This window comes from Rhipicephalus microplus, unplaced genomic scaffold (genome assembly GCF_043290135.1).
Source record: "Rhipicephalus microplus isolate Deutch F79 unplaced genomic scaffold, USDA_Rmic scaffold_34, whole genome shotgun sequence".
Taxonomy (NCBI): domain Eukaryota; kingdom Metazoa; phylum Arthropoda; class Arachnida; order Ixodida; family Ixodidae; genus Rhipicephalus; species Rhipicephalus microplus.
Genome location: NW_027464607.1, coordinates 1,421,107 through 1,543,002, shown reverse-complemented (window position 1 = coordinate 1,543,002; position 121,896 = coordinate 1,421,107). Strand labels below are relative to the sequence as shown.

The 121,896-nt window shown below is 44.8% G+C and overlaps 1 protein-coding gene, 1 long non-coding RNA gene and 1 pseudogene across 3 annotated transcripts; 1 reads left to right on the top strand and 2 right to left on the bottom strand.

Moving 5' to 3' along the window:
• Positions 1-10,267: 10,267 nt before the first annotated feature.
• On the bottom strand, positions 10,268-58,634 carry LOC119165508 (uncharacterized). Of its 2 annotated transcripts, XM_037417675.2 has the most exons (8): positions 58,575-58,634; positions 57,897-58,237; positions 34,883-35,235; positions 33,618-33,718; positions 33,136-33,193; positions 24,365-24,418; positions 23,687-24,027; positions 10,268-10,467 (listed from the first exon to the last, which is right to left on the bottom strand). In XM_037417675.2, the coding sequence occupies exons 4-8, from the start codon at positions 33,651-33,653 to the stop codon at positions 10,291-10,293; spliced, it is 666 nt and encodes a 221-aa protein (XP_037273572.1). In that variant the 5' UTR covers positions 33,654-33,718; positions 34,883-35,235; positions 57,897-58,237; positions 58,575-58,634; the 3' UTR covers positions 10,268-10,290. The 2 variants fall into 2 exon arrangements, with proteins under 2 accessions (XP_037273572.1, XP_075740676.1); XM_075884561.1 differs by lacking the exons at positions 34,883-35,235; positions 57,897-58,237; positions 58,575-58,634 and having other exon boundaries at positions 24,365-31,089; positions 33,618-33,699.
• Positions 12,868-18,302, bottom strand: LOC142786866 (uncharacterized). The gene is made up of 2 exons (XR_012889195.1): positions 13,116-18,302; positions 12,868-12,989 (listed from the first exon to the last, which is right to left on the bottom strand). It is a non-coding gene; the product is annotated as an uncharacterized LOC142786866 (long non-coding RNA).
• A 46,970-nt stretch (positions 58,635-105,604) lies between the features above and the next one.
• LOC119165917 (uncharacterized) lies at positions 105,605-106,373 on the top strand (annotated as a pseudogene).
• The last annotated feature ends 15,523 nt before the right edge of the window (positions 106,374-121,896 follow it).

Genomic DNA, 121,896 nt, shown 5'->3' with positions numbered 1-121,896 from the left:
TCCCTCAAACAAGTCCTTTTTTATTGTTTCAGTAAGGTCAGCAGTCGTTTCATTAGCTTCTTCCCCTAGGCCAAAAACAATCAAGTTATTTCGTCGACTTCTGTTCTCTAACTCGTCAATTTTTTTGACCGCGAATTCAAAGTCTTTCTCAAGCTGTGTTGCTCTTTGCTTTAAGTCGTTTACATCTGTTTTCAGTTCAATCAAAGGTTTTGTCTGTATTTCGACGAAACTCATCCTTTCAGTCAAGCTAGCAACTTCTTTTTCGATTTTTTCTTGTTTTGATAAGACACTGTTCATCATATCAGTGATGTGTTTTTGTCCTGAAAGAAGCTGCTGCAGTATTTCTTTATCTGAAGGGCCTGGGTTTGCTTCAATATCCCCGCAAACTAACAAAGCTGTGTGCACAAGACACACACTTGAATTCCAGGAGCACCGATTTTCTACGTCGTTATGTAACATTTAGAAAGGACGACAATGACGCAGTAGCATCATCTGGTGGTGTGACCTATATAGTTGATCAAGGCGTTACATGTACACATTTACCACTACAAACATCCTTTGACGCAGTGGCTGTTCGAGCAGCTCTTTTTACCAAACCTGACACCATCTGCTCTCTTTACATACCTTCACAAAAGCGAGTTCCCGTCACTGATAAATGAAATACTGGAAACTTATGTGGTCCTTGGGGACAAAAATGCAAATAATGTTCTATGGGGCAACTCTCGCTGGGATGCACGAGGTCGCCTAATCGACCAGTTCCTCTATTCTTCGGGTGCGTGTCTTTCGAATGGGAAAGACTTTAGCCTCGCCAATAAAACCTACTCATGCATAGACCTCACCATTGTCTCCCCGTCGCTTGTACCCCTGCTTCAATGGAAAGTGATCAACAATGCTTTTGGAAGTGACCGCTCTCCGATCATTTTAAGTACGCCAATAGAGGTCTTCCACGTGTTCCCAGATGGAAGACAGACAAAGCGGACTGGGCAAAGTTCAGAAAAACTATTCGCTTAAGTAGGTCGGACGTACGTCGATTAAGTAAATGCAGCTGTATACTTTTGGCACCACTTCTTATTGATGCTTCAACAAAGTGTATCCCACAAACTGGACGGTCCACCAGGTGACACGTCCCTTGGTCAAACAGTGAGTATCGAAATCCATGTAGAAAGCAAAATAAAGAATGGAAGCGGCTCCTAGATTCTCCGACTGCGGAGAATGTTACAAATTTTAGAAACTATAATTCTCAAGGCAGGAGGACGCGCCCACAGGCTATAAGGAAAAGTTCACGCCTTTATATCAGGCATCAATTCATATACAAAGGAGGGTAAATTCTGGGACATGGTTAGGAGAATTGCAGGAAGACAAGCACATTCACTCCTTCGCGTAAGCAACCAAGGTGACAGCTCGGAAAATCAAGCAAACTTCCTCGGCGCACAATTCGAACAAATGTCCAGCTCGTCACACTGTAGTGAAACCTTCCAAACACACAAAACAAGAATTGAAAAGAAGAAACTAGAACACAAATGTACAATACACGAAGCATTCAACCAAGCTATCAGCTTAGCTGCGCTCGAAACATAACTAAACTCTTGCAGTCATTCCGCCCCGGGTTCTGATCGTGTGGTGTATCAAATGTTGAAAAACCTACCATTTGAAACACAAAAAAACCCTACTTTGCTTGTACAATGCTCTCTGGTTGTCTGGCGCGATCCCTACTTCCTGGAAAGAGGCCATAATTATTCCCATTTTGAAAGAGTGCAAGGAACCTTCCTCAGTTTCAAGTTACAGGCCGTTTGCATTTACAAGCTGCTTGTGAAAACTTTTCGAAAAAAAAAAGATAAACTGCCGACTTGTGTATTTTCTTGAAACAAACAACTTGCTCGACCTATTTCAGTGCGGATTTCGAGAGGGTAGATTCATCACCGACCACCTTGTTCTGTCGAGGCTCAGATCAGAGACGCTTTCATTTACAAACAATATTTTCTCTTTGTGCCCCACGCTATGGAAAAAGCTTACGATACAACATGGTGCTTTGGAATATTAAGAGACCTGTACACCTTGGCGTGCGTGGCAGAATGTTTACCATAATCGAAACTTACTCGTCAAACCGGACATTCCGTGTGCGAGTGGGCAGTGTTCTCTCCAAAGCATTTGTCCAAGAAAGAGGAGTGCCGCAAAGTGGTGTACTTAGCTGCACACTTTTTATTATCAAAACAAATTCTTTGCGCTCGTCCATCGCTCAAGTTACGTTTTATTGTACATATGTCGATGACGCGCTGCTTGGTTTCGTCTTGAAATCTAGCCATGTGTGAGTGGCAGGTTCAACTAAGTTTGAAAAAAGTGTCCAATTAGGCAGAAGAAATTGGGTTCCGACTGAATGCTCAAAAAAGCAAGTGTGTTTTGTTCTCCAGGAAGAGAGACATTCATTCCAAATGCGATATTCAACTACATTGGGAACGACGTGTTGCCCTTATTACCAAACAGAAATTCTTAGGCCTAATCTTGGAAACCAAGCTAACCTTCATACCACACTTCAAGTATCTAAAAAACAAGTGCATAAAAGCAAAAGCCATGAATGTTTTGTTCTAAACGTGTTGTCCCGCTCTACGTGGGAAAGTGACAACAAGTGCCTGATCAATTTTTAAACAAGCCTCATTGTATTCGCCTAGATGATGGAGCAATAGCATTTCAGTCTGCGATATCTACTACCCTCAAAATACTTGACCCTGCTCATCATCTAGGCACCCGCCTCTCTACGGGTGCTTTTGGCATTAGCCCCGTGGAAAGCCTGTACGTGGAATCGAACGAATGGTCGCTCCATCTACAGAGTTGTTACATGTCTTTTAAATATTATCTTATTGTAAATGCAAACAAGAATCGCTCATCACATTCCACAATTGATGACATGTCAAGCCTTACTGTGTTTGAGAAACCTATTTCTATCAGAGAGCTACTCACTCCGTGTGAGTGGCCAAGCGAAGGAAACTGGTGTGCCACTTGAACACCTTTTGATGGCTCCCGCAGTATGCCTGCCACCACGGCAGTGGCAGGCGATATATTGCGACGTGTCTTTCTAGGAGGTTACTAAGCATGCACCGATTGTACATATTCAGACATACTTCCTAGAGATAAAACAGAAATACACATGCCCTGAGGAGTTTACGGATGTTTCAGAGACCAACACTTCTGTCTCTTTCGTAGCCGTTAGCCCATTCTTTTTGGAAGCCGGCCGTCTGCATCTTGATAAAAGCATTTTCGCTGGCAAAATTTATGCGGTACTTTCGGCTGTTAAACACAATAAACAAATACAAATACACTAGACAATATTATAGACAAATTCTCCAAGCGTAGTAAAAGCTCTGAAAACTCTTAAAAAGCACAAAAACTCGGTCCTTGTCTCTATTTATTCGCTCTTATGCACTGTCTACTCTTCAAAGCAGCCTGTTGTAGTCAGTTGGGTGCCAGGACACCACGAAATACAAGGTAACTTTTTGGTGGACCAGCTAGCTGTATCCGCGAACAAAGCCGCTACATATACATTGATACTGATTCCGGTACTCGACATGAAACTTTTTCTAAAATGAAAGCTTAGGGGTTATTGGCAGAGCACAGGGGACACACACACATGACAAAGTTGCATGTCATCAAGCCGCAACTTTGTCATTGGCCGCCAGTATCAAAATCACGCCTCACATAAGTAATATTTACAATGTTAAGAACAGAACATACATACACTACACATTCATTTCTTTTGTCTGATGGCGATCCACATTTGTGTGATAGATTTGGACAAGTGCTCACCGTACTTCACTTTCTTATCCAGTGTAAAGAATTAGACAAGCTTAGAAAACAACACTTTCCATTACCCTACCGACAACAGATACGACTTCATCCTGCAATGTTCGTCGGTAGGGAACCACTTTCCACACATAAATCATTTTTAGCTTTTTTAGAAAACTTCGTACATTTCATATCATACACCATGGATGGATGGATGGATGGATGTGGCTGAACCCTTTAGATCGGGCGGCAGCTAACGCCACCTAGCTGTAATACTTAGTGAACTAACCATTACATTTATCTTTTTTTTCCTTTAGATAATGAAGTTGAGGATTCGTACTTCGCAGTGAAGGGTTTAATTTTCACTCATGCCTCGACTTTAGCCACCAATCAGATAACCTCCTTTTAGTTAAGTCTACCCGCTTAAAGTCTATTTTGCCCTCGCTGTCCCTAAATCCCATTGCTTTGAAAAACTCTGCGCCATCATCCTGAACTATAGGGTGAAGCCCTTTACAGAACATTATGAAGTGTTCGGCAGCTTCTTCTTCCTCTCCACACGCACTGCATACTGTGTCTACCCTTTCGGATTTGGCCCGATATGTCTTGGTTCGCAGTACTCCCGTCCTGGCCTGAAACAGTAGAGAACTACCCCGAGTATTATCATAGATCCTTTCCTTGGCAATTTCCTGCTTAAAAGTTTGATAGATCTCTAGTGCCGACTTCTTAATCATGCCCATTCTCCACATGTCAGTCTCCGTTTCCTTCGCTTTCTTCTTAACCGATAGTGCTTTTTGGTTTAGACACCTGCTGTTTTCCAAGTATTTACCAGTCAACTTCCTGGTTCGCTTCCTCCATTTTGTATCGACATTCTTCATGTACAAGTAGCTGAAAACCTTCCTAGCCCAACGCTCCTCCCCCATTTCTCTCAATCGCTTCTCAAATTTTATCTTGCTGCTAGCTTCCCTGCCCTCAAATGATGTCCCATATCACCTTGTACTCCCTGATTTGCTGTATTCCCGTGAGCTCCTAAAGCAAGCCTACCTATTCCACGTTGCTTAATTTCTAATCTTGCTTGAACTTCTGATCTCATGCACAAGACCGCATTGCCGAACGTCAGCCCAGGAACCATGACCCCTTTCCATATTCCTCTCACAACATCATACCTATTGTAATTCCACAGTGCCCTATTTTTCATCACTGCTGCATTCCTGTTACCTTTAGTCGTCACGTATATTTTGTGTTCCCTCAGATACTTGGTCCCATTGCTTATCCATAGGCCCAGATATTTGTATTTGTCTGTTATCTCTAGCGTGACCTCCTGTATTCTAAGCTCACTACCATCGTTGTGATTGAAAATCATGACTGCTGAGTTTTCCTTAGCGAATCTAAAATCTAACCTATGACCGTCATTACAGCAGATGTCCATCAATCTCTGCAAATCTTCCTTGTTGTTGGCCATTAGCACTATATCATCTGCGTACATTAATGCTGGTAGTGCCTGATCAATAAGTTTTCTTTGTTTGACTAAAGAGAGGTTGAAGCCAAGTCTACTTCCCTCTAATTTGGCCTCTAATCCTTGTAGGTACATCATGAATAATAAGGGTGAAAGGGGCCACCCCTGCCTAAGCCCCCGTTTTAACTCTGCAGGCTTGGATACCTGTTTTTTCCACTTTATAACTACCTTGTTACCTTTATAGATACCCTTTAAAAGATTAGTGACTACATGTTCCACGCCTAGTGTGTCCAGTATTCCCCACAATTCCTCTTGAACGACGCTATCGTACGCTCCCTTGATATCCAAAAATGTTAGCCACAGGGGCCTGTGTTCCTTTTCTGCTATTTCGATGCACTGCGTCAGAGAGAACAGATTGTCTTCCAACCTCTTGTGTTTTCGAAACCCATTCTGCAGTTCCCCAAGCACCCGCTCATCCTCTATCCATGCCTGCAGTCTTTCCTTTATAATCTGCATCGCCAGCATGTAGACCACTGATGTCACTGTTATAGGACGGTAGTTGTTTATGTCAGCTTTGTCCCCCTTTCCTTTATAGATCATGCTCATCCTGCTAAGTTTCCATCCATCGGGAGCTTCACCATCGATTATTATTGTGGTCACTGCCTCTCTCAAAGCCTGCTTAAACTTCGGACCTAATGTCTTTATCAGCATAATTGGAATGCCATTTGGGCTGTTGATGTACTACTAGGAACCCTTTTCTCAGCCCTTTCTCACTCTCGTTGTGAAAATGGAGCCATTGCGCCACTTGATTATTCCAGTTCAGTTCAGTTCAGTTTATTAACCTTAAGGGCTTCCCGAAAGAAGCATTACAAAAGGGGCGGGTTACAACTTCTCACATAGACATTTCATATTGATTTGTTATATGCTGCTGAAACAATGATGGGCAGGTGATGGCGGCAATGTCCTTGGCTATTGTGGTGCATAAAGCACTTCTTTGTTGAAATTTTTCTGTCACCCTTGTTCTTATATATTCAATAGCTTCGTCCCCTTCTAGCTTAGCACCTTGAGCTGTAGCTATAAACCTCTGCACTAAGCTTGTCTCATTTATTAGGGAGTTTAGATGGTTCCGAAATTTCGCAGCTGCCTTTCTTTTTTATGTACTTCTGCTAGCCACTAAGCTCCCTTTCTTCTAATTTTTTCATTGATCAGAAGGAATGCATCCCTTCTACAGCTCAGAAAGATTTCCCATTTTCTTTCAACATCGTCTGTCGGTTCACCCCGCTGCTTAGCATGTCGGTGTTCCCTAGAGGCTTCCTGACGCGTTGCTATGGCTCTCTTAACTTCCTCATCACACCAACTTTTGTGTTTGTGTCTTTTTTTCTGGGGTGACTTGTCACGTGCCTTAGCAAGCTCTAGCTCAAACAGTCTAATTAAATTCGTGTATGTCCACACTGTTTTATTATCCTCAGATATTACTGTCTGAATTTGTTTAGTGGCTATTTGAATTTGCCTTTCTGAATAAAAATTTTCTTGTAGTTGCTTATCTTGTCTCCTTCCCACTTTCACTGCTCTTCCAAAACTTAGCTTGATACATTTGTGATCACTACCCAGACTTCTGGAGCCACCTTCATCTATGTGCATTCCCCTGAGCTTACCATAAATCCTATGTGACTTCAGTGCATAATCTATCGTCGACTGCAGCCTTCCTACCTCCCATTTTATTTGCCCTTCACACTTCTCGGTAGTGTTGCAAATGATCAAATCAAGCCTTTCACACATATCCATGACCATTTTGCCTGTCGGGTCGGTATACCCGTCTATATCTTCTATGTGCGCATTCATGTCTCCTAGTATAATTATCTCGCACTCTCTTCCTAACTCCTGAATGTCCTTTGATATACACTCTACCATTGCCTGGTTTTCCTCTCTGGCCTTTGCTCCCATCCACAAGTACACGAAACCAAGGAGTGTCATTTGACCTGCCACTTTCCCTTTTAGCCATAAATGTTCCTTGCACTCCTGCTTGACCCTTTGCCAGTCTGTACTTTTATGAATGAATGCCCCAATACCACCCCCCTTTCTGCTGCCTTCTGTTCTATTACAATATTCCCACGCGTAGTCCGGATTGTTCGGAGGTTGTTCCATGTCCCTGAGATGTGTTTCTACAAAATCGTATACCATCGGCCTCTCTTCTCTTAGCTGTTCTTCTATGTCTTCCCACTTCAGCCTGTTCCTACCACCCTGCATGTTAATATACCCTATGTCTGAATTGGCTCGGCGCTCGTGGCTACGTCTATTTATGCCCCGGACTCGACCTATCTTAAATATTGGTGCCACTTTGGAATCGTATCTGTCCATACCACCTGTCGAAGAGTCTCCCTGGTTGTTTTCCTCGTTACTAGCTATCCTGCACCCCGAAGGGCTCGCTTGCCCCCCCAAAAAGCTACTGCGCGTCCTGCAAGTCGCCAACAAACCTCATGACCTAGCCGCCCATCGAAGTGAATTCTGTCTCGTTCCGTAGCACGACCTCTTTAGAGAAGTCTCCGCTTCGGTGGCTACACTCAACAAAGCACTTGCCTCAAAGCCCTTAGACGCAAGGGTGTGAACTATCAAGGCACTTGTGCTAATGCCATACATGTCCACCATGGTTTCTATTATCAGAATATTTCGTCACGTAGCAACACCACACACTTTTCATGGTATGGTCATGATTTTATTGCTGCAATATTTCTACCCGCCTAAGCACGAGGAATTTTAAGGCCCTTATACAGCCGCTAATCACAATTATTGTCCACATCTCTTGTACCATTAACTGGCGCTCTTTGGCCATCAAATCGCCCTTGGCCAAAAAACACCAACTTTCATCATCTTGGCAGCCAATTATGAATTTAAATATTTTAATCTTTGGCTGACGGCTCCGGTAGCCTTATCTGTGCACTCGTGCGGTGCAGTACATTCGTTTGGTCAGCACTCACGCGGTTCCACATGTTTGGCTGGGCCGGCCACGACGTGAGTTCAAGCACCCATGGCAGTTGACAGTGGAGCGTGAAGAAATCGTAATAGCCTGCGGGCGCTGGCAGAAGAGGCAGTGACTTGAATCATTTCAGGTGTAATATACAGCTGGTGCTGCCACAGAACACGGCCGGACTTGACGGTAAACGTGCGCCAGCTTACATCGTCCAACCGAACTCGCACAAATCTACTTTTACTGCCAGGATTTCACTAGAAACTCAAAGTGATGCGAAAATTATCGTAACCCTCGTTCATTTGGCACAAACTGATGCAGCAGAAAAGCCTTGAGAACATGCCCCGCACCAAGGGGACCCTTAGCATCTTGCAAGTTTATGTCATCGTATGCTTTTTCATCGTTTGCTTCTTTCTTTTCAGTACAAACAGGACGCTGAAAATTTTTGTGTGCTGAATGGCATCTTTGGCAGACGGCGCGGCTGTTGTGATTTCGAGTCTTGTGGTTCACACATTCATCTGGCCCGTAACGGACGTGAAACTGGGGCTGTATTTGACGTAGCTTTCCTTCCACCATCATGGTGCCAGGGCCTCCTGAGCCGAAGATGCCATAAGGCTCCTTATAATATTTAAGAAACTTCTATGGTTTCAACATAATAGCTGGTGGCACGACGGCTTAATGAGCAACTCAGAAAGCACCTGGTAAAGCATCTACAGCTGTAACATTTTGCAAAGCCGTGTTGGCGTGGTGCAAATCTATACCACTATGAGGTCAAAGGAAAGTTCGTTCTGGCCTAGCCATATATTTTTCAGTTTCTTTGTAATGCTGAGCCGCACGGAGCGTCTAAAATCACAGTGGTATAGTGCGTCCAGTGAGCGGTATTGTCATGTTCGTCGGCAGGATTTTGTCTCAGGAAGCGGGAGGGGGGGCAAACAAGTGTTGTGCCGTGGCTCCGAAAGGGGAGAGTGCGGGCCTAGCCTAGATAGGGGCAAATGTTGGTGTGTAATGAGGTGGGAGAGGGCCACTTTTACACCTGCCTGCTGACGCCCATGCATGATATGACCGATATTCTGAGTCGCCATCAAATCATCAGCCTGATTTACCAAGAGGTCACTTTTCATTGCGCCTAGGAATAAAAAGTTGAATTTCGATATTTGATTTGCAACGCCAGAGACGTTAGATAGCAAAAACTTGAAGATCTCGCGTAACATTGGAGTAAGCATGGTATACCCTAAATGTCCTAGTCAAAGAAGGTAACGAGTCCAATTGCATGTTCCACTTGGGAGCAATGGGAACCAAAAGGCGCCTTGTGGCGTTCAACTGGGATGTATATGGTGCCCCATCGGAAGTACTTGCTGCAATGGGACGGTACAGTTGGACTGTCCATGTGGTGGCTCCAAACATTCTAAACACCTGTGTCTATTTGATTTTATCTGTTGCCATTGCCATGATGAGAGGTTCCAGTTTGAAATAATGGGGGCCAATGGAGTACAATGAACCCAATGCTGCAATGAAGTATGTCCACTTGGACTCCTTAATTACAGGAGATACATGAAGTTTCATCAGCAATTCTAAATGCGAGTGGTATTGCTAGTCATTGTGGAAATCCACAGTGATGCCACCTTTTAAACCTTCTATTGAATTTTTTATGCGTGTTAACCAAACAAAACTCAAAGTAGTGTTTAAGCTCGCAATACCAAAACTTAGAACACGGTCACTTTATTATCTTTCGTTCAAGACTGCATTATATTAGGCTTGTTAACATTACTAATCAAGAATTTTTACAAGCTGAAGCTATGATTAAAATATGGATGCGCCAACCACATATTTATTGTGAAAATGCAGCAATTGAAGTACAAGTACACACTTGAACCGCAATTTCAGCTGTATGCAGCCTTACAATGTACCCACGATGCCTTGCTCTCAAAGGAAGGCATATGGTTCAGTGCCAGTGCACCCTTGATGTCACGTATTTCAATTATTATCTGCCATTACCTCGAATAAATACTGTATTCAATCGAGAACGATTTATTTAAAATGTTTACGAAACAAAAATTACGAAAAAGCTAAAATTATATAGAAGGAAAAAAGAACTTTAATACAAGACAAACTGGATGAAGGCAAAATCTTCATCCCTTTCCGAACGTTCAGATCCAGGGTTGTCAATATCACTTTGCGAGCTGTTTACTGACGAAGTTTGACTTGGTCGATCTGCCCTTTTTATGTCGCTGTCAGCATCGTCACATGGAAGAGGCACGCTTGTGCTGGTGTCCTAGAAGAAAATGAGGTTTATATTTAAACTGCTGCGCTAACTTGGCGAAAAATGCAATGATAATAAACGTCAACTTTGCAGAACGGACTGCATTAGATCGCAGCCAGGGTTTGAAGGGTGGTAAAAAGGTGGTTGTAAAATACTATGCAACGATCTCAGTTGTTGAGCATTATGCCGCTTGATATGATTAACTAATTCAATAATACAATACCAATACGACTAATACGATCAAGAGGGCCCTAGTCAAGCAAAAGCCGCGATCTAAAGTACCCATCCATGTTGAAAAATAATCAGACTTACGCTGTGCGAGCAAGCGCGTGAAGTGGTCTTTAGTAGCATAAACTGCGATTTAGGATTTAAGTAAGTCTTGTAGTGTCCTTTCTTCCTCTTCTTCGGACGGTGCTCCATCGCAATGCCTCGAAGCAACAAGCTGACGCGGCTTATTTGACTACACGATGCAAAGGACAGAAAACCAGTATGTTACCTCTATGCAGAAAACAACCCGCTTCCCGACGGCCGGTGGAGTAGTCTCGTCGCTGCTGAAGTTAAAGCGCGACATTTCGCATGCGTGCGTGCTGATTCATCATCACCATGCTGTGGAAAAACTCTGTCTACGCACAATAAATGGGACGTTCTTTCAGCGGTCGTGTCAGCACTTGGGATGCAGCTGAACCTTTTGGACCCCGTCACTTCCAAGAAGTGGGCAACAGACGGCCGTTTTAGTGGGAATTCCTGGGTTTTTGCCGCATGATCAGGTATTTTTGACAGCCCCAGTAAAATGGCAGGCTCAGCATTCGAAGTGCACGTAGATTTCTTCAGTGCGTGCAACGTTTCAATTGCATTTTGCATATGTGGCTTAGATCGCTTTTCCGGAAGATGCTTTGCGAGCATATGGTCAGTAGGATGCAAGGCTCCGTCAGCTTTCGGAATTTCCCATCGCCACATATGCAAGCGTTCTATTTCACGCAGCGCCTTGAACAGCGACACATGCTCCTACAGATGCGATACTCCGACTTGCAACTTAGAAGTGTGGAGGTTGGGCTAGTTGGTATGGCATGATGATAGTTATAGCGCGAGAACAAAACGACGACACAGAGACACAGAGCGACACAGAGCGCTCGTGTCTTTCGTGTCCTTTTTGTCTCTGTGTCGTCGTTTTGTTCTCGCGCTATAACTATCGTCATGCCCGACTTGCAATTTGGGACAAAACACCTTTTGCGCGCTTCGCCGCAAAGCCAGCAACAAGGCCACTCATTTTGTGATTTAGAAACGCGTTGCCCTTTACCTATGACCCCTGCTAGTGGATTTGTTGAGCGCACGTTTTGTGGTTCATTGCACATACGCAGTGTCGGGGCATACTTGCATTGAGGCACAAAACGCGAATCAGCAGAACAAATGCACTAGGAGACCTCACATACACAGGTCAATGCATTCCCCAATCAAAAAGTCTATGCGCACAAAATTTTGGGCAGATGTTCTTTCGAGCGTGAATGAATACCTGGCGCCTCATACAGTTGCGTCAACTCAACTCGAGCGACGGCCCGACTCTGACGTGCTCACTGGATTTCGTGCGGACCACTTGTGCCCACGCGATCTCCGATGACATCGAAACTCTGGCCGACTGGGCTCGCCCGACAACATCCCCTGACGCCGACAAGAGCTCTCGCTGAGATGTGCCCAGTGGTCGGACTCCTGTCACCATGTCCATCTTTCCTATCTCCTCTTTACTTCCGTCGCTCGCTGTCCCTGCGCCTCGCTCTCTCCTTTCTCTCTCTTTGTATACCTTTAATTCCTATCATTTTAATCCCTCCTAGCCCCCATTACTTTTGAGCTACTGTTGAGGTGTCGCACTCTGATGCAGACAGCTACGGGGCTCACTTTTCTCTTGTTTTCCCTTTAAGAATCACACAAAAAAGCGCACCGGCAACTACTCGTACCTCAAAGTCTGCCCACACTTTCTCCTAGCGATGAGTGAGCTGGTGGTGGTCAAATATTTATTACCCATTAAATGAATGTCACCACCTTATTTATCCTTAAACTATGCTAAAGTCTTACCCTGTGAAGGGAACGGGAAGGGATGCGACGTATTTCACAGTCGCCACCCGCAAAAACGTACGCAACGGCCGGGTTTGTCGACTCTCCGACCCTACGGAGCGTTGCATCTCTGGGCAGGTCGTCATCAAGAACATAAACTTTATTTGTCGAATCCAAATGATTCAAGTCCGGCATTTTTTAGTGGGCCTGGGCACCCAACGTGGATGCGGTTCCGAGACCTTGTCTCGAAGCGGCTTCCTCAGCATGCTGTACGACCCACAGTTGTGTGTGCTGTCAGGTTCGAGCTGAGCAGTGCGGCCTTCCAACGCGAGCGGAGACTGGCGGTGAAAGAATGAGACGAATCGACACGGTTCGCATTGTTTATTAGGCCCTGACACTCCCACAGCATGTGACTAAGGGTGGCAACCTCGCCACATGACGTGCATCTGTTTGTAGTGTATATGTCTGGATACATGGCGTGCATGAGTCTGGGGTTTCTGTATGAATCTGTTTGTAATTGTCTGAAGTGTACGGCTTGCGTTCTGTTTAGCCTTTCGTGAGGGTATGGGTATATGCGTCTTTGTAACTGGTAATGTGTGGTGATGTCGTGAAACCTGGTCATACGATCCTCCCATGCCCAGATGTCTGAGGTTCCCCGCGGGGGCTCCTCGTCCTCCGGCGATGCTCGTTGAGTGAGGCCTCGAGCAACGCGGTGAGCCGCTTCTTGTGGGATGCTCAGTACGGTGTGTGCCGGGATCTATAACAGGTGTCTCTGGTTATCGAAGTCGACCTCTCCTGGATGTATGGGATGTCGTTGGAGTATGTGAAATGCCTCTTGCGGGATGCTTCCGTTGGCAAAATTGCGAATTGCTGTTTGCGAATCACTAATCACGTATGTGGCATTGGTCTGTGTGAGGTCCAGTGCTATAGCCGCTTCCTCTGCCGCTTCAGCGTGTGCCGTGTTCACAGTGAGGCTTGTGATGTATTTGCCGCCATGGCAGGTAACTACCGCCACGAAACTATTTTTATTGGTATAACGCGCGGCATCAGTGAAAACTGCTTCAGTGTCGTTGGAGTAGCTTTTAGTAATGCCTTGTGCCCTGGCTTTACGCCGTCCAGTATGGTGTTGGGGGTGCATGTTGCGAGGCAATGGGGGTACGTATACTTGCTCGCGTACCGATCTTGGAATTTCGACATTGATGCCGTGCTGCGTATGGTACGTGATGCCGAGTTTTTCGAGTAGGTGTCGGCCTGGGCGGGTCTTGGATAGGCGCTGGAGCAGGGAAACTTGTTGCGCCTCCACGAGTTCCTCGAGGGTGTTAGGCAACCCTAGCTCGAGGAGTTTGCTGGTGTTAACTCTGGGCGCCAGTCCCAACGCGAACTTATACGTCTTGCGTATCAGGGCGTTAGGCTTGTCTTTTTCCGCAACTGTCCATTTGTGAAACGGTGCCGTGTACGTTAGTCGTGAAATAACAAAGGCTTGTATGAGTCGTATGACGCTGTCTTTGCGCATGTCCGCATGTTTGTTCGTGATGCGTCGGATGAGTTGCATCGTGCTAGTGGCCTTTGCCATTATCTTGCGCAGTGCTTCACCATTGCCGCCGTTCTGCTCAATCATCGTCCTCAGTACCCGGATCTTCTTTACCATTGGGATTGGTGAGCCGTTTGATGATGTAAGTTTGATTTCTTGTTTTTCTGAAGGTACGTAGTCCTTGGGCGGGCGTCCCTTTTTCATCAGTCTATATAGCAGTCATTCGAATTTTTCGGCCAAGCAGGTGAGTCCCGTGCCTACGAGGTAATGTTCCACGCATTCTATGGCCGCCTGTAAGCGATCCTTGATATCTCCGTCACTGCCAGTTGTCGTCAGATCGTAATATCATCCGCGTATAGCGTGTGGTGCAGTACATCAATTTGATGTAATCGCTCGGGTAATCCCAGCAGGACGAGGTTGAAGAGCATCGGCGAGATCGCTGATCCCTGCGGTGTACCCGAGCTTCCAATGTTGATTTGACTTGATTCTAGTTGTCCCACTCGCATGCGTGCGGTTCTTCCCGTGAGGAAGTCTCGGACGTAGTTGTACACTCGCATTCCCAGGTTCAATCTGTCTGTTTGTCGCAATATGGCGTCGTGACGAACGTTATCGAAGGCCTTCTTCAGGTCCAGGCCAAGGATGGCTCTCGTAGAGCACCCAGAATTTTCTATGATTTGATGTATTAGTTGCAGAAGAGCGTCCTGTGTGGAGATATGTCTTCTGAACCCAATCATTGTGTGTGGTAATAGGTTGTTGTCCTCGAGGTAATCTGTTAGTCTATTGAGGAACGCATGCTCCATCAGTTTACGTACTCATGATGTTAGGGAGATAGGGCGCGGGTTTTGCAGCTGCAATTTCTCGCCGAGTTTCGGTATAAGTAGGATCTGTGCTTCTTTCCATGGCTGGGGTAACTTTCTACGCACCCAACACTCGTTACTATAGTCTGTGAGTTTCTCTAGCGATCTGTAATCGAGGTTGCACAGTGCCCTGTTCGATATGCGATCTAGGCCTGGAGCTGATTTGGTATTGAGTTTGACGAGGGCCACCTCGATTTTGGAAATTGAGAGTTCTGCGTCTAGGATGGCATTGCCTTCTCCCCTGTAGTCCGGATGTACTTGTGGGGGCGTCTGGGATATGTAATGGAGTTCCGCTTCACGTAGGAAAATTTTGCTCCGTTCTCCCGTAAGCGTGTATAATTTTGCATATGCCTTGCCTCTGTGAGGTGTTGGAGTCCGTGGGATCTATGAGGTACCGCAGTATCTGCCATGTGCGACTTGTAGTGAGCTGACCATCCATCTGCGCGCATTTCTGTCCCCATGGCTGTTGTTGCAGGTTAAGTGTGTGCTTTTCTATTTCTTTGTTGAGCTGTGCTATTCGTTTTCGCAGTCTCCTAGTATGCCGTTGTCATTTCCAGCGGCGATGCAGTTGGGTCTTGGCTTGCCACACGTGCAGTAACCGGGTGTCTATTCTATCAAGCCGAGCTGTTGACGGAATCATTTGCGTAACCCTCTCGATGTCCCGCCGAAGTTGGTCGGTCTTTGATGTCTTCAATCTGTTGCTTGTCTCAATTTTTTCGTAGGAGTTCCCAATTGATGATCTTCATTTAGTGACCGGCATTGTGTTCCTGTGGGCCGCCTTCTGCTTCTATAGAGAGAATGTAATGGTCACTGCCCAAGTCTTGCATGGTGTTTCTCCAAGTCACCTTTCATGTATTCCACGTAAAGGTAAGGTCTGGCGTGGTGTCAGTGCTGACGCCGTACCCCTGCCTAGTTGGTGCCGCTGGGTCAGTGACCAGCTTGGGGCCGGCGAGTTGCGCCGTTTCACACGAATGCCTGCCTTTCGGCTGATCGTGTTTGTAACCCCACGCCGTATGCACCGCGTTGAAGTCACCACCAATGAAGAGTTGTTGTCCCTGGGCGATATCGAGTGCTCGTTTGAAGAGGACGTGAAAGCGGTGTTTGCGGCATCTCGGACTGCTATAGACGTTGAGTACGAAGATGCTGTCGGGCGTCTTACGTAGTGGAATTAGCTCCACGAGGACGCTTTCAATATTTTTGACTTGGGTGTCGTGTTCGATAACCGTGAGCTCTCGCTTGACCAGTGTGGTGACGTTTGGATTTTCCTCCTTGCCTGGTATAGACTGGTACCCTGAAAGTTTGGCGGGGCCGTTTGTTTCCTGCAGTATGATGACGTCTGGGCGTTCGGGGATCGTTTTCAGGTATTGTTGTAGGTGCGCTCGTTTGTTTTTGTAACTTCTGCAGTTCCACTGCCATATTGTATGTTTTTGTTTCGAAGAGTGTTTTGCCATGGCTATGTGGTGCAGGTCGTCATCAAACAAGGGTTTATTTAACCCCTGAGTCTAAACGTCCGTAAATGTTGCTGCGTATCATTCACCAACCGCATTAGTAAACTAGACACAACATACGAAATAAATAATTAAATAATTAGCAATGAATCCTATTATAACTACCTGGGCGTCTATTTTTCCGACAATTTCAAGTGGAATAAACACATTGACATAACTGTGACCAAGGCAGGCCGGATGCTATACTTCATACGCAGAAATTTTAAGCAAGCTTCACAGACCGTGAAACAAACCCTTTATCTCATGTATGTAAGACCTATTTTAGAGTATGCTTGCGTAATCCGGGATCTCCATCAGCAATACTTGATTGACGCATTGGAAAACGTTCAAAACCAAGCAGCCAGATTTGTTAGCAACAACTATAATTCCTTTGCAAGCATCACAGAAATGAAACGAGCATTGAAATGGGAGACACTGATGGTAAGGAGGCAGAAACTCAGGCTTAAATTTCTTCATTGTATATATTATAATGGAAATGCGCTTAACCCACTTGATTATCTGTTCACACCAACGTACGTCTCTAATCGCCAGGACCATTTACGAAAAATATTAGAATACCGTAACAAAACCCACTCTTTCGGTAGTTCTTTTTTCGTAAAAACAATACAGGAATGAAACCGTCTACCGGATGATCTCGTCAATGAAACTCATAATGAATCCTTTTTTTCTTCATTGTAACAACTCCTACAATATCACTGCCACTAAGAATGGCTTGCTGTCTTGAAGCGTCTGCGTGTTTTCAAATGCATGACTGTGACGTTGTTTTCACTCACCAATATTCGAGTGTTTTCTCTTAAAATATTTTGAGTGCTGTTTTATTTGTTGAATTTATTGTTTTGATTGAAAACTATGTAGTTAAATTATTATGTGTACCTACCCTACGTAATGCCTCACGGCGATGCAGGTGAAATGTAAATAAATAAATAAATAAATAAATAATAAAATCCAAGATACAGCACAGTGTGACGATCACAGGTAGGTGGTCTGGCGGGATTATGATGGTGATGGTAGATTTTAGAAGCACAAGGGCAACTGGGCAACTAGGAATAGCGCAAGGGCAACTGGGCAACTGGAAAAAGGAATGGCGATTTTGGTGACGCAAGGGCGGTGTCCACCGAAAAATACTTTTTTTCGGTTCAGCCACAAGATTCTGGCGGTGATTCTTGCTAGTATGCGGGAAAAAACACGCGCGCGCTGGAATCCCACGCGCCCTGCTGCCTGCTGCGATGTCCGGTGCAAAATACTTTCCTTCCGTTTAGCCACAAGATCATGGTGGTGATTCTTGCTCGTGCACGGAAAAGAGGCATACGCAAGCTGAAATCCCATGTGCTCTGCTCTCTACCGCAGTCTCGAAAGGAAAATACTTTCCTTCAGATCAGCCAGAAGATTCTTGCGGTGAATCTTGCCCTGCGCGAAAAAAAAAAGCATGTCAACACTGGCAACCCATGCACTCTGCACTCTGCCCCACTGTCTGCCGAAGAGTACTTTTCTTCAATTCAGCCAGAATTATCTGGCAGGTATTCCTGCTAGTACGCAGGAAAAAAATATGCGCACGTTGGAATCCCATGCGCCCTGCTGTGTTCTGCGGTGTCGACCACAAAATACTTTCCTTGCGTTCAGCGAGAAGATCCTGGCGGTGATTCTTCCTCATACGCGAAAAAAATAAGCGCGCGCTGGAATTCCATGCACTCCTCTGTCTGCCATGGTGTCCGCGAAAAAACAATTTTCTTCAGTTCCGCCAGAAAACTTTGGCTGTGATTCTTGCTCGTACGCGAAAAAAAAAAACATGCGCCTGCTGGAATCCCATGCACTCTGGTGTCTGCCGTGGTGTCTGACGAAAAATAAATAAATTCAGACAAGCCAGCAAATTCTTGCGGTGATTCTTGCTCGTGCGCGGTAAAATACATGCGCATGCTGGAAAACCATGCGCCTTGGTGTTTGGCATATTGTGCACTGCAAAATGCATTCCTTCAGTTCAGCCGGAAAATTCTGGCGGTTATTCTTGCTCATACGCGAAAAAAAAAAATATGCACACGCCGGAATCTCATGCGCCCTACTGTCTGCCGTGGCATCCGCAAAAAATACTTTCCTTCAGATCAGCCAGAACATTCTGGTCGTGATTCTTGCTCGTACGCAGAAAAAACATGCACCCGCTGGAATTCTATGCGCCCTTCAGTCTGCTGTGGTGTGCGCCTTAAAATACTTGCCTTCAGATCAGTCAGAAGGTTTTGGCGGGGATTCTTGCTCGTACACAAGAAAAAACATGCGCACGCTGGAATCCCCTACGTCCTGCTGCTGCTGCGGTGTCCACCACAAAATTATTTCCTTCTGTTCTGCCAGGAGATCCTAGCGGTGATTCTTGCTCGTACGCGGTAAAAAACATGCGCACGTGGAAACACTTGCACCCTGCTGGGTGCCATGGTGTCTGCCGAAAAATAGTTTCCTTCAATTCAGACAGAACATTCTGGCCGTGATTCTTACTCGTACGCAGAAAAAACATGCACCCGATGGCATTCTATGCGCCCTTCAGTCTGCTGTGTTGTGCGCCTTAAAATACTTGCCTTCAGATCAGTCAGAAGGTTTTGGCGGTGATTCTTGCTCGTACGCAGGAAAAAAACATGCGCACGCCGGAATCCCATGCGCTCTGCTGTCTGCCCCTGTGTACAAAGAAAAATACTTTCCTTCAGTTCAGCCAGAAAAATCTGGCGGTGATTCTTGCTTGTACGAGAAAAAAGAGAAAAAACTGGCGCACACTGAAATTCCATGCGCTCTGCTTTAGACCTTGGTGTCCACCAAAAATAAATTTCTTCAGTTCAGCCAGGAGACTGTGGTGGTGATTCTTGCTCGTACGCGGAAAGAAAAAAAAACATGCGCATGCTGGAATCCAATGTGCAGTGCTGTCGGTCACGGTGTCCGCCGAAAAAGATGTTCCTTCAGTTCAGCCAGAAGATTCTGGTGGTAATACTTGCTCGTACGCGCGAAAAGCATGCACGCGCTGCAACTCCATGCGCCATTCTGTCTGCTATGGTGTGCGCCATAAAATAATTTCCTTCAGGTCAGCCAGGAAATTCTGGTGGTAATTTTTCCCCGCACGCAGAACGAAAAAAAAACATAGAAAGCCGGAATGCCATGCACTCTACTGTCTGCCATGGTGTACTCTAAAAACTATTTTCCTTCAGTTAAGCCAGGCGATTGTGGTGGTGATTCTTTCTTGTACACGGAAAAAACATGCACCCACTCAAATTCCAAGCGCCCTTTGGTCCGCTATGGTATGCGCCTCAAAATACGTGCCTTCAGATCAGCCAGAAGATTTTGGCGGGGATTCTTTCTAGTACACAGGAAAAAAAAACATGTGCACGCTGGAATTCCCTGCGCCCTGCTGTCTGCTGTGGTGTCCACTGCAAAATTATTTCCTTCAGTTCTGCCAGGAGATCCTAGCGGTAATTATTGCTCGTACGCGAATTCCTTGCGCCCTGCTGTCTGCCGTGGTGTCTGCCGAAAAATAGTTTGCTTCAGTTCAGCCAGAAAATTTTGGCGGTGATTCTTGTTTGTACAAAAAAAAGAGAAAAAAAATTGCGCACGCTTCAATCCCATGCTCTCTGCGTTTTTCCTTGGTGTCCACCGAAAAATAAGTTCCTTCAGTTAAGCCAGAAGATTGTGGCAGGGAGTTTTGCTCGTACGCGGAAAGAAAAAAAAAACATGCGCATGCGGGAATCCAATGCGCAGTGCTGTCGGTCATCGTGTCCGCCGAAAAACATGTTCCTTCAGTTCAGCCAGATGATTCTGGAGGCACTACTTGCTCGTACGCGAAAAAAAAAGCATGTGAATGCTGGAACCCCATGCGCTCTGCTGTCTGCCGTGGTGTCCGAAGAAAAGTACTTTCGTTCAGACAAGCGAAAAGATTCTGGCTTTGATGCTTGTTCGTACGCGGTAAAAACATGCGCACACTAGAAAACCATGCGCCCCACTCTCTGCCATGGTGTTGGCCGAAAAATACTTTCCTTCAGTTCAGCCAGAAAATCCTGGCGGTTATTCTTACTCGTGCACGGGAAAAAAACACGCTCCCACTTGAAGTCCATGCGCCCTTCTGTCTGCTGCGGTGAGCACCTTAAAATACTTTCATTCAGTTCAGCCAGAAGCTCCTGGTGGTGATTTTCGCACGTACATGAAAAAAAAAGCATGCGTACGCTGAGATACCATGCGCTTTGCTGTCTGCCGCAGTGTCCGAAGAAAAATACTTACCTTCAGATCAGCCAGAAGATTCTGGCGATGAACTATGCTCGTACGTGAACAGAAAAAAACATGCGTATGCCGGAATCCAACGCGCTAGTGCTGTCGGCCGCCGTGTCCCCCTTAAAAACGGGTTCCTTCAGTTCAGCTAGAAGATTCTGGCGGTAATTCATGCTCGTGCACGAAAAAAAGCATGCGAACTCTGGAATTCCATGCACTCTGCTGTCATCCGTGGTGTCCTCTATGAAATAATTTCCCTCTGTTCAGCCAGGCAATTCTGGCGATGATTCTTGCTCATACCCCGTAAAAAATTGGCTCGAATCTACATGTTAAACTGAAAATGTCTTTGAAAGACGATAGTCTTGCGTTTGGAGAGAGGGAACAAAACATTGATTTGATGTTCTGCGCAAGAAAATCGGCGAATGGTATTCTGCAGGCGCTGCGTTAGAGTGCCTCGAGCGTGTGGTGGAAGTGAATGAGCGAATCTAGGCATGTTAAACACAAGTGTCATCTGGCAGTTATTTTCGAAAACGAAGGCGTGCACCCAACGTAAAAAGATGCGCGCCAGTTTTGGAGGTTATAGGGTGTAGAACGCAAAGCGACGGGCAGGTGCCACCACCGTGACGTGGTAGCAAAGCGTTGGAAACACCTTTTTTAGCATCGCGTTGCACTGTCAGCGCAGCGCGATTAAACGCTACATTCCTCAGAGTTACTTGTGTGTGCCTCTTCTAGTATAAAGGCAGACATAGAAAACATCGAAGCATTGTTGTGGCGCCTCAGATATGCGCAATAATCGCACAACTATGAACGCGTTAACCTTGAGCAATATTGGTGGGCGCTGCGAATGGGGTTGGCCGTTTAATACCGTTTGGTGTATCGTTAGGGCGGGCAAGCAGACAAATGTACAAACAGACAGACAGACAGACAGACAGACAGACAGACAGACAGACAGACAGACAGACAGACAGACAGACAGACAGACAGACAGACAGACAGACAGACAGAGAGACCAAAATTTTTTCGTCGAAGGTCCCCAAGAAAGACTATCATCTTTAAAAACATGCACACGCTGAAAACTCATGCGCCCTGCTGTCTGCTGTGGCGTCTGCCGAAAAATAACTTTCTTCTGCTGAGACAGACCATTCTGGCGGAGATTCTGGCTCGTACGCGAAAAAAATATGCGCCCGTTTGAATTCTATTCGCCCTTCTGTCTGCTCAGGTGTGCACCTTAAAACACTTTCCTTCATTTCAGCCAGAAGATCCTGGCGGTGATTCTTGATCGTATGCGGAATAACAAGCATGCGCATGCTCAAATCACCTGCGCCTTGCTGGCTGCCGTGGTGTCCGCCGAAAAATACTTTCCTTCAGTTCAGCCAGATGATTCTGGTGGTGATTCTTACTCGTATGCGGAAAAAAATCCTGTGCATGCTAGATTCCCATGCGGCCTGCTGCCTTCCACGGTGTCTGCAGAAAAATATTTTCCTTCAGATCAGCCAGAAGATGCTGGCAGTGAATCTTGCTTGTACGCGATAAAAAAGCATGCGCTCGGTGGATTCCCATGCGTTGTGGTGTCTGCCATGGCGTCCGCAATAAAACTCTTCTTCAAATCAGCAGAAGATTCTGCCTGTGATTCTTGCTCGGATGCGATAAAAAATATGCGCACGCTGGCATTCCATGCGTCCTGCTGTCGATCTGCTGTGGTGTCCACCGAAAAATACTTCTCTTCAGCTCAGCCAGAAGATTCTGGCAGTGATTCTTGCTCGTACGCGGGAAAAAAACATTCCCACGCATCCTGCTATCTGCTGCAGTGTCTGTCGCAAGCATCTGTACGCAAGCATCTGCACGCAAGCGGTAACTTGTGCCAGTAATGCACAACCGCCAAATCAGCAGCCAACAAGCAAAAGCCACATTGATTAAGGCTGTGTTCCAATTCTTCGACAGCACGTAGATAGTCTACGCAGACTGCTTAGAAGACCGCACCGAGCCCATGCTGTCCGAGAATCGGAACACGTTTAGAGAGCTTTTACGCGATATTGCGCCACCTTGCGTTGAGAAAAAAAAACTAGAAAAAACAAACGTAACAGCTGTAATTACTACCTTGTTTCGTGTTGAAATCAAAACCAAATGCTTTTTACGCACATTGAGCGTCTGGGAAAGCGTCTGCTTGTGTGCAGACGGCCATTCTGGCGAGATATGATCTATCTGAGCTAGAGTGTACTAGAAGTGTTGAGTGGCATGACCGCACCTCGACGCCTGATCCCTTCCGCGTTGCCCGCAGTGGCAGCGCTACAGTCGAATGCAGGAACTGCTATGCGCTTCGGCTCCTCCGAAGCGCATGGCAGTTCTTTCACTATAAAAGTCTTTCAATATAAAGTTCACAAACTTCGCGATAACCGGACGACATTTGTTTGGTGAAAGACTGCCTATACGATGTGCCCGTTCGATTAACCAGAGGGAAGTGATGGTTATCACTTGGTTTAGAATTGTAGTCAATTTAGTTTGAGTTTGTTGCCAGGTTTCTTTTGAGTCAGGCAACCCATAAAACAACAAGTTGACACGGCGTGAACGGTTTTCGAGTTCATCAATGCGCGACTGCAAAAGAGCATTTTGTGTGGCTAAAGAACCAGCAGTGGACTGCAATTCCGAAATTTGCGCACCAAGGTCATCCACAGCACTAGATGTTTCCTCCAGGGCGTTCAGTCTTTGTTGTATGTTCGAGACATTCGTTTCAATAGTCTTTTGCCCGGTTTTAATACTTTTGATGTCTGCCACAATCTCAGCCTGAAATTTAGAACTTTGGAGCGAGCGGGCATGAACATCCCTCAGTAACCAGAAAAGAACGTCCATCTATTCGGGTTGTCAGGCAAGCTTTCAATGTCAAGAAGTGCTTCTGAGCGAGTAGTGGGACCGCGGTTGGATTCAATGTCACCGCAGCACAGTAATATTACCGCCATAGAAAAACACTCCGACAAAGTTTCACGCAACACCCGTGGGCACGGGAACAGCAGGGTACAACGGTCATCGGTTTTTCTCGCATACAGCGAAAAGTGGTTACACACCTGCATGATGAAAAGTTGCCGATTAGGAGCCGCTCTGAAGGTGCTGCTCCCTTGCCCACTGAAGAGTGCGTTGGCGTGCCAGCTGCTTAAATCCTCAAGAGCTGATGATGCAGTCGTCCATTGGCCTGCCCGGAGGAAGGCGAGTTCGGTAGGTGAGTGTCGTTCATGGGCGATCACGCAACAGGTTCGCGCAATTGACACAGCACCCAGCTTGTCATTCGATGGGGTCGCTATCGGCAGCGCGCAACTGATGCCGGGAGATGCGCTGAACACAGGCGACAGCCACGAAACGAGCATAGCAGGCAGGATCTTCAGAGATGCCGACTCAACCAGTGACAATCCTGTAAAGGTACCGCCAAAAGTGATCCCTTCACACGTGCCAGCTGTGCTGGTAGTAGATTAAAACAGAATGAGAGACTTTATCAAATACTTTTGAGAAATCTAGAAATATGCAGTCTGCAAAAGATGAGCGATCAAGATAGGCATGCATATGGTGTGTAAATGATGTTAATTGCGTTTTGCATTAATACGATTTGTGAATTCCGTGCTGAGACTGCGTGACAAAGAAGTTCAATTCGAGATAGTTGGCAAGATTAGAAAATAATACATGCTCGAGAAGATTACATGGAATGCTGGTGAGTGAAATGGGTCGGTAATTAAACGGAGAATGCTTGTTACCTGATTTAGGAAGTTGAATCACCTTCCCTATCTTCCATTCAGCCGGGATGGAACCTGTGTCAAGTGATTGTCGAAAGATTTTGGTAATTATGATGAAATTGTAAACACTCGTGCTGTTCAGAAACTTCGGGCTGATTGTGTCGCAACCAGGGGGAGAAGAAATTTTTAATTTATTGATCAGGCATTCTACGGCACTCCGATCAATTATTATCGGATGCATTGGGGACGGATTACGACACTGCGTGATCGATGGTAAAACAATGGTCAATGATGAAAAATTCTAACAAAAACATCTTTAAGGACAGAAGCACACTTTTCAGGGGCTATAACGTTTCGGGCGACACAAGGAAGGTCTTGCACCCATACATACTTTCCTGGCTACAATGGTCGCATTTCCCAAACCGCATGATGTCTGTTGAAGTTGCGTGCTTGCTTTCCCCTCGCTTCCTTATCCTTCTTTCGCGCTTAGGAAATAGGAGGCCACTTTGGAATGAGAGCTTCGTCAATTTCGGGATGCGTCGTCTTTAGACGTCTGCCCATCATAAGTTGAGCCGGGCTGTAGCCTGTTACTCCAGGAGTGTTTCGATATGCCATCAGAGCCAGATAGATGTCTTTTGATTTCAGAAAAATATCTTTGAGCATACGTACCATCCGCTCAACTTCTCCAATTGCTTGTGGGTAGCGCGGACTTGAGGTAATGTGGCGAGAAACCGTACGCTTTGCTGAAGTCCCTGAAAGCTTCCGATGCAAATTGCGGTTCATTGTCGGAGACGACCACTGAGGGGACTCCGAAACGAGCAAAGCAGCTCTTTTTTTATTAAATTATGTAAGGAGAGGTTGGTGCCAATGCGTGGCGCCGGCTACTTCTCATTTCTTGCACAAAAGTCAACATCGCACATTCAGTAGCAAACACAAGGCTATACATAGCACAACACTTACACAATGAGTTCACGTTTTTCCGCACTGAGTGTCCTCACCACACAGAAATGAGTCCAAACTGCGGAGAGCTGTGTCCGCACCACACTGAGTTTGTAAAAAAAACAACAAAAGAAATGCACGCAAGTAATCACGCCAATTTAAGTGTTCACACAAAAACGTGAAAGTTCAATAAAACGTCTAAGGTGATTTTGTCACTTAAATACTGACATGTTTTCAGAAAGATTTTCCCAAAAATATTGTGGTGAAGCAGGAAAATACTGTTTTGAAACATACCGCGGTTAACATTTGTTTTTGTTTAGTACTTTTGAGCTATTTCTGATTCCTCTAGAAAGTGAACTACTGCACGTGCTGCAGTGGCTTGTAGCTTTCCTTTTGGCCATGGACCCAAGATTTTTGCAATTGATGGAGGTCATTTATCTAAAGAATTGAGTTTTTGAAAAAGGTTCTTTCGAGGTACGTCATGATTTTTACAATGCAGAAGATTAGGCTCCACGTCTTCTTGAGCTTCTCCACATGAGCAGGTGGGAGTGCCAGCTCTCCTTCTTCTATACAGGAAAGCCTTCGTGTACGCTGTACCAAGTCGAAGCCTATGGATGACTGTTTCTATCGATCGGCTAACCTTTAACGGAATATTCAATCCTATACCAGGATCAATGTTATACAACGGAGAGTTTTGCGCACCATTTTCGAACCAGGTTTCCTTAGACAGTTGACAGCTCATCTTATGTACAAGGCAGCGTGCATCGCTCATCGATATATTATTTTCTTCATGTGCTGCACGTGCAATGTGATCAGCTATGTCGTTTCCTGTGATTCCACAGTGGCTTGGCACGCACTCGAACATTATAGTGTGGTTTAAATCTTTTGCTATAGCGTACGTCCTCTGTATTTCATATGCGAGCTCACTAGCTTTGTTTCCCAAGCTGATTCCTTTTAAAGAAACTAATGAGGACTGTGAGTCACTGATAACTACCCATCGAAGTGGACCTGGCTGTAAACATATGAAGCGTAAAGCACAGAGTATCGCATAGAGTTCTGTCGTTGTGGATGTTCTGAAATGGCTGAGTTTAAAAGCTTTTTTTCGCTTGGTATGCAGGTACAAAGAATGCCGACGTAGAGCTTTGATTCAGACATGATCCGTCGGTGTACACGTGAATATAGTCTTCATAGTTAGTATAAATGTGTGTTAAAGTTAATTGCTTTATTGCGATTATGGGCAGATCGTTCTTACAATTTATTCCCGGAATCGAAGTTGTAATATCTGGGATAGAGAGTCGCCATGGTGGGTGGGATGCACATGGAGGCCAGTATTCGTGCGTAGGCAGTAAACTCTTGAATTCTACTATATTTTTACGCATTCTTGCAACTGATCTCTCCTGAATAGCTCAGTGTAGGGCATGATTAGTGTGTTGAGTTGCCAACCAAAGATAATGCCGGCAAGTTTCCGTAAATCTCATAGCATGGAAAGTCGGTTGACGAGACTCCGCAATTACTAAAGCACTGGCAGACGCTCGCGGTACACCAAGACATATACAGAGGCTCCTGGCCAACAATCTTTGAATCCTCTCCTCTAAGTTACATGATATCTCATGTAAAACCGGGGCAGAGTAAGCTATTATTTGTCGAATTATTGCTGAATGTACACGCAATAAAGAAGAACATGAACTACCCCATCTCACTCCGGTCAGTCGCCGTAATATATTGATTAGGGAGTTGAATTTGTCCTCTAATGATTTTATCTGTGGTGCCCAAGACAGACGTCTGTCTAAAATAACCCCTAAAAATTTGTGCTGCCGCACAAGTTGTAAGCGCTGAGAGTCTATCTGAAGTTTGAATTTCTTAAGGCATTTCCTTGTGAACGGAAGTACAGACGTTTTCTCATGGGAAAGGATCATGCCTCTGCTCTTAAAAAAGCCATTGATTATTGGCAGCCCATCCTGAAGTTTTTTCTGAACTGCTTGAATGCTCGTGTCTGATGCCCAAATGCACAGATCGTCTGCATATATGGAAAATTTCGAACTAGTAGGTAAGATATGGGATATTTCAGCCATAACGCAATTAAATAAAAATTGGCTTAGTACGCTACCCTGTGGGACTCCTTGACTAACTTCATGCTCTTTACTTTTACCGTCAGCCGTGTCAATGAAGATTTTCCTGTCTCTTAGAAATTCTGCAATCCATCTTAGTGTCTGCCTACTATTCCCAACTGAATTAAACCGTGTAGTACATGAGCGTGGCTGGTTGTGTCAAATGCTCGCTTTATATCTAAAAATACTGCAACGACGATTCTTCCACAGCTCCTCTCATGTTCTACATAAATTACAATGTCTAGAAAGGCATCCATGGTGCAGCGGCGTTTACGAAAGCCTGCCATATTTTCTGGAAGCACGTTCGTACATTCCACCCACAACTGAAGTCTAGCGTCTATCATCTTTTCCATAAGTTTACAAAGACAGCTAGTCAGGCTGACAGGACGGAAGGAATCTATGGATAAAGGCGTTTTTACGGGTTTGAGAATTGGGACCACTCTTGCAACTTTCCAGAAGGGTGGAAGGTACTCGTTGTCCATGCATTATTTATTATCTTAAACAAAGTATATGTGGCCACAGGACCCAGGTTTTTTAATGCTGCATTTGTTATCCCATCAGGACCAGCTGCTGTCCTCTGTCGGCACACTACAAGAGCATTATTTAATTCTTGCAGTGAAAACGAATGATCTAGGTCATCATGATGTGTTTTGAGAGAAAAAGTAATCAATGCTTTAATATCCCCAACAGACTTAATGTATTCAGGCGTGTGCCCGGCTGCACTAGGTCGTGTAATATGCTGACAAAATTCGTCCGCAACGGTTGTTTTCGGTACATTCTTCACTAAAGCTAAGGCTCTAAATGGTTGTTGATGTGTTACTGTCCCACTTAAAGAGCGTAGAACATTCCATAATTTTGACTCGGGTGTAAATGGCGTTAGCGAAGTGCAGAAATCCCGCCAGCACTTTTTGCCAAGTCTATCCAGTTGTCGTCTCATGCGGTCATGCGTTCTTTGACAGTCGCGGTAATCTTCAAGTAGACCCGTGCGTCTGTATTTTCTTTCAGCTTTGCGGCGAATGGCCCCAAGTTTTTCGTATTCAGCGTCTACTCCAACGTAACCTTCAGGAATTTTAATGAACTTGGAACACTGATTTAATTTGTTTTTTCTGAGTAAGACTAAGCTGTCAGTGTCAGAAACGGTATCAGCTTGATGTGATATGTGATAACGAAATGCTTGCCAGTTAGTTATCTTTGCTTATGGCTTATATTTAGTAAAGCGTAGTTTTGGATGCTGTATTAGGATAGGTAAATGATAACTACCCACAGTTTCAATGTCTTTTCGCCATGACGCCCCAGATGCAATAAAATGTGAGCAGAGAATGAGGTCTAGGCAACTCGAGTAATTGAAACCCCGTAGGAACGTCACTGAACCGTCATTTAAAAGCGTAATGAACTATCCTGAATTGCTTTTTGTAGGTCCTTTCCGCGACGATCGCAGTACGCACTTGCCCACATGACATTGTGAGCATTGAAATCTCCGCAATATATCACAGCTTTCGTGTACGTCCGGAAAAGTGCTGTCAATGCAGAAAGCGAGATATTTGTGGAAGGCTGGAGATAAACGCTGACTACTGTTATATTTACTTGACCAAATCTAACCTCACATGCTACATATTCTGGATAATCTGATGATGTAGCATTCAACAGTACTGATGGCAGATCTTTTCTCACAGATATCATCGCTCTGCTTGGTCTTGTAGATCTAGAGGACATATACACAATGTAGTTCGATAACCGAAAAGTGATGTCTACCCCGGCCTCTGTAATACATAACACTGGAAAGGAGCTCTGAGCCACAAATTTTCGGAAGTCTGCACACTTAGGGCGAATTCGCATTCCATTGGAAGATCGCGACATTTTGATAACAATTATTCATGTTTTGCCTGCGCAGTGACTGTTGTGGCTAATTCTAACACTACCTGTTCCATCGACAAGATGACTTTGACCTCAGGAAGGTTGTTAGCCTGTGGGATCACGGCTAGTATGGCTTTTAAAGCCGAGAATAACATTGGTATGACAATATGAGCTATCGACACAGAGGAGTTTTCTGGTTGCGTTACACTTACTGGACGCGATGTGCTAGTGCTTTCTCGGATGTTAACCACGTGTTTACTTTTCTCTTGAGGTACCTCCTGAGACTCTTGTCGAGCTTGCTGCTGGCTTGTTGATGTCCCCGCACTTTTCCCTTGCTTTCGTTGTCCTCTTGTAGCTTGCGCGTACGTCACTACATGGTCCTGGCGTTTAGGTGCTTGCGGTCGAGGAGGCCGTGCTGGGTTCATGGTGTTCATGTTGGGCTCAGGCGCGTCATGCTGTTGCGTGCGACCGTAGGTGATGTCATGTTGATATTGAAGAGAAGCCGCCTTGTTCTGTGGGCATCCAGAGAACGACGAAGCGTGGGGCCCCTTGCAATTGTCACACTTAGGTTGTGTTATCGATTTGCAGTCTTTGTTATGGTGGTCTTCGGCACATATTTTGCAGCGCCTTGTTTCTCGGCAATTCTTTGCCAAATGTCCGAACCCCTGACAATTATAGCAGCGTCTTGCTGGGCCCAGATATTCCTCAACTGGATGGCTTGTAAATCCAAGGAATACTTTCTCTGGAAGACGTCTGTCATATCTGAATTGTAAAATCACACTTCTCAGTGGGTGCGATGCTACAGTGCCATTTTTCTTGTCGTATGTAACGAGTCTGGCGTCTAGCCGACATCACTCCTGCCTCTCTTAAATATTCTGTGGGTTGTTCTTCTGTGTACTCTAGAGGCACATGTCTGATTTTGCCTACATTTCGCATGTAAGACTCCGGAATGAATGGCTTCACCAGCAAGCCAGCCACCTGCGCACAAAACAACAAGCTTTTGGCTGAAGCAAGAGCGCTCACGGTGACTGAGAAACTTCCATCTTTGTTCACTCGGAAAGAACGCACTTTCTCTTTAGCAAGTGCAACTATTTCCGAGGCTACAACGTTTGGGTTTACTTTCCAGAAGGTTCTCGTTTCCTCTATTGATCGGAACACTACAGGAATTCCTTCAAATCTACTCTTTTTCTATGTCACTTGAGTGAAAGGATCTGCTTCCTCATCAGATTCAGTATCTTCATCAATAAAGGAGTAGGTCGATGTCCCCTCCGGCATGTTGTCCGTATGCTCTTCCACTCTCACCTTTTTCGCAGAGCTTACTTCGTTCGACATGTCCTCAGATTTCGTCATCGCCTTCAAAACGAGTGTTGGTGCCCTGATGTAAGAAACCATGGTAGAACCAGGTTCACTCACAAGCTCGTTGGTTCCAAAACCACGCCGTGGTAAAGGTGGCCCTTGCCACGCTTGCACATCCTGGCTGGTTCCGTCCACCACGGTGACGGTGAAACGTCGGCGTTCAGTACCGCCACGCCACTTTCTGCTGTCAGGCGTCACAGCTGATGTTGTGCTCAACACTGTAAATAGCTTTTCACGGCTGGAAAAACCTAATTTGCAGGAGCACAGAAAGCAAACAACGTTCTTCTATCACTTCGTCGTCGTCTTAATGACGGCTATCACCGCTTGAGATTATGTTTGAGCCAGGCTGACCACCTCCGGGTAACGAGTGAAGTAACCCATAAGGATAACATATTCTTTAGCTGTGTGCGCAAGAGACACACTTAAATTCCAGGAACACCAATTTTCTACGTCGTTACGTAATATTCAGAAGGGCCGCAATGACGCACACTGTAAAAAAAAAAAAACATTGTCAAAATGACGGTGAATATACCGGCAGCTCTATTTCCAAGCTTATAGCCATCAAAATGAGGACAGGCCGTAATTTTCAAATGACTGCATAATTTTATCACGATGTGTTTCGCATCATTTTAAAATACAAGCAAACCGTCAATTTTATAACATTTGCGTCAAAATAACTAAAGGTTGTCATTTGCAAATGACGGTATTCTCCCATTATATTGACGTTTTATTTAGTGAACTTCATACACAACTAAACTGTCAATTGACAGCCTTTGACCGTCAGAAGTTGTCAATTTTAGACTAATGTAATTACTAATTAGTGTCATTTAACGTCTCTTTGTCAATTAAAACTATTATTAGACCATCAATGTAGCATTTTCTTTTTGAGGTGACAGCAGGCACTGAATGCATTGTCGATAATGGCTCATTAGAAGTTTATTCTGTGTCATTATGAAGTGTAGTGTAGTCTACATCACCATGCCACTGTCATTCGACATGGGTAGCACTGCATAAAATATGCAACGAAAGCTTTTGTGAATACTTGCACAATTATTATTCAAAGTATTTTAAAAAAGCTGAGCACCCTTCGAGCTGCCCCGTTGACTCTCCCTTTACCACAGCGTGTAGTTGGGATGATCTGCCCCTTGTACCCGGGAATGAAAATAGAATGATAAAACAAATCTAGGCTCCATAAACTGTGCAAAAATACATACTTGGCCTTCAGAATTGAAACGCCGGAAATGTGTCAACTGCACTAACTTGTGTGATACAGACACTGCATTATGAAATAAAGAACACCAGACAAAAATTTTGTGCAGCAAATGTAATGGTTTTTGTCATTAGCTGAAAATAGGGGAACATATATAACAGAAAACATTATTACATTACAGTATTGCGAAAAAGTTGTGCTTGTTAAAAAAGGCTAAATATTCAGCATATTGCAACTTTTTGCCAAGGCAAAAAAATAGAGATAAAGTGAGTAACCTATCAGAGTCTTGAAGTAGTAGCGCCTTGACATTAACAAAAACACTGTATCATTATAATTGATCAAACAAGCAATATCATATAAATTATTTAGTGTGACACAGTATCACTTGAGTGCCTAAAGCTTGAAGTGCCATCTACTAGGCAACACAAAGTTCTTTTGCAAAATGTAACGGCTCGATAACTACTACTCGCAATCACATATACCTTCACAATTCTTTTTTAGCATGATCGGAGATGGTCGAAAATTGACCGGGTACGCATGATAAGAAATGACCTAATACATTTGACGTGGCCACCAAAATGGTTGTGACACTTGGCTTATAATGACCCAGGTGTTACCCTTAGATAAACACATAACACATGTCAGTGGAAATAGCTTTACAGATATTGCACAAGAAATAAAATGAAACAACGTTGAGCAGCAACAAATTATCATATGCCTCTTGAAAAAGACATCCTTATTAGGAAAGAAAATAGGAATACAGAATGTAGTTCAAGTTTGCTGCCATAGGCACAATGTTATGAGACAAGCCATTCATGCGTTGAATGGCACAATTTAAAGGTGAACGTATTCGACAGAAATCTGTCTGGCTGGGTCTTCAAAGCTAAAATGGCTGGTGAACCTAATTATTCTTATAAATGGAAAAACACTGAATTTTTGCATTTAGAGGTAGCCTCATTCTCAAATTTTAAGTGCATCCTGCCTGTAATACCTTAGTGGAGCAGGTTGGAACGGCCTGAAGTCCCTCTTACCTTCTGCAAATAACACAGTGTACAGATCAAGTCAGGCCATAGAAAATCAATATTTTGGTTGGAAACTTCATGATCATGCATTGTCGCTTGAGACGGCCTTTCCACAAGCGTGCTTGTATTCTTGAAGGCTGCAGCCTTGAAGAAGACAAGTTTACTTGTCGAAACGTTTTCTCCAGTGACACTCCACGTTCTCAAATTTTCCATCTTTATCTTTCCAAGAACTTTCGCCTTAAATAACAAGCTAAGCTACACAAGTCAGGTTTTGAGCAAAAAATTTGTATATGACCTACTCACCAATGACAGCTAGATGAGGTGTTGCTGGCATCCTCTCCAGGCTCTCTTCACCTGCATGCTGGGAATTCAAAAGCAAAAATTCAGTTAAACTCGGGAGAAAAATTGTAATAACCAGACACATATCTTAAGCAGACATCATAACCAAACTTCTAAGGGCCGCCTTGCATTGTTTAACATAAGCAGCTGATAACGCAGTTCATATTACAAGCCTACACACTGTTCAAAAGAAGAAATAACACGACAAAATAAAAGATATAAAAAAGACGGCATTTCGACTTCCATAAAAGCCTTCTTCACAATGAGGCCAAGAAACTGGCTTGGGTGCATGGGGAGAGTTGGCCTGGACATCAAATTTGAGGTAGTAGTTTAGAAGACATAATTCAGGATCTGGTCTGTCTTTACAAATGGAATACACGTGTAACCAGAAATGGTAAAACAAGTAGTATAAATAAAAAAAAAGTTGTGAGATATTGAGTACATACCTCGCTTGGCAGAGTGAAAGTTGCAGTGACATCCATGACCAAATGTGCTTGAAGTTGACCCGTCTACGCCACAAGGTGACAGTTGACCCTTCAGACTAGGCCTGTGAACCAAAGACGATTGATGCTATTAGCAGTCAGTCAATGATGTCTATTAGACAGTTGCATGGAGTAACTTGCATACAAACTTGCAAGCACGTGACACATCTCCTAGAGTCGTCCTAAACCTACTGCGTTTTAAGTGCAGTGCTTGCACATGTCGATAACACTGCACTTAACTCCAGTTTGTCAATTTTTACAAAGTGATATCTGCTGCTTTCATAAGCAGTAACTTTTCTTTTAAATAATTCAGTCAGCCCACCCGCATGATTGCTCTTGGTACAATGTTCCTCAAAATACACTCTGTTTTTTCCTATCTTGGTCTTTTTCCGCGACGTATATAGGCTGCTGTATGCATTTACAAGCTATGGTAACTTTCGATTTCGAATCGCGAATCAGGGTAGAATTGCCCGATCGCAATCAGATAACAACGTCTGCCTCTTATGCCGGCTAGCGGTCGAGAACCAGAGTAAGAAATTGCGGAAGAGCTGCAGTTTTCAGCCGCAGTACTAGACAAAAAAAAAAAACTATTTCTGGTTGACGTATAATTTTACAAATTCGCGGCTGTATCGTCCACATTATTTAGTTCCTCAGAAAAGTGATGATCATCATGGGCTTATAGCGCAGGTATTATAACAAACAGATGAAAAGGAAGAACAAAAAGTGCTTACGAAACATCTTCATAAGGTACTCTCAATGTATTCAGCGGTACATAAGATGATAACGCGCTCGGCCAATCGATTCCGGTCCTTGCACCATTAACCACTTTCAATCGCGATCGAAAGTGCGCGATAAGTGCAATAAACACGCGCTAATGCTCCTTGTACGCTCACGTTTTCTTTTCTGTTTTTTTTTTCACAGAAAAAGGACCTTTCTTTTTTTTATTATTAGACACAAGCTGATGCCTGAATATCGCTGCACGTGGTTCAGCCGCCTCGGCGTGAAAGCACCCCCCATGGCGGCGGTGTCGGGCTAACTCCAACGATGCATGCACGTCGCTCGAATGCATACTGCAAATAGAGAATTCGTACAGACGCACGAAAGAAGTCATCTCCACAACCCGCGAAAACTAGCGCTTGCTTCTTCGCTACTGGCAAACTAGGTGACGTATTAAAACCATGGACAGCCGAAGGATGTAGGCAGACGAAAGAAGTCGAAAGCACACTCACCTTGATCCTAAGTTTAGGCTGGAGCGTCGAGAAGAGCGCACGTTGCACGGGCCCTTGGTCTTTCTAGTGCACCACGCAAGAAATAAGACAAAATGGCGCGCCAAGCCGCAGGCTGCTTACCGACACGAAAAAACAACCGCACAAAGGCCGAATAAACGCAAAGGAACAGGTTGGTGGTGGTGGTAGAGGTTCGGTGAAGAAAGGAAAAAGACACCCATTTCTGCAGCCCTTAAGTTAGCACGACGCAGCGTCTAAACAGGTTGGCAACGCATGCACCAGCTCGTTCGGCTGTCCCTCTCTCTCTCTGGCCCAGCAGCGGCGGCTTCCTTTCCACTGTCTCGTGGAGGGGTGACCTAAAAGGAGTGAGAGAGTGAATGAAGTGTCACATGACGTGTGGTAGCCAACCGAAGTGCACTAGAGGCCTTTCTCCCTTTCTGTCTCTCATCCCTGCTTCTCTCCGCTCGCTAATTTTTCTTATGGTTCCGAAAAACAATCTGAAATGCTTTTATTTTCCAACGGAATTTTTGGGGCTACTTCAGGCGAAAAGCTGCAAAGTACAGCTTGAATGTGCCTGAAGGCCCTCACATGGCAGCAGTAACACTAAAACCAGCATACATACAGATGTCTTGCATATATCCAAATATAATACACCATTTTAATTGAAACTAGAAATTTGCAACATGCTGAATAACACTAGTGATTTCCTACGAACACATGGTACATAAAAATAACATAAAAATTTAATACATATGTGAGAAGAAATGTGACAATACATGGTGATACATCAGAAACAATAGTATTTACAACTCTAAGAAAAGCACTGCTCTAAATATGATTAGAGGCACAATATGATGATACTTGTATATTGAAACACTGAGCGCGAAGTACATACAACAGAAAATGTGAAAATGTAATAACGATGTTTTTTATATGTTAATTCCGATTTAAAAATTATTCTCTAATTTGTTTGCGAGTCAAAGTATTTGGATTAAATCTTTTCCCTTCCACTTCATTTAACAACGAAGGTAGGCTATGCCGTAGTGACTGCATAAGATAATTTGTGCGTCTGAATTGTACTAACCACCTCTCTTGGCTACGAGTGCGTGAGTCACTTTTTTGTATTCGAGTCGTGACGTATGTTTTAAGAAGAATTTGATATTGTTGGAGCCGAAACACAAGGAATATAAAAGTCGGTATTCGTAAAGATTCGTTGTACGTATCAAATGACGGCGGAGCCCCCTTCCTCTGCGTTTGACGCCAACGACTCGTCAAAATTGATGAAGAGATGGTTGTCTAAATGACGGCCCCGTTTCGCAGTGCAGTAGCATCATCTGTTGGTGTGGCCATTATAGTTGATCAGGGCGTAGCATGTACACATTTACCACTACAAACATCCTTTGAGGCAGTGGCTGTTCGGGCAGTTCTTTTGAACAAACCTGACACCATCTGCTCTTTTACATACCTCCACAACAGCGAATTCCAGTCACTGATAGATGCACTACCGGAACCTTATGTGGTCATTGGGGACTTGAATGCACATAATGGTCTATGGGGCGACTCTCGCTCCGATTCACGATGTCGCCTAATCGAACAGTTTCTCAGTTCTTCGAGTACGTGTCTCTTGAATAGAAAAAAAAACCTACTTTAGCCATGCCAGTAAAACCTACTTATGCATAAATCTCAGCATTGACTCCCCATCGCTTGTACCCCTGCTTCAATGGAAAGTGATCAACAATGATTTTGAAAGTGCCCATTTTCCGATCATTTTAAGTATGCCAATAGAGGTCTTCCACATGTTCCCAGATGGCAGACAGACAAGGCGGACTGGGAAAAGTTCAGAGAAACTATTCGCTTAAGCAGGTCAGACATATGTCAATTGAGTATAAATGCAGCTGTAGAATTTTCGACAGCACTTCTTATTGATGCTTCAACAAAGTGTATCCCACAAACCGGATGGTCAACCATGTGATACGTCCCTTGTTGGAACAGCGAGTGTCGAAATGCATGTAGAAATCAAAATAAAGCTTGGAAGCTGCTTCGAGACTGTCCGACAGCGTAGAATCTTTCAAATTTTAGAAACATAAAGTCTCAAGACGGGAGGACGCGCCGACAGGCCAGAAGTAAAAGTTGACACACCTTTATATCATACATCAATTCATACACCCAGGAGGCTAAATTCTGGAACATGGTTAGGAGAATCGCAGGAAGACAAGTATATTCACTTCCTTTCGTAAACACACAAGGTGACAACTTGCAAAATCAAGCAAACTTCCTCGACGCACACTTCGAACAAATGTTCAGTTCATGACACTATAGTGAAGCCTTCTAAAGATACAAAACAAGAATTGAGAAGCAGAAACTAGAACACAAATGTACAATACACGAAGCATAACACCAAGCTGTCAGCTTAGCTTAGCTGCAAACATCACTAAACTCCTGCATTCATTCCGCCCCAGGTACTGATCGTGTGGTGTATCAAATGTTGAAAAACCTAGCATTCGAAGCACAAGAAACCGTACTTTGCTTGCACAATTCTATCTGGTTTTTAGGCGCTATCCCCACTACCTGGAAAGAGGCCATAATTATTCCCATTTTGAAAGAATGCAAGGAACCTTCCTCAGTTTCAAGTTACAGGCCGTTTGCATTTACAAGCTGCTTGTGAAAACTTTTCGAAAAAAATGATAAACTGCCGATTTGTGTATTTTCTTGAAACAAACAACTTGCTCGACCTATTTCAGTGCGGATTTCGAGAGGGTAGATTCATCACCGACCACCTTGTTCTGTCGAGGCTCAGATCAGAGACGCTTTCATCTACAAACAATATTTTCTCTTTGTGCCCCACGCTATGGAAAAAGCTTACGATACAACACGGCGCTGTGGACTACTAAGAGACCTGTCCCACCTTGGCGCACGTGGCCGAATGTTTACCATAATTGAAAGTTACTTGTCAAATCGGACATTCCGTGCCCGAGTGGGCAGTGTTCTCTCCAAAGCATTTGTCGAAGAAAGAGGAGTGCCGAAAAGTGGTGTACTTAGCTGCACAATTTTTATTATGAAAGCGAATTCTTTGCGCTTGTCCATCGCTCAAGTTAAAACCAAGCTGCACGTCATCGACATATGTGCACTAAAATGTAACTTGTAATCTGGCCATGTGGAAGCGGCAGGTTCAGCTCAGTTTGAACAAAGTCCGACTGTATGCACAGAAGAGCATGTGTGTCTTGTTATTCACGAAGAAAGGCATCCATTCCGAACGCGATATTCCACTCTTTGGGCAACGTCTTTCCCTTAATACCGAACACACATTCTTAGGCCTGATCTTGGACACCAAGCTAACCTTCATACCACACATCAAGTATCTAAAAAACAAGTGCATAAAAGCCCTGATTGTTCTAAAAGTGTTGTCACGCACTACGTGGGGAAGCGACAATAAGTGTTGATGATATTTTACAAGCCTCATAGTATTCGCTTAGATTATAGGACAATAGCATTTCAGTTTGCGACATCTATTGCTCTTAAAATGTTTGACCCTGCTGATCATCTAGGCATCCGCCTCTCTACGGGTTCTTTTCGCTCAAGCTCCATGAAAATCGGACTAATGGTCGCTCCACCAACAGAGATGTTACATGTCTTTTAAATATTATCTTAATGTAAATGCAGACAAGGAGCATCCCTCCCATTCTACAATTATAGATATGTCAAGCCTTGCTGTGTTTGAGAAACGACCTTCTATGAGACAGCCGTACTCACTCCGTGTGAAGAGCCTAGCGAAGCAAAATGGTGTGCCACTAGAACACCTTTTGATGGCTCCTGCAGTATGCCTGCCACCGCGACAGTGGCATGCGACAGATTGCGACGTGTCTTTCTTGGAGGTTACGTAGCATGCACCAATTGTACATATTCAGACACACATCCTAGAACCAGAACAGAAATACACATGTCCTGAGTTCTTTACGGATGCTTCACAAACCAACACTTCTTTCTAGTACGTAGCCGTTGGCGCATCCTTTTTGGAAGCCGGCGTTCTGCATCTTGATACAAGCATTTTCACTGGCGAAGCTTATGCGATACTTGCGGCTGTTAAACACATTAAACAAATAAAAGTACACAAAGCAATAACATACACAGATTCCCCAAGTGTAGTAAAAGCTCTGAAAACTCTTAAAAAGCAGAAAACCTCTGTTCTTGTATCACTTTATCCGCTCCTATGCACAGCCTATTCATCCAAGCAGCATGTTGTAGCCTGTTAGGTACCAAGACACCACGAAATACAAGGCAACCTTCTGGTGGACCAGCTAGCTGTATCCGCGAACAAAGCCGCTACCAAATACATTGATACCAATTTCTGCACTCGACGTGAAACTCTTTCTAAAATGAAAGGTCAGGGGTTATGGGCAGAGCACATGGGACACACAAACACAGGTAATAAGTTGCATGTCATCAAGCCGCAACTTTGCCATTGGCCGCCAGTATTAAAATCACGCCACAGAGAAGTAATATTACAAGGTTAGGAAGAGGACAGACATACACTACCTATGATTTCTTTTTCTGGTGGCGCTCCTCTTTGTGTGATAGATGTGGAGAAGTGCTCACCGTACTTCACTTTCTCATCCAGTGTAAAGAATAAGACACGCTAAAAACAACACTTTCCATTACCCTACCGACAACAGATAGCACTTTATTCTGCAATGTTCCTCGGTAGGGAACCACGTTTTACACATAAATCGTTTTTAGCTTTTTTTAGAGAACTTCGCACAGTTCATATCATATAAAAGGGCATTCCATAGCATGACCTCTCCAGAGAGGATTCCGCTGTGGTGGCTACTCTCAACAAAGCACTTACCTCACAGCGCTTGGACGCAAGGCTGTGAACTATCGAGGCACCTGTGCTAATGCCATACATGCCCACCATGGCTTTTATTATCACGAACTTTCGTCACCTATCAACACCACACACTTTTCACGGCATGGTCACGATTTTATTGCTGCTATATTTTTACCCGCCTTAGCGCGAGGAATTTTAAGGCCATTATACAGTCGCTAATAACAATTATTGCCCACATCTCTTGTCCCATTAACTGGCGCTCTTTGGCCATCAAATGGCCAAAATACACTGGATATCATCCTCACCACCAATATTCGATCATCGTAGTCAATGATGAATTCAAGGTAAAGGAATGTTCGTATGGCGACCCCGCTAGCGTTATCTGTGCACTCGTGCGGCGTGATACGTTCGTCTGGTCCCCACTCGCGCTGTCCCGCATTGCTCGGCTGGGCTGCCCCCGACCGGAGTCCACGCACCCGCGGCGGTCGACAGTGGAGCGTGAAGAAATCCTATCAGCCTGCGGGTGCTGGGAGACGACGCAGTGATTTACATTATTTAAGGTGTAATTTACAGCTGGCGGTGCCGCAGAACACGGCCAGACGATACGGTAAACGTGCGTGAGCTTACATCGTCCAACCGTACTCGAGCAAGGCTACTTTTGCTGCCAGGATTTCACTATACACTGAAAGTGATTCGAAAATTTTCGTCACCCTCGTCGATTTGGCACAAACTGTTGCAGCAGAACCGCCTATAGAACAGACGCGCACCCTGGAGACCCGTACTGTTTTGCAAGTTTATGTCATTGTATGGTTTTCCGTTGTTCGGTTCTTTCTTCCGAGTACAAAAAGTACGCTGGAAATTCTCGTCTGCTGAACGGCATCTTTCGCAGACGGCGCTGCTGCCGTGAAGTCGAGTCTTGTGGTTCACACGCTCGTCTGTCCCGTAACGGGGCGTGAAACTGGGGCTGTATTTGACGTAACTTTCATTCCTCCATCATGGTGCCAGTGCCTCCTGAGCCGAAGATGCCATAAGGCTCGTTTTAATATGTAAGAAACTTATATGGTTTCAACACTAGCTGGTGGCCCGGCAGCTTATTGAGCAACTCAGCAAGCACCTGGTTGAGCGTCTACAGCTGTAACATTTTGCAAAGCCGTGTTGGCGTGGTGCAAGTCTATACCACTATGATGTCAAAGGAAAGTACGTTCTGGCCTAGCCATATATTTTTCATTTTCTTTGCAATTCTGAGCCGCATGGAGCGCCTAAAATCACAGTGGTATAATGAGTCCAGTGTGCGGTATTATCATGTTCGTTGGCAGGATTTTGTCTCAGGGGGCGGGAGGGGGGCAAACAAGTGTTGTGCCGTGGCGCCGAAAGGGGAGAGTGCGGGCATACCTTAAGTAGGGCAAATGTTGGTGTGTAATGAGCGGGTCAAGTGCTCGTTTTACACTTGCCTGCTGACGCCCGTGCATGATGTGATCGATATTCTGAGAAGTCTTCAAATCTTTAGCCTGCTTTACCGAGAGGTCACTTTTTATTGCGCCTAGAAAAAAAAAGTAGAATTTCGGTATTTGATTTGCAACGCGCGAGGCTTTAGGCAGCAAAAATTCCAAAATCTCGCGTAACATTTGAGTAAACATAGTATAACTTAAATGTCCCAGTCACTAAATTTAATGGGTCCAATGGATGTTCCACTTGGGAGCAATGGGAGCCAAAGGGCGCCTAGTGGAGTTCAACTGGGATGTATATGGTGGCCAAGTGGAAGTACATGCGGCAATAGGACGGTGCAGTTGGACTGTCCATGCATTGGCTCCAAACATTCTAACCACCTCTGTCTATGCGATTTTACCTGTTGCCATAATGAGAGGTTCTAGTTTGTAATAATAGAGGCCCAATGAAGTTCAATGGACCCTATACCGCAATGGGGTATGTCCAATTGAACTCCCTAATTACAGGAGATACATGAAATTTTATCAGCAATTCTAAATGCGAGTGGTATTGCTAGTCATTGTGTGTATTCACAGTGATGCCACTTTTTAAACGCTATATCGAAATATTTCATGCGTGTGAGCCAAACAAGATTCAATGTAGTGTTTCAGCTCGCAATCCCAAAGCTTAGAACGCGGTCACTTAATCATCCTTGGCTTAAGACTGCATTATATTAGGTTTGCTTACAATACTAATCAAGAATATTTTTAAGCTGAAGCTATTATTAAAATCTGGACACGCCAATCACGTATCCGTTGTGAAAATGCAGCAATTGAAGTACAAGTACACACTTGAACCGCGATTTCAGCTGTATACAGTGTTAGAATGTACCCACAACGTCTTGCTCTCATACAAAGGAATGTGGTTCACTGCCAGTGCACACTTGATGTCACGTGTTTCATTTATAATCTGTCACTACCTCTAATTAATACTGTTTTGAATCGAGAATGATTTCTTTAAATGTTTACGAAACAAGAATTATGCAAGAGACAAAAATTATATTGAAGGAAAAAAGAACTTTAATACAAGACACACTAGATGAAGGCGAAATCTTCATCTTTTTCCGAACGTTCGGATCAGGGGTTGTCAATATCACTTTGCGAGCTCTTTACTGACGAATTTAGACTTGGTCTATCTGCCCTTTTTGTGTCACTGTCAGCGTCGTCACATGAAAGACGCAGGCTTGTGCTGGTGTCCTAGAAGAAAATAAGGTTTATATTTAAACTTCTGCGCTAACTTGGCGAAAAAAGTACAATGATAATAAACGGCAACTTGGCATGGCGGACTATAATCGATTGCAGCCAGGGCTTGAATTGTGGTAAAAAAAGTGATTGTAAAACACTGCGCAACGATTTCAGTCATTGAGCACCATGCCGCTTGATTTGAATAACCACCGATGTGATCAACAGGGCCCTAATCAAGGAAAGCACCCGATCGAAACTACCCGTCCATGTTTAAAAATAATCAGACATACGGTATGCGAGCAAGCCCGTGAAGCGGTCTTTGGTAGCAGGAACTGCGATTTAGGATTTAAGTAAGTCTTGTAGTGTCCTCTCTTCCTCTTCTTCGGACGGTGCTCTATCGCAACGCCTCGTAGCAACTACTGCCACGGCTTACTTGACTACACGACGCAAAGGACAGAAAACCAGTATGTTGTAGTAAGGCGGTAAGTTAGGCCAGTTGGTTAGGATCCATCGTGAACTTTCTTACAGCGCAACACCAGAAAAAAATACAGGACAGGGAAGGAGTAGAACAGAAAGAAAAGACGGCGCTGACTCACAACTGTTGTTTATTGGAAAAAAAAATGGGGTCAAAAGTATATATAGGTCCCGGCAGCCTACATCACAACATGCGCAGAATTCGAGGTGCACCGAGGTATCGTTATCACACTCATGGCAATAAACAAGCTTGGCCTAAAAAACTTAATTCTTTTTCATGCAGTGTGACGGATGGTTCACTAACGCACTTGGTACCCCTAATCTTTATATGATATGCCTCAGCGATTTCTCTAGTTAGCTGGTTAGGATGCTTGAAGATGATGGTGGTTCTCTCGAAAATGGGACGACAACCGCATGACCTGCAATGTTCCGGCAGATGAAGTCGCGCGATCCCTTTAAGAGATAAATCATGCTCCCTTAAACGAACATTCACACATCGTTTCGTTTGTCCCACGTACTCCCTGCCACACGATAATGGAGTTAAATACACAGCTTTCTTTACGCATGCGATGTACTTGTTTTTATGATTCACAGCGCATCTCCCTTTGGCCTGTTTGTTCCTCAGCGCATTATCAACCATCGGGCAAATGCGACCTACCTTATGTTTGGCGGAAAAAAGAACGTCGACACCATACCTTGAGCCTACGTTTTTCAACCCATGCGCCAATTTGTGTACATAAGGGAAAACTGCTCTTTTTCTTTTTCCATCAGAATTTTCTTGAGCTCCTCTGTGTCTCACGAGCTTAACGCTCCGAACCATAGACTCACACACAGACGAAATCACCTTGTCGGGATACCCAGCATTTACTAAGCGTTTTACCTGGTTATTAAAAGCAGTATTCGACACGTGCACACAGGATTTCCTGAGCGACGCATTTAGAATTGTCTTTGCAATCGCTCTCTTCACAATCTTAGAATGGCCAGACTTGTAGTTTAAGATAGGCTTAACTGATCTCGGCTCATATTTCCAACACAAATGATCTTTACCAAAAGTTAGCTTTAGGTCAAGGAACTGTAGCTCGTAATCCTTACTGACTTCGTGGGTGAAGGTGAGGCCTATACCATGCTGACTGAACAATTTAAGAATGTGGTCAATGTCCTTATGGTGAATGTCATTGTGGGAAAAAATTACAAAATCGCCGACGTAACGAAAAACAGCACTGCAGCACTTACTAAGGTGACCTTCCAGCTGCCTGTCAATGTAGCCTAAAATAATGTCACTAATAATAGGGGCCACGCTGGACCCTATGCAGACACCAGACTTTTGTACATAAAGATCCCCCCGCCACGACACAAAGGTACTTTCAAGGTAAAAAGACAAAAGTTCAAGAAATGATTCTAAAGAAATACCGCAACCAACGACGAAAGATTGTTCATCGTTGTCAAACACAATGCAGGCTTTTACGCATTTCATAACCTGGCAATGCAGAAGGGAATAATATAAATTTTCCACGTCAACACTGAAGGCACTACGTAGGCTCATCGAGTTATTTTTGAGGTACTCGCACACAGAATCCGAATTCGGTATGCGGAAAGTGTCAACAATATTCAGGCCTGCTAGGTTCTTTTGCAGAAAACGTGAAATATCTAACTGCCAGCTACCTTTTTCCGAGGCTATGGCCCGGAAAGGCATGTCTTCCTTGTGTGATTTCACCGTAAAGAAAACTTCTAACTCCAGGTTTTTCGCCCTCTTTACGCTGGCTGCCAAACGTTGCAGATTCATTCCTTCTAACAAGGAAAGCGCTCGGTGTTTTACTTCTGTGGCCTTAACACTGACACGCCTGAAATTTTTCTTAACTGCGGCCTCGCTCTTCTGTGAATACGCTTCAGAATTCCTAATGGCAAAGTATCCCTCTTTGTCGGCTACTAGTACATGCAGTTTGTTTTCACAAAGAAAATCAACTAGCGGCCTTAGTGAGTCCGTGCCCCCCCGCGCCTTTCCCGTTCTCGCAATGGTATCAACACTTTTCTTTTTTCCGCCAAACATAAGGTAGGTCGCATTTGCCCGATGGTTGATAATGCGCTGAGGAACAAACAGGCCAAAGGGAGATGCGCTGTGAATCATAAAAACAAGTACATCGCATGCGTAAAGAAAGCTGTGTATTTAACTCCATTATCGTGTGGCAGGGAGTACGTGGGACAAACGAAACGATGTGTGAATGTTCGTTTAAGGGAGCATGATTTATCTCTTAAAGGGATCGCGCGACTTCATCTGCCGGAACATTGCAGGTCATGCGGTTGTCGTCCCATTTTCGAGAGAACCACCATCATCTTCAAGCATCCTAACCAGCTAACTAGAGAAATCGCTGAGGCATATCATATAAAGATTAGGGGTACCAAGTGCGTTAGTGAACCATCCGTCACACTGCATGAAAAAGAATTAAGTTTTTTAGGCCAAGCTTGTTTATTGCCATGAGTGTGATAACGATACCTCGGTGCACCTCGAATTCTGCGCATGTTGTGATGTAGGCTGCCGGGACCTATATATACTTTTGACCCCATTTTTTTTCCAATAAACAACAGTTGTGAGTCAGTGCCGTCTTTTCTTTCTGTTCTACTCCTTCCCTGTCCTGTATTTTTTTCTGGTGTTGCGCTGTAAGAAAGTTCACGATGGAACCAGTATGTTACCTATATGCAGAAATAACCCGCTTCCCGACGGCCGGTGGAGAACTCTCGTCGCTGTTGAAGTCAAAGCGCTACCTTTTGCATGCGTGCGTGCTGTTTCATCATCACCATGCTGTAGAAAAACTGTGTCTACGCACAATAAATTTGACGTTATTTCAGCTGTCGTGTCAGCACTTCGGATGCAGCTGAACCTTGTGGACCCCGTCACATCCAAGAAGTGGGCAGTAGAGTCAGCCGTTTTCGTGGGGATTCCTGGGTTTTTGCCGCATGATCAGCCCCGGTAAAATTGCACGCTCAGCATTCGAAATGCACGTATATTTCTTTAGTACGTGCAACGTTTCAATTGTATTGTGCGTATGTGGCTGAGATCGCTTTTCCGGAAAATCTTTTGCGCGCATATGGTGAGTAGGCTGCAAGGCTCCGTCAGCTTTCGAAATTTCTCATCGCCACATATCCAAGCGTTCTGGTTCACGCAGCGCCTTCAGAAACGACACATGCTCCGTACAGATGCGATACCCCGACTTGCAATTGGGGACAAAACACCTTTTGCGCGTTTCGCCGCACAGCCAGCAACAAGGCCGCTCGTTTTGTGATTTAGAAACGCGTAGCCCTTAGCCTGTGAGCCCTGCTAGTGGATTTTTTGAGCTCAGATTTTGGGGTTCCTTGCACATACGCAGTGTCGGGGCATACCTGCACTGAGAAACAAATTGCGAAGCAGCAGAACAAATGCACTAGGAGTGCTCACCGGCACAGGTCAATGCGTTCCCAAATAAAAAGAAATCCCATGCGCACAAAGTTTTGGGCTGATGTTATTTCGAGCGCAAATGAATACCTGGCACCTCATACAGTTGCGCCAACTAAACTCGCGCGACGGCCCGGCTCTGACACGCTCGCTGGATTTCGTGCGGACCGCTTGTGGCCCCGCGATCTCCGACGACAGCGCAGCTTTGGCCGACTGGGCTCCCCCTACAACATCTCCTGACGTAGACAAGAGCTCTCGCCGAGTGGTGCCCCTTCGTCGCACTCCTGCAACCGTGTCCATCTTTCCTATCTCCTCTTTACTTCCGTCGCTCGCTGTCCCTGCGCCTTGCTTTCTTCTTTCTCTCTCTACGTATACCTTTAATTCCTATTTTTTTAATCCCTCCTTACCCCCATCACTTGTGAGCTACTGTTGAGGTGTCGCACTCTGATGCAGACTCCCTTTTCTTTTCCCTTCAAGTATCACATAAGAAAAAGCGCGACGGCAACTACTCGAACCTCAAGGTCATCGGGGAACACATCTGCCCGCGCTTTCTCCTTGCGCTGAGTGAGGTGGTAGTGGTCAAACATTTATTACGAATAAATGGAGTGTCACCACCTAACTAATACCCCTGTCACACGGGCACCCGCAAACACCGTTTAGCTCCTTCGTCCTTACGAGAAAAAAAATGCGGGCCGTGTCACATGGCAACCCTTACGCAAACGAAGGTAAACGGAGCATCTCGCAAATGACGTTCGACGTTCTCCGTTTGCAGCGGAACGAGGTACTTTCGTTCCCAGTATCAGCAGGTCAGAAAAAAAATTCGAGCTCTAACTTGCTGCAGTGACAACAATAAATACATTTTGGCAATAATAAACGCTCTTTTGTTGCAGTACTCATTCATGACGTGTGTCTCTTTGTCGCGGTGTCGAGGGCATCGTCCATGCGTGTGGTTTTGGTCGTCGCCGTGTTTGCGTGTGCCCGGGAGAGGAATGACTGACAGCGCTGCATCATTTTCCCCTGCTTCAACGGCTGCAGGAATCGGTAATAGGACCAGACCTACATCTAGGGTAACTGGTGCACTCACGAGGGAAGGAAACACAAAAACTTTGGTGCACGGGCTACAAACCCAACTAGTCGCCGAGCACAGCGCAATTGTAAACAAACATAGCGTTAGGCACAAGACACTTAGCAAATGTGTTTTCATTTGAAATAATTTTACTGCTTTGTTTGCTTCAGACGTACTTCATATTGTGTTTTTTGTAAAAACTGCATAAGGAATATTTACAAAAAAAAGCACCTAGAGATGAAATTGGGATCTTTCTGTGAAACTCAAACAGCGCCGGCTGAGCCCCTTCGCAGCAACTATTGCAACCTTGGCATTGCTGCGTGGCACTGTCACAACTCAATCTCCGTTGAACTACCTAGCGGAGCTTTACGTTGACGGAGTATCCTTACACTCCTTACACTCCTTATCTCACTGTGCTAACGGCTTACTCTATGAAGCGACCGGGAAGAGATGTGACGTACTTCACTGGCGCGACCCGCAAAGACGTCCGGTGCAGCGATATATCTTGGGGCAGGTCGTCAAAAAACAAGGGTTTTACCCAAGAAACAGCACAGTGCGACGATCATGGGCTGGTTGTCCGGTGGGATCATGATGATGATGGTAGATTTTAGAGACACAAGGGCAGCTGAGACTGGGAGTGGCGCAAGAGCAACTGAACAGTTTGGAAAAGGGATGGATATTTTAGTGGCACAAGGGCGATGTCCGTCGAATAATACTTCTCTTCAGTTCAGCCTGAACATTCTGGGAGTGATTTTTGCTCATACGCGGGAAAAAGCATGCACACACTGGAATCCAACGCACCCTGCTGCCTGCTGCCATGACTGCCGCGATATACTTTCCTTCAGTTTAGCTAGAAGATCTTGGGGGTCATTCTTGCTCATGCGTGGAAAACAAGCATGCGCACGCGGAAATCATATGCGCTCTGCTATCTGCTACAGTGTCAAAAAAAAAAAATTGCTCGCAGCTTCCCTCGGGGGAACACTGAGGAGGATGCGGAGCATATAATTGGTTAACAGGGTGTTAAAGTGCGACTTACTTGGGTCGATGGCTAAATTGGTTAACGTGGTTGTGAAATGGGGTGTTAAATTGCGACTTACTTGGGTCGATGGCTAAATTGGTTAACGTGGTTGTAGGAGGGGGTGTTAAATGAGTGAACACGTACACACGTATGCGAAAGGGCGGCGCTGGTCGAAGGGACGTCGATCATTGTGTTTGTGGATTCGTTGGAATTCATTTCACCGCGACCTTGGACGTCGACGCGCCGTACAAACCAACCGACGAGCGGCAACTGAGCGAGCGAGCGCCGACCTTGAGTATATATACAGCGCGACGGCGCATGCACTGTCAGCTGTCGAATGTTCGAGAAGGGGGAGAAGCGCAACGGCGCATGCGCGCGCGTCAGCTGCCGATGTTCTCGAAGCGTCACGGCGCATGCGCGATACATTATACAGCTAGCGAATGTTCGTGAAGAGGAGAAGCGCACGCGGTGTGTAGAGGAGGAAGGGTGCACAATTGGTGGAGGAGTGAAGCGCGCGCGGTGTGTAGAGGAGGAAGGGATGCACAGATGGTGGAAGAAGGAGGAGGAAGCTTGCGGACGGCGCCGCACTACAAGCCTCGAGTATTAGATGCTCCGCATCTAAAAAAACTTTCCTGCAGATCAGCCAGATTATTCTTGCGGTCATTCTTGCTCGTACGCGGGAAGAAAATATCCGCACGCTGGAATTCCATGCGCTCTGCAATCTGCCGTGGTGTCCGTCGAATAATACTTCTCTTCAGTTCAGCCTGAAGATTCTGGCGGTGATTTTTGCTCATACGTGGGAAAAAGCATGCGCACGCTGGAATCCAACGCGCCCGGCTGTCTGCTGCCGTGTCCGCCACAAAATACATTCCTTCAGTTTAGCTAGAAGATCTTGGCGGTCATTCTTGCTCATGCGCGGAAAACAAGCATGTGCACGCTGAAATCACATGGGCTCTGCTGTCTGCCACACTGTCAAAAAAACAATTTCCTGCAGATCAGCCAGATAATTCTTGTGGTGATTCTTGCTCGTACGCACTAAGAAAATATCCGCACGCTGGAATCCCATGCGCTCTGCACTCTGCCGCAGTGTCTGCCGAAGAATACTTTTCTTCAGTTCAGCCATAAAATCCTAGCAGGTATTCTTGCTTGTATGCAGGAAAAAATATGCGCACTCTGGAATCCCATGCGCCCTGCTGTGTTCTGCGGTTTTCACCGCAAAATACTTTCCTTCAGTTCAGCCAGGAGATCCTGGCGCTGATTCTTCCTCATACGCGAAAAAAATAAGCGCCGTGCGCTCTGCTATCTGCCGTGGTGTCCGCCATAAAATACTTTTATTCAGTTCAGCCAGGAAGTTCTGGCTGTTATTCTTGCTCGTACGCGGGAAAAACATGCGCTCACTGGAATACCGTGCACTCTACAGGCTGCCGCGGTTTCCACCGAAGAATACTTTTCTTCAATTCAGCCAGAAGGCTCTGGCGGTGATTTTGCTCGTACGCAGGAAAAGAAAACATGCGCACACTGGAATTCCACGCGCCGTGAAGTTTGCTACGGTATCTCCCGCAAAATACTTTCCTTCAGTTCATCCAGAAGATCATGGCAGCGATTCTTGCTTGTACGCGGAAAAAAAGCATGCACACGTTGGAATCCCATCTGCTCTGCTGTCTCCGGCGGCGTCCGCAAAAAAATGCTTTACTTCAGATCAACCAGAAGATTCTGGCGGTGACTCTTGCCCGTGCGCGTAAAAAAAATATGCGCATGCTGAAATCCCATGCACCCTGTTGTGTGCCGTGGTTTCCGAGAAAAAATACTTTCCTCCAGATCAGTCAAAAGATTCTGGTTGTGATTCTTCCTTGTACAAGAAAAGAGAAAAAACCTGCGCACGCTGGAACTCCATGCGCTCTGTTGTTTGTCTCGGTGTCCACTGAAAAACACGTTCCTTCAGTCAAGCGAGAAAACTCTGGTGGTGATTTTTGCTCGTATACGAAAAAAAATAATCATGAGCACGCTAGAATCCAATGCGCCGTGCTTTCGGCCACAGTGTCTGCCAAAAAAACCACTTTCTTCAGTTCAGCCAGAAGATTCTGGCGGTAAGTCTCACTCGTACGCAGAAAGAAAACAAGCATTCGCACGCTGGAATCCCATGCGCTCTGCTGTCTGCCATGGTGTACCCTGAAAAATGCTTTCCATCAGTTAAGCCAGGTAATTCTGGCGGTGATTCTTGCTTGTACGAAGGAAAAAAAAACATGCGCACTCTGTAATACCACCTGCCGTGCAGTCTGCCGCAGTTTCCACAAAAAAATACTTTCCTTCAGATCAGAAAGAAGATTCTGGCGGTGATTCTTGCTCGTACGCGTAAAAAACTATTCGCATGATAAAATCCCATGCCTCCTGAGGTCTGCCGTGGTGTCCGAGAAAAAATACTTTTTTTTCAGTTCAGCCAGAAGATTCTGGCAGCAATTATTACTCGTACACGGAAAAGTTATGCACACGCAGGAATCCTATGCGCCCTGCTGTCTGCCATGGTGTCCGCTAAAAATGCATTTTTCAGATCAGCCAGAATATTGTGGCGGAGATTTTTGCTCGTGAGTGGAAAAAAAGCATGCACACGCTGGAATCCCATGCGCTCTGCTGTCTGCCGTGGCGTTCGGAAAAAATAATTTCGTTAAGATCGCATCAGAAGACTCTGGCAGTTATTCTTGCTCGTACGTGAAAAAAAAATATGCGCACGCTGAAATTCTATGCGCCCTGGTCTCTGCTGTGATGTCCGCTGAAAAATACTTTTCTGTTCCTTCAGTTCAGCAAGAAAATTCTGGCGGTGATTCTTGATCATACGCAACAAAATGGTTTCCTGTATGCCGTGGCATACGCAACAAAATATTTTTCTTCAGAGCAGCCAGATGATTCCGGCCGTGATCCATACTCGTACGCAAAAATATTAAGCGCACACAAGAATTCTTTGCGCGCTGCTGTCTGCTGCTGTGTCCGCCAAAAAAAAAAAAACTTATTTTGCAGCTCAAACAGAAACTTATGGCTGTGATTCTTGCTTATACGCAGGAAAAAACCATGCTCCCGCTTGGATTCCATGCGCCCTTATTCTGCTGTGGTGTGCACCTTAAAATACTTTCCTTCAGTTCAGCCGGAAGATCCTGCGGCGATTTTTGTTCGTACGTGGAAAACAATTCTGTGCATAGAATCTCATGCGCCTTGCTGTCCGCCACGATGTCCGCAGAAAAATACTTTTTTTTTTCAGATGAGCCTGAAGATTCTGGCGATGAATCTTGCTCGTAAGCGAAAAAAAAGCATGCGCACGCTTCAATTTCTTGCGCGCTGCTGTCTGCCGCTGTGTCCGCCGAAAAATACTTTTCTTCAGTTCAGCCAGAAGATTGTGGCAGTGAATCTTGTTTGTACGCGTTAAAAAAGCGTGCGCTCGCTGGAATCTCATGCACTCTGGTGTCTGCCATGGCGTCCGCGATATCCTTCAGATCAGCCAGAAGATTGTGCCGGTGATTTTTGCTCGAATGCGATAAAAAATACGCGCACGCTGGAATTCCCTGCACCCTGCTGACTGCTGTGGTGTCCGCCAAAGAATAATTTTCTTCATTTCAGCCAGAAGATTCTGGCGGTATTCTTCCTCGTACGCTTGAAAAAACATGCCCAAGCACCCTGCTGTCTGCTGCAGTGTCGGTCGCATGCATCCGTACTGCAGCACGCAAGCGGTATCTTGTGACAGTAATGCGCAACCACACACGTCAGCAGACAACAACCAAAAGCCACGTTGCTTAGCACTCGCCCCACACAGAAATATATAGTATGTTTCGCTATGCTCATCCCAAACCCTGGTGCCTAAATTCGCTTTTGTTGACGCCTACCGAAGACCCACTAATTCACACCTGAACAGTCTCTTAGTAGGCGTCACTGCTTTCCCCTTTCTCAACAAGCCTGAAATACAAGTTCAGTCTTTCAGACTTTCTGATGGCTCGACCACACCAAGTACGGTAAGTTCCCTTGTTTCTGCGGACCTCACGCAAAGTGATGACCGATGGTTCTTGCGCCAAGCCTTCAGAAAGTGACTGGGTATTGTCGCTTGACTCATACTGAAATGTCCGGTCTACTGGTTCTGGTAGTAAATCTGCAGAGGAGTTCGGGGTGGTGTCACTTGAAGTCTGACCAAAAGCCACCAGGTTCACACCTCCTGTTCTGTTGGATAACCCTAGTTGATGTTTTCACGATATATGATCCAGGCCAAGGCTCCGGCCTTAGTACTTTTTATTCATTTAGAATACCCTCAGGGCCAATGGCAATACATAGGGGTGGGGAAAAAATACAGAAAATTGGAGGTAGAGTTAATAAAAGGGTCACAAGACAAAAGAACAAAAAATGCAGAAAAGAACTCACAACAATTCCTAAGTACATTTCTAAAAGATTGCAAGTAGTTACAGAAATTATAGGGGCACAAAAAAACGAAACAAAATACAAGATACGTTAAGTGTAAACGAGAGTCAAAATTCGGTGTATTAATGAAGATAGACGCATGATATAACTATAAATGGCGGTGCCTAGTTTAAAGGAAAAAGAAAACTTGGAGAAATATATCACGTACCGCTACTTTAAGTTGGTTAGTATCCTTGATGGTGACAATATCTGGAGGAAGGTGATTCCACTCATCACTAGCGTGTGACACAAATGAGTGAAGGAAAGAGGAATACCTACAAGATGGAATGCCTACTTTGTGCTGGTGATCAATGCGAGATGATATGTAATGCGGTGCTGAAAGGAGTTGGCGTCGTAGAAAGGGGTGGTGATATATTCTATGAAAGAAAGAGAGGCGCGCGATTTTACGTCGTAAATCTAGAGGTGGTAATTCCAGATTATCTTACATTAAACTGATGCTAGCGGTCCTGTTATAGTTAGATCAAATGAATCATGTGGAACTTTTTTTGAACTTTTTCTAATAGATGAATGCTGACTGGGGTCCCTTACAGAGGCTGCATATTCTAGTTTAGGCCGGATAAGTCTTTTGTAGAGAATTACTTCGAGGGATTGTGGTGCACGTGAAAAATTTGGTTGGGGATAGCCGAGTGATTTGTGAGCTTTGCTTGTTAGGTATGCAATGTGCGTGTTCCGGGTAAGGTCAGATGAAATGTGGACACCAAGATATTTGTAGGAAGAAACAAAATCTAGAGGGGTGTTAGCAATATAGCTGGCGAAGGGTTAGTACACTTGGTAACACGCATTGCCTTGCATTTGGTTATGTTTAGTTCCATCTGCCAAGTGTTACACCATGCACTGATAGCGTTAAGGTCAGATTGAAGAATGGTTGTATCATTGTTAGAAGTTATTTCTTTAAACATTACGCAGTCGTCAGCGGAAAGATGAATATTACATGAAACACAGGAAGGTAAGTCATTATTATAAATTAGGAATTACGGCGGCCCCAGAACAGAGCCTTGTAGAACTCCCGAGTAAACGGCTCTTGAGGGTGAATCAGAGTTGTTAGCTGAAACGTACTGAGAACGATGGGGCAGGAAGGGTTCAAGCCAAATGAGAAGTTGGGGATCTATGTTAAGATGGCGTAGTTTGTGCATGAGTAGATTATTTTATTTTATTTCTTTATTTATGATACCCTCAGGGCCAAAGGCATTACAGAGGAGAGTGGTGTGAGAGCAAGGAACAAAAAAAGCACAAAGACGTTAAGATACAACATACAATAACATCATTAACACAATGTAATTAAAAGCAATAGAAGAACTCCTGATTATACAACGTTAGCTAGAACATTTCGAAACTGTTCGACGTCATTAATGGATGCAGTGTCAAAAGGAAGGCGATTCCAGTCGTGACTTGTCCGGGGCAAGAAGGAATGAAAGCAATGCATTGTTCTGCACATATCCATTGCAACTCTGCGCGCATGGTCAACACGACTTGATTGATAGTGTGGCCTAGGTATAAGCTCGCCACGCAGCCCGGGGTGGCGATACAGCTTATGAAAAATTGTTAGTCGCGAAATTTGACGCCTAATGGAGAGAGATGGGAGGGCTAAATCAGATTTCATTCTAGTAATGCTCGTGGTTCGATGGTAATTGCCTAGCACAAATCTAACATAATTATTTTGAACAAGTTCTAGTGCAGTTATAAGTTTTCCGTGACATGGGTCCCATACTGAGCATGCATATTCCAGTTTGGAATGAACTAATGTTTTGTAGAGCAATAATTTGAGTGATTATGGAGCTGTAAAAAAGTTGCTGTGCAAGTAACCCAACTTGCGGTTAGCTTGGTTAACAATATGCTCAATATGAAAGTTCCAGGATAAGTTCGTGGTAATGTGAATGTCAAGGTATTTGTAGGAACCAACTGACTCTAATTGGATATTGTTAAGCGAACATGGTGATGGGTTGGTTTTGGTAAGAGAAACACGCATTGTCTTGCATTTGTTAGTGTTGAGTTCCATTAGCCAAGTTTTCGACCATATAACGACGGATTTCAAATCAGACTGCAAAATGGTAGCGTCGTTATCAGAGGTTATTTCACAGAAAATAACACAGTCATCAGCAAAGAAAATGACATTATATTTCAACAAAGAAGGCAAGTCATTAATATAAATAAGAAACAAGAGGGGCCCAAGGACGGATCCCTGCGGCGCACCAGAATAAACAGGGCTAAATGAAGAGCAAGATTTATTAGCGACAACAAACTGCGAACGGACAGTTAAAAAATATTGAATCCAAGTCAACAAACTTCTGTCAATGTTTCATTGATTTAGTTTGTGAAGTAGTAGCCCGTGTGAAACCTTATAGAATGTCTTTGAAAAATCTAAAAATATGCAGTCTGCATGTGAAGACCTATCTAAAATTTGATGTATTTGTGAGTAAAGTAAATTAGTAGAGTTTCACAGGAGTACGACTTGCGAAAACTGTGTTGGGCTGCTGCGAAAAACGAGTTGGATTCTAGATAGATAACCAAATTACTGTAGATGACATGGTCTAGTATTCTGCAGCAGTTACTTGTTAGAGGAATGGGGCGATAATTACATGGAATATTTTTATTTCCGGACCTATAGACTGGAATCACCTTTCCTATTTTCATTTCTTAGGAAGCGTACCCGTGGCCAATGATTGCTGAAATATTTTTGTTAATATGATATAACAATCAACACCAGTGTTTTTCAAAAATTTTGTGCTTAGGTCATCAAAGCCAGGAGATGAGGAATTATTTAGGTAAGTGATAAGTTTAAATATATTGGAAACATCAATTTGTACTGAAGGCATAGCTGCGCAACTGAGTGCTTGAGTTGGAGGCTTCGCAACGGTCGACGCCGCGGAAAAGTTTTTTACGAATGCATCGTTGAGAAGCATAGCACAAAGATTGCTGAGAACTGGTTCACCAGATGTGTCGTTTAAGGTGATGGTGTCATCGGAAGGAGGGTTTATGGTACGCCAAAATTTTTTAAAGTCTGAAGAAAGCATAGACGGAAGCACATTAGATAAAAAATTCTGTTTAGCGTTTTTTATAGCCGAAATATAATCTTCGGCAACAATCTTGTACGCATCCCAATGCGAGTTAGAAGGCGAGCGTCTGGCGATGCGATACAAATGTTTTTTCTTATTCGCCAGACGCTTGATATAAACGTTGTACCATGGTGCTTGAGCATGCGTGGTGATGACTCGCTTTGGTATGTATTTATGAGTTCGTGAGCTTGAGCTTCAAACCTGTTCCAGTTAACTTCTACATAGTTGTCAAATGTACTCAAGAATACATTTGTAAACTCGTGAAGTTCGTTATTGAGTGCATCGAAATTGGCTCTGTTGAAGTCAAGAATGGTTTTAAATTTTTTAGAGGGCGCGGAAGCAGTAGTTTTAATGTGAAAATTGAGCAGCAAGTGATCACTAATTCTAGGACAGCAAGTAACAGCAGAGATAAGATAAGGTGTATTAGTTAGAATTAGGTCAAGCGTATTAGATGCGGTCGAGGACAGCCTAGTGGGTTCGGTAACACGTTGAGTGAGGAAAAGACAGAACACAAATCCAAGAATTCATGTACTTCAGTTGAATATGGGGTTACAGCGGGAGGGGTGGTACACATATTAGGGAAGTTAAAATCTAGAAGGATGACGGAGGAAGAAGGAAACTGTGTGCAGATAATATTGAGGACGTCATGCAGTTCATTTGTAAAACAAGGCAACGAAAAGGGGGGTCTATAGCAAACACCCAGGATGAACTTTCGATGGTCAATGGTTACCGAGGCCCAGATTATTTCAAGATTGCTGCTTATAGAAATGCTTGATAAAAGAAATTCGTTCGAAATGGCCAGAAGTACGCCACCGCCTCGAGACTCCGTGTGGTCGAATCGGTAGATATTGAATCTGGAGGCATCATAGAAAATTTCAGAGTTTTTAATATTAATACACAGCCAAGTTTCAGTGATTGCGACAACAGGCGCAGAGCAAGAATCTAATGCATAAGACAGTAAATCTTTTTTTATTAACGACGCTGCGCGCATTGGTGAATAATACAAAGATATGTGTTAACGTTCGTCCACTACCCCTATCGCTTCCCTATGCCGCAGTATCAAGAACAGGCGCAGACGCAGTGACGGGTTGTCGTAAAACAGGGTTTTCATTGTTCTGAAAATCTTCAAAGTGGTCACTGTTTGCGTTGTAATTGTAACGTTTTTTGTTTATGGTGAGCTTATTGTGACTCAGCAAAAAGGGAGGGGAACCGGTTGATCTTTAGCAACTTCAGTAAGCTTTTTCCGGGCAATGCGGGTGCCTAGACAAAAATCTTCGGATAGCGCAATATTTTTCTGTTTGAAAAGCTTACGTGCCGAAGGTATTTGTTCGTTCACTATAAAGCTCACAAACTTCGCGATAACCGGACGACATTTGTTTGGTGTAAGACTGCCTATGCGATGTGCCCGTTCAATTAACCAGAGGGAAGTGATGGTTATCACTTCGTTTAAAATTGTAGTCAATTTAGTTTCAGTTTGTTGCCAGGTTTTTTTTTTTTTGAGTCAGGCAATTCATGAAACAACAAGTTGATACGGCGTGAACGGTTTTCGAGTTCATCAATGCGCGACTGCAAAAGAGCATTTTGTGTGGCTAAAGAACCAGCAGTGGACTGCAATTCCGAAATTTGCGCACCAAGGTCATCCACAGCACGAGCTATTTCCTCCAGGGCGTTCAGTCTTTGTTGTATGTTAGAGACATTCGTTTCAATAGTCTTTTGCCCGGTTTTAATACTTTTGATGTCTGCCACAATCTCAGCCTGAAATTTAGAACTTTGGAGCGAGCGGGCATGAACATCCCTCAGTAACCAGAAAAGAACGTCCATCTATTCGGGTTGTCAGGCAAGCTTTCAATGTCAAGAAGTGCTTCTGAGCGAGTAGTGGGACCGCGGTTGGATTAAATGTCACCGCACCACAGTAATATTACCGCCATAGAAAAACACTCCGACAAAGTTTCACGCAACACCCGTGGGAACGGGAACAGCAGGGTACAACGGTCATCGGTTTTTCTCGCATACAGCGAAAAGTGGTTACACACCTGCATGATGAAAAGTTGCCGATTAGGAGCCGCTCTGAAGGTGCTGCTCCCTTGCCCACTAAAGAGTGCGTTGGCGTGCCAGCTGCTTAAATCCTCAAGAGCTGTTGATGCAGTCGTTCATTGGCCTGCCCGGAGGAAGGCGAGTTCGGTAGGTGAGTGTCGTTCATGGGCGATCACGCAACAGGTCCGCGCAGTTGACACAGCATCCAGCTTGTCATTCGATGGGGTCGCTATCGGCAGCGTGCAACTGATGCCGGGAGACGCGCTGAACACAATCGACAGCCACGAAACGAGCATAGCAGGCAGGATCTTCAGAGATGCCGACTCAACCAGTGACAATCCTGCAAAGGTACCGCCAAAAGTGATCCCTTCACACGTGCCAGCTGTGCTGGTAGTAGATTAAAACAGAATGAGAGACTTTATCAAATGCTTTTGAGAAATCTAGAAATATGCAGTCTGCAAAAGATGAGCGATCAAGAATGGCATGCAGATGGTGTGTAAATGATGTTAATTGCGTTTTGCATTAATACGATTAGTGAAATCCGTGCAGAGACTGCGTGACAAAAGAGTTCAATTCGAGATAGTTGGCAAGATTAGAAAATAATACATGCTCGAGAATATTACATGGAATGCTGGTGAGTGAAATGGGTTGGTAATTAAACGGAGAATGCTTGTTACCTTATTTAGGAAGTTGAATCACCTTCCCTATCTTCCATTCAGCTGGGATGGAACCTGTGTCAAGTGATTGTTGAAAAATTTTGGTAAGTATGATGAAATTGTAAACACTCGTGCTGTTCAGAAACTTCGGGCTGATTGTGTCGCAACCAGGGGGAGAAGAAATTTTTAATTTATTGATCAGGCATTCTACGGCACTCCGATCAATTATTATCGGATGCATTGGGGACGGATTACGACACTGCGTGATCGATGGTAAAACAATGGTCAATGATGAAAAATTCTAACAAAAACATCTTTAAGGACAGAAGCACACTTTTCAGGGGCTATAACGTTTCGGGCGACACAAGGAAGGTCTTGCACCCATACATACTTTCCTGGCTACAATGGTCGCATTTCCCAAACCGCATGATGTCTGTTGAAGTTGCGCGCTTGCTTTCCCCTGGCTTCCTTATCCTTCTTTCGCGCTTTGGAAATAGCAGGCCACTTTGGAGTGAGAGCTTCGTCAATTTCGGGATGCGTCGTCTTTAGACGTCTGCCCATCATAAGTTGAGCCGGGCTGTAGCCTGTTACTCCAGGAGTGTTTGGATATGTCATGAGACCCAGATAGATGTCTTTTGATTTCAGAAACATATATTTCAGCATACGTACCATCCGCTCAACTTCTCCATTTGCTTGTGGGTAGTGCGGACTTGAGGTAACGTGTGAGAAACCGTAGGCTTTGCTGAAGTCCCTGAAAGCTTCTGATGCAAACTGTGGTCCATTGTCGGAAACGACCACTGACGGGACTCCGAAACTAGCAAAGCAGCTCCTAATGACTGCTATCACCGTTTGAGATGATGTTTGAGCCAGGCTGATTACCTCCGGGTAACAAGAGATGTTACGCATAAGGATAACATATTGTTTAGCTGTGTGCACAAGTGACATATTGAATTCCAGGAGCACCAAATTTTTACGTCGTTATGTAGTATTCAGAAAGGACCGCAATGACGCAGTTGCATCATCTGGTGGTGTGGCCATTATAGTTGATCAGGGCGTTACATGTACACATTTACCACAAAAAAAAAACATCCTTTGAGGCAGTGGCTTTTCGAGCAGTTCTTTTGAACAAACCTGACACCATCTGCTCTGTTTACATACTCCACAAAAGCGAATTCCAGTCACTGATAGAAACGTCTGGAACCTTATGTGGTCCTTGGGGACTTGAATGCACATAATGAATTATGGGGCGACTTTCGCTGGGATGCATGAGGTCCCCTAATGGAACAGTTCCTCATTTCTTCGGGTGCGTGTTTCTTGAATAGGAAAGCACCAACATACTTTAGCCTCGCCAATAAAACCTATTCAAGCATAGACCTCAGCATTGTCTCCCCATCGCTTGTACCCCTGTTTCAATGGAAAGTGATCAACAATGCTTTTGGAAGTGACCAATCCTGATCATTTTAAGTACGCCAATAGAGGTCTTTCACTTGTTCCCAGATGGCATTGATTTGTGGGGTTTAACGTCTCAAAACCACCATATGATTATGAGAGACGCCATAGTGGAGAGCTCCGGAAATTTCGACCACCTGGGGTTCTTTAACGTGCACCCAAATCTGAGTACACGGGCCTACAACATTTCCGCCTGTTCCCAGATGGCAGACAGACAAAGCGGACTGGGAAAAGTTCAGAGAAACTATCCGCTTAAGTAGGTCGGACATATGTCAATTAAGTATAGATGCAGCTGTAGACTTTTTGACAGCACTTCTTATTGATGTTTCAACAAAGTGTATCCCATAACTTGACGGTCCACCAGGCGACACGTCCCTTGGTGAAACAGTGACTGTCGAAATGCATGTAGAAAGCAAAATAAAGCATGAAAACTGCTTCCAGACTTTCCAACAGCGAAGAACCTTACAAATTTTAGAAAGATAAAGTCTCAAGGCGGGAGGACGCGTCGACAGGCCAGAAGAAAAAGTTGTGTTGGCACAGCTTTATATCAGACATCAATTCATATAAACAAGATGGTAAATTCTAGGACATGGTTAAAAGAGTCACACGAAGACACGAAGTACATTCACTCTCTCTCGTAAACACCCAAGCTGACAGCTTGGAAGATCAAGCAAACTTCCTCGGCGCACACTTTGAACCAGCTCGTCACACTATAGTGAAGCCTTCCAGACACACAAAACAAGAATTGAAAAGCAGAAACTAGAACACAAATCTACAATACACGAAACATAACACAAAGCTATCAGCTTAGCTTAGCTGCAAACATCACTAAACTCCTGCATTCATTCCGCCCCAGGTACTGATCGTGTGGTGTATCAAATGTTGAAAAACCTAGCATTCGAAACACAAAAAACCCTACTTTGCTTGAACAATGATATCTGGTTTTCTGGCGCTATCCCTACTTCCTGGAAAGAGGCCTCAAATATTCCCCATTTTGAAAGAGGGCAAGGAACCTTCCTCAGTTTCAAGTTACAGGCCTTTTGCACTTGCAAGCTGCTTGTGAAAAAGTTTTGAAAAAAAAATGATAAACTGCCGACTTGTGTATTTCCTTGAAACAAACAATTTGCTCGACCTATTTCAGTGCGGGTATCGAGAGGGTATATTCACCACCAACCACTTTGTTGGTATCGAGGCACAGATCAGAGATGCTTTCGTCCACAAACAATATTTTCTCTCTCTGATCCTCGATATCGAAAAAGCTTACGATAAAACATGGCGCTTCGGAATAATAAGAGACCTGTCCCACCTTGGAGCGCGTGGCCGCATGTTTACCATATTTAAAGTTACTTGTCAAATTGACCATTCCGTGTCTGAGTGGGCAGTGTTCTTTCCAAAGCATTTGTCCAAGAAAGAGGAGTACCGCAAGATGGTGTACTTAGCTGCATGCTTTTTATTATCAAAATGAATTCTTTACGCTTGTTCATCGCTCAAGTTATGTTTTACTGCACACATGTCGATGACGTGCAGCTTGGTTTCAAGTCTTAAAATCTCTCCATGCGTGAGTGGCAGGTTCAGCTCAGTTTGAAAAAAGTCTCCACTTAGGCAGAAGAAAGCGGGTTCCGACTGAACGAACAGAAAAGCAAGTGTGTTTTGTTCTCCAGGAAGACAGGCATCCATTCCGAACGCCATACTCAACTACATGGGCAACGTGTTTCCCTTATTACCGAACACAAATTTTTAGGCCTAATCTTGCACACCAAGCTAACCTTCATACCACACTTCAAGTATCTAAAAAACAAGTGCATAAAAGCAAGAGCCATGAATGTTCTAAATGCGTTGTCCCGCACTACGTGGGGAAGTGACAAGTATCTGATAAAATTTTGTGCAAGCCTCATAGTACTCACCTAAATTATGGGGCAATAGCCTTTCAGTCTGTGACATCTACTGCCCTTAAAATGCTTGACCTTGCTCATCATCTAGGCATCCGCCTTTCTACAGGTGCTGTCCGCACTAGCCTCGTGAAAAGCCTGTACGTGGAATCGAACAAACGGTCGCTACACCTACAGAGATGTTACATGTCTTTTAAACATTATCTTAATGTAAATGCAGACAAGAACATCCTTCAAATTCTCAAATTATAGATATGCCAAGCCTTGCTGTGTTTTAGAAACGACCTTCCATGAGACAGCCGTACTCACTCCGTGTGAAGGGCCTAGCAAAGAAAAATGGTATGCCACTTGAACACCTTTTGATGGCTCCCACAGTATGCCTGCCACCGTGGCAGTGGCAGATGGTAGATTGCGACGTGTCTTTCTTGGAGGCTACGTAGCATGCACCCATTGTACATAGTGAGACATACTTTTTACAACTACAACAGAAATATACATCTCCTGAGTTCTTTATGGATGCCTCAGAGACCAACACTTCTGTCTCGTACGTAGCCGTTGGCCCATCCTTCTTGTAAGTCGGCGTTCTGCATCTTGATACTTGCATTTTCACCGGCAAAGCTTATGCGATACTTGCAACTGTCAAACACATCAAACAAATAAAACTACACAAGCCAATAATATACATATATACTCCAAGCGTAGCAAAAGCACTGAAAGCTCCTAAAAAGCACAAAAATTCTGTTCTTGCCTCGCTTTATTTGCTCTTATGCACAGTCTGCTCATCCAAGCAGCATGCTGTATTCTGTTAGGTACCAGGACACCGCCAAATACAAGGCAACCTTCTGGTGGACCAGCTAGTTGTATCCGCGAACAAAGCCGCTACAATACATTTATACCAATTCCTGCACTCTACTTCAAACTTTTTGTAAAATGAAAGGTCAGAGGTTATTGGCAGAGCACGTGGGACACACACACAGATAATAAGTTGAATGTCATCAAGCCGTAACTTTGTCATTGTCCGCAAGTATTAAAATGACGCCACACAGAAGTAATATTTACAAGGTTAAGAACAGGACATACATACACTACACGTTCATTTCTTTTGTCTGGTGGCGATCGACCTTTCTGTGATAGATTTGGAGAAGTGATCACCATACTTCACTTTTTCATCCAGTGTAAAGAATTAGACACGCTAAGAGAACAACACTTTCCGTTACCTACCGACAACAGATACCACTTCAACCTGCAATCATCATCGGTAGGCAACCAAGTTTCACGCATAAATCGTTTTTAGCTTTTTTTAGAGAACCTCGCAGAGTTCATATCGTATACCATGGCACTTCGTAGCACGACCTCTCTAGAGAAGTCTCCGCTGTGGTGGCTACACTCAACAAAGCACTTGCCTCACAGTGCTTGGACGCAAGAGTGTAAACTATCTAGGCACTTGTGCTAAGGCCATACATGTCCACCACGGTTTCCATTATCACAAGCTCTCGTCACCCAGCAACACCACACACTTTTCACATTTTGTTGCTGCTGTTTTTACCCGCCATAGTGCGGCGAGGAAGGTTAAGGCCCTTATACAGCCGCTAATCACAAGTATTGTCCACACCGCTTGTCCCATGAACTGGTGCTTTTTGTCCATCAAATTGCCCTTGGCCAAAAAACACCAAATATCATCATCAATACTCATACTCAATTTTGGCTTTCAATGATGAATTCAAAATAATGGAATCTTCGGCTGGCGGCCCCAGTAGTGTTATCTGTGCACTCGTGCGGTGCGGTACGTTCGTCTGGTTTCCACTCACGCAGTTCTGCATGTTCGGCTGGGCCAGCCACGACCTGAGTCCACGCACCCGCGGTGGTCGACAGTGGAGCGTGAAAAAATTCTATCAGCCTGTGGGTGCTGGCAGACGACACAGTAATTTCCATTATTTCAGGCGTAATTTACAGCTGGCGGTGCCGCACAACATGGCCGGATGGGACGGTAAACGTGCGTGAGCTTACATCGTCCAACCGAACTCGCACAAAACTACTTTTACTGCCAGGATTTCACTAGAAACTCAAAGTGATGCGAAAATTATCGTAACCCTCGCCCATTTGGCACAAACTGATGCAGCAGAACAGCCTGGAGTACAGACGAGCACCAAGGGGACCCGTAGCATCTTGCAAGTTTATGTCATCGTATGCTTTTTCATCGTTTTCTTCTTTCTTTTCAGTACAAACAGCACGCTGAAAATTCTTGTGTGCTGAATGGCATCTTTCGCTGACGGCGCGGCTGTTGTGATTTCGAGTCTTGTGGTTCACACATTCGTCTGGCCCATAACGGGGCGTGAAACTGGGGCTGTGTTTGACGTAACTTTCCTTCCACTATCACGGTGCCAGTGCAACCTGGGCCGAAGATGCCATAAGGCTCCTTTTAATGTGTAAGAAACTGAATGGTTTCAACACTAGCTGGTGCCGCGGCGGCTCGATGAGCAACTCAGCAAGCACCTGGTTGAGTGTCTACAGCTGTAACATTTTGCAAAGCCGTGTTGGCGTGGTGCAAATCTATACCGCTATGAGGTTAAAGGAAAGTACGTTCTGGCGCAGTCATATATTTGTAATTTTCTTTGTAGTGCTGAGCTGTATATATATATATATATATATATATATATATATATATATATATATATATATATATATATATATATATATATATATATGCAGAAGAATAACTTCCGTTGCCGCAAGGTTATAAATATGAAAGTAGATGCGCTTTCACATAACAACTGTTTATTGTGCCGACGTTTCGACAGGAACCCTGTCTTTTTCAAGGCATAATACTATTTACACATGTTCCGTGCCTTTTTATATCCTGTCGAGACAGGAGGGGAGGGGTCAAATGAGAAAGAGAGAGAGAAAAAAAAAGAAGGAAGAAACAGCGAAACGGGAGGACAAACAATAAATAAAATATAGAAAATCTAGGAGAAGAAGCAAGACCGACATGGCGTAATTAGAAAGGGGCGGCATTTCAACAGAGTAGGGCAGAGGTAGATGAGGAGTGTCATCATTGTCAACAATACCTTTCCCGCACCCACACTTCCCCAAGTGGGCAGGGAGCCGCCGTTTTTGTATTTCACCTTTCCGTGTAGTCCGCTGGCGGCTCGTTCCTCTTTGAAGTGTATGACAAGTTAATGGGGAGGGCTTAAGCGCTTTAAGTGCATGCTGGTGGCATCGGGAGTAGCGAAAAAGCCGGTGAATGAGGCACTGCCATCGATATTCGTTATATGCATTGGTTCCTTGTCAGTGAAGGAACAGAATGTGCGTAAAAGGATTAACGAAGGAAAAAAAAAGAAGAAGAACAGGGGGGGGGGGGGGGGGGGAGAGACTGTACCACTCCGGGACAGTCACCACACAGTTAAGGCGCACTAGGAAGATATGCGCGCATGTAGGAAAAAGTTAACGAAACCACCTAGCTGTCAGCTTCTTGTCAGTGAAGGCAAAGAATGTGCGTTGAAGCTTGACGAAAAAAAAAAAGGGGAGGGGGGGGGGGACCGTACGACCTCCGGAACCACTTATCTGTGCGTTCCGGCTGTGCTTGATGAGGCAAATCGTTTCTTTGTTGTCAGATGCATAGGCCAAAAGCTTCGTTAGCGGGTAATATTATTGTCGTAATGAAACCGGACTGATTAGAGAGAAGCGTTTGCGTCTTTTAGTTGTCGTAACGCAGACAGAGTGCCTGGGTGTTCATTTATTCCGTATTTTATCGTGTTAAATTTGTAGATAAAATAAGATTCCCGTTGTTCCCGTTCTCTGATTGTTCGAAATTTGTTTTCTAGTAGTGTAACCCTGATGTCATCAAAGCTGTGGTCTTTTAATGTGCAGTGTTTTGAAAGTGGAAGGCCTGGCAGAGATCGTACATGTGCCCGATGGTTGTTGAATCTAATTCTAAACGGAGTGTCTGTCTGGCCCACGTATTGCTTGTTACATACCCCACATTCCAGGAGGTATATGACGTTGTCGGAGTCACAGTCTAGTGCACCTCTTATCATGTGCTTAAAATCCGAGTGGGTGCTTTTCGCCACTGTCGTTGTCTGCATGTGTTTGCATACCCTGCATATGCTTTTTCCGCAAGGTTGACACCCAATTTGAGATTTCACACCTATCTTTGAATTTATTAAATGATCCTTTATATTTTTCGGCCTTCTGTATACAACACAAGGAGGAGAAGTGAAAATTTTGGATAGTCGCACGCTCTGTTCCAATATGTTGAAGTGTTTTCTTAGGACCTTGTTTATGTTCGGTGGGTTGCTCGTGAAAGTTAATAGCAAGTTTTTGTTGCGGTGTTGGTCGGCGTTTCTCTGGTGGTTGAGAAGAATCTGGCGGTCCAGATTTTCAGCTTTTTTGATGGCGTCATCGATGATAGCTGGCGGGTATTCTTGATTAAGGAGTACTTCGCGCATATGTGTGCTGTTTTTGTGGAAGTCCTCGGTGCGGGAGCAAATTCGTCGAAATCTGTGTGCTTGGGAATAGGGAATGCTGGTCTTGCAATGTCGCGGGTGGCAGCTTTTGAAGTGCAGGTATTGTTGCCTGTCTGTAGGTTTTCTGTATACGTTAGTTACCAACGCACCATCGTCAACTCGAATGAGTACATCAAGAAAGTTTATTTCAGTGTTAGAGTAGGTGTGTGTAAAATAAATGCTGGGGTGTACCTGGTTGAAAGCCTGTATGAATTTGAGGAGCTCGTTTTCCGAATGTGTCCAAATTATGAATATATCATCTAGGTACCGTTTATAGAGTAATGGTTTGATATTACAAGATGAAAGAAAATTGGACTCTATGTGGTGCATGAATATGTTAGCGTAGTTTGGGGCCATTCTTGTACCCATTGCCGTACCGCTGATTTGAAGATAGTACTGGTTGTTAAATTCAAAGCTGTTCAAATCGAGTACAAGTCTTGTGAAGATTTCAATTACTTTTTTGCTTGGATAAGCGACAGGGTTGTGTGTGCCATACGATTCAACAAGTGCCCTTACACCATCGTCATGTGGGATATTTGTGTAGAGTGAGCTAACATCCAATGTTACGAGAAATGCACCGTCTGGAATTTTCACGTCTGCTATTTCCCGAAGAAAGTGGTTTGTGTCACGCAAGAAGGACTCATGTGTGGGTGGTATGTCTTTGATTAAAGAATCAATATAACTGGAAATGGGTTCCGTTAACGTTCCCGTGCCTGATATAATGGGTCTGCCAGGGTTATTTTCTTTATGAATCTTCGGCAGCATGTAAAAACGACCAGGCGCCGAATGTACCGTGATAAGTGCCTTTTTAAGCTTTGAATTAATGGCGCCTTCACGTGTGAGATTCTCTAGGGTTGTTACAATGATTTTTTTGTGTTCCGTGGTAGGGTTTTTGTGTTCCCTACCACGGAACACAAAAAAATCATTGTAACAACCCTAGAGAATCTCACACGTGAAGGCGCCATTAATTCAAAGCTTAAAAAGGCACTTATCACGGTACATTCGGCGCCTGGTCGTTTTTACATGCTGCCGAAGATTCATAAAGAAAATAACCCTGGCAGACCCATTATATCAGGCACGGGAACGTTAACGGAACCCATTTCCAGTTATATTGATTCTTTAATCAAAGACATACCACCCACACATGAGTCCTTCTTGCGTGACACAAACCACTTTCTTCGGGAAATAGCAGACGTGAAAATTCCAGACGGTGCATTTCTCGTAACATTGGATGTTAGCTCACTCTACACAAATATCCCACATGACGATGGTGTAAGGGCACTTGTTGAATCGTATGGCACACACAACCCTGTCGCTTATCCAAGCAAAAAAGTAATTGAAATCTTCACAAGACTTGTACTCGATTTGAACAGCTTTGAATTTAACAACCAGTACAATCTTCAAATCAGCGGTACGGCAATGGGTACAAGAATGGCCCCAAACTACGCTAACATATTCATGCACCACATAGAGTCCAATTTTCTTTCATCTTGTAATATCAAACCATTACTCTATAAACGGTACCTAGATGATATATTCATAATTTGGACACATTCGGAAAACGAGCTCCTCAAATTCATACAGGCTTTCAACCAGGTACACCCCAGCATTTATTTTACACACACCTACTCTAACACTGAAATAAACTTTCTTGGTGTACTCATTCGAGTTGACGATGGTGCGTTGGTAACTAACGTATACAGAAAACCTACAGACAGGCAACAATACCTGCACTTCAAAAGCTGCCACCCGCGACATTGCAAGACCAGCATTCCCTATTCCCAAGCACACAGATTTCGACGAATTTGCTCCCGCACCGAGGACTTCCACAAAAACAGCACACATATGCGCGAAGTACTCCTTAATCAAGAATACCCGCCAGCTATCATCGATGACGCCATCAAAAAAGCTGAAAATCTGGACCGCCAGATTCTTCTCAACCACCAGAGAAACGCCGACCAACACCGCAACAAAAACTTGCTATTAACTTTCACGAGCAACCCACCGAACATAAACAAGGTCCTAAGAAAACACTTCAACATATTGGAACAGAGCGTGCGACTATCCAAAATTTTCACTTCTCCTCCTTGTGTTGTATACAGAAGGCCGAAAAATATAAAGGATCATTTAATAAATTCAAAGATAGGTGTGAAATCTCAAATTGGGTGTCAACCTTGCGGAAAAAGCAGATGCAGGGTATGCAAACACATGCAGACAACGACAGTGGCGAAAAGCACCCACTCGGATTTTAAGCACATGATAAGAGGTGCACTAGACTGTGACTCCGACAACGTCATATACCTCCTGGAATGTGGGGTATGTAACAAGCAATACGTGGGCCAGACAGACACTCCGTTTAGAATTAGATTCAACAACCATCGGGCACATGTACGATCTCTGCCAGGCCTTCCACTTTCAAAACACTGCACATTAAAAGACCACAGCTTTGATGACATCAGGGTTACACTACTAGAAAACAAATTTCGAACAATCAGAGAACGGGAACAACGGGAATCTTATTTTATCTACAAATTTAACACGATAAAATACGGAATAAATGAACACCCAGGCACTCTGTCTGCGTTACGACAACTAAAAGACGCAAACGCTTCTCTCTAATCAGTCCGGTTTCATTACGACAATAATATTACCCGCTAACGAAGCTTTTGGCCTATGCATCTGACAACAAAGAAACGATTTGCCTCATCAAGCACAGCCGGAACGCACAGATAAGTGGTTCCGGAGGTCGTACGGTCCCCCCCCCCCCCTCCCTTTTTTTTTTTTTCGTCAAGCTTCAACGCACATTCTTTGCCTTCACTGACAAGAAGCTGACAGCTAGGTGGTTTCGTTAACTTTTTCCTACATGCGCGCATATCTTCCTAGTGCGCCTTAACTGTGTGGTGACTGTCCCGGAGTGGTACAGTCTCTCCCCCCCCCCCTGTTCTTCTTCTTTTTTTTTCCTTCGTTAATCCTTTTACGCACATTCTGTTCCTTCACTGACAAGGAACCAATGCATATAACGAATATCGATGGCAGTGCCTCATTCACCGGCTTTTTCGCTACTCCCGATGCCACCAGCATGCACTTAAAGCGCTTAAGCCCTCCCCATTAACTTGTCATACACTTCAAAGAGGAACGAGCCGCCAGCCGACTACACGGAAAGGTGAAATACAAAAACGGCGGCTCCCTGCCCACTTGGGGAAGTGTGGGTGCGGGAAAGGTATTGTTGACAATGATGACACTCCTCATCTACCTCTGCCCTACTCTGTTGAAATGCCGCCCCTTTCTAATTACGCCATGTCGGTCTTGCTTCTTCTCCTAGATTTTCTATATTTTATTTATTGTTTGTCCTCCCGTTTCGCTGTTTCTTCCTTCTTTTTTTTTCTCTCTCTCTTTCTCATTTGACCCCTCCCCTCCTGTCTCGACAGGATATAAAAAGGCACGGAACATGTGTAAATAGTATTATGCCTTGAAAAAGACAGGGTTCCTGTCGAAACGTCGGCACAATAAACAGTTGTTATGTGAAAGCGCATCTACTTTCATATTTATATATATATATATATATATATATATATATATATATATATATATATATATATATATATATATAGGATTCTTTGAACGTCATTCACGCTGGGCCCAACGTATTGTATGCAAGAAAGAGACGAGACTCTGACGAAGGCTGGTCCACCAGCTGAAAACGTTTAGTGAACAGTGAACAGTGAACTTTATTGACATCTTGTACATAGTACACAATGCCGGAGGCCGGTAGAAAAAGCCATCGCAAGGATAGCTTGACGAAGCTGCGGGCCCCCGTTTTGGCACCAGCGTAAAACGGTGTTCTCAGTACATAAACCGACAACAACAATAACAACAACAAGAGAAGGAAAAAAAATAAAAAAAAATATGTACTGAACAGATAAATCACTTAGCACAGGACCCGAAGGAAAATGTGAGCCCACTACAAATAACCACGTCTTGCGTACAAACCATACACAAAAGAAAATATACACCAACGGATGTACTAAATAGCTCAGTACATACAGATTACCTTCATAATACATGCATACAGATTAACATAACTTTGTAATTTACATAGAGTACACTATAGATATATTTATTTATTTATTTTTTTATTTCGACATACTGCCAATCCCATCAGGGATTTTAGCAGGAAGGGCGTGAACATAAAAATTCGAATAGGTACACAATAAAGACATACATCGCGATAAAGTACAGAATGAAACTAACAGAATCGGATCATTTAACAATTTCAGATCAAAGAAGGCATGAAACATTAGTGTAAAGAAAAGTTGTCAGAAGAAAATAAATGCAGCGACTTGGTTGACACATTGGTTGACATATTGGCATATGCATCAAGAAACACAACAAGAAATTACAGCAATAAGAAACTACCCTACAATATGGCACAAATCATTCAATACACGACCGAAAAAAAAATATGAGAAAATATGAGAAAATATGAGGTGGTTACAAATCGCCATGCCTAGCGTACACCGACATATTCTCTATAGCTGACACTCATAGGCATGCGCGAGATATTATATAGTGTCAATGTAATTATTTGCAAGAAAGGAACGTATTGCATTGAAAGTGTTGCTTTCCAGCTGAAAGTTAAATTCATATAAAGCATTTAGTAGCCTCGGAAGTCTGTTTCCTAACGTATGTCGCCCATATGTTGTTCTACAAGTTTTAACAGTCCAAATTTCGCAGTTTCGCGTTTTATAAGGCTGACAATTTCTTTTAAGGTTGGCAAGCTCAGTCAAGAATACATGTTCCCCCTTGAATTCTTGTTTATAGATTTCGTTAATCTAAAGTTGTACATCTTCTCAAAAGGCATTGCATTATACTTTTCAAACAACGGGTAGGTGTGAAAATGTGAAGGCACGTCCTCTACAGCACGTAGAAATCTTTTTTGTAGACAATACAATTTTTGTATGTTTTCTTGACTAGTGGATGCCCAAACTAGATGGCAATAGTTAATTCTTGAGGAAAATAAAGAGTTGTAAATTAATATCATTACATGTCTCGGAAGGATCAGGCGATTCCGGTAGACTAGTCCCACTATTTGAGATAACTTACTTGATATTGTGTCGATGTGCTCGTTCCAAGAAAGGTTTTCCTGGAAGATCACTCCTAGTGTTTTAATGTTGGGTACAATATCAACCGGGGTCGAATTCAGCAGTATTTGTTGCGTCAATGTTACCTTCTTATTTTTACTTCTGAATAATACAGATTTGGTTTTGCTCGTGTTTATTTTAGAATGGTTTTTCTCAGTCCAGCTATTTAGGTTTTCCAATACAAAATTTGCTTCGCCAACTAATTTGTCCGCCGAATTTCCTCGTAAAAATATGCTGGTGTCATCAGCATAAATAATAAATTCAGTGCTAGGGCTAATGCTGACCACGTCATTAATATAGATATTAAAAAGAAATGGTCCCAAGATGCTCCCCTGTGGTACGCCAGAAGATAAAGGCAATAGATCGAAAAAAACAGTCGTCGATATGAACCCTTTGTTTCCGATGTTCCAGGTAAGACGTAATTAGGTGCGCGGCATTCTCTCGAAAACCGTAACGGTCAAGCTTTTTAATTAGAATTTGGTGATTTATGTGATCAAAAGCCTTAGAGTAATCAATAAACAGCCCAAGAACCAATTCTCCTTGTTCTAGCGCTGCCAAAAGTGACTCTTTTTGTTTTAGCAATGCGAACTCCGTACAAAGTCCTTTGCGGAAGCCAAACTGTGAGCTGTTTAGGAGACTGTGCTTCTCTTCAAAATCTGTAAGACGATTTAAAATAACTTTTTCTAACACGCTTCCACGACGAAAGACGCTTTCACGAAAGTTTCGTCGTCTCTGTCTTGCATATATATATATATATAAATATATATATATATATATATATATATATATATATATATATATATATATATATATATATATATATATATATATATATATATATATATATATATATATATATATATATACCTTCAATTCTATTCTTTAATTCTTTCCTCACCCCATCCCTTGTGAGCTACTGTTGAGGTGTCGCACGCTGATGCAGACAGTTACGGGGCTCCTTTTTCTCTTCTTCTCCCTCTTATAACCACAATCTCCGATCACAGCGTAACTCTGGCCGACTGGGTTGGTCCTACGCCACCTCTTGCCGCCTGTCCCCTACGACTACGTCAGCGCAGCTCTGGCCGACTGGGCTCCCCCTACAACATCTCCTGACGCCGACAAGAACTCTCGCCTAGTGGTGCCCCGTCGTCGGACTCCTGCTACTGTGTCCATCTTTCCTATCTCCTCTTTACTTCCGTCACTCGCTGTCTCTGCGCCTCACTCTCCCATCCTCTCTCTATGTATACCTTTTAATCCTACAATTTGAATTCCTCCTTACCCCCACCACTTGTGAGCTACTGTTGAGGTGTCGCACTCTGATGCAGACAGTTACAGCGCTCACTTTTCTTTTCTCTTTAGGAATCACATAAGAAAAAGCGCGACGGCAACTACTCGTACCTCAAGGTCATCGGCGAACACATCTGCCCGCGTTTTTTCCTTGCAAGGTGGTGGTGGTTAAGCATTTATTAACCATTAAATGGAGTGTCCCCCCTAGCTTATCCTTACACTGTGCTAAAGGCTTACCTATGAAGCGACGGGGAAGGGATGCGACGTACTTCACTGTCGCCACCCGCAAAAACATACGCAACGGTCGGGTTCGTCGCTTCTGCGACCCGGTGCAGCGGTGCATCTCGGGGCAGGTCGTCATCAAACAAGGGTTTATTTACCGAAGATACAGCACAGTGCGACGATCACGGGCTGTTGTCCAGAGGGATGACGTTGATGATGGTAGATTTTATAGGCACAACGGCAACTGGGACATTTGGAAAAGGAATTGGGATTTTAGTGGCGCAAGGGCGGTGTCCGCCAAAGAATACTTTTTTTCAGTTCAGCCAGAAGATTCTGGCGGTGATTCTTGCTCGTACGCTGGAAAAAAAACATGCGCACACCGGAATCCTACGCGCCCTGCTGCCTGCTGCGATGTCCGCCGCAAAATACTTTCCTTCCGTTTGGCCAGAAGATTCTTGCGGTGATTCTTGCTCTGTGCGAAAAAAAAGCATGTGCACGCTGGTCTCCCATGTGCTTTGCTGTGTGCCGCAGTGTACAAAGAAAAATACTTTCCTTCGGATCAGCCAGAAGATTCTTGCGGTAATTGTTGCTCGTATGCGGGAAGAAAATATCCGCACACTGGAATTCCATACTCTCGGCACTTTGTCGCGCTGTCTGCCGAAGAATACTTTTCTTCAGTTCAGCCAGAAAAATCTGGCAGCTATTCTTGCTCGTACGCAGGAAAAAAATATGCGCACGCTAGAATCTCATGCGCCCTGCTGTGTTCCGCTGTCCAACACAAAATAATTTCCTTCAGTTCAGCCAAGAGATCCTGGCGGTGATTCTTCCTCGTACACGGAAAAAAATAAGCGCAGACCCACCGTGGTGGTCTAGTGGCTAAGGTATTCGGCTGCTGACCCGCAAGTGGCGGGATCGATCCCGGCTGAGGCGGCTGCATTTCCGATGTAGGCGGAAATGTTGTAGGCCCATGTGTTCAGACTTGAGTGCACGTTAGAGAACCCCAGGTAGTCGAAATTTCCGGAGTTCTCCACTACGGTGTCTCTCATAATCATATGGTAGTTTTGGGACGTTAAACCTCACATATAAAAAATAAGCCCACGCAGGAATTCCAAGCTCTCTGCTATGCCGTGTGGTGTCCAACGAAAATTACTTTTCTCCGGTTCACACAGAAGACTCTGGTGGTGATTCTTGCTCGCACGCGGGAAAAATCATGCGCCCGCTGGAATCCTGCAGCTTGCACCCTTCTGTCTGCTGCGGTGTGCCCCTCAAAGTATTTTTCTTTAATTTAGCTAGAAGGTCCTGCGGATATTCTTGCTCGTACGCGAAAAAAATCATGTGCACGCTGGAATCCCATGCGCCCTGCTGTCTGCCGTGATGTCCGTAGATAAATACTTTCCTTCAAATCAGCCAGAAAAATTAGGTGGTGAGTCTTGCTTTTACGCGAAAAAAAAAAGCATTCGCACGCTGGAAGCTCATGCGCCCTCCTGCCTGCCGTGGCGTCCGCAACAAAATACTTTTCTTCAGATCAGCCAAAAGATCTTATGGTGATTATTGCTCGTGCTCATTCGCACAAGGGGAAAAACATGCCCACACTGGTGTAGCGAAACGTCGGGGTTGTTCAAGGTTAGGCGCATCGGACGACCAGGGAGACGAATAAGCGTGGGTGAAACTCCGCGGAGGCAATCGATGAGACGTCAAGACGATGATTTCGGGGAGCACTCATTGGGGGTTTATTCAGCTAACACAACTTATATTTACAAAATTCACTGGATCACAAAGACAAAACATAGAAAATGGTGGCATACCCCTCGGCCTGCATGGCCTGGTCTCCGGTGCTGAGATCCGCTGTTGACCCCCGACTCCGCTCCGCTCACTTTTCAAGTTCAAACATCCTCTTTTTAACCCTTGGTCGTACAAAGAGTCTTCACAAAAACCAATCACATGTTCGGACTCGCAGCATCTCCACCAATCACAGAAACACTTTCATAAAAGGCACTACATTTGTGAAAACCTCCTTACCAAAATGAAACACGCAAAGGGAAAGGTCCTCCGCACGTGACACTCTCTCCCATACCAGGCCGTGCTGCTTCCTTCGGCCGACTACCGTCGGCGGCCGTTCCCACGCTCGGGCCCCGTAAGTTCTTTCATTAACTGTTGCTTTCTAGAAGCGTCTTTAAGAGCTATGGGTACACCATTGCTTACCAGGTGTACATGCGACAGCGAGGCACCCCGACATCCTAACAACAGCGCGAGAGAATATGGTCGTTTACCTGCCGCCACTATGTCTCGGTCAGGCTAAGTGGTCGCGTCCCCATGTCATTCTCAATGACACGCGTGCCTGTTAACAATGGCTTAGACTCAGACGGTGGCGCCGGACCTGCCTCCTGCTAGACGCTTTTCCTAGTAAGCTTTCCCCTTCTAATCCCGAACGGGGGCGACCTTGACTGCTCGGTTTGTGAGCCGTAAAATGCAGCGTGTAGGCGCCTGTCCCAGGCTGGAAAACACGATTTATCCCACATTCCATTAAAGTCAAAAGCCGAAGCTCTGTAATGGCCAGAGAAACGAACCCAAAGGTAGAAGAGTACAAAGAAAGACTTAAAAAAGAAGCAGGAGTTGGTTTTGCACAAATTTCCTGAGAAGATACTGGAGCTGGAAACCTTGCTCTCGCGACACCTCCCCCCTACGAAAAAGAGTGCCCCACTCGTTTTATCGGCAAAACACGACAATAAATAGACTAATTATACAAAAAGGTTTTGCATTCAACAAGTGAGATGCTTATTTAAAGACACTTATGCATGTGTATAACAGGTGAGAGGCTTTAAAAAAATTACATAAAAACAACAGACGAAAAACAAAACAAAATCATTGGACACAGAAATATATGGGTTCACTCATCGGTACTGCAATACAATTCAGTGTCCGTTTCGTAAGCACTGGCATTCTGTTGTGCGTTGTTATTACTTGAAAATGTCTTCCAGTCCGAGTAAAGTTCAGTGTCCGTGTCGTAGCTTTCGCACTGCTGTACTGGAACACTGGTCTGTGTCCCGCGCACACAATGTTGCAAACGGAGTTCCTGACCCACTCGCGAACCGCACTCGCGCACATCACCATTGGAGCCGCACTCGCGCACAACACTTTGATGCAATCCGTGGTCATCTCTCCTTGCACTGCACTCGCGCACAACACTTCGATGCAATCCGTGGTCATCTCTCCTGGCACTTCCCTCGCGCACATCACCACCGAGATCGCGCACCTCATGATTATCATCAGACTCATCGTCCGCGTCGTCGGCATCGGAGCCCAATCGAACGTGGCAGGGCTTTAAACGCGCCACATTCACAACGTCACGTTTTTTCCCAGTTTGGTCTACCACCTCCCAGTTGTTCTCGGCTACCTGGCGCACAAGACGGAAAGGTCCGTGATATTTGTGAAGAAGCTTTGTCGTCTTCCCTTTCGCCCGGGAGGGAGTCCACAAGTACACCAAGTCGCCCTGATGATAAACAACACTTCGTCGCCTAGCATCATAGCTGCGCTTGTTCTTCTCCTGCGGACGCTTCTCCCGTTCATTTACTATTTTTCGAGCCTGCCGCAGCCTGCGGGCCACTTTCATTGCATCCAGGGTGTAGTCGAATCCGCGTTGCGCGCCCGACCCTACATCCACCGGTAGTGTCGGTTCATGTCCGTGAAGAAGAAAGAAGGGAGTGAATCCAGTCGTCTCGTGGGTGGAAGAATTGTATGCAAATAGAACGTACGGTAGGAATTCATCCCAGTCGCGGTGGTGTGAGGAAACGTACATGCTGAGCATGTCAGCCAGCGTGCGGTTAAAACGCTCGCACAAGCCGTTGGCCTGTGGGTGGTATGCTGTTGTGGTGGCATGCTCGCTACCCACGAGCCGGAATACTTCTTCGGTCAAGTTGGCGACAAAGTGCTGCCCACGATCGCTTATTACTTTCTCCGGGGCACCATGACGTAGGACGATTTGTTCGACGAAAGCTCTGGCTGCTTCTGCGGCAGTGGCCGCTGGACACGCGACAGCCTCGACCCACTTCGTATGGTAGTCGGTAATCACGACGATGTAGCGGTTCCCTGCTTTGGATTTAGTGAAAGGCCCAATGAAGTCCATGCCCATCTGCTGAAAAGGTCGACCTGCAGGTGGGATCGGTTGGAGGAAACCGACCGGCCTCCCCGGTGGTTGCTTTCGTGTTCTGGCAGTCGGGGCAGGAGAGAACGTACTTGCTTACGTACGAGAACATCTTCGGCCAGAAATATAGGCAACGAACTTTCTCCCATGTGCGCTTGACACCTAAGTGGCCTGCCGTGGTGGCGTCATGGCAGTACCTTAAAATCTCAGATCTCAAGCACTTGGGGACAACGAGCGCAGCACGATCCTCCTGAAACCCTTTCGCCCTTCGATACAGTACACCGTCGATCAACCGAAAGCTCCGTGCCGTTCTTTTAGTTTTCCTGACAACGGGCGCATCCGGGTGCTCGAGGTGCTGCATAATTTCTTTCATCCATGGGTCTGCCTTCTGCTTTTTTCCAACATCCACCTGATCCAGAACCAGCAACGGTAAGGGGTTTTCTTCGCTTACAGGCGCGGGATCATGAGGAAGGCGGGAAAGCGTGTCGGCATTTCCATTCTTGAAGCCAGGGCGGTGTCGCAACGTTTCTGTACCGTTGGCTCGTGTGGGGACTGTGAGAAGCTGACCTTCCGACAATGTGCCGATTGGGCGGCCGGGCTGGCCCCCTAGGCCCGGCCGTTCTCGTTTCCCGAAGGATTAGGCTGCACATTCTGATTGCCTTGAAGCTCAGCCTCATCGTTCCTGTCATCTCGGAACCGCTGCCAGCATTGTTGTGCTATGTGACCTATGCGGCGGCAAATCTGGCATCGGGGACGCCCGTCGTTGGCACGGGAAGTTCTCTGAGGCCAAGGCATTGGGGGGCGACGCACCTCGTCTTCGATGCTTTTTAGCCGGTCAGACAGCAGGGCAACCGAGTCCGCAATCGTTTTCAGGTGTCTCTCGCGGTCGGCAACTTCCCGCGGGCAACGCAATTCGGCCGCGGCGCAAGTGGCGACACCCGTAGGAGGAGGGTGCCCTGTGGCTGCGGCGGGTGCGAACCCTACGGGATGCGCGGTGTTTTGCATCCACGACTGCGATCCGGTGGAATACTGGATGCCAATTGGTTGTAGCCCCGACACACGGCTCATCAAAGCTGCCAGATTTATGCGTTGCAAAATTTGGAGGAATGCAGTGCAGCTCTCCGGGTTTGCGATTATCATTTTCTCCTGAACATCCGGACGTAACCCGCGTATAAGGTGCCGCAACCGATCATCTTCCGTCATAGACGGGTTCACTCTTGCACACAGCTGTACTACGTCATAGTAGTACTGCTCGGGGGTTTCGGACGGCAATTTAGTGCGGTTTTGTAGCCGCAAATAGGCGATCTCGACTGAGTGGCGACTCGTAAAGGACGTTTTTAGTAGCGTCACCCATTCTTCCCATGTATTAGGGGCACCGGTTAGAATTTGAGTATTGTGCCACTTTTTCGCATCTCCGTCTAAGGCCAGATATAGAAATTTCACCTTCGTGGCTTGGTCCCAATTATTAAGCGATGCTACATGTTCGTAGCAAAGTAGCCACTCGGAAATAGATTCCTCCGGCGCACCTCTAAAGACTGGTGGTCCGATGAATGGTTTAGCTTGGGGGGTAGACATAGCAAAGAAGAAGGTATGGGGTTCCGTCATAGTGGAGCTGTCAGAGGTAGGTTCCTTATATTTGTTGTTGACTCGGGGCATAATTTCAGAGCGGGACTATCGTTACCGAGCAACCTCCACCACTTTGTAGCGAAACGTCGGGGTTGTTCAAGGTTAGGCGCATCGGACGACCAGGGAGACGAATAAGCGTGGGTGAAACTCCGCGGAGGCAATCGATGAGACGTCAAGACGATGATTTCGGGGAGCACTCATTGGGGGTTTATTTAGCTAACACAACTTATATTTACAAAATGCACTGGATCACAAAGACAAAACATAGAAAATGGTGGCATACCCCTCGGCCTGCATGGCCTGGTCTCCGGTGCTGAGATCCGCTGTTGACCCCCGACTCCGCTCCGCTCACTTTTCAAGTTCAAACATCCTCTTTTTAACCCTTGGTCGTACAAAGAGTCTTCACAAAAACCAATCACATGTTCGGACTCGCAGCATCTCAACCAATCTCAGAAACACTTTCATAAAAGGCACTACATTTGTAAAAACCTCCTTACCAAAATGAAACACGCAAAGGGAAAGGTCCTCCGCACGTGACACTCTCTCCCATACCAGGCCGTGCTGCTTCCTTCGGCCGACTACCGTCGGCGGCCGTTCCCACGCTCGGGCCCCGTAAGTTCTTTCATTAACTGTTGCTTTCTAGAAGCGTCCTTAAGAGCTATGGGTACACCATTGCTTACCAGGTGTACATGCGACAGCGAGGCACCCCGACATCCTAACAACAGCGCGAGAGAATATGGTCGTTTACCTGCCGCCACTATGTTTCGGTCAGGCTAAGTGGTCGCGTCCCCATGTCATTCTCAATGACATGCGTGCCTGTTAACAATGGCTTAGACTCAGACGGTGGCGCCGGACCTGCCTCCTGCTAGACGCTTTTCCTAGTAAGCTTTCCCCTTCTAATCCCGAACGGGGGCGACCTTGACTGCTCGGTTTGTGAGCCGTAAAATGCAGCGTGTAGGCGCCTGTCCCAGGCTGGAAAACACGATTTATCCCACATTCCATTAAAGTCAAAAGCCGAAGCTCTGTAATAGCCAGAGAAACGAACCCAAAGGTAGAAGAGTACAAAGAAAGACTTAAAAAAGAAGCAGGAGTTGGTTTTGCACAAATTTCCTGAGAAGATACTGGAGCTGGAAACCTTGCTCTCGCGACACTGGAATCCCACACGCCTTGCTGTCTGCTGTGGTGTCCGAGAAAAAAAATACTTTTTTTTCAGTTCATCCAGAAGATTCTGGCGGCAATTCTTGCTCGTACGCGAAAACAATGCACACGAGGGATCTCATGCGCCCTGCTATCTGCCGTAGCATACGCAAAAAATGTTTTTTTTTTCAGACAAGCCAGAATATTGTGGCGGTGATTCTTGCTCGTGCGCGGAAAAAAAGCATCCGCACGCCGGAATTTCATGCGCTCTGCTATCTGCCATAATGTCCAAAGAAAAATACTTTCCTTCAGATCAGCGAGATTATTCTTGCCATAATTCTTGCTCGTATTCGGGAGAAAATATCCGTCTCCTGGAACCCCATATGCTCTGCACTCTGCCGCGGTGTCCGCCAAAAAAACTGTTCCTTCAGTACAGCCAGAAAATTCTGGCGGTGATTCTTGCTCGTACGCAGAAAAAAAAAGAACGCGGCCGCTGGAACTCCATGCGCCCTTCTGCCTGCTGTGGTATGCGCCATAAAATACTTTTCTTCAGTTCAGCCAACCCCGCCGCGGTGGTCTAGTGGGTAAGGTACTCGGCTGCTGACCCGCAGGTCGCGGGTTCGATTCTCGGCTGTGGCGGCTGCATCTCCCATGGAGGCGGAAATGTTGTAGGCCTGTATGCTCAGACTTGGGTGCACGTTAAGAACCCCAGGTGGTCCAAATTTCCGGAGCCCTCCACTACGGCGTCTCTCATAATCATATGGTTGTTTTGGGACGTTAAACCTCACATATCAATCAATCAATCAGTTCAGCCAGAAGATTCTGGCGGTAATTTTTGCCCGTACGCGGAAAGAAAGAGCATGCGAACGCTGGAATCCCATGCATTCTGTTGTCTGCCGTGGTGTACTCTCAAAAATATTTCCCTTCACTTCAGCCAGGCGATTCTGGTGGTGATTCTTGCTTGTACACGGAAAGAAAAAATAACGTGCGCACGCAGGAAAACCATGCGCCCTGTTGTCTGCCGTGGTGACTGCCGAAAAACACTTTCCTCCAGTTCAGCCAGAAGATTCCGGCGGCGACTCTTGATCGTACGTAGGACAAAATCATGGGCCCACTTGAATTCCATGCGCCCTTCTGTCTGCTGTGGTGTGCGCCTTAAAATACTTTCCTTCAGTTCAGCCAGAAGATTCTGCGGTGATTCTTGCTTGTACACGAAAATATATTTTCTCGCTGGAATCCCATGCGCACTGCTGTCTACGACGGCGTCCCAGAAAAAATACCTTGCTTCATAACAGCCACAACATTCTGGCGATGATTCTTGCCTGTACGCGAAAAAAATACGCGCACGCTGGAATTCTATGCGCCCTGCTGTCTGCTATGCTATGGTGTCTGTCCGCTGAAACATACTTTTCTTCAGGTCAGCCACAAGATCTTGGCGGTGATTTTTGCTCGTACGCGGAAACAAAGCGTTCACACGCTGGAATCCCATGCGCTCGGCTGTCTGCCGCAGAGTCCAAACAAAAATATTTCCTTCAGTTCAGCCAGAAGACACTGGCGGTGATGCTTGCTCGTAGGCGGAAGGAAAAGACATGCGCAAGCTTGAATTCTATGCGCTTTGCTGTAGGCCGCGGTGTCCACCGAAAAACATGTTCCTTCAGTTCAGCCAGAAAATTCTGGCGGTAATTTTTTCTCGTACGCGAAAAAAAAAAGCAGACGAACGCTGGAATCTCATGCGCTCTGCTGCTCCGTGATGTCCTCTAAAGAATATTTTCCTTCAGTTCAGCCAACCGATTCTGGTGGTAATTGTTGCTCGTACGCGTAAAGAAAAAAAAACATGCGCACGCTAGAATCCCGTGCGCTCTGGTGTCCGCTGCAGTGTCCGAATAAAAATATTTGCATTCAGACAACCAAGCAGATTGTGGCAGTGATTCTTGCTCGTAAGCGGTAAAAAAACGTGCACGCTGAAGAACCACGCGCCCTGGTGTCTGCCATATTGTCCATTGAAAAATGCTTTGCTTCAGTTCTGCCAGAGAAATCTGGCGGTTATTCTTGCTCATACGCGGAAAAAAAATATGCGCACGCTGGAATCTCATGTGCCCTACTGTCTGCTGTGATTCCCGCTAAAAAGTACTTTTATTCAGTTAACACAGAAGATTCTGGCGGCGGTTCTTGCTCCTACGGGAAAAAAAACATGAGCCTGCTAGAATTCCATCAGCCCTTCTGTCTGCTGAGGTGTGCACCTTAATATACTTTCCTTCAGATCAGCCAGAAGATTCTGGCGGCGATTCTTGCTCGTACACAAGAAAAAAAAAACATAGGGACGTTGGAATCTCCTGCGCCTGCTGTCTGCTGTGGGGTCCACCACAAAATTCTTTCCTTCAGTTCAGCCCGAATATCCTGGCGGTGATTCTTGCTCTTACGCGGTAAAAAAAACATGCGCACGCTGGAAACGCATGCGCCCTGCTGTCTGTCGTGGTGTCTGCCGAAAAATTGTTTCCTTCAGTTCAGCCAGAAAATTCTGGCAGTGAATCTTGCTGAAGCCTCTGATTTAGCTAATGTAGATTAATTTATTGAAATTACGTTTAAGTATGCGCATTCACGCCGGCATGTTTCCCGCGCAGGGGCGTCTGCGTAAGTAGGCGTTTGGTGTGTAGCGACACCCCGTACCCGAACTAATGGGGGGGGGGAGGGGGCGTTCGAGTCGCTCCCACGCCTAGCCGTGCATGGCTTTGCCGTGTCCGGGGAAAAGGAGACCCTGGGGGTTGAGCCCACGCCGGGTGAATTGACCTTTCAGGCCCCCCGGCAGAGGCAACACACCACTTTGGCCCCGGCTTCACGTAGGGGCTGACCCACCCAGGGGAAATCGGCAGTCACCTTTTCCTATCTCTCTCCCCTGATCTTCGTCTTTTTCTCTCTTTCAATCTTTCCTGTTATCTCCTCACTTCTGTTTACTTCCATCCTCCAGGCGGCAAGGGTTAAGCTTGTGTATATGTTTCCTTGGGCACTGTATATTTGGTTATAGTGGCCATGTACAGCTAGCGTCTGTGGTCCCATTACGTGTCACAGCGTCATCATGTTGGGCTCTGCGGTGGGCGGCTGTCATGGGCGCAGAATATATTTCTATACCTATGACCTCCAACGACTTTCCCAAACTTCCTGAACGCCCTCTAGAAAAAAGAGGGCGCCCTGAAGCAATCCATAGCATGTTTTCTAAGCCAACAGAAAAGTCCACTTGTTTTCATGTGATTCACTGCACAGAGCCTCAGACGACCGTCAGAACCCTGACCCCATTCCTTGTTGCTAAGTGTTTTTCTGACACAATAGGACCCGGCTATAAGGCCACTAAAATGAACAGCGGTGACCTGTTACTTGAACTACGAGACATATCACGGTACAACAACTTTCCAACCTTGTGGAATTTCGCACTATTCTAATAACGGTGACCCCTCATCGGTCAATGGACACCATCAAAGGAGTTGATTTGATTGATATGTAGGATTTAATGTCCCAAAACCACCATATGATTTTGAGAGACGCCGTAGTGGAGGGCTGTGGAAATTTCGACCACCTGGGGTTCTTTAACGTGCACCCAAATCTAAGCACACAGGCCTACATTTCCATCTCCATCGGAAATGCAGCCGCTGCAGCCGGGATATGATCCCGCGACCTGCGGGTCAGCAGCCGAGTACCTTAGCCACTAGACCACCGCGGCGGGGCGCCATAAAAGGAGTGATCTCCGATGTTGATTTTCTGAGCATGAGTGAGGAAGAGCTTCTCGAAGGATAAAGAACCAGAATGTAATCGAGGTACAAAGTATTAAGATAAGGCGTGAAATAAGAGATCATGACAAAAATTCTAATTATAACTTTCGCTTCAACTGTTTTGCCTGAGTCTCTAGAAACTGGCTACATGAAAACAAGCATCAGACCATACATTCCGAATCCGCGCAGGTGCTTTAAGTGCCAGCGTTTCGGCCATGGTTCGCAGAGTTGTAGAGGCTGACTGACCTGTGGCAAATGCGGCAATCATGAACACTCCTCTAATACTTGTGACAGTCCGCTCCACTGTGCAAACTGTGATGGTGGGTACGCGGCATACTCGAGAGCCTGCCCTACTTGGAAACAGGAAAAAGAAATAATTACACTGAAACACAAAGAAAATACTCATTTAAAGGAAGAACGAAGACAGGTTGCACCATTTTACGGCACATTCTATGCTGAAGCGGCACGTCGGGGAGCAGTGCCGCACCGGCTATCGCCACAAGCCCAGCCCGCGTTAACTGAACTGTTGGCTGCAGCTCTTGCCCCCGTGGTGAAATTAGTTAGGTCTACTCCACCTACCCAGCAATAAAGTCCCACTGATCTGGGGCTGCTGGCGCCAACACCAATGGAGGCAGCCTGCGCAACGCGTACTGAAAACTCAGTACCGCCACAACCGGACATGGTGGGCACAGCCAAGGCTGCCTAACCCTCTCCGGTCCCAGCTGGCGCTGGTAACAGCCTGCGTGGCGTGGACACTGAAACAATCCCATCAGCTTCTGAGCCGGTGGGTGTAAAGGTCTCGCCCACTGTGGCGAGGCTTTTACGCGAGACCTCACGCTCGTCCGTTGCCTCGCCAGAGGGAATAGACACCACACCTATCCCAAAGGCGCATAATGCGCCTATGGAGCGGCGAGGGTTCCTCAGCTGCTTCAAAAGAGATAAAGTGCATGTTAAAAGGCCTGGAAAGGGCCCTTTAACTTAAACCACATTTTTGTACACAGATCACTACAATAGAACATCAGAAGACTGCTGTGAAACCTCGATTATATCCAAGAACTTTTACATGAACATTCACCAAAAATGATGTTTGTACAAGAAACACGCCTAAAATCTGAAAGCATGAACTTCTTACGCCATTATGTTAGATTACGAAAGGACCGAGATGATGCCGTGGCATCATCTGGTGGCGTAGCCATTATAGTCAATCAAGGAATCGCAGGCTCACACTTACCACTTCAAACATCCTTTGAGGCAGGGGCTATTCAAGCCGTCATCTTCAATAAACTTGTCACCATTTGCTCTCTTTACATAACTGCGCATCACCAGCTCCAAAAACAAGAATTTCAGGCTTTCATCGATGAACTCCGAGGAACTTATTCGGTTTTTGGAGACTTGAATGCACAAAGTAGTTTATGGGATGATTCTCGCTGCAATGTCCGAGGTCGTCTAATTGAACAGTTCTTTTTCTCATCCGGTGCTTGTCTCTTGAGCCAGAAGCAACCAACATAATACAGCCTGGCCAAAAATACCTACTCGGCCATAGATCTTATTATTACGTCCCCATCACTCCTACCCCAACTCAAATGGAAGGTTATCAATAATCCTTACGGAAGTGACCATCTTCCAATAATTCTGAGCACGTCAAGAGATAACGCATGCCCTCCACAAGCTCTGAGATGGCAGATTGTCAAGGCTGAGTAGGAAAAGTACAAAATGCGAGTCGCCTAAGTTCATTTAATTTACGTGACTTGAGCGTAGATTCAGCTGTTGAATTCTTCCCACCTTTTCTAATTGATGCTCCTTCAGAGTGCACCCCACAAACGGGACCGTGCACCAAACGACGCGTTCCTTGGTGGAATAGCGAGTGTCTAAATGCACGAAAAGAGAAGACAAGGCATGGAAGTTTCTCAGAGATTCACCGACAGCGGAGAATCTTGACAACATTAAGAAGATAAGAAGATAACATTAAGAAGGAGAGGGCACGGCACCCGGCCTGCGGACAGCATGGCTAAACCGCTGCTGCTGCTTTTGCAGGTTGCGCCGTGTTTTTTTGATGTGACTGCAATGACGACGAACTGCGACGATGGAAATGCATACTTCCTGCCGCCCCATGGAATCCTGGAACCTGAAAATGCCGATAATCTACCGACCCGAGTGACGTCACCTGCAGCAACGGAATATAAGGAGCAGCGAGACATGCGCCGCCTCAGAGGGCACGGCACCCGGCCTGCGGACAGCATGGCTAAACCGCTGCTGCTGCTTTTGCAGGTTGGTTACCGCAATGAAATAGCTTCTTGTCGTAGTGACGATTTATGCTTGTTGATCCTGCCGTGCCCTCGAAGATGTTACTGTATTATAGTTGACTGTTGGTCTGCTGCTTGTTATGTCGGGAGACGTCGAGGAAAACCCCGGGCCTGCTACGACGCAAGAGCTCTTGCAAACGATCTTGAAAAACCAGGCCAAGTCTGAACGTGATTTGAATGCTATTAGAGACCAAATATCTGAAGTAAACGTTAAAACAGATAAGCTAACCAGTTCGCTTGCTTTAATCCATGAAATGAACCTGAGAATTGATACTTTGGAAGATACTGTCCGGCAGCAGGCGGAAAGGCTGGTAGGCTACGAAAACAGAAGCCGGAGACACAATCTTTTGGCATTCGGTCTCGCTGAAAAAAGTATAGAATCTGAATCTGATTTAATGGTTTCGGTCGTGGACAAGATATTTAAGGAAAAACTTGATGTAGAAGTTAAGACGATCGAGAGAATACATCGCATGGGAAAGGTACAGCCCGGGAAGGTTAGGCCAGTCATCGTGAGATTCTATGACTACTGGGAAAAGGAGCGAGTGATGAAAAATTGTCCGAGGCTGAAGGGAAGTTCCATAAGTATTAGTAATGACTATGCGAGTGAAACAGTGGAAGTGCGGAGGAAGTTATGGCAAAGTGCGGCTGCTGAGCGTGATAGCGGTTTGAAGGTTTCCCTGAATCAGGATAAGCTCAAAATAAACGATAAGCTCTAGATTTGGGATCAGAACAAGAATGAGCGTGGTGCGATTTCGAACAGCAAAAGCAAGAGGGATGGCAGAGCTGCCCCTGCTACCCACTCGAATGCCGCATCTGCGTCAAACACTTCCACTTCTGCGCCAAAATCGTAGCTACGCCTGCTTGTACTAAATGCTCGTAGCATTGTAAATAAGGTCACGGAACTCGAATTCTTGTTGCTGTCACATAGCCCACAAATTGCTGTCATAACCGAAACATGGTTGAGCCCTTCAATTCCCGACGATTGTATCTTTCCCCCCGAATATCTTGTACACAGGTGGGATTGGGATTCACGGGGTGGTGGAGTGGCCATTCTTGTGAAGTCGCCTATTACGACAGAAAGAATTGATTGCTCCCTCTCCGAAACGGTTGGTGCAAAATATTCGTTGAAAAAGTGGTTTTTATTGTCGGAGCAATTTACAGGCCCCCTGGTACCACGCCTGATTTCCTAGACCAACTGAACAGTTTCTTGTGCAAATTTCAGAATGGCAACACGAGGTTGATACTGACTGGCGATTTTAATTTACCGCATATAAATTGGGAAAGTGTCACACCTGGACATATAAATACTCTGAGTGGTGATAACATGTTGGAAATAATGTTCTCTCATAACTTAACACAGATTGTAAAAGAAAATACGCGAGTAACTGCTATTTCAGAAACATTGCTTGATTTAGTGTTCCTATCACGCAGAGTGACACATAGCACTTTATCGGTCGAAGAGGGAATATCGGACCACAAGCTGATAACTGTTAATATCCAACTAGACGCAAAGCCGCCATTTATCCCGGTTGAGATTAAAAATTTTGCACGGGCCGATGACAGGTCTATACTTGATTATCTAGAATTGTCCCTTCAGGAGTTTGAACTTGCTTCTGTCTCAGAATCTGTAGAAGAGTTATGGCAACGTTTCAAAATCATTATAAAGCATTGTACGGATAAATTTGTTCCAACTCGTAAAAAGAAAACTAAACAGCGCAGTCCGTGGATAACCCGGGAAATCGTCTATATCAAACAAAAAATGAAACGCATGCGGAAAATCAAAACCAACTCGGTAGCAATCGTACAATTGCGTGGACAGTTAAAGACAGCATTAAAAGAATCCAAACGAAAGTTTTATACCGAAACCCTTGCTGACTTCATTAAGTCTTCCCCTCAAAAATTTTGGCTTCACTTGAGGAATAAAAAAGAAGAAATTGAACAGATAAAAATTGCACCCGAGACAGTGAGGCAAAAACTGCAGATAGCAAATTCTTTCAACCAGTTCTTTCAGTCGGTCTTCACTAGAGATGAAACCGATCAGGTGGATGCTGACCAAGCCTGCCCGCGCGCCTGCGCAATGGAGCCCTTTGCTATCATGCAGGAATGGGTGTTCAGTCACTTGCTAGGGCTTGACACTAAAAAGACAACCGGACCAGACGAAATTCCCAGTGAATTCTTCCGACGGTATGCCGAATGGTCGTCCTTTTATTTAACAATCATTTTCAGAAAATCTCTTGGAACGTCTTTATTACCGCAAGACTGGCGCACTGCAATTGTGAAGCCTATAAACAAAGCTGGCAATCGGCTTCATGTGAACAATTATCGCCCCGTTTGACTGACCTCTGTGTGTTGCATAATCATAGAACATTTCATAGCAAGGCACATTATTATTTTTCTTGAGTCAAAAGAGTTTTTTGATCCCCATCAACACGGATTCAGGAAGGCGTTGTCAACTGTTACTCAACTGGTAGAAGCAGTTCATGATTTTTATTTATCTCTCCAAGGTCAACAACAAATAGACGTCATTTGCGTAGATTTCGCCAAAGCATTTGATAAATTTCCTCATAGCAAATTAATTTTTAAGCTTCAGCAACTAGGACTTAGCTCAGATATACTAAATTGGATAGCCGTGTATTTGGAGAACCGTCAACAAAAAGTACGTGTAGATGATCGCACATCTAGTTCATTGAAAGTACTGTCTGGTGTCCCACAGGAGTCTGTGCTGGGTCCTTTGTTGTTTTTAATTTTTATAAATGATATTTCCTCAGTTGTCGAAAGCCCAGTTAAAATCAAACTTTTTGCAGACGATTGTTTGATTTACGCTCCTGTAACTAACGCAAACGACCAAATCAAAATTAATCGCTGTCTGCAAGCCTTGCATAATTGGTGCGCGCAGTGGGGGATGGAAATTAACTTTTCAAAGACTACGTTCACCCATATAACCAAGAAAAAATCCGTACTCGCATATGATTATAAGATCGGAAATAGCCTTCTGACCTGAACACACAGCTTTAAATACCCGGGGGTGACTATTGCCAGCGATTTGGGGTGGCACACTCATGTTGCGGAGGTGTGTTCAAAGGCCTACAGGAAGTTGTTTTACTTGAGGAAAAAATTCGAACATGCCCCTAGAGATGTCAAATTACTATTCATATAAGACATTTGTTCGCCCTATTTTGGAGTATGCGTCTTTTGTATAGAGTCCTCATCAGCAGTCACTGAGAGATAAAATAGAAAAAATTCAAAGGCTAGCAGTGCGCTTCATTTGCTCGCGGTACCGGAGGACAGAATCCATCACAAATTTGTTAAAATCATTTGCGCTAGAGCCCCTGCAAGTGCGCCGCGAAAAGCAAAGGTTAAAACTCCTGTTTCAAATTATAAGAGGCGAAATGAAAATAAATAAAGACACATACATACAACCTGCACCCAAACGAGGAGCTCGGTTGAACCATAGTCACCCAATAAGGCCTTTTTGGGCGCGTCTCGATGGCTTTAAAAATTCTTTTTTTCCGTATAGTATAGAAGTGTGGAATAGACTTCCAGAGTACGCTGTTACTAGCGCAAATGTCAAAGCGTTTGAGTGTTCGCTAGAATTGTACTACCGGCAACATGAAACGTAATGTCTGTTTTGTCATTGTGTATTGTTTTTGTTTTGTGTTTATATTCCTCCCTGTAATGACCCTCAAGTGAGGGTTACAGTATTATTAAATAAAAAAAAATCTCAAGGCATAACACGAAGACAGGCGAGAAAAGAAAGCTGGCATAAGTTTTTGTCCGGAATCACTTCATATACACAGGAGGCGAGAGTCTGGAGCATCGTAGGTAAGGTAGTAGGACGGCAATCTCATTCGCTTCTTCTTGTGAACACACAAGGTGACAGCTTGGAGGACCAGGCGAACTCTCTCGGGGCGCACTTCGAACAGGTCTCCAGCTCGTCGCAGTATACCACATCTTTCCAGAGATACAAAACAATAATCGAAAAACGGAAACTAGAACACAAACATACAAAACGCGAACCATACAATGAACCTTTCGTCTTAGCTCAGCTACAGGCATCGCTAAACTGCTGTAACAAATCTGCCCCAGGCTCCGCGCGTGTAGTGTATGAAATGCCAAAACACCTGCCCTCTGCAATACAAAAAGCGCTTCTTTCCTTGTATATTGCCATTTGGTTTCCCAGCCAGATTCCTTCTGCCTGGAAAAAAGCCATTATTATCCCGATTTTAAAACATGGCAAAGATCCATCATCCGTCACAAGCTACAGGCCTATCACCCTCACAAGCTGCTTGTGTAAACTTTTCGAAAAAATGATTAACCACCAATTTTTACAGTTCCTGGAAACAAACAATCTATTGGACCCATACCCCTGTGAATTTCGTGAGGATAGATCCACTACTGACCACTTGTCACGAATCGAGGCGCAAATTCGTGATGCTTTTGTCCATAATTAATTCTTTCTTTCATTGTTTCTTGATATAGAAAAGGCTTATGACACCACCTGGTGCTTCGGCATACTGTGAGACTTCTCGCACTTTGATGTCCAAGGTAACCTGCTGACCATATTTGAAAGTTACTTGTCAAACCGCACTTTTCGTGTCAGGGTGGGGAATGTCGTGTCACGAGCATTTGTCCAGGAGACGGGAGTGCCGCAAGGTGGTGTCTTGAGCTGCACGCTTTTTATTGTTAAAATGACTACCTTACCTTCCCACATTCCACGCAATATCTTTTATTGCACATATGTCGACGATGTCCAGATTGGTTTTAAATCCTGCAATCTTAGAATCTGCGAGTGGAAGCTACAACTTGGTTTAAATAGGGTTACTAAATGGGCAGACGAGAATAGGTTCACCCTTAACCCGCAAAAAGCACTCGCGTTTCATTTTCAATAAACAGAGGTTTTCATCCTGACTCTACCATTCACCTTCACGGCCAGGAACTTGCTGTGAAAACTGAACAAAAATTTTTAGGCATAACTTTAGATATGAAATTGACATTCGTACCGCACATAAGAAATCTCAAAAACAAATGTCTGAAAGCTATGAATGTACTAAAGGTCTTGTCGCGCACATCGTGGGGCAATGACAGAAAATGTCTCATTAAAATTTATAAAAGCCTCATACGCACGCACTTAGAGTATGAGGTGATTGTTTATAAGTCTGCCACACCAAGCGCTTTGAAAATGCTTGACTCGGACCAACATTTAAGCATATGGCTCTCTACGGGTGCTTTTATCACTTGCCCTGTACAGAGCCTGTACGTAGAATCGAACGAGTGGTCGTTGCAACTTCAGAAACCTTACATGTCCTTGCTATATTACTTCAAAGTGAATCCAGACAAATAACACCCTACACATTCGACTATTAATGATATGTCAAGTTCTGCACTGTTTTAAAATTGGCCTTCGTTGCGACAACCCTACCCGATTCGTGTGAGGGGCCTTTCTCAGGAAACTGGTGTGCCACTTGACCACCTTTTGATGGCTCCTGCAGCACACTTGCCAGCGTGGCAGTGGCAGTCCATAGACAGCGATGTGTCTTTTTTACAGGTTACAAAGCATGCACCTATTGTACATATCCACACATACTTCATGGAACTGCAACATAAACACACTTGTCCTGAATTTTTTACTAATGCCTCAAAGTCTTACGCTTCTGTTTCGCACGCAGCGGTCGGTCCATCCTTCTTGGATGCCGGCGCTCTTCATCTTAACACAAGCATCTTCACCGCAGAAGCTTTTGCGATACTTGTGGCCGTTAAGCACATTAAAGATTTGACGCTAGAAAGAGAGAGGAGGAAGACGAAGTGATTCTTTGTAGAACACATCTCGCTCGTGTCAGTGCTTTTCTAGACTTTTCGCTGCAGTTGTGGGGTGTATTGCCCCGTACGTTGCGGTAATGGATTTACAACCTCACGAGGTGACGTCCGACTCCGGTTCGACCGCGGCCACTACCTCGAGGAAGCGAGGAAACACTTCCAGTGAGAGTGATTACACTGAGCTGTACTCCGCATCCTGCGACGAGTCCTCATACGACGGCTTTCAACCTGTCTTGCACCGCAAGGCCAAGCGACGGATCATCAATCCATCGCCGGTGTCAAGTACAGCCACCATGAAAACGGCGCCCCAGCGATGGCCCCACTCCATCCTGTTCGTGCCAAAGAACGCTACCGAAAGCCTGCGTGCTCTGAACAGGCAAGCGCTTTCGCTCTATTTCGAGAACACTGTGCCGAAGGAGAATAAAGAAGTACGGCTTAATACAAGAAGAAACATCCTGGCTGTCAATGTGGTGCACCCGAGTGCGCTGAGCACGCTGCAACAAGTAACACAACTGGGAAACATTGCAGTTAGGTCCATCATACTAGCCGATGGTGCGACCACATCAGGAGTCATTTACGACATTAACACGGAAATCCCAAACGCAGACCTTCCAATACTTATGAAACCAGCGAGTCAAGACAACGTCATTGTCAGTGTTGGACGGCTTGGTAACACACGCTGTGTGAGAGTAACGTTCAAAGGTGACTGTATTCCCGCATACGTGAAGGTTGGCCACTTTCTTCAACAAGTTCGACCGTTTATTCCTAAACCCGTGCAATGCTTCAATTGTCAGAAGATCGGTCATGTAAAGGGTGTTTGCAGGAGCTCCGCAGCGTGCCCCCGGTGCGCCGAACCACACGCGGAAGACAACTGTAGCGCTACCCCACTGAAGTGTCCTAACTGTCAGGGCGCTCACAAGGCTTCTTCGAAAAAATGTCCGCACATAAAGAAAGAATTTTCTATTCTGAAGCAAATGGTACGAGACAGCTCCATCCACAAAGAAGCTGCTGAGAAAATCCGGCGAAGACGACGTCGCCGTCGAAGGTCTTCACGTCGGACAGCGCCAACTTCAGGTAATAAGTCGACGCATCAGGAAAGATCGCCAGCTGCAGTTTCCAGCACGGCAAACACAGACGTTGGAAAAGAGCAAAGGGGCAGGCAAGTCTCTACAGAAGAGTGGCCTCCACTTACGCATACACAACGCTCAGAAGAGCCGCAGCAGAAGCCGTCTTCTTCAGAGCAAGCTGCTGCAATGGAGGACTTGCGGAACACAGATCAGCCAGTGATAGCTCTTTTGCGACCCTTAATTAACGCCATTCGCTTGTTGTTAAGCAACATGCACACACCGTCAGCAAGAAGTGCATTGCAATTACTGGACGCTTTGAGTACAGTACTCGCAGCACTTGAGTAAATAATGGCTCACCAGCCACTGTCTTTCAGAGAAGAGGTCCGAAAGGCAGCGATTAATCAATGGAATGCCCGGGGACTGAGGTCACGCATCGCCGATTTCCGTCGGTTCGTGTACACCAATAAGTTCCCCATCATTGTCATCTGCGAGGCAAATTAACAGAAAGAAATCAGACTTTCTGGTTATGAGTCATTCATGTCGTCTACAACTGCGGACAATAGCAAAGTTCTGATGTTCATTCGCCGCGACCTCACCTACATTCATCATCCAGTGTCACCCCATGATGACAATCAATATATAAGTATAACAGTGAAAAGGAGACTTACCATCACGGTTGTGGGTGCCTACCTCTCTCCGTCAAGCCGTTTCGACCATACAAGACTACAAGGTATCCTGTCAGCAACTTCTCACCCATGCATCATAATTGGCGACTTCAACGCCCATCATACAATCTGGGGAAGTTCGAAGACCAATGTTAAAGGGAGAAAGTTGGTGTCCTTCGCCTCCGACAACCAACTTTTCTTGCTAAATGATGGCCGTCCAACGTTTCTATGTGGTTCAAGGTATACCAGCTGCCTTGACCTGGCCTTTGTCTCACGAGGCCTGGTCAGGCATGCTGAGTGGTTTCCAGACATAGAAACGCATGGAAGTGACCACATTCCCACTTACGTCAAAATCGAAGGATTGTCCCATGCTAAGGTACGCGATAGTGTTCAGAGAGTGGACTGGTTGAAATGTCAGTCTTGCATGGAAGAGCAATGTGAGGCAAACATATCCCTCGACATAGAGGAGATAATTAAAAGCACAATACACGATACTACGTGTACCCTCACCAGCTCTCCCAAAGTAATGGAATTTGACATCGAGCTAGAACGACTTCGAGTAATCCGACGGCGTGCTGAACGAAGATACCGACGCACGGAGGCAATAGAAGACTTACAGATTGCTCGACGTATACAAAAGAAGATTCAGCGCCGGATAATTAAACTCGAGTCACAACGTTGGACTGTTCTTCGTGAGTCACTTGACCCATGAAAACCTTTATCCCAATTGTGGAAGACGGTACGAGGTCTCCGCACAAAACCCACTCAGTGGTCACCATTCAGGGCTCTCACACTTTCTGAACAGAGACGCGGTATTGACGTGGCAGAAGACTTCTGTGCCAGAGTATCTGGGCCACTCGCAGTGCCCAATAGCCTGTTGCCCTCAACTAACTGTCCAAAAACACTGGATTCCCGCATGGATATGCCTTTTTCAATCGGGGAGCTCAGAGCAGCACTAGCTTTGTGTGGACGCACGTCGGCACCAGGGCCCGATAGAATTTCTTATAGGGCCTTGTGTCATCTGGGTGAACGCGCGAGAATCCTCCTTTTGGGGTTGTACAACAAATCCTGGCAAGATGGAACGCTCCCGACAAGCTGGAAGACAAGTAGCCTAGTTCCACTTCTGAAACCAGGCAAGTCACCGTTGGAGCTCTCATCTTATCGTCCGATCGCATTGGCTAGTTGTGTAGGCAAAGTTATGGAGAGGATGATCCTGGGATGATCCTGGAGTAATTATTGGAGTGTAACAACATCTACCCAGATGCCATGGCAGGTTTTCGGCGTGGTCGAGCATCGATTGACAACGTAGTCGACCTGGTCACTTACGTCCAACACAAGAAAGGCCGTAAGCGTCTCTGCGCATCTTTGTTGCTAGACGTTAAATGGGCGTATGACAACGTTACGCATGAAGCTGTTCTCACCGCTCTCGAAGATATAGGAGTAGGTGGTCGGATGTATCGCGTGATATGTAGTTATTTGTCAATGCGATCTTTCTTTGTCAGCACTGAAGATGGTCCAACCTGTCCACATTACAGCCACCGTGGCGTCCCCCAGGGCGGCGTACTCAGCCCTGTGCTGTTCAATCTTACGTTAATTGCTCTCACTGAGCATCTGCCAAGCACGGTCACGCTATCAATGTACGCAGTTGATATCTGCGTTTGGGCATCGGCTGTAACACGCCTGCAGTTACGAGGGAGAATTTAAAAAGCTGCCACTGAAACATTACGCTACCTGCGAAATCGAGGCTTAGAAATTTCTTCCGAGAAATGCGCCCTCGTAGCTTTTACACGAAAGCCTATGGATAAGTACACTATAAGCATCAATGGTCAAACTGTACCATATGTTCAATCACACAAGTTTTTGGGCGTCATAATTGACAGGAATCTCTCATGGAGCGATCACGTTCGTACATGAAAAAACGGTTAATGGACATCTGTAATATACTGAAGTTCTTTGCAGGGAGGACTTAGGGAATGTCTCCTAGTGCAATGCTACAGCTGTACAGAGTACTTTTTCTTGATTTTCTGCGGTACATTTGAAAAAAAAATTTTTATTCACATACTGCAGCCCATTAAGGGCTATAGCAGGAGTGGGTGAAAAGAAACAGAGCAATGAATTACGAAAGTACCACTTCCGGGAACACATTACAATATAACACACGAACAAAATACAATATACATGGCAATTTCATTCAGTACAAAAATAAACATCCAATGAATGGGCACTGCGGGGCGTACATATTAACAGAACAAAGTAAGGAACCATTGGTTAGATACGACTTCCAAGAGAAGGCAGGAATTGATTTATCGATGCACTCCTAATCTCACCCGGCAGTAAATTCCATTGTTCTATCGTTCTAGAAAAAAAGCTAAATTTGAATAGATTGGTGTGTGCGTGAAAAGGGGCGAGGTTTAGGGCATGATTATTTCGAGTAACGGTTGGCATAGCATACGTAAGATAGCTGTTATCGGAGAGACGGTTAACTGAGTGAACGATGGCATGCAAGAATTTGAGCGAGTCGATATCGCGTCGAGTAGAGAGTGAGGTTAGATTTAAAGTAGTAATGGCGGATGTAGGCGAAAAATGGTGGTCATAGCGTCGACAAATGAAACGAATTGCTTTTTTTTTTGCACAGATTCAATTTGTTTTATTTCTATTTTTTTGTACGGACACCAAACGATAGAGGCATAATCAAGAACTGGACAAATTAGTGTTTTGTACATTAGTAATTTAGTTTCATGTGGGGAAGTTCTGAGCGTACGTCTTAGGTAGCCTAGTTTTTTAAGAGATTTGTTGCAGACTTAATTGATATGTTTAGACCAGGAGACGTTAGTGGTGAAAATCACGCCAAGGTATTTATAATCTGAAACCCTTTGGAGCAGCCCCGCCGCGGTGGTCTAGTGGCTAAGGTACTCGGCTGCTGACCCGCAGGTCGCGGGTTCGATTCCCGGCTGCGGCGGCTGCATTTCCGAAGGAGGCGGAAATGTTGTAGGCCCGTGTGCTCAGATTTGGGCGCACGTTAAAGAACCCCAGGTGGTCAAAATTTCCGGAGCCCTCCACTACGGCGTCTCTCATAATCATATAGTGGTTTTGGGACGTTAAACCCCACAAATCAATCATCAATCAACCCTTTGGAGCATTAGGTCATTGAAAGAGTAGTTGAAAACGGAAGTCTGCGTTTTGGTAGTGAACAACATCGAGACAGTTTTACGGAAATTGATATTCATTTGCCATGTGTCACACCAAGAGCAAAAGGCACTAAACGAATCATTGAGAAGATAGTGATCTTGAACGGAGTTAATGGTGTTATATAGAACGCAGTCATCGGCGTAGAGACGTAATTTACAGGTAATAGATTGTGGTAAGTCATTAATAAAAGTCAAAAATAATAAAGGACCAAGAACAGACCCTTGTGGTACCCCTGATGTGACTTTGATTTGAGATGAATTGCCAGAGTTAAAGCTAACGTATTGGGAGCGATTAAACGGAAAATTGGCAATTAGGTCTACTAGACTGAAAGTTTTTAGGATGGCACTGAGTTTTTTGAGCAACTTAAAATGCGAAACAGTGTCGAAAGCTTTTGCGAAATCAATGAATATTACGTCGACCTGGTGGCCGCCGTCAAGACTTGCAGAAATGTCATGGGTAAATTCTGTCACTTGGGTTAAAGTGCTGAATTTCCTACGAAAGCCATGCTGCAGATTAGATAAGACGTTGTTAGTCTCAAGAAAGTCGATTATATGTTTATAAATTATGTGCTCCAACAGCTTGCCGGAATGTGGTGTCAGCGAGATGGAACGATAGTTTGGAAAAAGCTGCTTATCACCAGACTTATCAATCGGCCGAACCTTGGCCAGTTTCCAGGCACTAGGAAAAACACCCGAGGATAAACACTTCTGAAATACGATGGTAAGGTAACGAGATGCCCATAACGCATACCGAATTAAAAAAGAGTTTGGAATACCATCAGGACCGTCTCCCTTTTTTGCGTCTAGATTCAGAATAAGATTCAACACACCAGCATGACTGATAGTTACATCAGTAATTGAGCCTATATCGGAAGGGGAGTTAAAGGCAGGGGCAACATGATTATCGACGGAAAATACAGAGTTGAAGTAAGTATTAAACGCATGGGAGATTTTCTGGTCATCAGTAATAGTTTCACCGTTAATCAAGAATGAGGAGGAAGAGCAGCTACTAGGCAGAACTGATGTCCAGAATTTGCGAGGATTATTTTTGAGTAAAGAGTGTAATTGTGTGCCAAAGAAAAAATCCTTTGCAGAAGCCATCATTGCGGCAAGCTGTTTTTTAGCTTTCAGGAACTCATTCGTGCTATTAGGTATATCAAGGTTCATTCTACGCCTCAGCCTGCGTACACGACGATATAGGTGAAGAATATCTCTATTCATTCAAGGAAGTTTCTTATTCGTTTTTTTAGTTTTTATTAGAACAAAGCGATGAATGCACGATTTTACAATGTTTTCAAAGTACGACACAAGAGTATCTACGTCACAGTTGCTGCTCATGGATTCGAACAGAGAAAAAGCATCAGCAAGGCCATCCAAGATCGAAGTATCGTTAGCACGATTAAAATCCGGGAACGTTGTGAACGAATACAAGGTTTTAAAAACAGGATAAGATTGGGTCACGATGACCACCTTATGATCCGATATACCTTTGGTAGTTTCACATATAAATCCAGCTTCCGAAATGTTAGAGCTTACAAACATTAGGTCGAGAAGTGCGTCCAGTCGAGTTGCATCACTAACCAACTGCACCAAGTCATGCGACAACGAAAAATTGATTAGCTCTCGGCCGAGCCCAGGTTCTCGACCGAAAGGTGTCAGAGAAGGCCAATGAATTCCGGGTGCATTGAAATCACCCATACAGATAATATTAGATGAACAATATTGTGGTTATAAATATAACTATTGAGATTGCGTATATGATCGACGGAGGTGCCAGGTGGGCGGTAGCAGACACCAACCATGAGATGATGCTTGTTTAAGTAAAGCTTGCACCACACCGATTCAACATCTAGAGGCACAGGCAAAACAGAGAACGTCAAGTCCGACCGAAAGAGTAAAGCAACTCCCCCGCCTTTGCCGCTCCGTCGATCACAACGAACTAGGGCGTACCCGGGTGGAGTTATCTCGGAGTCGTAAACGCCTTCATGTAGCCAAGATTCAGTTACACCTACTATGTGCGGGGAAAACGTGGATACCAGAGAGACAAAGCTGGGAAGTTTATTCAGTAGACTTCTTGCATTGGCATTCAAAATTATTAGGTCATTACATGGATATTGGGGTAGTCAGGGAGGAGATGAAGATTCAGCGGTGGGAGCAGGGTGACGTGAAGATCTACGGGAGGGTACTTTAACAAGCGTGTTAGAAGTTGCATCTAAGGTATACTGAATGTCATCAATAAAAAGTTTATTGAAGCGCAAACGTACTTTAGACCCGCTGTCACGAAATGAAGCAGAAGCACCCCAGAGCTTTCTCCGGACAGAGCGCACACTTTGGGAATAATCTTCCGTAACGTATCAGTCGGATCCTTTGAACTTTGAGACGTTCTTCATCATTTTTATTTTATCGCTGAAGTCTAGAAGCCTCACAAATTTGTGTAGCGCGAGGCGAAAAAACGAACACAGGAAAGAATAGACTGAGAAGACAGAGCGCTACTAAACTGTCTTCTCAGTCTATTCTTTCCTGTGTTCGTGTTTTCGCCTCGCGCTACACAAATTTCTTTCAAATGTTTCACCAACAAGCCTACATCGCCACTCTTGTTCTGCGGTACAGTTTACCGGCATTGACCAATGCAAGCAAAACCAGCCTTTGAACGCTACAGAGTGTTCAGTCCCAGGCACTCCGGATTTGCCTCGGCTTGCCTCGTAGTGCGTCGACAATGGCTACTATAGCTATCGCCGGTGACCACCTCATCACGACACATATCGACGTTGAGGCACTCAGGACACACATAAGGCATATTGCTCGGACACCCTGCCACCACCTAGCCTCTTTACCAGCAGACAGACCACGTTTGTCATTTTGCGAAACGATCACCACATATCGCGATTCTTTGCCAACATGCTTCACACCCGCCGCCAGGCCTTCGACTCCTCCCTGGTGCCTGACTCAGGCTAACATCAGGCTAACTATACCTGGCATCCAGAAAAAAGCAGATATGTCGTCACCTGCTCTTAAACAGCTTGCTCTACTCTTGTTATACGAGACGTATCAAGGCTGTATACACGTATACACCGACGGCTCTGTTTTACAGAAGAGTTCAACGGCATCATTTGTTATACCGATAAAAGACACGACAAGAAAATTCAAGACCTCCCACCTTACGACATAAACGGGTGCAGAGCTCACAGCTCTTCGTGCCGCATCAATGCATCAACGACCAACAGCCACAAAAATGGACAATTTTCAGTGACTCAAAGGCGGCACTGCAATCCCTTCTATCACCTTTACGCCACGGCCCGTACAAACAGCTGGTATATGAGATTGCAGAAAAGACTCATCAGCTCATTGAGGAAGGACATGAAATAGCCTTTCAATGGCTCCCAAGTCATTGTGGAATAATTGGCAATGAACGGGCCTATCGAGCTGCCCGTTCTTCCCATACTGAAAGCGATGAAATATAAATTCCGCTTTCCAGAACTGACGCTGCACGGAAACTCCGCATGCTTGCTCGCAAGCGCACATTGTCACAATGGAACGAGTTACATTTCAACCATGCACGGTTTGGTACTTTGGACCCAACTCTTAGTCTTCAAATTCCTCCGCAATTACGCCGACGAGACGCTACTTTGCTGGGCAGATTATGGTTGGGCGTCGCATTTGCCAATGCGTACGCATTCCGCATAGGAATGGCTGACACTGCTGCATGCGACCATTGTGGCAGTGATGAAACAACTTGGCACATTCTGTGTGAATGCCCACAATACTGCTCGCAAAGACAGTCACTCTGCAATGCACTAGATGAACTGGACAACCAGCCTCTTTCGGAAGAAAGAATCCTGCGCTGCCGACAGGACTTTTTGTCGCAGAAGAAGGCAGTGAAGGCGCTCCTGCGCTTCTTGCGTTCAACCGGCCTGTCCAAACGACTTTGATCGGAACTCCCTGAATGTGTGCGCATGTGGTTTTTTTTCTAATTTATTTTTTATCTCTCTATTTCTATCCTCTTTCCGACCCTTTTCCCCACCCCCGTACAGGGTAGCAAACCAATTCGTCTAGGTTAACCTCCCTGTCTCTTCCTTCTATTTATTTCTCTCTCTTGACGCTAGAAAAGGAAGTAATCTGCATAGATTCCTTCAGCGTTGTAAAAACTCTGAAAACTCTTAAAAAACACAAAAACCCGGTGTTTGACTCGCTCTATTCACTACTATGCACAATGTACAAGTCTAAACAGAATGCTGTAGTGTGCTGGGTGCCAGGACACCGCGAGATTCAAGGTAACGTGATGGTGGACCAGCTAGCCGCATTTGTCCATGACAGCGCTGCTATACATTCGTAGCTATCCCTGCTCTTGACCTAAAGCAATATCTTAAAAGAAAGCTTAGAGCTTATTGGCAAAGCACATGGGACAGTCACGGAGAAAATAAATTACATGTCATCAAGCCGTTTTTTGGTAATTGGCGGCCAGTATCAAAATCACGCCACACAGAAGTTACACTTACAAGGCAACGAACAGGACATACACACAGCACACACTCACACCTTTTGTGCGGCGGTGATCCACCCTTGTGTGATATGTGTGGGGAATCACTTACGTCCACCACATCCTCATCCAATGCATCAAACTAGACTCTATTAGAAAAAGGCATTTTCCGATAGCTTACCGTGAACACATTCCACGTCATCCTGGGATGTTCATTGGCAAAGAACCACTTTTTAAATATCAGTCATTATGTGCGTTTTTAGATGAAATTCAAAGCTTCAGCATCATATACAAAGGAAATCTGTAGCATAACCTCTCCGCAGAGGTTGTTGCTGCGGTAGCTACTCTGGGAAGCACCTGCCTCTCACCCTTTGGTTTTCAAAGGGGTCGAGGAGGCAGTCAAGCTATTTTAAAATCGCTCACTTGTAGGTACCATGGTCACTGCTGATTCATTCCACCTCCTACATCAAATTGCGTATCACTGTCATAATTTTAAACGTTATACACATATTTTCTGCTTTTATACAGCACGTGACTATAGGCCTCTATACGGCCGTAATACGCCTTGTCATTGCAATCATTAGTCATCAATTACATCGCATCAAGGACATGGCACTCTAAGGCCACCCATGGCCCTTGCACCACAAAACTCTACTAATCATCATCATCATCATTATCATCATCATCACCTGCATGTTTCTCAAGAGCAAAATCACCAGATAAATGTAAATGTTATATTAATAGAGATTGCAGTGCCGGCACGAAAGTGCTCGAAGAAAAGCATACAGACGGCAAGGAACAGAAGTGGTGTCCCTCTTTGCCTTTTGTTCCTCGCTTCCCATATGCCTTTAGCACTTCCGTGCTTGCGCTGCAACCTATAATATGAAATACACTAACTACCCAAACAGTCATTATTATTCAATAGATGATATGTGGGGTTTAACGTCCCAAAACCACCATATGAATATGAGAGGCCCTTCTTCAATAGAATATTATACCTTGAGATGAAAAGACAACATATTTATGAAATTTAAAAGCTTCGGCATTATTTTGTCCTATCTACATGCTGAATAAAAGCACTATGAAGGTAAATCCCCTGAAAATGCATGTATTACAATACCTATTTTTATTACAGCTGGGAGAATGATCACAATCATGAAAAATAGTTTCCAGAGCATTTTTGGAAAATTTAGGAGAAAAGCTTCAACATGTAGCACACCAGAGTCCTTCAAAGCTTTTATGGTGGCAAAACTCCTCCGTGACGCTATCAGTAGAGCTCACCATTTCACTGCAGCTGCTGCGCAGCTGCACTAGGAGCACGCAGGGGGAATAGAAGAGAGCTTCACAGCGCATGGGGAGAGCTGAGGACCAGAGAAATCTAGTGGAATCGGCGTTCATTTTCCCTCTTTACAAATTTGCGCAACTGACGCCTGCGAGAATTTTATGCGAGGACATGGATGGGGTGGGTGAATAGCGATGCCTGCGACAAGCTGTGTAGCGAAAAGGTGTCGTTTAGTTTGCTTCAGGACAGTAATAAAATGGGTGAACAAAAAGTTGCAATACCGCAACAGGAAGCTGGTGGATTTATCTTCAATTCTGAACTTGCTAGAGTGTACCAGAAAAATTTTGATGCTATAGAGGGAGAAAAATGTTTTTGCAACGCGAGAAAACAAAGTTGCTGGACGACGGTGATTTTTTTTTATCAGTGCAATGTTTTATTTGTTTAGCTTTTAATTCATTAGGTGTTTTGCATTGCTTCCTTTTTTGCCGTTATTAAAAAGTTTTTTTCTGTTTACGCTGGCTGACTGTCAACTAGGCTGTTTTTATTTGAGTTTGCTTCTTTTTTTTATTGCTTGCTGCCTTATTCTTGTAGTGGCGTTGGATATTTTTTCTACAGTGTAAGAAATGTTGCTCACAGCTTTCTATTTTCTGAGGCAATTTTCTAGTATTTTCTCGCTCTTTCTCTTCTAAAAGTATAATTTTTGGTTTGTTTCATGTCATTTAGTGGCTCAAAAGTGTGATGTTCTTAAGCATATGCAGTGAAATTGGCAACTTTAAAGAAGTATTGAGTCTATGGGTGTTAGTGTTTTCTCCGTTTAACGCGTTTGAGTATTTTGCCCCATGTTACGTTTCTCCCAATCTGAATAAATCCAAAGCGCCACAAAGCTGTGCTTGTGGATACATGTGCTTACTTTCTCTTGATTAATGAAACACGGCTTCTTTTTATTTAATCAGGTAAACCCGGGGAGCAGTCTTGGTTAAGAAATTCGTTGCATCACCTGGTGCAAACGCAGCCTATCTAAGCAAAAAACACAAGTCGTTACTTGTGAAGGTGCCACCATACCCAAGTATTTGTCATGATAAAAACAATGATGTGGTACTAAATACTAATAAATGCGTTCACGTCAGTTTCACCAAAAGGGTCAATAGGTTTACAAATCAGTACATCTTAAACCATAAAGTTATTTGGAAAGAACACAAATATAAGTACTTTTGTACTTGTACTTCTGAGTATTTCTCGGTACCTCTGAGGATGGGGATGGTCTGAATACATTGCCAGAGTTCTCAGCAGAGCTGGAAAAGCCCTAGGATTTTTACAGAGAAATACTAAACATGTAACCAAAGAGAATAAACAGGGCCGCATATTACGCCTATGTCAGACCAATACAGCAATACGCTTTCCTGTGTGGGATGCGTTTCACAAAGTACACATTCATGCACTAGAGCACATTCAGTCGAGAGCAGCAAGACTTGTTCTGGGAAAGTATGACTGAACTCAAAGTTCTCGATGTATGAAAAGAGAACTTATATGGAAATACTTACAAGATCGAAGACGTAATCTAACGCTGAAACTATTTTATTCAATCTATAACAAGAAAACAGGCATTAAACCTTCAGAATATTTAAAACCAGCGCATTATCATTCTTCTTGTCATGACCATAAATTTAAAGTACGACCATACAACCCAAGAACGGATCTTTTTAAGCATTCTTTTTTTCCGCAAGCCATTGCAGAATGGAATATGTTAGCAATTGATTTAGTTGGCCGCAAGACTGAGGATTCATTCTATGAGGCACTGTGCCCCCCGCAATGATGCCTAAGGTGGCGCTACGAGTGTTCTTCCAAATAAAAAATAAAATCTCAAGTGCGACACACTTTTTCTCGTGAAATATTGTGCACGTCACATGTAGTTGTCAAAGTTACATGTAGGGAATGAACAGAACGTGGTTACAAGCTCAGAATTATAGGCCCTAAAGATCGACACCGCGTTGATGATGGCGCACATGAATGATAGCTGGCAAAAGGTTCATATTCCCGGTTTCAAGTGTTTGCAAAGCTCTGTGCGGTAGGTAGCAGCAGAGTGAAGTTAGCATTAGAGATTGCAAACACCCGAATGTAGTGCTTTTCTTTTTTGTAATGCTGTCTTGTTAATATATTGCAGCATAGATAGTCTCATTTTAAACAGCGGGATTAGCACTGGTTTTACTCTAACAGTAAGGCTTCATTTTGTGACTTGGTGGGTTCACAAGGCTTGTGAAGTGTCAAAATTCTGAGTAAATAGCGCTTGCGGGAATAAATAGTATCGTGCTCCCCTGTCTGGGGCAAATACTGCACTGGAATATACCGCTAATATTGCTGCGCCTGACATGAATGGATTCATTGCAGCCCTAATACCTTAGAAAATGTGCAAAAGTTTGTCAAATGGTATACAACAAGCACATTGTTTTTCAGGTGAAAAAGCAACCTATAACATCATAAATCCTAATCATTAGTAGTCTAATTGTGGCAGTTTGGTGCAATATAAACCATTGCCTCGAACCGGCCCAGCATTGGTAGCCGCAGCAGCATCGAGGCAACACCTAAATCAGCACCTGCTTTTTCAAAGATATCAATCGCCTCTCCTGCTACCGCTTACACCGAGCTTCTGCTGCGGACGAAGGGGCGGCGCGTGCGACGAAGCCCACGGGAGCCAGACACAGTTGCCTCCAAGCACCGTCTGAATCACTGGTGGCCAAGCAGAACAACCTACAGTGGAGCCAGCCGCAGCCCAAATACGGCGCCTCGGTGGACGGACAACTTATAAGGAAGTCACACAAGGCACTGCGTCCCATTGGCAGCCGCGGCAGCATCGAGGCAACACCTAAATCAGCACCTGCTTTTTCGCATGTTAGTATCGTTGAATTTTTATTTCGCTTCTTTGCTTCCATCTTGATGCTGCTGCTGCTGCTGCTGCTGCCAAAAAAGTGATGATGGCGTCCAATATGCTATGTTTAAACTGTCCGGTACGGCTCACGGAGTCGGACTTTTGGTTGTGTGTAGTGACTGTACTTCTACTTTTCACACCGGAAAATGTTCCGGTATTTCTGTGACAACGCTCAAAACAAATGGGGAGGCGTATCGCCAAGCTTGGCGCTGTACTTCTTGTAGGAGACAGAAAACTCGACTGCAATCAACAAGTGAAAGTAATGAATCAGACCAGCAAGACATTCGCGTAATGTTAAAAAACATAAGTTCTAACCTTGACCAATTGTTGCCACTTGAGGAAGTAGTAGAGGGCATAGAGAATTTCTTGCAATTTCGTTCGGAGCAGTACAATGAAATGCGGAAAACTGCCGAGAAACATGAACAAAAAGTAAAAGAACTCAGACGCCGCACTGAAATACTTGAGAAAAGCGAAAGCGATGTTAATCACTTCCAAGCTGAAATCGACGCCCTCTAATGGAAAAGCCGCCGCCTTAACCTTGAATTTCATGGCATTAAACAGAAAAGGAAAACTTGATTGATAAGCTAAACGAACTCGCCACACAACTTGAGCTGCCACAGCTATCGGGAAACGACGTGGTCGTGGTTCACCGGCTACCGTCTGAGAAAGATAAAATCCCCGGCATTATCTGTCACTTTACCAAGCAGGCTGATAGGGATCGGTGGTGGTTGAACCGAAAGAAATTACATACCAGGAATGATGCGCTCTTCACGAAGGAAAATGTGACCAAACAAACACGTGCTCTTCTGTTTGAAGCAAAAACTGGGCCAAAACAGCAATGTACAAGAATGTGTGGCACAACAACGGTCGGGTACTTGTGCGCAAAGCGGATGGTGAACAGGCGGTGGTGATTTACACCGCAGATAATCTGGATAAACTAGGCTAAAAACCCTGTGATTTTCTAACTCAATGGCAGACACAAACGTTGAGACCTATGTTTTGCCCCAAGTGTGTGAGCAATACATAGGGAAACTGTTCCTCAAATCATTTAAATGCTTTCACCTAAATATTCGTTCTGTACTAAATAAGAAGCCTTTCTTTGTTTGGTTCTTTGAACAACTCAGTTTTTCATTTGATGCAATATCATTATCAGAAACTTGGTGTATGAAGGATCTTGATGTTTTGCGCCTTCCATCCTACAATACATTTTATTTAAATCGTTCCTATTCACGCGGTGGTGGTATATGCATCTTGATTAAGGAAGCATTTACTTGTGAATTATTATCTGAACTTTCTGTCACTACACATGACTGTGAAATGTTGATTGATATGTGGGGTTTAACGTCCCAAAACCACCATTTGATTATGAGAGACGCCGTAGTGGAGGGCTCCGGAAATTTCGACCACCTGGGGTTCTTTAATGACTGTGAAATGTTGTCAATTAAAGTGCGAAACATGGTAATAACTGTCTGCTACCGCCCTCCCAGTGGTGCTATAGCTCCATTTTTTAGTTATCTAGAATAAATTGCAGAGTTCATTAACGAAAATCAATTTGATGTTGTGTTTGGTGGTGACATTAATATTAATATGATGAAGAGTGACTCTCTCAAAGAAAAGCTTAATTTTTTACTCTTGGTAAATGGCCTACTTAATGTAATTATTTACCCACTAGAATAACTCAACATTCCTCATCTTTAATCGATATGTTTTTCACAAATATAAATTATGCAAATGTGAAAGCAGGTGTTGCCGCGTATGATATAAGTCATCGCCTACCTAATTTTTTTGTAGCAACATACATATACTTAGTAAGAGGCTGAAATTAAAACATTTTGTCCAGAAAATTACAGAAGAAACTTTATCACGATTTCTAGTCAAATAGAACATAATTCTTGGGAGGAAGTGTTGAGGTGATGTGACGCACATAGGGTGTACGAAATCTTTCTTTTTGTTCTTAAACCTATATATGAAACTAGTTTTCCGGCCATTTGCATGAAGCAAAGGCGGAAAATTTGAAAAAAGACTGTGAGCTGTTTCGCCAATTCAAATAATGCCGTAATCGCTTGGATAAGGACATAAAGAAAGCTAGGCGTAATTATTTTGTAAACTATTTCACCACCACTGCTGTATGCTCTGAGCTTATGTGGAAAAGGCTAAACACTGCCTCAAAAGTAAACACCACTCCTGAAAAGATTACGAAATTAAAGATAAATGGTGAAGAGCTCTCCGGTACACTGCTTGCAAACGCTTTTAATAAGCATTTTGTTAGCGTTGCAAACATTCCCGTTGAGCAATACAATGTATATAGCCTTCCTTACATTACAAACACAATTTTTTGAACCCTGTAAATGAGCCTGAACTAATTTATATAACTCATCACCAGAATACCAGTAAAGCAAAAGACATAGATGGCTTCCCGATCAAACCCATAAAGCATGTAATTGATGTATTAGCACCTCCTCTTTCTTACATTTTCAACCTGTGTCTAAACCAGGCTGTCTTTCCCTGCAGAATGCAAGCTGCACGTGTGACGGTGTTATTTAAAAAGGGTAATAAAATGACATGGGTAACTATCGCCTTATATCTATTCTTCCAGTATTTTCAAAAGTACTTGAAAAATAATTTTGAATCGACTTACTAAATTTGAAGAAAAACATAACTTTATAATACCGTTCCAATTTGGTTTCCGCAAAGGTCTTAGCACTGAACTGGCGTTATTGGTTCAAAAAGACGTAATATTAACAGCACTTCACGAAAGTAAATTAGTCCTAGGAATTTTTGTTGACTTCACTAAAGCATTCGATCTTATAAATCATACCCTTCTATTAGAGACTGTTACGCTATGGCTACCGCGGCAAGGCAGAAGAACTTGTGAAATTCTATCTACAACATCGTATTCAGCGAGTCGACATAAACCAGGATCTCTCTAGTCCCCTTGCCGTGTCTTCAGGTGTGCCACAAGGCAGTATCTTAGGCCCATTCCTTTTAGGAGCGAAGCTCCTTAAGGCGTGAGCTGTGCGTCCCCTGTATGTAGCCACCTCTCGTTCAGTTCTTGCAGTGTTCACTAGATGGCGGTACTTGTAGCTGACGGCATTAAGTATTACGCTAGCCACCGCCCGATCTAAAGGGTACAGCCATATCCATCCGTCAATCCGTCCATCCATCCATCCATCCATCCATCCATCCATCCATCCATCCATCCATCCATCCATCCATCCATCCATCCATCCATCCATCCATCCGTCCGTCCGTCCGTCCATCCATCCATCCATCCATCCATCCATCCATCCATCCATCCATCCGTCCGTCCGTCCGTCCGTCCGTCCGTCCGTCCATCCAAAAGATGCAAGATGTTATAAACTAGATGGCGGTACGTGTAGTTGATTATGAAAGATGCGAGATGTTATAAAATAGGAATGATGCCACATATGGCGCGTGTCATCGTTCGATATAGTGCGGCGACGTACGCTAGGGGGAGCGTTGCAATAAAATCGAGTGGGCAAAATGTACGGAGGATTCATGGTTTACCAGGTTTACCTCCGGAGCTTCGCCCACTCATCATCATTCACTTCGTGGATGTGGCGGCACTTTTTAATCTCTATATTAATGATATAATTGCCATAAACCTTCAGGCAAAATTTATAATTTACGCTGATGATACTAGCATCTTTTTATTAGGGAATGCGGCTGATGAATTAATAGATGAAGCCAATTTAACCTCACAAAAGTTTTACGAATGGGCATCTCAAAACAGTTTCAAATTAAATACAAATGAACAAAAGCTATGTTATTTCGCAGTAAAAATTAAAAAAAATGTAGGTAATGAAACTAACAGTAAACTCCTCACCTATCGCCCTCGTATCCAGTTTTAAAACATTAGGTGTCGTCTTTATGAAACCTTATGCTGGATAATGAAAATGAATGTTTTCATTCATTTTCATTTTTATTTCCTTAAGGACCCCACTCGGGGGTATTACATAAGGGGTGGATACACAGGAAAAGAGAACATTTGAACACGTTAGTTTTCGCAGCATAGGTGGTTTGTAAGATTTGTCGCGAAGGATGATGGGCAGGTGGTTGAAGCAATGGAGCAGGGAAGGTCGTTCCAATCCTTGACGGCGCGGGGAAAAAAAGAAGCGGAAAAAGCGGCAGTTCTGTTACGATAACGGGACACTTAAAGTGGGTGGCTTGTGCGGTGTGAGATGTATGTCGGGGGGAGGATGTAAGGAGCTGCATTGAGTGAAGAATGAAAAAATTTATGAAAGAGAGAAAGGGTGGCGATACGGCGGCGAACAGAGAGGGGTGATAAACCGGATTGTGCTTTCAAGGATGAAATACTGATGTCGTTTGAGTACTAGGAGTGAATGAATCTAGCAGCGCGATTTTGGACATATTCGAGGTCATTAATGAGGTATGTTTGGGGCGGGTTCCATATGAAGGAGGCATATTCGAGTTTCGATCTGATGAGGGACTGATATGCTAGCAACTTCACATGTTTTGGTGCATGACGTAGGTGACGCTTCAAGAAGCCCAGAGTTTATTTGCCGATGAAATGACGTTAGTAATATGCGCATTCCAAGTGAGATCGCAATACAATGTGACACCTAGATACTTGTAGGATGGTTGTGATTGTACAGGGACGTTGGCGATATGATATCAAAAAATGAAAGGATTCTTACGGCCGGTAAACGTAACAAGTTTGCATTTGTTAGGGTTAAGAAACAAAAGCCAATTATCGCACCAATCTTGAATGTGGTTAAGATTGTTCTGGAGAAAATTTTGGTTGTGAGTGTTAGTTACTGTCCGATAGATTACACAGTGATCTACAAACATGCGGATTTTGCCGGATACGCTGAGGGGTAAGTCGTTGATGTATATCAAAAACAGGAGGGGGCCAAGAACTGAACCTTGAGGTACGCCTGATGTTACTTTGAGGTAAGCAGAAGATTTATTATTAACATGCACAAATTGAGAACGGTTAGTTAGAAATGCTTTGATCCAATTTAGTACACTTGGGTCTAAGTTTAACTGGGATAGTTTTAGCATTAGTCTTTGGTGGGGTACTGTGTCGAATGCCTTTGCGTAATCTAGAAAGATTGCGTCAGTTTGTAAGTTGTTGTCAAGGTTAGCATGCAGATCGTGAAGAAATATTGCTAGTTGTATTTCGCAGGAGAATCCTTTCCTAAAACCATGCTGGCTGGGGTGCAAAAAGTTGTTGGAATCTAGAAAGTTTACAATCTGAGAGTAGAGGACATGTTCCATGATTTTGCATGGGATGCTTGTTAAAGAAATGGGACGGTAGTTCAATGGACAGTTCTTATCACCTGATTTGTAGATGGGAACGACCTTGCCCATGTTCCAGTCATCTGGAAGAAGGCCTGTGGAGAGCGACTGCGCATACATCAAGCACAGAAATGGGGCGATGGTGTTATGGATATTTTTTAACACTTTTGAGTTAATATCGTCGACGCCACCTGATGAGGACAGTTTCATGTTTTGAATAATACTTGAAATACCACCTGCGCAAAAAACAATTGAGCCCATAGAGGATGTCAACAACACCGGGGCAGGAGAGGAAGGTACGCTAGATTCGTTTGTAAACACAGATGAAAATTCGCTGTTAAAAGCATCAGCACATTGATCATCTGAGAGCATGGGACCAGAATCATTAGTAAGGTGGATGGTGCTGGTAGGCCGAGGGTTCACTATCTGCCAGAATTTACGTGTGTTATCGGTTGGCATGCCTGGTAAATCCTGGTTCAAAAACGTATATTTTGCGTTACTAATAGCGGTAGTATATTCTTTTTCGGCTGCGTTGTATTTCGCCCAAGCTTCAGGCGTCTCGTATGCTTTTGATGCGCGAAAAAGGCGCTTTTTTCTATTCGCTAGTTTCTTTAGTTTGTTTGTAAACCAGGGTTTCTGCGGCGTGCTACGGAATGATGTTGTGGGGATATATTTGCTAATTATTTATTCATCTTATTTTAAAAAATATCCCAATTATTGCTCACAGATCGGGAGTGAAAGCTATGTTCGAAGTCTGGAAAGAAGTGTTTGAATTCTTTGTTAATGGCCTCATAATTACCTTTATCGTATAAGGTAATTGTTTTCTTGAGTTTGTCGCGCCGCTTAAGAGGGAAGGAAAAAACTGCATGTATTACTTTGTGGTCACTAATTTCGGGTAGGTATGAAATGGACGATAAAGAATCTGGGCGGTCGGTTAGTATTAAATCTGGGGTGTTAGCACAGCCGCCCGATATGCGCGTGGGCTCTGACACAAGTTGAGATAAGTTAAAATTCAAACAAACGTCTATGAAATCTTTCGTTTCGACATCGTATGCCGACGAGGGTGCAGGGTTATGCCAATAAATTTTCGGGAAATTAAAGTCCCCAAAAAGTAAACTGTGAGCGTTAGGGTAGGTGGTCGTGAGTGTGCTCATTATATTGTTTAAGTCACGTGAAAAACCTGTATTGGTGCTCGGTGGCCTGTAGCACACCCCGAGTAGGAATGTTTGAGGGGAAGCGTGGCAAACCAGCCATAGAATTTCAAAGGCATATTTTATGTTAACAGCAGAACAGGGTAGTTCTGGGCCAACAGCGATTAGCACACCCCCACCCCGGCCGCGTTTGCGGTCGGTGCGGAATAACTGATAATCGGGTAAATCCGAAAGCACTTCGGCGTCAGTAACTTCATCGGTTAGCCACGTTTCTGTTAGTACCAAAATATTACTGTTGGAAGAACATTTGACACGAGTTGGCACTTCGGCATGAGATGTCGATTGACTAGTAACAAAGCTCTCTCAAGTGACCAGTATTGTTTACCGCAATCGTCATATATTGCCACAGAACATTATGATGCTAATTTTCAACAGTTTGTTTCAATCCAGAATGAACTATTGTCATTTAGTGTGGGGCACCACAACACAAGGAAATCTGCACAGAATACATGTCCTACAGTAAAAGTTCTTAAGCACAATTGAAAATGTCCCAAGACATTTCCACACACGTGAGTATTTCTTAAAATATAGGATACTTCCAGCCACAACACTATATGATTACGGTTTGTGTAAGGCGTATAAACAAGAGTTAAAAATCAGATCAGATTTTCATAAGCGCCTTTGCAGGTTATAAGAAAACACCCCTGTATATGCAACACGTAAAAGGGAGTACTGGAAAATACCGACAGTTCAAACAATATATGGAAAACAAACACTCGGAAACAACTTACCAAGATTATTAAACAGATTTATTTGCGAAGGACTACAATTGGAGAACATGTCTTTTAAAACAATACACAGTTATTTTGAACTCAAGACAATTAAGTCTTGAAAAGCATTCTTCTGATGCCTCTCATTTCTGAATCTCGTGGGCACGAGTAATTAAGGTCACGTTGGAAGAACGTTATTGTAATGCGGTATTTTTTTCTTCTTTTTCTTTGTCTCTGCAAAAGATTGCAATTTTGTATACTTACACATTAGTGTTCTTTTTCTATATATGTATTGTATTATATAATGCTGATTTATGTTGGTTTCTTGTTGCATCACTGCTGTTAAGCACCAATGAGGGACCCAGCGGCCTCGTCAAGCTGTCCAAACGACAGCTTTTTCCGCCCGCCCCGTCGTATCATTCATTGCATTGATGCGAAAATAAAGTCATTGTCATTGCCATAAAGCAGAGAGCAGCACACGCGCATGGACGCCCCCATGTTGACTGTGGCAAGCATAGCGGTGGCTTCCTTCCCTGTATGAAACTACGCGCAGGTTTTCGTGACCAGAAAAGCAGTGCAGGACTTTAGTTCATGTTCTTCAAATGATCATTAAAATAGGATGTGGACGATGTTTTCACCACAATAAACTACAAGTCACTCTGTCCAAGCCTTAGCCAAAGACACCAACAGGTGGAAGAGAAATGCGAGGATTAAATCCCGTGTTGCCTAAAGACACTCGCAAAAGAAGACCTGTATGCATTCATCCATATAGACCGCCCTGTGGAAACAACAAATTTGGGAGTACCGCGAGCACACTGTCGAGAGTGAGCATCTTTCCTGCCTATTGTCTCTTCTCAGTTCTCTTATTGTGCCCCCTTGCGAAAGAGTTAATAAACTGAGTACAAGTGCTAAATTCTAAATACGAACTGGCCCCTGATAAAAAATGAACAAAATGACATCTGAATAAGCATCCTACAAATAGTAACATTACACTGGCAATACAGACTCGTTCTGTACTATAACATATTTCAAATTGTCACAGGAGCAAACGACGTAAGCTTGTGGAAAATTCAGGTACTTGTCTTGTACTATTCAAAACTTTTCTATTGCGAATTACTTGATCTGATTATACCAGTGTACAACACATAAACCTTTCCATAACTACTTCTAAAATTCTCCAAGAGTATCTGCAATCAACAAAATAACAAGGTAAATGCTTGATCTTGCTGGCTGCAAAACTCCTCTTCAAGCAGAACAGAACATTTTAATCCATCCACTCTCCAGCATTAAATACTCTAATATAACAATTTTTAGGTATAAAAACCCTCGATGGAGCTTTGCAACAACCAGTGTGACTGAAATTCCTTTTACGTACTCAAAGGGCCTGTAAACAGGCTCTGAATTTTTTTCAACTGCCAAACAACCTTGCCAATTCGTACAGTCTATGGCAGCAATCAAATTTACCGATTACAGCACTGCAGGCCGCGCAGATCCTCCAATTGAAAACAATACCACGCCTATTTTTTCACCTGACCATTCCCCCTTGTACGCGCCTTCTGAGAAAGCTTGCCCATGGGCTACGTTACGCACAACTGACCTCGTCAATTCACTCTTTGCCCTACGAAAGAATGCATGCATTGGCCCTGCGCCGATGCACAATCAGCCGCGCAGTTCGCATTTTCATTTTTCTGTGCTGCCCTCTACCGTTTTGTAGGACCCGAAATTCTGGGAAAAGCGGTATTGCCAGAACGAGAGCTTCCGAGATAAAGAGGCGCCTCACTACTTGACTACAAGGGAAATGTGCTCCTCGCTTCCTGCTCATGCTAATATGATTCGTGCTCATGTGGGGGAATCCCTGCTCAGTCGTTGGTCGTGCGCCTTTGATGTATCACGGACGTCGTGCCATGTTGCCAAAGCGGACGGAGTCATGATGACGGGCTGCTCCTTTCCCTCCCTATTGCGGAGAAGGCTGGCGAGTGGCTGAGGGAAAATTGAAACCAGCTGAAACGGACGTTTTAACCCCTTCAACTTCCTTATTAGAGAATGTATTCACAAAATTCTTGCGGCAGCATGTTCAAATAGCAAAGGAGCGTATATTCCTCTTCATTAAAATTTTTGGAACTCGGGGCTCTTTGCTGAAGAATCTCTTCACACTGTCATAGCCCTAAATGTACAGATGATTCAAGCGTGAAAGAGTAAAGTATGAAGACAGCTTTCATGTTTCTAATTTTCATTGTATGGCTTGGGTGCCTAGCCAGAACTTTTCTTTTTGGTGGGGAAACCGCCAAACACAGCAAAGCGCAAGGAATTCCGACGTGCGCTTGTTGTTTTTTTTTTCTGCGTACGAGCAAGAATCACCGCCAGAATCTTCTGGCTGAACTGAAGAAAAGTATTCTTCGGCGAACACCGCGGTAGACTGCAGAGCGCATGGGATTCCAGCATACGCGTATTTTTTTACGCGTACGAGCAATAATCACCGCCAGAATCTTCAGGCTGATCTGCAGAAAAGTATTTTTCTATGGACGCCATGGCACACAGCCGAGCGCATGGCACACAGCGATGGCGCACAGCAGGGCGCACAGCAGGGCACACAGCAGGGCACACAGCAGGGCACACAGCAGGGCACACAGCAGGGCACACAGCAGGGCGCACAAGTTTCCAGCGTGCACATATATTTACGACGCATGAGCAAGAATCACCGCAAGAATCTTCTGGGCTGTCTGAACGAAAGTATTTTTCTTTGGACACTGCGGCAACCACCAGAGCACATGAGATTGCAGCGTGTGCATGCTTTTTTTTCGCGTATGAGGAAGAATCCCGGCCAGGATCTTCTGGCTGAACAGAAGGAAAGTAGTTTCCGGTGGACACCGCGGAACACAGCAAGGCGCATGAGATTCCAACGTGCGCAAGTTTTTTTCCTGCGTATGAGGAAGAATCATCGCCAGAATCTTCTGGCTGAGGTGAAGAGAAGTATTATTCTGCGCATATCGTGGTCGACAGCAGAGCGCATAGAATTCCAGCGGGCGGATGTTTTCTGCTCGTATACAATCGAGAATCACCGCCAGAATCATGTGGCTGACTGAACGAAAGTATTTTTCCGTGCACAATGGGGCAGACAGCAAAGCGCATGGGTTTGCAGCGCGCACATGCTTCTTTCCGCAAATTAGCAAGAATCACTGCCATGATTTTTTTCGCTGAGCTGAAGGAGTGAAGGAGTGTTTTGCGGCAGACACCATGGCAGACAGCAGGACGCATAGATTCCAGCGACGCATGTTTTTCCCGCGTACAAGCCAGAATCACCGCCAAAATCTTCTGGCTGAACTGAAGGAACGTATTTTCTACAGGACACCATGGCAGGCAGCCACAGCAAGGGATTTCAGCGTGCGCAAGCGTTTTTTTTTTTTTTGCGTACGAGTAAGAATTACGGCCAGAATCGTCTGGTTGAACTGAAGTAACACGTTTTTTGGCGGAAACCATGGCCGACAGCGCAGCGCATTGAATTCCAGCATGCGCATGTTTTTTTTTTTCGTTTCGCGTATGAGCTAGAATCACCGCCAGAATCTTCCAGCTGATCTGAAAGTTGGACACTGCGGCAAACAGCAGAGCGCAGGGGAATCCAGCGTACGCATGCAGTTTTTTTTTTTTCGCGTACGAGCAAGAATCACCACCAGGATGTTCTGGCTGAACTGAAGGAAAATATTTCAAGGCGCACACTGCAACAGACAGAAGGGTGCATGGAATTCCAGAGTGCTCATAATTTTTTCGCGTACGAGCGAAAATTACCACCACAATCATCTGGCTGATCTTAACGACAGTATTTTTTTGTGGATTACATGGCAGCGAGCAGGGCGCATGGGATTGTAGCGTGGGAATATTTTTTTCGCGTACGAACAAGAATCACCACCATAGTTTTCTGGCTGACCATAAGGACAGTATTTTTCGGCGAAGACCACGGAAGACAGGGCACATGAGTTTCCAGCGTGCGCATGTTTTTTACAGCGTACGAGCAAGAATTACCGCCGGAATCTTCTGGCTTGTCTGAACCAAAGTATTTTTCTTCGGACACCGTGGCAGACACCAGAGTGCATGGGATTCCAGCGTGCGCATGCTTTTTTTCGCATACGAGGAAGAATAACCGTCAAGATCTCGTGGCTGAACGGAAGGAAATTATTTTGCGGTTGACACCGCAGAACACTGCAGGGCGCATGGGATTTCAACGTGCGCATGTTTTTTTCTGCTTACGAGGAAGAATCACCGCCAGAATCTCCTGGCTTGTCTGAACGAAAGTATATGTCTTCGGAAACCACGGCAGACACCAGAGCGCATGGGATTCCAGCATGCGCATGCTTCTTTTCGTGCAATTGCAAGACTCACCGCCATGATTTCCTGACTGATCTGAAGGACTATTTTGCGATGGACACCAGGGCAGACAGCAGGGCTCATAGGATTCCAGCTTGCCCATATTTTTTTTCGCGTATGAGCAAGAATCACCGCCAGAACTTTCTGGCTGAACTAAAAGAAAGTACTTTTCGGCGGACACCATGGCAGACAGCATGCAGGGCGCATGAGTTTTCAGCGTGCGAAAGTTTTTTACGGCGTACGAGCAATAATCACCACCCAACTCTTCTGGCTTGTCTGAACAAAAGTATTTTTCTTCGGACACCGCGGATGACACAAGAACGCAAGGTATTCTAGCGTGCGCATGCTTTTGCTCGCGTACGCGGAAGAATCACTTCCAGGATCTCCTGTCTGGACTGAAGGAAAATATTTTGAGGTGAACACCACAGAACAAAGCAGGGCGCATTGGGATTTCAGTTTGCGCATGTTTTTTTTTTTCGTGTGTATGACCAAGAATCACCCCCAGAATCTTCTGACTGATTTCAAGGAAACTATTTTGTTGCGGATTTCACGGCACAAAGCAAGGCGCAAGCGATTCCAGTGTGCACATTATTTTTTCCTGTGTATGAGCAAGAACCACCGCCAGAATCTTCTGTCTTACCTGACAAAAAAAGTATTTTTGGTGGACACCATAGCATGCAGCAGGGTGCATAGAATTATAGCGTGCGCATATTTTTTTCGCGTTCGAGCAAGAATCGCCGCCAAAATTTTCTGACTGAACTGAAGGGAAGTATTTTTTGGCACATAGCACGACAGCCAGCAGGGCGCACGAGTTTCAAAGCTTGTTCGTGTTTTACGGTGTACGAGATAGGATCACCACCACAATCTTCTGGCTTGTGTGAACGAAGGTATTTTTCTTCAGACATCTTGGCAAACACCACAGTGTATGGGATTCCTGCGTGCTCATGCTTTTTTTTTTGCGTACGAGCAAGAATCACCATTAGGATCTTCTGACTAAACTGAAGGAAAGTATTTTAGCCACACACTGCAGCAGGCAGCAGGGCGCATCTTTTTTTTGCGTACGAGCAATATTAAGCACCAGAATCTTCTGGCTGAACTGGAGAAAAGTATTTTGTGGCGGGACATCACAGCAGACAGCAGGACGCATGAGTTTCTAGCGCGCGCATATTTTTTTCCGCGAACAAACATCATCACTGAAATTTTCTGGCTGAACTGAAGGAAAGTATTTTGGGGATAACACCGCAGAATATTGCAGGGCGCATGAGGTTCCAACGTGCGCATATTTTTTTTCTGCATACGAGCAAGAATCACCGCCAGAATTTTCTGGATTGTTTGAACGAAAGTATTTGCCTTCGGACACCGCGGCAGACAGCAGGACGCATAGGATTCCAGCGTGCGCATGTTTTTTTCCACGTACGAGCAAGAATCACTGTCTGAACTTTCTTGCTGAACTAAAAGAAAATATTTTTCGGCGGACACGACGTCAAACAGCGCGCATGAGTTTCCAGCGTGCGCATGTTTTTACGGCGTAGGAGCAAGAATCACCGCCAGAGTCTTCTGGCTTGTGCGGAAAAAAAGTAGTTTTCTTCGGACACGGCGGCAGACACGAAAACGCATGGGATTTCAGCGTGCGTATGTTTTTTTGTTTGCTGTGTGTGAGCAAGAATCACCACCAGAATTTTCTGGTTTAACAAAAAAAAAAAGTATTCTTCGGCCCACACCTTGGTAGACTACAGTGTGCGTGCGATTCCAGCGGGCAGATGTGTTCTGCCCACACACGAGGAAGAGTCTCGGCCAGAATCTTCTGGCTGATTTCAAGGAAAATATTTTGTTGCGAATGTCACGGCACAGCGCAGAGCGCAAGGAATTCCAGTGTGCGCATATTTTTTTCTGTGTACGAGCGAGAATCAACGCCAGAATCTTCTGTCTCAAATGAAGAAAAGTACTTTTCAACGGACACCACAGCAGGGGCATGGAATCAGCTTTCACATAATTTTTTCGCGTACGAGCAAGAATCGTGGCCAGAATCTGATTGATCTGAAGAAAAGTATCTTTTGCGGATGCCATGAGTGAGCGCAAAGGGCATGGCATTGTAGCGTGCGCATATTTTTTTCCCCGCACAAGTAAGAATCACCGATAGGATTTTCTGGCTGAATCAAAGGAAAGTATTTTTCAGCGGACAGAACGGCAGACAGCAGGGCGGATAACTTTCCAGCGTTCGCATGTTTTTTACGGCATACAAGCAAGAATCACTGCCAGATTTTTCTGGGTTGTCTGAACGAAAGTATTTTGTTCGGACACTGCGGCAGACATCAGACCACACGAGATTGCAGCGTGTGCGGCATGCTTTTCTTCACGTACGAGCAAGAATCACAAGCAGAGTCTTCTGGCTTAACTGAAGAAAAACATTTCAAGGCGCACACTGCAGCAAACAGAAGGGCGCATGGAATTCCAGCGTGCACTTAATTTTTTTTTTGCGTACGAGCGCCAATCACAACCTTATTCATCTGGCTAATCTGAATGACAGTATTTTCTCGTGTACGGCACAGCAGACACCAGGGCGCATGGGATTCTAGCGTGCGTGTATTTTTTTTTGTGCATGAGCAAGACTCACCACCAGGATTTTCTGGCTAAGCTGAAGGAGTGTTTTGCGGTGGACACCAGGGCAGACAGCAGGGCTCACAGCATTCTAGCGTGCACGTGTTTTTTTTTTTTTCGAGAACGAGCAAGAATCGCCACCACAACTCTCCGCCTGAACTCAAGGAAAGTATTTTTCGGCGGACATTACGGCAGACAGCATGCAGGGTGCATGAGTTTCCAGCGTGGCATTTTCTTAAAGTGTACAAGGAAGAATCACAGCTAGAACCTTCTGTCTTGTCTTAAGAAAAGTATTTTTCTTCGCACACCATGGCAGCCACCAGAGCACATGGCACTCCAGCGTGCGCATAATTTTTTCGCGTACGAGGAATAATCACTGCAGGATCCCCTGGCTGAGCTGAACGAAACTATTTTGTGGTGGACACCACAGAACAAAGCAGGGCGCATGGTATTCTAGCGTGCGCATTTTTTTTTTTTTGCGTACGAGGAAGACTCACCGCGAGGATCTCCTGGTTGAACAGAACGAAAGTATTTTAAGGCGCACACTGCAGCAGACAGAAGGGCGCATTCCTGGAGGCGCGTGTATTTTTTTCCTGCGTACGAACAAGAATCACTGTCAGAATCAACTGACTTAACTAAATGTATTTTTTAGAGGACACCACAGCAGACAGCAGGGTGCATGTGTTTCCAGCATGCGCATGTTTTTTACGGCGTAAAAGCAAGAATCACCGCCAGAATCTTCTGCCTTGTCTGAAATAAAATAGTTTTTTCGGACAATGCGGCAGACACCCGAGCGCATAGGATTCCAGTGCGCGCATGATTTTTTCCTTTCTATATACGATTAAAAATCACCGCCAGAATCACCTGACTAAACTAAAGGAAAGTATTTTTAGAGGGCACCACGGCAGGCAGTAGAGTGCATGGGTTCCCAGCGTGCACATGTTTTTTTTTTCTTTCCACGTACGAGCAAGAACTACCGCCAGAATCTTCTGGCTGAACTAAAGAAACATGTTTTTCGATGGACACCACGGCAGACAGCACGGCGCATGAGTTTCCTGCATGCGCATGTTGCTTACAGCATACGAGCAAGAATCACTGCCAGAATCTTCTGGCTTGTCTTAACGAAAGTATTTTTCTTCAGAGACTGCCGCGAACACCAAAGCGCATGGGACTCCAGCATGCCCATGCTCTTTTTCGCGTACGAGGAAAAATCACCGCACCGATCTTCTGGCTGAACAGAAGTAAAGTATTTTAAGGCGCACAGTGCAGCAGACAGAAGGGCGCATACAAGTCAAGCAGGCGCATGTTTTTTTCCTAGTACGAGCAAGAATCACCACCAGAATCCTGTGGCTTTTCTGACGAAATGTATTTTTCTGTGAACACTGTGGCAGACAGCAGAGCACACCGAATTCCAGCGTGCACATGCTTCCTTCCGTGCATTAGCGAGAATCACCGTTAGGATTTTCTGGCTGAGCTTAAGAGTGTTTTGCGGTGGTCACCACAGCAGACAGCAGAGCGCAAAGAATTCCAGCAGGTGCATGTTTTTCCCCACGTACGAGCAAAGATCGCTCCAGAATCTTCTGGCTGATCTGAACGAAAGTATATTTTTGGAGATGTCATGGCAGGCACAAGGGCGCACGGGATTCTAGCGTGCGCATATTTTTTCCCTCGTACTAACCAGAATAAGACCACAATTTTCTGGTTGAACTGAAGGAAAGTTTTTTTTTTTGGCGAACACTGCAGCAGACAGCAGGGCGCACGAGTTTTCAGCATGCGCTTTTTTGTTACGGAGTATGAGCAAGAATCACCGCCAGAATCCCCTGACTGAAATAAAGGAAAGTATTTTTAGGGGACACCACGGCAGACAGCAGAATGCATGGGATCCCAGTGTGCGCATGTCTTTTTTTTTTCGCGTACGAGCAAGAATTACCACCAGAATCTTCTCGCTGAACTGGAGGAACATGTTTTTCAGTGGACACGGTGCCAGACAGCAGAGCGCATGGAATTGCAGCGTGTGCCTGCTTTTTATTCCCGCGTACGAGCAACAATCACCACCAAGGTCTTCTGGCTGAACTGAAGGAAAGCATTTTAAGGCGCACACCGCAGCAGACAGAAGGGTGCATGGAATTTTAGCGGGCGCAAGCTTTTTTTTCCGCCTATAAGCAAAGATCGCTCCAGAATCTTCTGGCTGATCTGAACGAAAGTATTTCTCGGGGATGCCATGGCAGGTAGCAGGGCGCACGGGAATCCAGCGGGCGCATATTTTTTACCACATACTAACCAGAATCAGAGCACAATTTACTGGCTG

What these genes read in the sequence shown, in the direction of transcription:
- LOC119165508 (XM_075884561.1), bottom strand. Translation starts at nt 24,584, where the DNA reads ATGCATCCGATAATAATTGATCGGAGTGCCGTAGAATGCCTGATCAAT. An exon ending in GATTCAACTTCCTAAATCAG is followed by an intron (nt 24,028 to 24,364) that starts GTAACAAGCATT and finishes GTACCTTTACAG; the next exon opens with GATTGTCACTGGTTGAGTCG. An exon ending in GGCAACTTTTCATCATGCAG is followed by an intron (nt 10,468 to 23,686) that starts GTGTGTAACCAC and finishes ATTTTCTTCTAG; the next exon opens with GACACCAGCACAAGCGTGCC.